The sequence below is a fragment of the Aricia agestis genome, chromosome 4, assembly GCF_905147365.1.
Source record: "Aricia agestis chromosome 4, ilAriAges1.1, whole genome shotgun sequence".
In the NCBI taxonomy this organism is placed as follows: domain Eukaryota; kingdom Metazoa; phylum Arthropoda; class Insecta; order Lepidoptera; family Lycaenidae; genus Aricia; species Aricia agestis.
The window spans coordinates 481,296-615,363 of NC_056409.1; the positions used below are offsets into that span (position 1 = coordinate 481,296).

The 134,068-nt window shown below is 38.5% G+C and overlaps 2 protein-coding genes across 3 annotated transcripts; one reads left to right on the forward strand and one right to left on the reverse strand.

Annotated features, from left to right (window-relative positions):
* Positions 1 to 24,270: 24,270 nt before the first annotated feature.
* On the forward strand, positions 24,271 to 113,949 carry LOC121726038 (neuropeptides capa receptor-like). The gene is made up of 7 exons (XM_042113253.1): positions 24,271 to 24,571; positions 77,765 to 77,855; positions 90,268 to 90,467; positions 102,451 to 102,598; positions 106,638 to 106,765; positions 110,796 to 110,979; positions 113,640 to 113,949. The coding sequence occupies exons 1-7, from the start codon at positions 24,271 to 24,273 to the stop codon at positions 113,947 to 113,949; spliced, it is 1,362 nt and encodes a 453-aa protein (XP_041969187.1).
* LOC121725873 (GATA zinc finger domain-containing protein 24-like) lies at positions 41,551 to 46,408 on the reverse strand. Of its 2 annotated transcripts, XM_042113021.1 has the most exons (3): positions 45,496 to 46,408; positions 42,416 to 42,576; positions 41,551 to 42,001 (listed from the first exon to the last, which is right to left on the reverse strand). In XM_042113021.1, the coding sequence occupies exons 1-3, from the start codon at positions 46,295 to 46,297 to the stop codon at positions 41,786 to 41,788; spliced, it is 1,179 nt and encodes a 392-aa protein (XP_041968955.1). In that variant the 5' UTR covers positions 46,298 to 46,408; the 3' UTR covers positions 41,551 to 41,785. The 2 variants fall into 2 exon arrangements, with proteins under 2 accessions (XP_041968955.1, XP_041968952.1); XM_042113018.1 differs by having other exon boundaries at positions 41,551 to 42,576.
* Positions 113,950 to 134,068: the final 20,119 nt, after the last annotated feature.

Genomic DNA, 134,068 nt, shown 5'->3' on the forward strand with positions numbered 1-134,068 from the left:
AATGTGCAACAATTTGTAGCACACAGAAATACTTTCCTCTTCGCAATGGCGTTGTAAATCAAAGTAATCACCGGAACTCTATATCGCATCGTTTATTTTAACATTTTAAATATTATTTAACTAGTAATAATTATTATATAATACCAGATTTTTATCACTTTGTGGAGATCTCGGATCTCACTCGTCAGTGTCCGCGTCATTTTGATATTAGACTTTTATCAGATATACTAGATGCCTCGTGAATTTGTACTGTCTCTTAACTCCTTAATGTACTCTCCCTAATATAATATGTAAGTACAATTCCTTAATTGTTCACGAATATTTCAAGACTAAAATTTGGCAAATCTGTTCAGCCGTTTTCGAGATTTAGCAAGACTTACAAAATTGTCATTCCTGCGACCTCTGTGGCTCAACCACTGAACCACACTCAAGTGTGTGGAAGCTCAAGCCGGGAGTCGCGAGTTCGAATCCCGCCGACGAAACAAAAAGTTTTCATTGTTCCCGGGTTTCGATGTGTATTAAATAATATTATGTGTATGATAAATTATAATAAAAAAAATCTTAGATATATGTATAGTATAAAAGTATAAAATATAATATTTCAGTTGTCTGCTACCTGTAACACAAGTCCTTCAGGTACTTAGCACGGGGCCAGACTGACGTGGTGTGAGGCGTCCATATAGATATTATTATTATTTCTATTTATTTATACAGAAAATACAACACATAATATTATAGATAGGAGATGTGTGTTAGTAGATAACACATCATGTTGAAGTTATAGAGGATGTTGAGCTAAATAATAATCGTCAATGGCATCAGTAGAGTTGTGTATTATGCATGGAGCTATTATAATTAGCTCCATTATGTGTTCAATGAGGCGCGTTCGGGTTTCTCGAGTGCCGCTAACACTACCGCAAGCCTATCTATGGCGGTAACTCGCTGAGAAGATAGAGGGATACAAGTTGAGAGTACGTTGAGTAACTAGAAGTAGCTTATGAGTAAATTATGCTTATATTATGTGTTAATATTAGTCTGTATAGATTTGTGTTCCGTAAAGCCCGGCAATGCACTTGTAACTCTTCTGATGTTTCGAGTGCCATGAGCGACGGTAGTTGTTTCTCATCTGATCTGCAGGTGACCCGTATAATATGTAGCCTAAAGGCTTTCGGCTGAGCGTGTCGGAACAATTAGAGATCATAAAAGAAAAGAAAAGACTTGCATTGTTGAATGACCAAACTTGCTTGATTACGTCCGCTTATTAAAATGTTCGGGGACGGTACTGGTGAGGGTAGTGCGGGTAGTGGGGGTAGTGTGGACAGTAGTAGTAGTGGGGATCGATGGGGTATAAGGCGGTGATTTGGCCGGTGGCGGCACTCGATGGACGTTGTTCAACATCCTGAGGATGCTCCGGTGTTGGGGCGAAACGCGCGTCGAGGTTCTCAACTTGCATGGTGGTGAGGGGCCTTGCACGGATTTGCTAACATTATTGCTTGTGTGGTGGTGGTGTTTGCAGGTTCTTGCATGCGAGTGTACGTGCATAGGCAGTGTGGGAGAGGAGGGAGGTGCTGTACGCAATACGCATGCCTATACGTACACTCACTCATATACTTACAGGTTGAGGTTTATTTCGCGGAATATTGCTAAAAATAATAACGTAAGTACAACATTTTTTTGATTGAAAGTTTTACATTTTCAATATTAAAGCAGTTGAAAACAAAGAGTTAATCTGAAATAAAATGATCTCGGGGTTTTTAATTAAATATTATTTAATAATATAACAATATCTTTCAAGAAAGCTCTTGCTAATGTTTGCATTATACCCTTTTACTTACCGACTGCATTACACTAAAACTTTGAGTGCAACCAAGTTCGACTCTTATGTCTGTGTCTATTGTTAGGTACCAGCCTTCTATGTTATATACCTATGACGTCACAGAATCACAGGATAATCGGTTAAATAAGTATAAATACGGGACTTGAAAGAAAATTTATTTCGGTGAAAACAAGTGCTTGACTTTAAAAAATATAGACAACGAACTCCGAGCAGAAACAGCCTAGTCGAAACAAAACCATTATTCAATTTATATGTAAATTTGACCGAAAGAAGACGTGTAAAGTTGCGAAGATTTTGAATGTTAATTAAGTCGTTAACTCGTGTGGCGGGGCGAGTTCGGCACGGGAGCGGGGCGCGGGGAGCGGGGAGCGGGGAGCGGCTACGTTATAGTCGACTGCCTAAGTATACTGAGTCAACTAACACATTGAAAACTATACAGGAGAGCGTCAGAAAGAACAAATCGTTATATTTTTGGTTAGGTCATCAAAATTAAGAAAAAACAATTGATCACAGATAATTACCTATAAAAAGGTACTTACCTACTTTAGTATAGCAAATTAAAAATAGATTATAATTTATTTGTGAAATGCAGGTATACATACATGTAACAAGTGTTAAACTTAATAATGGTTTCACTACATTTCCACCTTCGTCAAGGTATACAAATATAAAAAATACATTTGACGACCTCTGTGGCTCAGTGGTGAACAAAAAGTTTTTCAAAGTTCCTGGGTCATGGATGTGTATTGAATATGTGTATCATATTATAATAAAAATCTTAAATATATGTATAGTATAAAAAGTATTAAATATATATCCGTTGTCTGGTACCTGTAACACAAGTCCTTCAGGTACTTAGCACGGGGCCAGACTGACGTGGTGTGAAGCGTCCATAGATATTAAAGATATTATATTAACATTATTTTATTATTTACTGAGATAATGTTGATATAATACTATACGTCGATTATCAGCTGTAAGTTGAAATTGGATCAACTACCACTTATATTTTTATACGTCGTATAATAATTTAATCTACGTTTTTTTGGCAGTTACAAATTTAAAATGTGGTAAAACTAATTATCATTTAGAGTTTTCTTACCCCAGGTATCATCATTTTGCTCTCATAATTCGTTTTTCTATAAATCTTAAGAGTTGACTCACTATACATGGATATAAAATAAAAAACGTGCCCTTTTTCTTGGCGAGTGAAGTGTGACGATATGCAATGGGGAGCGAACACCAGCTCCCCCGTACAGAGACCCCTTGGACCACGGTGGGTCCGAAGGGTAAGAAGAAGAAGGTGGCAGCTACACCATCTACAGCCGCCCCGAAGAATAAGAAGAAGAAGAGAAAGCTGCGTCTGCTCAAGTCAGCCGCCATCACTCTCACGCTGGAGAAGGGGGTGGACCAGAGCGTGACGTACGCTTCCATACTTACGGAGGCGACGAGCCAGATCGACCTTGAAGAGGAATCTATCAGAAAAACAAGGTCCGTTACCGGCTAGCGAGGCCCGGATACTGGAGGTGACCGGAGAGGACGCCCAGCAGAAGGCGGACGCCCTCACTAATAGAATGAGGGAGGTCCTCGACAGGGACGCAGTGAGAATCACTCGCCCTGTCCAAAGAGTGGAACTGCTCGTCTCCGGTTTGGACGATGCAGCGACCGCTGCTGATGTCACCAAGGCGGCGGCAAAAGAAGGTGGCTGCCCGGGCACCGACATCCGGTCAGGCAGAATTACGGTGGGCCCCAGGGGCGCGCGAAATTGGTGGCTCCACGTCCCCACGGCTGCCGCCAAGAAGTTAGTTGCTTCTAGGCGGCTGCAGGTGGGATGGGCCCTGACAAAGGTAGTGCTGCTGGCTGCGAGGCAAAAGCGGTGCTACCGATGTTTGGACACCGGCCACCTGGCATCGAGTTGCCAGTCCCCGGTAGACCGTAGCAGGAATTGCTTCCGTTGCGGGAAACCGGGGCACAAGGCCGCCGAATGCGCGAAAGAGCCTAACTGCTTTATCTGCGCCGAGCTCGGCAAAGAGAGCAACCACGTGCTGGGGACTAACGGTTGCATCACAGCAGCCAGCAAGTCGCCCGGTACGAGGAAGAAGCGCAAGGCTCCCTCCAAGGCTCGGCCGCGTAAGCGGTCTGGAGCCGATAAGGCCGGGGCGAGTGAAACCGCCCCCGCCATGGAGGTAGAAGCCTAGGCCTGACGTGGGCGGTTAATCGGGGGATCACCGCCCACAATATAGGCCTCGAGGAGAAAGGCTCCCCCTCGATGCCCGGGGAGTCGCTCGGTGCAGACAGGCGGCGGCAAAGGCTGCTGCAGCCGTGGAGATGCCGAAAGCGGCAAGCGCTGCGGAGGATGCGGTAGAATGCTTCGCGATCCCGCTCCTTCGCGTGTAGCGTTGACGAGGGCATGAGGGGGGCTTAGTCGGTAAACCCATACGTCCCGATTTTTAAATCAAAATTAAATGTCCCGCGCGGGACAGGCTCATTCTCGCTTTTCAGAGATAACTCGTACACGTACGTGCAGTGTACAGAGAAAGAAAGGTGCGTAATGAAGATGGGAGTGTGGGATAGAAGGGTAGATTTTCTATGGCTACTTTTGTTGTCTATTGTCACGTAACTAAACGTAATTTCAGTCAAATAAAAAGATAAAAATTCGAAAACGTTTGATTTTATACGTTTTTTTTACTACATAATATGTCCCGCAATTTTTATATTTCTGATATCCAATACATCAAAACTTTTTAGCTTTCGATTCCGGGAAAAACCATTCCATTAAAATGAGTACCCGAAACTTTTCACTTCGAAAATTGAGGATATCAAAGAGAATAGGGTCCTCATTATTTGCGTTATCACATCAATCTAAACCATAAAGTTAAATTTAATTAAAATTTTTAATATTATTTCAATTATCCTTGGTGCGAAAAATCTAAATAATAAAATAACAAAAAAAAGGATATGGACGAACAGTCCATAGTCGGCCCCACTTTTATAATAAAAAAAAAAAACATAAAGTTAGTATACCTATCGGAATTATTTAGAGCAACAATCTCGAGCTGTCAAACGAAACCGAAATTGGTTTCATCTCTGTGTAAATATATGTGTACGTATACACTTACACAAGCATGATTGAACATGATTTCTATGAGATTAAATTGTCAACGTGCGGCACGTGCTGACTGGACGTCAAAAAAAGAGTGCTGCTGTCATGTATCACACGTCTCTTTTTACCACGCAGTGTTACTGATAGTGACATCTCTCTTGCTCAGGCCTTTGTTTCTCTATTCCGCTAGGTATATTAACTTTATGATCTAAACAATCTGTATCGTAATGTATCCTACAGTAGCTATTGACTTATTTCCGTGCAGTGTTAGCAGTCGCCGTGCGCCGTGCGCCGTGCGCCGTGCGCGTGGTCGAAATCGGCTTGGGGAGACAAACGACCATCACAGCGAGAACAAAATACAAAATTAATAAAAAGTAATAATTATGGTGAGTAGGTATGATATTTGGGTTGCAATATTATCTAACCAAATATCAAATTATAGGCGTTTTGAATAAATTAAATATCCGTAATTAATTTAATACAGCGAAATATAATATGCCATCAATTATTTCCATTTAATATAGTTAGTTCATTTACGACTGGGGAATAAATTTTATATACTTACTATTGAGTACTGGGACCGTACGCTAGTCTACCCTTAACAAATATTTGACTCGAGTTTCGGGAAGAGGTAATTGAAAGATGCTCACCCCTGAAAATATGATGAATTACAACTTTTTTATACAACACAGGGGACGGCAGGGCTAGAGAATAGTCTAAGTTTCAAAGCACAACTTTTCGTATATTTATTTCTATTTATTGTAGAACAAAAACATCTAAGGATTAGAATTTTAAGGACTTTTAATTTCACATTCATCATTAAGAGTATGATTAGTTCTCTCCATTAGATGGTGTGGGAATTTCAGTAATTAACTCATGGCAGGAAGTCGTGTTCCGAACTCCGAAGTACCAGCGGGTCACAAACCGCTCATACCGGCCGCTCCTGCAACTAATTATTTTACTTTTACCTTTGTGAAACAATCATTGAAAGTTGAAACATCACATTACGTATTGTGCTCGCAACACGTCGTTCTAGTGCGCGCGAACTTTGAGTGTAGTTTACAATTTTAATTAAAAGTTTTTAATAAATTTCCGTTACGCTGCAGTGGGCTCGGGGAAATTACAAAAATATGCGAGGTCGAATATTTCCAAAGTTCGCGATTGTACATTCCGAAACTCCGTGTTTTGTTACCCTTCTCGATTGAAACTATTAAACGAATTAGGCCGACCTCGGTTAGAGGTGTACACTGTACGAGGACCGACAGAGGAGCGAAAAAACGGGCGGAAAGTTTGACAGTCAAGGGCAAACACGCGGGCGGCGCGGCGGGCGCTAATCACGTTCGCCGCAACACAAACACGCGGGCGGCGCGGCGGGCGCTAATCACGTTCGGCGCAACACAAACACGCGGGCGGCGCGGCGGGCGCTAATCATGTTCGCCGCAACACAAACACGCGGGCGGCGCGGCGGGCGCTAATCACGTTCGCCGCAACACAAACACGCGGGCGGCGCGGCGGGCGCTAATCATGTTCGCCGCAACACAAACACGCGGGCGGCGCGGCGGGCGCTAATCACGTTCGCCGCAACACAAACACGCGGGCGGCGCGGCGGGCGCTAATCACGTTCGCCGCAACACAAACACGCGGGCGGCGCGGCGGGCGCTAATCACGTTCGCCGCAACACAAACACGCGGGCGGCGCGGCGGGCGCTAATCATGTTCGCCGCAACACAAACACGCGGGCGGCGCGGCGGGCGCTAATCATGTTCGCCGCAACACAAACACGCGGGCGGCGCGGCGGGCGCTAATCACGTTCGCCGCAACACAAACACGCGGGCGGCGCGGCGGGCGCTAATCACGTTCGCCGCAACACAAACACGCGGGCGGCGCGGCGGGCGCTAATCACGTTCGCCGCAACACAAACACGCGGGCGGCGCGGCGGGCGCTAATCATGTTCGCCGCAACACAAACACGCGGGCGGCGCGGCGGGCGCTAATCATGTTCGCCGCAACACAAACACGCGGGCGGCGCGGCGGGCGCTAATCACGTTCGCCGCAACACAAACACGCGGGCGGCGCGGCGGGCGCTAATCATGTTCGCCGCAACACAAACACGCGGGCGGCGCGGCGGGCGCTAATCACGTTCGCCGCAACACAAACACGCGGGCGGCGCGGCGGGCGCTAATCATGTTCGCCGCAACACAAACACGCGGGCGGCGCGGCGGGCGCTAATCATGTTCGCCGCAACACAAACACGCGGGCACCAAACCTCCGGCTCTCTGCCGCGTTTGTTACCAACTGTCGGTCAACAGACACTACAATTAATTATGAAGAAGGACCATCGTCAAAGGGAAAAAATTAGTAAAAAAGACACTAAATTCACGTAACATTGTGATTATTAGTTGTCTTTACATCAGTAAATATGTAAATTAATGGTACCGGTGATAAACATTTCATATTATATAATAATTCCCACACCCGTTTCGGTGACGGTGGCCGGTTTCATTGAAACCATGCCAGTTATGCAGGAGTAATTTTATAGTGGCCAAGTTTGTGCGCAGTACACAAGAGTACACTCTATTCCTTTTTCTCTCATAACCCAATGGGCGGAAGACCGACACGACTGGCGAGAGATCAGGCGCAGGACCGACTTTTTACATGCCCATCCGACGCATGGTTCATCTATTAGGCAGTCATATGTCCTAACCAAACATGGAAATAACATTTTTCCAATGCGGGAATCGAACCCACGACCTCCGAGTCAAGAGCCACGTTCTAAACCACTGGACCACGGAGGCGTTAGGATTTAATATTAATAGGGGTTTAAGTAACACGAGTACCTTATCTTTGTCGAACTAGCTGCGAAACCAAAATTTCCAGAACTATCGATGGAGATTGTTTAGCTAAATTTAGCCACAGCTATGAGCTAGTATTAACTCGGTTGGGAGTAATTAGTTAACTGAGATAATTACGTCGTCTATATTTAGGCGGAATAATAGCAATAGGATCTTTTATCGTATTATAAATAGTGGTGTATACTTTTGAACTTGACGGTGTTTCCACTTTATAGTATGACGAGCTTTTGCCCGCGGCTTCGTTCGCGTTAAGAAGTATTATTATATACAAACTTTCATCCCCTATTTTAACCCCTTGTGGTTGGAATTTATCAAAATCCTTTCTTAGCGGATGCCTACGTCATAACATCTACCTGCGTGCAAAATTTCAGCCCGATCCGTCCAGTGGTTTGGGCTGTGCGTTGATAGATCACCATGTCAGTCAGTCACCTTTGAGTTTTATATATACAGATATAAATTAGGACGACTCTTTATTATAAAAATCCTGTGTTAGAAGTAGGAAACCTATTCACTATTCAGTGAATAGTACATGGTACTTACGAATATTCCTTAAAAGTTCATAATTATAAATCCTATTATGTTACATTTAGTTTACCTCAATATTAACATGAAATATAATATAGGCACATTCTAATGACTATGCAAATAGTGGAGTCCAGCTTAGACGTACTTAGACCTGAGATTATTTACTGAGCTGTTCCAGACGAGACTCAGCGTGATCATTTGCGTGTATCTGCTGTGGACATCACGAAAACATTCAATTTTATGTCTGAAAAGACAATAGATATTGAAACGATTTCGTGTCGTATCTGCGCTGCGGAGGACAGCGAAACAAATGGATATTTTGTCGCTGATTAAAACAACACGGGGCGAACACTAGTTAGCGATTTAGTTGGAGTTAATTAAAAGTTAAGAGCGACTCAACTGCAGGCGGAGCGGCGGCGCGTGGCGGTCGGAGGCGGGCGGTGGCGAACAGCGGTCGGCGGCGGCGAGCGGAGGCGGGCGGAGCCGGGCGGTGGCGAACAGCGGGCGGAGGCGGGCGCGGGCGGCGGGCGGTGGCGAACAGCGGTCGGCTGCGTGGGCACACTCACATGCCCGGTGCCGCGGATTGCGCTCTTGTTTGTGAACTTTCTTAAATTAAAAACTTCTCTCGCTTCATTGTATTAGGAAGTTAATGCTTTAATTGTTATAACTAACTTTTAAAGGATTAAACGTATGACGTTTCAAAAAGTTGTGTTATGTTCATAATAATTTTATTATATTTTGAATTCATCAAAAATATGTATATGTATTATATTATAACAACGATATCAACAGTTCAACCTAACCTTATTGAGAACATTATAATTGATACAACATAATTATATCCACATTCCCATTACTGGGCGGTGAGTGGATATCAGCAGATGTGACTGTGATCTCTAATAATAGTGATATGTGACGTACATGATACATAGTAGTTTATTTGCTTACACGACTTAGTTATTATACAATATATTACGTGTTTAGTTGTGTAGTTATAGTACTACCAATGCTCAATATAATACACAAATTACGTATACAAGACATACAACATATTTTTTAAATAAAAATGTTAAAAAATATATATAAAAGTGTTAAGAGGGCGACTAACCCCAAAAATCAAACATCGTCCTTCTCTCTTCACACTCACGCCCGTCTTTCATATGCCAGGTGAAAAAGAACGACGCGGATTCATCGCCAAATTAGTTTTTTCTCAATAACTCGATAAATATACAACAGTTTTAAAATCCGCTAGGTCGATCTCTCAATGATAGAATTTTATACAATGTGTTTAAATATTAACTTAGTTCAATGCACGGTTATGGCAATAAATGAAAAATTCGTGAAAATTAGATGTATCTTTGTGATCTTATTCTATCGAGAAAATTATAAGATATCGTGTTTTTGCTCAGATCGAATTCTCGGAAAAACAATTCGGGGCCTATTTTCAAGTATAAAAATGAATTATAAAATCGACACTTTAGGGTTAGTCGCCACCTTAAGTTAACCGCGCCCCCACGTTGTTACAACTAATTTTGAGGCCTCATTTATGTAACTCGTAAATCGAATCGGATGTTACGAGGGAATAAACTAACATACGTATTTTGTTCATTAAAATTGCAAAACACAATACAAACATATTGTATTTTAGGTACATTGCTGATATTTGTGTCTTTACTCTTTTCAACTTAAAAATATACTTCTGTGAGTTGCTGTTTTCTATATTGTTGCGTCATAACTCATAAGTTATATAAACTTGTATCTGTGAACACGGATTGATGTCCGTGACGTCACCTGTTGGCCCAGCGGAAGATCAGCGCTGATTGCTTGCAGTCAGCGTACGCTGAGCTGCGTCGGCTTGTGCTCGAAAACATTTTATGCTGTATTATTTATTGTAACAAAGCTATGTATGTTTTAAACAAATAAAGGTTTTCTTTCTTTCTTTCAAAAAATATAACTCTTCCTTTGGACTTTGCTGTATTCATAAAGTCGGCTGTAAAGTTCAAGTGCGACCCCATTAAGCTACCATCGAGAGTTACATCTTATTTTATTGCATGAATATGACTACTACTGAGAAGTGTACTTGTGATCCAAGTAAAGGTCCACTGTGTGTGCCATACTTACTAATAATATTATAAATCTGTCTGTTACATCTTTACGCCCAAACCGCTGAACCAATTTTGCTGAGATTTGGTTAGGAGATATTTTTAATCCCGGTAAAGGACATAGGATACTTTTTATCTCAGAAAACATATACTGTTCTTGCTTGATAAACGAATTTTATCATTTAGTTACTAGTGAAATAATAAGTGTAAACCATAGTCTGTAAAAACGTCTCGAAGCAGACAAGTGTTACCAGCGAAGTGGGGACCGTTCATCAATCACACTACACCTCAGTGTGTCTGGTTTTTTGACGAAGGTCTGAGTTTGCGAACGCCATATTGGTTTGACAAATTCGTCCTAAAAGCTGCTAGTGATTTAACCCATCAATCCCCAAGCGGCACCCAGCTGCCACATAACAGTAATTGAAAATCTATTGTGTCTGCGATACCCACGATGGAGGTGCTGCGACAGCTAGGCTTGAACATTTTTAGGGTGCCATACCCAAAGGCTAAAAACGGGACCCTATTACTGAGACTTCGTTGTCTGTCCGTCTGTCTGTACTGTCTGTCGCCAGGCTGTATCTCGAGAACCGCACTATAGCTAGACTTCTGAAATTTTCACAGATTGTGTTTATCTGTTGCCGCTATAACAACAAATACTAAAAACAAAATAAAAAAATTTAAGGAGGGGCTCCCATACAACAAACGTGATTTTTTGCCCTATTTTGCTCAATATCGATAATGGCAACAGATAGGCACTTCAAAATTTCACAAAGTCCTTAATTATATGTGCTATTTAATAATTAATAATAAAATAAAATGAAAATACAAAAAACAAAAAAAATTGCCTAAATTGGACTCGCACTTGGCCGATTTTTTAACTTACTTGCTTGGATACAGACAATGAATAATTATTAGTATACCGACATAAATTAAAACTAATATGCAATCTTCCACCGGAGTTCCAAGACAAGACATAATCTGGATGTCTCTTGTGGTCATTGTTTGATCGGTACCTACTCGGAAATCCAAGTATGTTAGTAGTACCACAAATCAAATCAAAATATCAATCAATATAATTAGTTACTTCGTGAGTAAAATAGGAGTTATTTGCCGCTTCTTGCTAGCTTAGTGCTTACCATAAAAATAATAGCGTTGTTTGCGAACTGAACTTAAATATATTCAGTACTTTATATGAGCGTTAACAGTTTAGCTGTTGAAGTGCGTGTACGATAGACTCGTCGTGTCATAAATATGTAGATTGCATAATATTGAGTTTATGCTGAGTGGAGTTACTTGAGTACTCCTGTAATACGATTGGTTTGTTCGCGAAGTATAAGACGGGGGAAAATCGCGTTTTATCGTGAAAAACACTTCAAAATATACGACTGCATCTACATAATGAGATATTCCGTACTCCGTTAATGAAGTATTAAATGTATCACAATGTTTTTGAAAGTCAAAAAGGTATGAATTACGTGTTATAAATATTTCGCGACCCTTTGCTGTATACATATAATAATAATTATATCCTGTTGCTAAAATTCTCCCCCTTAAAATATTATTATTAATCTTTTTAATTTCTATTTTTTTCACTGAAATAATCCTTTCGACCTCTAGCGACCAGATGCTTTGCGACCTCCCGCGGGATGATCACAGTTTGAAAAACTCTGATGGGTAATATTTTTCCTGGAGCGCATACTGACTACCGACACCGTGCGATTGCCGACGGTATGTACTGTTTTTCGACCTATCACCTAGGTCAGTACTCAGTTCACGTAGCAACGAGACGAGTAGTCAAATGGGCCCTTCAAAACTTAACTTTATATTTTTTCGTAAAAGGAATATCTTCTTCTATTTCTATTATTGAACTGACAGATTTGCCGCCCGCGTTTTTGGGCTGCCTATTCCAAAGAATGGCTTATAACACGCATCACGCCTCGTCATGTTGCAATATGAGCTGATCCTCAGTCGGCGTACAGGTTCAAACGGCAACAGTGTCTTCAGTCGTACACATGAGAGCCTCTGCCACGTGATCAGCTTGCTCCGTCAGTGGTTAAATTAATAGCTGTAAAACTTTACTTTTACAAAGTCGTGTCTCCCACCATAATGCAATCTATTTGTATTTGGAATTATTTATCAGGGCGAGCGAAGCGAGCCCTAGTATATCCCACAACAGCGTATTGATTTGTGCTTTTTTTTTTTTTGGTGCGCAGGGGAAACCCATCATGGGTGCCCCGGGTTGGGGATGTGCCTCAGTAAGCTGAAGCACCCCGGGGTATGTGGGACTCTTACCCACTAAAACCACCTGCGGTTTGCCTTCAGCCATATACGGAGGGATATGCTGGATCTGTCTAACACAGGACTCCCTCCATGACCGGCCGGTCTACCTCAAAAGGGACCGGACTTCCACCAAAGTAAGGGAACACTCCGGCAAACTGAAGCGTTCCCCTCGAAGCCCCAACCGCTCTATGCGGCTGACAACGAGGGATGCTCCCACCTCCGCCAGCCGCGCAGCCTCCTGAAAGGTCCGTCCCCGAAATAGTGCATAAGTGTCGTCGCAATAGCAGACTAGCACCATTCCGGGGAGGAGACCGCTCCGCAGGACCCAGTCGTAGCCTTTAGCATAGTAATTGTTATCATCGGTCAGTCAAGGCTTGGTTACTATTAAAATAAAAATAAACAGCCTTAAATATTATAACTACGCAGAAAATCGGCGCGAGCTATTACAAAGCTCCTCTTTTACCTAGTATAATAATGTTTTCAAATTACAAATCTTAGTACCTACTTGGTCTAAATTTGCTCGTATAAAATTTCTGAAAGTATAACAAAATCATCTGTGCGAATTCGAGTTCAATTAATTATTTTAAAATTGTATATTCCAGACTGGTAACTCAAAACGAATGAGAACAATGTACGATACTCGTAGTTAAATTTCGCCACTTCTGTAAGAAGTTTCTTGCGCCTTTGAGCTGCATGTTGTTATTACTTATTACCACAGACCTATTTTCTCTTATGTTATTATGTAGAATATTATTATTATGTAGAATAAATTAAAAATTTATTCTTTAAAAGCGAAAACTTGTTATGGGCATGTCGTTATTTAATATTATGTATTATCACTGTTATAGTTAAATGCTGTAAGTTTTCTTAATAAAATAAAATAAATCAATAAAATATCATAGACAGTCAAGTTATTTTGTCCACGAAGCACGTAATTTTATTGTACCTGGAAAAAGAAATTGTATATTGCTAGTCATACTTGATACTACCCTATTTCTGTGAACGTATACAGGGTGAAACAAAACTAAGTGATAATACTGTGGAGTGTGGGGGCCCTCGTATCGAATACGCTGTAAAAGTAGTATATCTAGCGCTGAAAGAGTAACTTTTTTACTTTTAAAATTAATAACGCTCGATCACTTGCCCGTACAAGTCACAAAAATTGCTCTTTCAGCGCTGCTACTTTCACAGTGAACTTTTACATAAAGGACAAAATATACACACCCTAGAGAATAATCTGTTTTGTCACACCTTGTATATAATAATCATTATACGTGCCGGTGCCGAGTGAAAATTGATTCGGTAGTTTAGGAGCACGGTAAAAACAGAGAGAAAATTATGATAAACTAGAGATCGCCCAATGGTCGAAATTCGACCTTACTTGCGACATTAGGACTACTACCTATATTTTGTAAAAAATATTGACTTCATCATAGGTTTTTTTCAATTCTTATCTCTGGGACTCAACTGATCTCAGACTAGCTGTTTAAGCATTGTCTAATTAGTATCTAAAATTAAATTAAAAAAAAACAGTAATCCATTTTCAATTTGTCAACTTGTTGTCAACAGACTTCAACCATAAATAAAAGAGTACAATTCGTATGTATAGGCTTGTCACTCAAAATTCTGTCATTTTCCCAAGTAGTAGTATCGTAGTGTGTGTGTAACGTTTTATTTGTTTAAAAATATACATGATAAAAGCATAATTTTAAAATAATATTGTCTCGATGCACTCCTTCACCATATAAACTATAACTGTGCGAAATTTCATGCACCTACGTTTCCCCATTTTTCGTAAAAAGGGTTACAAAGTTTTTTTCTCACGTATTAATATATAGATAGATATTTTTTTTCTTTTTACGATACATGAAAGTTTAGTTCTAGGTTATTATTACGTCAGTCCCTCGTGGAACTATTCGTGATAGTAATGTAATTACAACTAATAAACCTATTTTCTTCCGAGGCCGGAGCAGAAGACTCCGAGCCCGAGACACAAGGAAAATTATGGGAAACAATAACTCAAGTAAACTGTGCTGTTGTAATTATAGTTACAACATTGTTGCTTAATGTACAGTGAAATAGTGTAATAAATTCCATGTAATCTGATATATTTTATGGACAAAGTGCAAACGTGCATCTAATATCTGCATTTTTCGCATTGAATAGAAAAGAATTCGTCCAACGACCCTATGTAGATGGAGGAGGCTGGAGGAGGGACAGGGGGGCTTACAGTAGTGCGACGCCGGACGGACAATAGTCGCCGTTGCCTGGCTTCATCACAACCGTGAGATTTGATGCCTTTGTGTAACGCCGAGCTCACCCTTGACAAAGTAATGCCAACGAAGTTTGCACATAAGCAACGCTAGCTTTTGATATACATTTCGGAATGCTTAATTATTATTTTTTTCCCTCGTTACGTCGTAAACCAGATCGAGGACCAGATGGGATTTTAAAGGCGCTAGGCGTATACACTATTTTATTCCCTGTGTATTGGGGATCGGCTCGAAAAATGTGTTTGTAACGTTTATGCGCCAATACATCGCACATCGGCCGGCAAAACCCGAGCCTTCATAATCAATAACGAGTTTGATCTGTCGAAGACAGCCACAATATCGAGCTCAATTCGAATCACAGACATAGATCAAGATCTCTCAATTTGTATGAAAACGAGCGTGCCACTTTTTTCCTACCTACTGTGACGTACCGATGATAAGAAACGTGTCCATTATCTAGGCCAACGTTTCATTCGAATTTCTATAGCTCAATACGGCACAATTAGGCATTTAGGCATTTTTAAAATTCCGATTGACGTCCGATTCCGATAGCAAACTAAAGAACAGACTTTCGGAAGACGAGCATTGCTCGTCGTTTGGGAACGCGATATGGTACGTGAAGTAGGTACTATCAGAGAAGTTGATTCGTAGGCAGATGGGGGACCTACGTAGTTTGGTCGCGTTAAGATACACTTATACGGACAACTAAAATTGTTGATGGTGCATACTCCATAATTCCAGTCAATTCTCGTCAACTATGACGTCACGACAAGCAGCAATATTGCGCAATACAATTGCCTGGAATTGCCAAGCCCATCGGATATACGTCAATTCATATCTGCGACATTGAGCGATATGAAATATCTGGAGCAATTAGAAGCAATATCGCCGAAATGATTGCCGCAATTTATTGAAATTGCTCCATATTGCTCCTCTAATTGCTCCAGATCGGTCCATTCTTGTCGCCGAGCAATTACTGCCGCAATTATTGCTCGTGTAAGCGCATCTTTACGTCAAACCTAGCTGAAAGATCACAATTAACATTAAATTGACATGATCCGACCAAATGACGTTTGTCTGTCAACCTTCCTAGGAATCAATTTCCTTGATGGTACATACACATGCGGTATCTATCTTGATCTATGTCTGTGATTCGAATCAAATATCGTGAGTATTATATATTTCTCGTATGACGTGTGTGTGTGTGTGTTTGGCTTCTCACAGACGTACAGCATTTGTGAACGTTCGTCTGTAAGCGCTCTTACTTTACCGAAATAAATAAAGAGTATTCAACCCGTCCAGGGGAGACGCCGCGAGGGTGACTGTAATACGAAGCCGACCAAACATTGACTTAACCCGTGGGCGATGACTACGCAAATTAACCTTAAACTAAAGCGCGAAGAGAGGTCGAGTAATAACTTTTTGACCTTTACTTCTATATAGCTACAGATATGTTGCTAAGTTGTACCAGCGTTTTGGCCTGGGTTTCGTTAATATTATTATCAGGTCAACCGTTTCTACCTCTAACATTTTGTTTGGAGTTATGTGGAGTTATATCACACAAAATTATTCCCAACTACTACTCATGAGTCTTGCCTAGCAGGAGAGGAGGTGTCCGTCTGTTATCTCTTTAGGTCCAAACTGCTGAATATAACATAATATGGAGTTATTATACTTTTTTGTTAATATGCTTACATTTTTTGTCAATCGTAGTGATTTATTTGGACAGAAATATGACCATAGCCATGAGTCATGACTGCTAAGAAGCTATATTGTTGCAATTTGCAGTTCATTAAGATCTTAAACCACCTGAATTTTTATGATATAACAATTAACCTGCATTTCCAACTAATTCTTACCGGACTCCGGAGTAGATCTAATGTACAAAAATAAGTCGGGTTTTCTTTCCTGACGGTATAACTCTAGAACGCACGAACCGATTTCCACTGTTTAGCATTCGTTGGAAAGGTCTATAGAAAAAAAATTTAGAAAAAACTTCAATAGAAAAGCAGGAAAACAGGGAAAATCATTTTATGGCAAAATTATCTTACTTGACTTTTTCCATTATTGTCTTATCCTATGTTATTTTTATGGCTGCCATACACGCTACGGTCTATCGGACAGGTCCACCTGTGCAGGTATGGCTGCGCAGGTAGACCGGTGTAATAATTGTTACCCAACGTTTAAATGTGACAATAGTCAATATTCAAAGTATGTGGTTTTGTTATTAAAATATGATTCAATGTGAAAACTAAAATAAAAATATAAAAGTTTAACTATAATATTAAGATAACATTAAAATATGATTACTTTACTAAAAAAAATGTAATACTTACTAAAAACGAAACAAATATTATATTATGTATTTTATTTGTAAAATATTCTAATGTAACTGAGTATAAACAATTACTTTTATTTACGACTTGAAGAAAAGGATCGTAATAATATCCAAGTTCTGTTCAATGTAAGTACTTATATATAAAAAAATATAGTTCTTTTTTTAAACTTTTCTCAAAACGCTCAAAACGATCCATAATCCGTTCCACTTGGGTTTGTATCACTGACGCTCGCATGCTAGTGGAACGGGAAAGACCGTAGGTCTTGAGCGTTAGCGTTTTTAACATCATCTGGAACGCGGGGACAGGTGACCTAGTCTCCGGTAAACCGTAGCGTGTGGCTTACACTATACATAGACTATTTTTAACATAAATTATTATTGTTACATTTTCCTTCACTTTTAGCTTTGTATATTATATCCTATAATAAAGACACTAGATGTATTTTTATTTGCATAATAACAATTTAATAAATTGAAATGAGACAGCGAATAATTATTAGCATATTTTTTTTTCTAAAAAATACTTTAATTAATGTACTTAATACTTTACAATATTATTACAGAGCTGAGTTCATCGGAGTTTTCTCAGAGCGGGGATACAACATATGAGTATTAGTTTTGTGAGTTGTTACTAATAGTTGGTGAGGCGAAGACGGGATTTCGGGCTTGTATAGGCTTCCGACATGTGTCTAGTTATCATGGTATAGAAATCAGATTTCCCACGTCGTGGGTTAAAAAAACTTTTTTTTAATATGGAAATGTCATCGGATCTGTCAGATTAAGATAGGGGATGTTTAGTATACCCCAAAGAAGCTTCCATATAAAGCACTGACGAGTCAAAGGTTAGGCAAGCCTGTAGGGACATTTTAAAATATAAAAAAATAAAGCTTCATATTTTCCTAACTAAGCTTTGCAGATAATATTTTATTTTGCACTTAACTAAATGAGTTAGTCCTTGTTGTCTAAAATATATTTATAATTAAGCTAAATAAGCAATTTTCAGAATATATTTTCTTTTTCAAAACTTTAAAATGGCTGCAGTTTCTGAACCCAACGCTCATAATAAAAACCCCTCTTATTATTATTTTTTTATCAGTTTTACTTAATGTAAAAAACCTACTAGGTCTCCATGACGCTCGAGTGACTCTAACACAATTACCACCTTCCCCTCCCCTACCATAATGAGCACATACTTTTTGCTGGTTTCAGCTTTGAAGGAGCTACGGCCTTGTGGGGAGTGCGGAGCCTGCGGGGGGCGCGGGGGCTATGAGGCGATGACGGGATTAGTTCGGTATAACTCGGTAGTCGGTGGAGCACATCCATTAGTAGTCCCATAAGGTGGCCATACACGGGACAATTATCGTAACGATTTATCTCCTCGTGTTAAAATCGAACGACAAATTGTTCGTATGTAGCAATATCGCAAACGATTTTACGTTCAAAAGATCGATTGGACGATTTTCTTGACGATCGATCGAAACGACAAATTGTTAATGACTTAATGATTCGAGGAATAGGGATGATGACAAGGTCAAAGATTAGCGAATTTTGTTAATAAAATAAAGAAATCACGATAAAAAATAAGCATTCCCAAAATTTCAACTTGATAGCATTTGTATTTTTTTTTATATATGCACCTTCAAAGTTGGATATTCGAGTCGATTTTTTTTTCAATTAAATTTCATAATATTTGTATACCATTCGATAACTTATGCAATTAAAAGCAACTTTCGTTATAAAACAACTTTCACAAACGCAATATTTAATATACCTATCGAACAAAGTTCTCTCCCGATGCGTACAAAGTACAAACTACGAAAATCGAGTGGCGTCATATTACGTTCGTAGCACTTTGTATGGAGCGCGGCGTTTCGCGCAGGTCTATTTTATGAGAATAATTGAATTGTCATATCTTGGTGAATTTTTAAGCTATCAGAGTCATTCTTTCAGCAATGTTTTTATTTTTTAAGGGTTTTTCATTTACCAATAAGAAAAAAAAATAGTCATCATGCCTATCTAATTTTAGCACAATTTGTTAGCCGATTAATTTATATTAAGTAGAATGTATTTGTAAAAAAATCCTGGCGTAAGCACGAGCCCAGCACAGTGATTAGTGTAAGCATCAAAGGAATTCGAATCTGGAGGCACGGTAGTGCCCCCGCCGAGACGAGCCAAGCGAAGCGCAAGGGCCTCGTAGATTCAGAAGTTTAGCTCTACATGAGATCTGATATCTTTTTCACAGGGTAGTAAGTAAACCTTATGTGGTCGTCTCGGCAACATTTTACATGAAATGTTTTTGGTGGGATGAGTCTATTCAGAACTTAAAGGTCCCGCACATTAACAGTCCGCCTGCAGGCTCTGGTCGGCAGGCAGTCATTGACCGTCGATACAAAATCTACAAAATCGTCAGGGGAACTGCAGTGGGTCTGTGGTCTTTTCCCATGTCAGGCAACGGCCTGTCGGCGACCTGTTATTGTGTGGAGCCCTTTATATAACGGTGAATGAATTAACCTTAATATTGTAAGCTTACAGATGTGTTTATTATTCGTTTATTTTATGGCGGACCTGTGGTGTGGGTGTTATATAAAGCCCAGCCGAAAGATCACAGCTAATATTGTGTTATCATAACGCAACCAAATTACCTGGGCCCGCTATCTGCCTGTGTATCCATTTCTCTATTAGTACACATAAATTAAAACTTTTTAATCGGGACTTAACGCGATATTCAAGTAGTAATGCTACTACGAGTACATACTTTTTTCTCGACGGTTAAAAAGTTTTAATTATAATGCAACGCGAAAGTTTAAAATGTTATCTTAGTGCACGTAAACACAAACTTTTTAAAGAATTTCAACCTCTTACTATAGTGATAAGATCTAATGTCTGTGCTAATGCTGCACTCTGGCTTTTCCGCCAGAGTGCAGCATTAGCACAGACAAACAGAGAGTAAATAAATAAAAGCATGGTTCGAGGTTTGACAACGTTTCTGTCAAAATTCTGATATGACGTGTGAAACACGTCGGATTTTGGTCGGATTATTTGCTGTGTGTGCTAGTAGCGCCCCCTGCTTCGACTTTTACGTAATATTTTCTATTGTTGTACATGATTGATGCTTATCGGCGCTAAAATATGAGCCGTTTAGCTCCGGGAGAGAGCCGGGCTCCTTGCCAGACCCATTGTGTCTCGAGAGCTAGAGGTGTATTAGCCGGAGATATCGTAGCATGTGTACTCTAGCCGGCAGCCGCTAGTCCGCTAGCGGACTATTTCTAACAACATTTCAGAAGGTAAATAACTTTGAAATTTTTCATCCAATATTGTTTCCTAACGAAACCATACTATTTCGTATTCCGTTGTATGTGATTAGTGAATTAGGTATTGGTTTAAAACGTAAAGTAAAGTGATATATTACAGAGCAACTTCTCTAGTGATAAATGTGTATATTTTGTTTGTGCGCTTCGGTATAAAAATCTCTCCCGCGTAGACAGATTTCGCCAGCGGGAGGCACGAGGGCTTTCGGTAAACACACAAATTCAGATTTCCGCAGAGAGCATATTTAGATTTTGTATATAATACACATAAGATCATAAAGAACTATCAAAGCCAGTACGTTAACCCTTTATTATTGTTTTCTGAAACAGAAATGTTTTGAATATTTCCCCTGAGACCGAATTCACGGGACGTCATTGCCAACCTATAAAAATATACTTCTTTTATAATATTTGGTTCGATTCGGCTTTGGTCCGTGATCACACTCGAGTGTGTTCACACTAAGGGTCCTTCCACACGACATTTTTTTTGCGCACTGACAACGCGCGTTTCTGATGCGCTCGTCATCTTCGCATTTTCATCATGTTTTAGCATATATTACACGTTTTTTTACGCAAACGGAACGCGCGTTTGTATCGATACAAACGCAAGTTAAACGCTAATGAAGCGCGCTTGTAGAACGCGTTTGTATCGATACATATGCAAGTTGAACGCTATTGAAACGTGCTTTACTGTGGTCACGCGGAACGGAACGCGATATAAACGCGATACAGACACGATACAAGCGCACGCTTACAGCACGTCTTAGTTGCGTTCGAAAAACGTGGCGTTTGTATCGATACAAAAATAGGTCTATATATTATGTAATATAATATTATAAATTATGAAATAAAGTCAGGTCATTAGCTTTGAAGCTATTGCATAGCTTTTATCGCGAGCTTTGACCGCGGCGACCCAATCAAGCAATTCCTAAACCTAACACACCCTACTATGTCGGTGCGAAGTTGCCAGACTTCGGCGCGGTGTTTGTGTGCATGCGACTAGACGTATGGGAATTATAATTGCATAATCCATACTAATATTATAATTGCGAAAGTGTGTCTGTCCGTCTGTCCGTCTGTCTGTCTGTCTGTTACCTCTTCACGCCCAAACCACTGAACCGATTTTGCTGAAATTTGGTATGGAGATACCTTGAGTCCCTTGAAAGGACATAGGATACTTTTTATGCCGGAAAATGTACGGTTCTTGCGTGATAAAGGAGTTTTGGCGCAACGGAGTTGCGGGCGTCATCTAGTTTATTATAATTTCTATGAAAAAGCTTTACCGCGGCATTTTGTATTCTTTTAATTTATCATACAGTACTGAAATAAAATTAAATATAATTAAGAGGTTATTATCACAGGTCACTTAGCCCAATCTTACAAAATATCCAGTACAGTAAATCACTCTAAAAATCTTTTGGGGACTATTCTATTATCTATTGTTTTCATAAGAGATAGTCTGCATCGTATCCCCTATTTTATGCATTTTACACGATATCATTCCACAAGTCATAGATTTTGCGTTAAGGCTTTACTGCGCCTTATATGAGGAACGTAAATCAAAAACGTAAAGAAAAAGGATTCGTAGTACAGAGAGCTCCCCAGTGTTATGTATTGCGGCGTGGACGAGCCACAATCCGCCTTCACAACCACCAGTCGCAATGACATACAATAAAGTATATAAACACTCGCTAACGTGAGCAGAGCCACGAATACGGAAACGTTCTTTAATACGAATAGTAACCCGGCTTGGAATAATCTTGTGTTGAGCTTCCCTGTCTGTGACACGTGCGCACCCAAAACCTAGGCCGGTATAAATAGTTAGTACTCAAGATGCATCTCGGTCTCAAGACACGGTTCAGGCTCTGTGATTGGTTGGCTGTCAAAATTTGGACCAATTACAGAGCCGAACTGCGTCTTGAGACCGGGAGACGAGAGACTGCCGCTCGTGACCCGTTTGCGTCGGCCCGGGCAACCCATTGCTCGTGCGAACATTACTCCGCCGTAGTGTGGCCCCCGGGGGGATATTTACATCCATCACCTTGATTCACGGCAAGGTCAGATACAGGCCCTGTTGCTGTGTAGTAATGTGATCAGCCTCATTTTAATGTTATGAATTTGTGTTTTGCGTAAAAAGGTTTGGACCGTGGCTGGGGGCTAATGCGATTATATGTACCTTACGTACGGATAATGGCAAACATAAAAGGCCATGGCTGACTAAGCACGGTTCTACATCTTCTTAATATTGAGTTTTTATTTACGAATTGTTACATTTTGCATGTTTAAATAAAACTAGCTAAAACTGAGCTTTGTGAGGGTTCGCGACGTCACACCTTGACTGACTGATGATAACACATCTACTTATAAATAAAAATTACTATGCTAAAGCGCAAATCAATAGGCGTGATAGTTTTCCCATAAAGTGTACCACAAAATGTAAAGGTAGTGGGATACACTAGGCAGATACCGTTGCAACTTGCACCGTAAGTATAAGTGGAGAGCAGCTGCTACGAGCTATTTAAAATTACTAAACAAAAACAACAGCTTTACTTGAGTGACAATTTACAAAATAAGCTATTAGCACGCTATTAGTTTATACCTGCAGTCAGTAAGTACCGACACTGGGTATGGAATGGAGCACTATATTGAAGTAAGCGTATCCATTATCCAGATTCCAGTAGGGGGCACTTGTTGTATCAATGTAAATATCACATTTACACGTTGTCACAATGTCTCCCCCGGGGAATACCCGTCGTACAGGATACATCAATGTCACGACACAGCTGCGCGATTACTGCTTATGTCGACACACACATTGATTTAACTTGACAAAATATTATGGTCGTGGTTCATATTTCTTGTACTTTGACAATACCCTGTATAAAATAATATCATCTATTTATCAAATAAATCAAAATTATTTAAAAAAATGTTTGTCTCCCTGAAACACTGAATGACTTAGTCTTGAAATATTCGAGAAAGTCTAGGGAAGGTCTATATTTAATTATTATGAGAAAAGTGATACGAATTTCATCGGGGCATCTAATAGATTAATATAAACGGAAAATTCGATTTTAATAAAGGTGACTTACCACTGTAAAACGCACAGTGTAGATACCCTGCGTTATCACAGCTACACATGCGACGAGGCTGTGTCTCCGCCGCGCCGGTGTTTGTTTACATCGCGCGGTCGCCGGTCGCCGGTCGTCGCTCCGCCAGTCTCGTAGCGGACACCTCGCGGCGCGGTCGGAACCGTAGACGCTCTACGCCGCCACTACATCGCGACTACATACCATAAACTTTCACAAAGTTTCATGAAACGATTGCGCATGTAATTAAATTCTTACTTATAATTATAAAGTTAAAATAGTCCTAGATTTATTTTTCTATAAACGATTACGGTTACAAAATATATAATTATTATCTCTACATGTTACTAGATACTCGCGTATTTAAACTTTAAATGACTTGGAGAACAGGTTGCAATTAGTGCTTAAGTTCGTTATAAACTCGGTTCGAACAGTTTTGTTCTGGTAAAGTATTAGTGACAACCGGTATTGGACTCTGCGTCGACTATAATTCGGCGCAAGCGGCACCAGCTAGATATCGTAGGAGCGGATGTGCTGAAGTGTAGTGTGTGAGAAGGAGCGCACGATGGAGGAATTCCTGCGCGGGAACGAGACGGTGTGGGAGCTATGCGGGCGCTGCAGCAACTGGACGGGTGGCAAGTACGAGTGCTCGGAGGGCGCGATGCTGGCGTGCGCGCTGGGCCCGCGGCGGCTACCCATGTCGCGCGTGCTGCCCGTCACGGCGGTATTCGTGGCGATCTTCGTGACGGGCGTGGTGGGCAACGCCGCCGTGTGCGCCGTCATCGTGCGCCACCCCGCGCTGCACACCGACACCAACTACTACCTGTTCTCGCTCGCCGTCAGTGACCTGCTGCTGCTCGTCTTCGGTATGTGCTCAATGTTCCGCCTCCTTGAAGCTTTATAGTATATTATTCGCTCGAAATGTATCAATATGACAAACACGATGTCTGCCTCTAGCACTTACGAGTACCAGCAGCCCTGCGGTTTCCGTTGTCTTCACTTGAGGGTTGAGGTACTTCCACAGGCTTCCTGTGGAAGTACCAGCGGGACTACAGGGTAGTCGGGGGATACGAGCTACATATACATACACACACATACATTTAAGGTAGTCATGATTCAAAATCAAATACGTGTTGACCAATTTTTTTGGCATGCAAAGGACATCAGGCAATTTCCATACAATGTTGGTCTGAAAAAAAAGCTGCGCGGCCAGACCTCAGATTGTTTGAAATAGCTAGGCCATATTAAGAACTTAAAAAATATATGAACTTAATCCTGTAACTGCATTTTCTGAGTAATTATTTAATTAGGAAAAAATATTAAAAGCATTACAATTAAAGGGGTTTTGCTGAAAAAGGGATCGTACTGGATATAGCATCAGTAGTGTGTTTTCACAGGTTCTGGATCACTATTCTGGGTCCACCCCTCCCCCCACTCGCGCCTCGCAAACTTTCACGATCAGTTTTTGTCGGTTCAAGTGATGACATCGCCTAAAAAAAGAAGAGTTTGGTATCAAAATGGGGGTTTTCAACCATGCCCGATCGATATATGCGATCTGTTTTTGCATATTTGCACTAGTTCCAAAGTTAGCTTTTGTGTTTTAACCCTCATTATCTACTATCACCACGCTCCATTGTTCCTTAACAATCGCTACTTATTGCATTGTTATGCTCGCCTCGATGTCCTATTGTTCTTAATGACTATCGGTTTATCGCTTACGTCACCTTGCTTTCTTACAAGATTTTAAATAAATATGAATGATAATTATCTATTATCGAACTAACTAATGAATTATTACAAATTAAAAGTAATAATTCATTATGTAGGTCACCCGATCATTCGATGGACTTCGTAAACACACGACGACGCGGCGTGCAAACTGACACGTTTTGCTCGTCAGCAAAATTCGACGAGTCAGCGACCGCCACCGCCGCCCACTCGCCGCCTGCGGCTGAGTCGAAGCCGTGTCCAACTCAGCAGAAAAGCTTCGCAAATGTTGCTGCTCGCCCCCGTTCCACCCCCGCGGGCGAAAACAAGGAGCCGCAAGGCAGAACCTCCTCGACTCAACAAGGAAGAGAGCAGGAGGTGCGATGAGGAGGGCTTCACACTAGTGCAGAGAAGAAAGAAGAGGAAGCCGCAACCACTGCGACACCGCATCTTACGTACCCGAGCTGCGTCTGTGCAGGGAGGAGCCCACGACGCCGCTCTACGTAAAGCGCCTGCACTTATCCATGGAAGTCGAGGACGTCATAAACTACATCCGCGAGAAGACTACCTTACTACCAAAACCTCATATAATTTTTAAATTAAAAAAGTAAACTACACCGGCCGGCCATAACTCCTTCACTCGAGAGTGGACAGAAGTTTTGTCGGTGCTCTCATCACAAAGGAACTGAAGTTAACTTTCTGCCGGGAGTAAAGACGCTCTATCCTCAAGGTGAAGGTAGTCTTCTCGCGGATGTAGTTTATGACGTCCTCGACTTCCATGGACAAGTGCAGGCGCTTTACGTAGAGCGCATTTGCGAAGCTTTTCTGCTGAGTTGGACTCGGCTTCGACTCAGCCGCAGGCGGCGAGTTGGTGGCGGTGGCGGTCGTTGACTCGTCGAATTTTGCTGACGAGCAAAACGTGTCAGTTTGCGCGCCGCGTCGTGTGTTTACGAAGTCCATCGAATGATCGGGTGACCTACATAATGAATTATTACTTTTAATTTGTAATAATTCATTAGTTAGTTAGATAATAGATAATTATCATTCGATAAACCGATAGTCATTAAGAACAATAGGACACCGAGGCGAGTATAACAATGCAATAAGTAGCGATTGTTAAGGAACAATGGAGCGTGGTGATAGTAGATAATGAGGGTTAAAACACAAAAGCTAACTTTGGAACTAGTGCAAATACGCAAAAACGGATCGCATATATCGATCGGGCATGGTTGAAAACCCCCATTTTGATACCAAACTCTTTTTTTTTTTAGGCGATGTCATCACTCGAACCGACAAAAACTGATCGTGAAAGTTTGCGAGGCGCGAGCGGGGGGAGGGGTGTACCCAAAATAGTGATCCAGAACCTGTGAAAACATACTACTAGCATCGTACTAGGAAAGGGGTAATATGGGGTAAGGGGTAATTTCCCAGTAAGACCCCTTTTAATATATTTTCCTACCTAAATAATTGCTTAGAAAATGCAGTTACAGGGTTAAGTCCATAATATATTTTTTTAATTCTTAATATTATGGCCTAGCTATTGGAAATATTCTTGGTTTTGGCCGCGCATTTTTTTAGACCAAAATGCCTGATGTCCTTTATGCATTATTTAAACTTCCTTGAAGTATAAAGATTGCTCACGAATCAGCATGCAAAACAATAATATCAATTTATTGGTAAATTTCTTTCTATGACATACTAATGTCAGTCTCGTTTAAAAAGAACCAAATTTTATCAGAACGATTAAATGATATAAAAAAGATAATAAAGATTGTAAAGTCTTTTACAATCTTTATTAACTTTTGACGCCACAGCGAGGTGGTGGACACACGGCCATAGTTAATGTATGTATCGCTAAATCGTTGCCGTCATCAGCTCGTTCTCGGTGACGTGCCGGTGACGGCGACAAACGGCCGCACGGCACGGCGCGGGACATCAGGCTGAGCCGGGAGCAGTGAAGGTCGTAAAGGACTTTAGATTTATTTCATGGTTTTCCGATTTCGTTTCGTTCGGATAACAGCGGGTTTCGCAAATCTCAATCTAATGCAAATACAAACTCCAATTTATTTATACGATGACACTTTTGTATTTTTCCAAACATAACGTCATCTCGATAAAATATATTTGTATTTTGTATGTACGAGTATATAGATGTCAGTGATCCAGTATTTAGCTAGTCATTAAATGGAACCGGAGTAGGATTGTAGTTTACCGGAGGCCCAATCCCCTACCCTATCCCCTTCCCTACCCTCCCCTATTACCCTATTCCCTCTTAAAAGGCCGGCAACGCACCTGCAGCTCCTCTGATGCTGCGAGTGTCCATGGGCGACGGAAGTTGCTTTCGATAAGGTGACTCGTTTGCTCGTTTGCCTTATTTCATAAAAAAAACCAAATGTTATTTTAGTCTACTAATTGATTAAACACAATATATATTATTGTGTTTAATCAATTATTTAGTCGCTGTAAAGCATTTGTGTAGTACCTAACCCACATTTTTTTTGTTGACTTATGATTTCAGTCATGTTCTAAATGATCTAAAGAACATGACTGCATTCAAAACTCAATCCATACTATTATAAATGCGAAAGTGTATTTTTGTAGGATAATACACAAATGCTTAACAGCGTCCATTCCCAAGCAGCAAATGGACGTGCTATAATGGTCGAGAGCACGTTCTTGTTTTCGCTTTAAGTTCTATAAAAGTTCTTAAAACAGTCGAGTAAAAGTGCTGTAAACGTTTACTCGACGCGAAAAAGGCGCAAATTATTCAGACTAAAGTCCTATTAAAGTGGAATAAGCGCTGAGTAAGCAACAAAAAGATGCTGTAAGATTTGAGTAAAAGTGGTAGAAAACACTAAAAGAGTTTTAAGAGTAACCAAAATGCGTATATAGGATATTTAGTTCAATAAACGCAATTAATTTGCTATTATACAGATAAAGTGTGCTATAATAGCAGACGAATTGCTTTTATTCTCCTTTTTAGTTCTATAACAGCGAATAGAATGCTTTTACTCGACAAATTAGTGCTGTAAAGAGTGCGAGCTTGTGTGCTACATAAATTTAATGTAAAAAAATTATAGTTATTAAACTACATCTCAATCCTTATTTATATTATCAAGTTTTTGAGAAATCAATATGTGATTATTTTTACTGTTCGTGTAGCTACTCCAAAACATCATGCGCAACAAGCTTTATTGATAAACCCAAAGGCATTTTTACATAAACATTCATGCGCTGCCTATTTTCTTAAATTTGAAGACTAATTAATATAATTAAATTTACTTAAAATATATTTTTTTACTGCCATTGTCCACATTGATAATCTAGTTGCAGTTACAGCTAACTTATTCCATTAAAAGTCGAGTAAGAGTGCTGGTCACCACATTTATAGCACAAGGTGTCGCCATGATAACAGGATTTAGGGTTCGCTTCGTAAATATCGTATAACAGCTCTTAATTACACTACAGCTCCTATACGAACGTTTTTAATTCTACTATAAGAGTTAGTCTGTAAGCGTGCAGTAACAGCAGCAATGTTGCCATAAGCAATTCGATTGCGTTTATAGAGCTTTTATAGAAACATAAAAGATAGCTGAGTAACGGCTGTATAAAAGCACCCAATTCAGCGAATCATCTATTCTACAGCTATTATACGACTGTTAGAGATCAAACGATCGAATAATGAGTATTTTAGCCATATTAATTCAGCATCTGCTAAAAGGTGGAGTAAAAGGGCTAAAACATAGTGCTGTAAACGTTTATTCGACGTCCTTAAAGCACACATTAGCAAATATTGCCAAATAGTCGAGATAACCGCTATTATACGATAAATAGGTGTTTTATGAACGGTTACCCGGCTCTTATACGATTAAAGGCTGAGTAAAAAAATCCTTATTCGACTGTTTTGCTGCTTGGGTTATAAATAACGGAGTAACGCTGAAGAACGCGACCCGGTGATAAGCTGTCGATAAGCTGTCGATACTATTAATGGATCAGGATCCCTACTACCTCGCTACTATAATGTATAAACCTATTTCAGTACATTTATTTCCAAATATCTCAACCCACGCCCGCAGTACTTGAGACAAATATAACTTATTGCGGATTGAGGAACGGATTTCAAGTGTGTAGTAAACGTTATAGCTGTGAACAGTATTATGGTGACAGAGTCGATTTGATTGTGTTCGGTAAATAATGTTCAAAGTTAATCGGCTAAAATCTTTAGGCCTACGAGTTCGTTTAAATTATAGCACTATATAACTTTATATAGTTCTTTATTTTTTTTAATTTATTCCTTGGAAAACTTATAGCCACATACTTATAACTAAAAAATGATTGCGCATTTTTTCCTACAGCCCCTGCCCATGCATGAAAAGGGACTTATTCAAATTTAAAAAATTAAAGGATCGGTACATTGGTGTCGGGACACGTAGCGTTGTATATTTTCATAAGCCGGAGGTGGTGAAATAAATAGACGTAATTTATTTGTATTATTTTTTTAATTAAACTAAATGTTGCTCATTTTATCTGTCAAGCTATAAAGTGGGCAAACGAATTTTATCTCATAAGAGTTATGTGTTTCTATTAAATGTTAAGGTACACGCACACTACATCCCCACGACTTGACACACAGCATGACATAGAGATCCAAGCTTGAAGCTCTACGTAGTAATAAATACTATTGAGATCGTAATATTGTCAATCTATGAACAACTGGTACTAACAACTGCATAATATAGTTCAGAGTTATTTCGCCTCTGATACGACTTAGGGTCAATTCAGATCGCACCGCGACGCGCAGATGCATTTCTAAATTTGCACTGAATTGACAGATTTCAATGGCGTGAGACGTCTTGCAAATCTGTCAAATCCATACAAAAGAAGTGCATCTACGCGTTGCATTGCGGTCTGATTGACCCTAAATACGGAAAATATCACCCATAGAAAAGCATTGACAGAGTTTTGAACACAACATTCGGTTGAATTGACTATTGCACTTGAGGGTTGAATTGACATTGAATTGTGGAATTACGCTTACCGAGTAGAGTGTCGACTGTCGAGTCAGTGACGAGACAGTGCTCTCGACCAATTATTTTCCGAGAGCACTGTCTCGCCACTGACTCGCCACTCTACTCAGTAGACCGGCGTAACAAGGCCCTAAGGCTTGGTTCACACGGCACAATCTATGCCGTGTGAACCTGGCCTAACTCTGGGTGATCGACGATCGTGTCGGGCGCCTCGCCGCCTCCGCTGTCGGTTCCGAGGCTTCGCCCATCACTTTCATTTCCCAACTTTTAAATCATAAGTAGATTAAAACTGTCTCGTTTGATCTATAACTATGCAGTTTTAACCATGATTTTACTCATGGCAATATCGGAGGAGATAATATAATAATAATAATAATAAGACGCGACCAGTGGATTTAGAATTTGGTTAATTAAAATAAATTAAACACTAAATATATAGGTTTGATTAATGAAAGGTCGGAGTTCCGGATTCCGAAGTAATAGTTTTTTTTTGCTTTAAATATAATTTAATTTTTTTAGCCGCACTCAACTTGCAATGAAATTATTAATCATCATTATGAAACTGATACTATTCGACGTCGCTAATCGATGGTGGATTACAAAGATATTACAATCGTAGTATTATGTGCCTGTGACGGCAACAGTATAAATTATAATAATATTAGTATCATTAGGTAAGGTCGCGGCGTGGGTGTGCTAGCACTGTCAGCTTACACAGTCTTACACTAGCTAAAAGCCGAGCTTTGTGAGGGCTCGCGTCGTCACACCTTGACTGACTAATGATAACACATCTACATAATATAATTAAAAATTACTGTGTTAAAGCACAAATCAATAGGCGTGATAGTTTTTCCGTAAAGTTGTACCACAAAATGTACAGCTTGTGGAATATACTATATATATGTCGTAGGATGATTTGATAAATCCGTGTTTTCGCGAAATCCCTAGAATTTACGCGAAAATTCTAGGGATTTCGCGAAAACACGGATTTATCAAATCATCCTACGACATATATATACCTAGTCATTATTCAACACTTACATTCCGTTTGATTGGTATTATGCCGCTAGCTTGCTTCGTATATTTCGGGTTTATATGGGACCCTCTTCCTTTTCACCGTGTTAAGTATTATATTATGTGGGCTATATTCTATCACATCTTATTTCGTATTCGTACAAAATAATTTTATATTTGCGTTTTAAACATTTGATTCTATATTTATTGGTTTTTCAATGTAAAATCTGTTTCTACGTGAAAATATGTCCACATAGTATTTAAACTATAAGTACTTCAATTTACTTTTACTAAAAATCACAGTGATGAATAAAGAAACTACGGTCCGTATTTTATTAATTTTAAAATAACGTTATAATATCAAATAATTACGTTTTTATACAAAAGCATTTTTATTTAAGTAACTGGAGATCGAACGGATCGGGTGCTTTTAATGAATAATAATAAAAATTATTATAATATTTTATAATCCAGAATTAATTACTAGTAATTATCACAAATTCATTGTTAATTGTAATAGATAACATTGGATAATAATTTGTGATAATACGAATAAGACTTTAATGTCCGGGCTTGCTGTACTTGTCATGAAACTACCCTTCATTCCTAATCCGCTATATTTTGATGAAATAATATTTCAAACATGCTTATTACATAATATTATTTCATTTCTCATTAGAGAACAAACAATAATATGTACTCATACTAACTGAGCATTAGGTATATATTTCGAATCACGAGACGAACCAAAGTTCGTGTTAATCGTTTGGCATAGACACATAGATATAATAATATCTATCACAGACCATTTCATTTCCTTCTGTCTACTGTCTAGTACCTATATCTCTGTGTTTGGGTTGATCGGGTCCCATCCGCCGTCCGTACCGCTTTAACAACGTAATATCCACGTAACATATGTAACTATTTGTTTTTTCAAGTAAAAAGAAATATAATAATATACAATGCCAGTACCTACGGTATATATATTATGTTAGCAGCGATTTATATGCATCCGCCCGAACGAGCAGTTTGACCGCTACATCCCAAAATCACAATCATTTGAATGTAACGACTTTTTGAAATCGCGCCGCTAATTGCAAACAAATGCTTTTGATTTCGCTGTGTACCGACCGAAACGTTTTGTCACGCGGACGCATATAATTCGAGTCTTGCAGGTATGCCGTCTTCTCACAATGACCATTAAGAAAATTTTCGTTTACTTCAGACAGGGACGAAATATTATAACAATTCGACCAAGGAATATTAAGAGGAAGGCGGCGGCCATTTCCGCCGACGCTAGAAACAAATTCCTAATAAATCCAGCTTTTATAACGTAACATAAACTGGCATTGTTTCGCGAACTTGCTCCCCGGGAGTCCCCCCGGGCTCACGGTGTCCCCCGCTATTGTTTCGTTAAGCCTGAGTGTTATAGACGCCCAACAAAGCTTTCAATTTCTTTTTGGGAATCAATCACACTTTTATTGGGATACTTTTAACCTCCCGACCTGAAACAGGATAAAAATTATAGCTTCTTAGTTTCATTTATAAGTTTAATATAAGTAATTAAACTTGTCACTGCCCGCAATTTTTCTGGGATAAACAGTATTCTATTTCTTTTCTCGGAACTAAAAGTATGTATAATACATACCGTAATATTTCATAAACCTATCATCGGTTTAGGAGTATAGAGGTAATTGAAAGACCGACAAACAAACAGGTAGACAGCTGATGCGGCGGAAGTCGTTACTTTTGTCTGTCTGTCAATTACGTCTCCACGCTGATTCAAATGTCTGTATTCATTTATAATCAGGGACGTAGCTACCGCCGTATCTGCCGTATCAATTATATTATAACGGAGCCCCCGAGTCACAGGGCTCTCAATGTCTATGTCAATAAAAATTATTCATTTTTTTTCTTTTATTGGGAAATTTTTAACTTCCTTTAAGGACCTTCAAACAATTTTTATATTGGCCCCAACAAGGCACGCTACGCTTCTTTATTTAATAGTACGAGTTGCAAGGAAGTAGGGAGGATACCTGCTAGTGGACGCCAACCACTCCACTTCATTATTCAAATATATAAACTTATTAGAATAATACGTTGAATTTATCGCAGACAAGTAAATTGTGTGACAAACTTTGTATCAGCCTCAAAAAATAATTCATCTTGTAAGGCGATTTTATTATAGTGTATATAACGAAATGTAGAGACCTATCAGACAGAGAGCGGTCACGCGTTCGAGCGGTCAGTTTTGCGTTCTTTGTAATATATCACGTTACATAGATAAGATAATATACTCACACAGGGGGCGTTTTGACCGCGTCAGAATTGCTCCTATGTGACTAACCGCTCGAACGTAGAATTCCAATGCTTGAACGCGTGACCGCTCTCTGTATGGCATAATAATAATTCTGCAATCATAGAGTCTAAAAAAACTACAGTACAAATGAATATGTAAGTTAGTAATAAGTAACAGACTAGTTTATTTATACTCGATGATTTCATAAAGATGTGAATGGAAGAACCAGATAGCTAACATGATATTATTATAACATGAGGACAGTTACTCATTTTTTTCTTATAATTTAAACAAACCTTGTAACTTACCTACTTCATAAAAACCTACCTTAAAAGTTCAAAATAAAAATCCGCGACAGTATAATATGTCTGTCTTTTATGCTTCGCTGACTATAACCTTTTTTATGCTAATCAAATAACAAAGTTGATGACAACATTAAACCGTATTCAAATAATGAATACATCACAATTACTTAATTTAAAACAAAATTGCCCTTTAGATAATTCGATTAAATTAATATCGTAGGATTAAAATAACACCACAGAAAAATCGAGTAGTGAGTACTGCGCGTACAATGTGCGAAGCCGGCGTGACGGTCATGGGGGTAGGGCGGTGGCCAGAGTTAGTGTTAACCCAAAGTAACTATCTCACGCGGACAAAGTTGTGGGCGGAAGCTAATATAAACTACAATTTCATTAAAGTAAGTTTTACTCGTAACATTCCAAAACATCGAAACATATACCTTCAGCGCGCGACGCAGTGTAGGAGTTATATTAATAAAAAGCAAAGGAGGTGGAGCCTCATTTTCGACATGAAAGCTTTTTGTGGTAATATAATTAAATTCCTTTTTTCGCCATTCAATAAGAGCGGGGAAAACAATCTAGAAATAAGTTACGATATTACGAGAAGATAAAACAAATACTTATTATAATATGACATACCCGAATCCTGCATGGCTTTCCGGGCGAGTGAGTGTGGTGTTCAGGCATACTTAGGTATTTATTATTACTCAATGCTAATAGTATTATGATAAATGCTGAATACACGAAACACTTTGTGAATAATATTATGTTGAGTTTTTATTTATAACCCTTTCCGTAACAATGATTCTGTACGTCTGCGTCGCCTATATGCGGAATGATATTGAATGCGGGCACAGCTGCCGTGCCGCCGCCCGGTCGCCGGGTCACCATTAAAATCGTCACGACAAGATCACATTTTAAAGTGTAAGGGCTGTTCCCACCACAACCACACCACGTGGTCGGGACTCGGGTGTATACTTTGTATTGAAATCGAATAGGAGCATTCACAAGTACCACATCTTGCAGTCGTTATCAACCGCGTGTGTGATACAGATGACCCCTTTTTGTCGCGACGGTGTGGTGTACCATACCACACCACCACCATACCATAATGTGTGGGTCAAGCCGTCCTTACGAATAACATTTTGAAAAATATGATAAAATGAATGTCGAAAAGTCGACACGCATATCCAACAACATATTATATTTCTATATCCATTAGACATTAATTTTGTAGATTTTTTCTAGTGTTGGTGGTGACGGGCGCGGCGAAACCCTCCACAGCGCCACCTCAGCCGCTCCTGGGTCGTCGCCGTTGTAAACGACGCTAATTAATTACGATCCAACATTAATGCGATGAGATAAGACGGTTCCCGATTCCTACATACTCATTACTCTGTTAACTTAAGTACGAAAAAACGGCAAAGTATACAAGTAATTTAGGATCCTCATCTGAGTGGGGACTAAATGAACTCGGCCGGTGCGGGAGTGCGGGAGTGCGGGAGTGCGGGAGATAAGTACCGTAATACTCGTAACGACGTGCTGCGCGCTCTCTACAACCGCGTCTAGTGACCGACCGAACTTTCGGTTTCGGTTTCGGCCAGTTTCGGACAAAAAATCTAGTTTCGGCCTTAGTTTCGGTTACGGCCAAAATATAGCCGAAACCGAAACCGAAACTCATGCATCGTTCGGTAAACTTCCCAGTTAACTCGAGCTTGCTTGCCAGCGAGGCCCTGGCTCAGTTCGCCACCATCTATTTAATCATGTTTTAAGATTATGTATTCCAGATTAGTCCCATATCAAAAATTAGCACTTCGTTTTATTTTCATTAAATTGTCTTAACTTATTTTTATCGAAATTATATTATTGAATTTTATTTCTACGATAAAAGCAGGCTTATTCAATATATATAACTGTTGGCAAATTACGTGCTATTTTAACAATGTTTTCCAAACAAACGATTTAGTAAATGCTATGATAAATTGATTATATTGTGTGTGAACTTTATTTACTTAAGAATTTTGTTTGACTGTGAGATTATAAGATATCTTAGGATTAGGGAATGCAACCTTGATCTTGCAAGATCAAGATTCCACCAAGATCTTGAGTGATTTTCCAAGATTCAATCTTGAAAGCCATCAATCCTGAATTTCGAAATCCTGTTCGCGATCTTGACAAAATAGTCCAAGATTAGAGCTAAGTGCGGGGCAATAATTGACATCATTGCCACGCACTTAGCTGTAGTTTTTAATAATTGTATTAAAAATGGTGTGTTCCCTGACCTAATGAAGCATAGCAAGGTGATGCCTCTCTTCAAAGCTGGGACTAAGTCTGACCCAGCCAACTACAGACCAATATCTATTTTGCCAGCTTTTAGTAAAATATTTGAAAAATAATTCTAAATCAATTACTAGTTCACTTTAACTGTAATAATTTGTTAAAGTTACTAAAGGTAGGTCCACTACAGATGCAGGCATCAGTCTTCTATGTAGTATATTTGAAGCTTGGGAGGGGTCGCAGGATGCACTTGGTATCTTCTGCGACCTATCCAAAGCATTTGATTGTGTCGAAAATGCTACATTAATCAGAAAATTGTATCATTATGGTATAAGGGACACGGCCCTAAAACTGTTAAGTTCTTACCTTGCAAATAGAACGCAAAGAGTAGAAGTTAATTCTAAAAGGTCTAATGGTAGTAAAATAAAGCTAGGTGTTCCACAAGGATCTATATTAGGTCCCTTTCTATTTCTCATTTACATAAATGACCTACCTTATCTAGTTAACGAAAGCATCAGATAGTACTTTTTGCTGATGACACTTCACTAATTTTTAATGTGAAGCGACAACAATACAATTACGACGATGCAGTAACGCACACGTCTGCGCTGCGCGTCATGTGCATTACTGCATATAATTGCATAGGTTCTATTTCAACGGACTAAAAAGTGCGTCACAGTCTCACAGATAGTCTATCGTCTGCGCTGCGCCTTAACTTGTCAGATTTTTATGTTTCAAAAACTTGAATTTGTAAAAACTGAGTTTGTTATGTTTAGTTTATACAGGGTGCAACAAAAATTTGGTCTTTCAGCGCTGCTACTTTCACAGTGAACTCTCTATAAGGAACACATACTCACCCTAAAGTATTATCACTTATTTTTGTAACACCTTGTATAACAATACCCAATTTTCACAAAAACAAATTCTTTGAAACATTACATAATATTAAAATATTATGTAATGTTTCAAAGTACTGGTTACTATCAATTTGCAGCAAAAATACGCATTTTTTTCAATTATTCTGATCAATCTCGAAAATCCCGAAAATCTTGGTTCGTGACCAAGATCTCGACCCGAATCTCAACAAGATCTCGAACTGACCAATCTTGATTCATAAAAAAGACGCCAAGATCTTGAATAGTCAATCTTGGTCCAAGATTGCATTCCCTACTTAGGATGTATCTTGTGAGATTTATCTAGTAAATCATCTCGCTCTCACTTTTTTTTGGACACGCAATCTTTTAGGACTTAGACCGTTCCTACCCTGCTAGAATCTTATCTAGCCTACTTCCCCGTAAGCTTCACTCTTGCGGCCCTCAGTAAATTTTTCAGGTTTAGTGGCAAAACGCCTTTTGGAGAAAAAAAATGTGACGTCAACTGCAAGTTTGCTTAGTCAATTCATTTTGTACTTCGACCGCGGTCGTGTCCATGTCTCCCATAAAAATAATATACTGCAATTATTGATTTTGTTTTCAGTAGTAGTAGTACGTCGTTCAGTAGTATGTCTAAGGGAGGATTCCACCAATTGCACAACTTCGTTTTATAAAACTTAGTTCTCATTAAACGCGTTCCGTTAGCTAACCAAACGTATATCTGTGAAAACTGTCAACTTAACAATTTTTCGACTATGTTTTTCGATCTGTCATACATTACACCGACAGGAAAAGTGTTTTATGAAGTTAAAACTCGAATATTGGGCGTTCAGAAGATAAAAATCGGATTTGCTGTGAATAAGACGAAACGCATCTACTTGGAATCGTATAAAACGAATATAGCACAAAAAGTTATTTGAGTCTAAGAATAATAATATTTATGGTAAGAAATGTCGCAAAAAGTAAAAAATTCAATGTGGTACTTTTTCTTTAGTTTAAAAAATATTTTACCAAGTTTTTTGAATGTTTTACCAAGTTTCGGTTTCGGTTTCGGTTTCGGCCGAAACTGAGAGTAAGGCCGAAAGTTCGGTTTCGGTTTCGGCTGAAAAATCAGTTTCGGTCGGACACTAACCGCGTCATTTCCAGTGTTCTTCATAAAGTTAATAATACCTAGCAGAATAAGGTATATTAACTTTATGGTGTTCTTGCAAAATGTTTCGATGAAATGTAATTTTTCAAATAATTTTATGTTGAGTTTGTTGTCATTCAGATATACGATTGTAGCAAACAAAATGTTCTAAAACATTTTGTAACTGGTTACATCATTATGTAATAGTAAGCGAGCTTTTAACTGTATACTTTTTAGACTATGATCTTTTAAATATTTCTTAGGTAGGTGCTACATACCATTTAATAAATTATGATTATTTTGAGAGCATGACATTTATAATTATTTATTAAGTATACTTACCTATACTGTACTCGGCTAAATGAGGCGGTAGGGGTCATTGACCTTTTTAGTCTCGACGCTAAATAAAAAATGCTCGCACTGTACTTAGAATATTTAAGAATAAAATTGACCTCTTATAAAGACACAGATTATTACAGATTCATCGGAAAACCTCTTCGTAACTCCTAGAATGATAATCTCCAACTTTTTAGTAGTTCGAAGTGATATGCTTCATATTCAGTTCACATCGAGTATACAAAATACGATATCGCCCGACTAGAAACATCTGACAGTTCATTGTCAATCGCGGTTTATATAGAAAATGACAAGTTTTTGACAGGGAGTCAATGACCGCTACCACAATAGACATAACTACCAGTAGTTCGACTGCAAAGAAACGGACAGGTCACAGGTTTCAATATCTATCAAATTCGTCGGGTTTCACTAGAATTATGAATGGAATGTGCCTCGCGCTGGCTGATATAATTTATTTTTAAATATTTAAAATAAAGATTTCAAAATTGGATTCTGACAATTTTAATCGCATGTGTCAAAACACAAACAACAATACGACCAAAGAGGAACACATCCAGCGAATATGTCATAGTTTTAAATTCGTAGGTAACAAGTTATTAACCCTAGCGACGATTTTCGTCATAATACGTCTTTAAAAATTTCAACATCAGTTCTAAGTCCGCATACTCTATAATTCTGTCTACTCTGCCGCTACTGTCTCGATTCTCCGAGTACACCGTAGGCGTTATAATATCTGTTATCGGCCCACATTTCACTTCACTCGGCTTTATTTGTTCTGAATTTGTGGTGCTCCAAAATTAAAAAAAACTAAAATCAAAATATTATTTCTCAAGTGTAATTATAGAGAGAAATTGTAATAACTTAAATATTAATTTCATGTTAGTTTATGTGGGCTTTTCTTTGAAACTGATTTTCGTAGTGAATGCGAAATATAATATTATATAACCTAGTATTCTTCTTTATATTTGGTAGCGCAGATGGCACCTAATTTATAGGGCAGCGCTCGGTGCAGCTTCGCAGGTCCTTTGACGAAACACGGGAGACAGAAAAGCCATTTGCTCTAATTACGTTTTAAAATTACATAATATTTTGAAATTTCTCACCGCCGCTTTCAGTATTTTGTAACGAAATAGCACAAGTACTTTCGAGGAGTAGCTCCTGACAGCAGACATATTCAATTTTGTCGTATTGTTCTAATTATCCCCCTCCTCCCCCGTCACCTTCCCTCCCCCCCTCTAATTATACAGCATAGCGGCGCACCTGTAGCACCCTGTAGGCTGTAGCGGACTTATTATTATAAGACTCGGGCTTAAATATTCGAAGCGTCGACCTTTTGTCGCAGATACTTAATTTGCGCGTCAGAGGAACCGATATTAAAATAATGACGGCCCTTTGAGGTTATTAAGGTAACACCGGGAAAGGTAAATTAAAAGGAATTTAAATTCTTTTGAAAAAGAAAAGAATAAACCTAAGTTCATGAATAAATGTTTTATTATTATTATTAAATTAAAAAAAAACACTTTAAAAAATTCTACGATCAAATTATCTGGTTAATAATTCTCTGTCCCAGATACTATACGACAGTATATTATAAGTTTATGCTAGATAGTGTTTGTGTTAATTACTTGTGGACTGTATTAGACGTTAAGATGTAAAAATATAAGATATATAAAAAGGTTTATTACGTTGAATAAAATAAACTGTTGCACCCCGGCGGGGTGGTTTCATTGAAGGAAGTGTCAACTTGAAGCACAGATTACTAAGTTGAAGGAAGTCCGGTGTTGCCAGCCTTTCTGTCTTGACAGATGCTGGATTGCTTGTGTGTTTTGCCCGTTAAAAAAGGGAATAACCGTGTATGGTTATTCTAATAGCGGAATCGCGTACAATAGGGTATAGTATAATTATGTTAATATAAATTTTTAACTATTTTTTTAGCAACTTCATTGCACTGTTATTCGTTTATCACGTGAAAACCGTGAATTTCCCGAAATAAAAAGTATCCATTGCACCTTGCGCGATAGCTTCAATTTCAATTTCAATTCAATATTTAAAAGAATTTTCATCTACACAATAAACGTAAAAGAGCTATCTCGAGTTTAGCGCACAAAGAAAAATGAGTCTTCTTTGTCTGGCTTCAGGAACCCATCCGTCTCCGAACCGGACTTGTGACAGTATAAGGGATCGTCGTTTGGGTTCAATGACTTAGCATTTATCTTACAGTATGTCTGTTAATGTCTTGATGCCATCTTACGGTGTGTAGATTGGAAGTACTATCAGAGAAGTTGATTCTTATGCGAATCGGGGACCTAAGTAGTTTGGTCGCGTTACGTCAAACCCAGCTGACAGATCACAATTAACATTGAATTGACATATTCGACCAAATAACGTTGGTCTGTCAATTGCATAGGAATCAACTTCCTCGATGGTGCTATCAGAGAAGTTGATCCATAGGCAGATTGCAGACCAACATAATTTGGTCGTGTTATGTCAAACCCAGCAGACAGATCACGACTTTAATTGAATTGACATAACTCTACCAAATGACGTAGGTCCGTCAACTGCCTATGAACCAATTTCTTCGGTGGTACATACTGCATGATCGTTAAACGATTAATATATTTTCATTTGAAATTTTAATTTAATTTCAATATTAATATTAGTGCATTTTAATAGTAAAAACATTATTTGTATTAACAAAATCAATGTGATATTATATTCCGGTTGTCGTCCCACTGGGTTATGAGCGTGAAAGGAATAGAGAGTGCTCTTGTGTACTGCGCACACACTTGGACACTATAAAACTGTTGGGGGCGAAGCTCCAGGGGTGATGCTGGTGGTCTCCGCCAGAAATAAAAGACCTCTTCGATGAGAATGAACTGTATTCGAGGTATAGCCGCGGTGCGTGCGTCGCGTAGGCCGGTGGTCCGGTGAAGTGAGAGGGACTCGCGGCCGCGACGCGCTCCTCGCTGGCCGCGGATGTCGCAGGGAGGTGCGCGGGGAGGTGCACGCTGAAGGCCGGCGCGCGGGGGCTACCGGTTTGCCCGCCAGCGCCGCGCGGCCCGATGAGACGTAGGAACATATTCCCCCGGGAACATGTCATTGAAGAGGAAGCGGCACGATGTTGTTGTAGGCACGAGTTATGGTGCCCTTCTTCGTCCGTATGTCGGCGACTCGACTGCGCCCGTCTGTCCCAGGTTTGACAGCGACTACTCTTCCAAGTAGCCACAGAAGAGGCGGAAGATTGACGTCTCGTACAAGGACCATTGCTCCAACCTTGAGGTCTTGACCGCCGGTCTGCCACTTGGTGCGTTGCTGCAGAAGAGATACGTATTCATTAGAGTAGCGCTGCCAAAAGTGCTGACGCAGCTTTTCGATGCGGTCGAAGCGCTGCAGGCGATGTATGTTGTGTTCGGTGAGTCTAGGTCGGATTATCGAACTCTGAGCTCGCCCGAGGAGGAAATGGGAAGGAGTAAGAAAAGAAAGATCAGAAGGATCCGATGATAAAGGCGTTAGAGGTCTGGAATTTAAAATAGCCTCTATCTGAATCAGGCATGTCGACAACTCCTCATATGTTAAGTGAGTAAGACTTAAGACTCTACGTAGTAGATGTTTTGTTGATTTTACTGCCGCTTCCCATATCCCACCAAAATGTGGGGAATAGGCAGGAATGAATTTAAACTGTATGTCCTGATTTGCAAGATCAGACTCTATTTGCTTAGAAGAAACCTGTATGAAGCGTGAAAGCTCATTAAAAGCTCCCACAAATGTTGAGCCGTTGTCGGAGTACACGCGCTGAGGTTTGCCCCTTCTGCTAATGAACCGGCTGAAGGCCGCAAGAAAGGCCTCCTTAGTTAAATCGGACACTAGCTCCAGGTGCACGGCTCTGACTGCAAAGCACACAAAAACACAAATATAAGATTTAGTTAACCTGCAACCTCTACCTTTACGGTCGGCTATAAGCACTGGCCCGGCGAAATCCATTCCTGATCTCAAAAAAGGAAACTCTAAATGCGTCCTATCAGTAGGTAAATTACCCATAGGAATATGTATAGGCTGCGCTTTAAAGCGAGTGCAACGTACACAGGAACGTACTACATGCTTCGCAAGATTTTTACCTGCAAGAGGCCAGTAATTAAGACGTACTTGTGCCAACAATAGTTGAGGCCCTCCGTGAAAAAGTGCTTTATGCTCTTTTTCAAATATACTTTTAGTTAAGTGATGTTTACTGCATAATAAAATAGGGTGTTTGATATTGTAGTCATAATTAGAATTTTCTAAACGACCGCCTACGCGAATTAAATTCTGTGAATCTATAAAGGGTGAAAGACTTATTAAACGATTCTTTTTATGTAAAGTTTGTTTTGCTTTAAGAGTAATGTACTCTTCAGGAAACATTTCCTGTTGAGCAATGTTTAGTATTACATTTTGCGATGATTGTAGTTCTTTATAGGTTAAATATGATGATTTTCTCAATTTATTTTTGCAATTAAAAATAAATCTTTGTATATAAGCAACTATTCTGATTAATTTAGTATAAGATGATGTTTTATGAATTAGGTTAGAAATTAGATTAGGTTGTGTAATATTATTATTTGTGTTAGTATTATTTTCGACGTGTTCGTCTGTATATATAGCTGTTTCTGAAAATAAATTATTTTGTGAGTTGGGAAAACTGGGAAATTGTATTTTAGTCTGATTGATGAAATCAGGGCCGAGCCACCACAGAACAGATGAGCTGATGGAATCAGCCTTGGCCCCGCGGGAAGCCAAATCCGACGGATTAGACTTGGAAGGTACATAGCTCCACGTCTGGCCAGCCGTAATTTCTTGAATCTCGTTAACTCTGTTGCGTACGAATTGGTCGAGTCTACCTGGTGGGGCAGAGAGCCAGCCAAGAACGATGGTAGAGTCGCACCAAAAATAGCAATGATGAAAATTTAGAGTAAGAGATTTGCGTACCTTCTGAAAGAGTCGCGTCCCTAATAATGCACCACACAACTCCAAACGTGGTATAGTTGTGGGTTTAAGTGGAGCAACCCTGTTTTTGGAGGCTAAAAGGCGAACACAAACTGTGTCATCAATCGCTACAGTCCTTACATAAGCACACGCGCCATAAGCACGTTCTGATACGTCTGTAAAAATATGCAGCTCTATTAGAAAAGGATTATTACAAGACACCCACCGTGGAATTCTAATAGAGTTCAGAGCCTGAAGTGACTCTAAAAATTCTAAAAATTGTAATTTTAAATCTGTCGGAACTTCTTCATCCCAGCTACACTTAAGTACCCATAACTGCTGAAGAATAAATTTGCCCTGAACGATACATGGACCAACCAGACCAAGGGGATCAAAAACCTGGCTAATTAAAGATAAAATATTACGTTTAGTAACCTTAAGGTTTGAAAAATTTAAATCCACTGTAAAAAATAAATTATCTGAATTACAATCCCAGTATAAACCAAGTGTTTTGCTAGGAGATGCGTCACTTAAATTTAATTTTTTGTCAGCATCTAATGAAAGAAAATTAGTGACGGAGTCCAATATTTCTGGACTGTTTGACTGCCACTTACGTAAGTGAAATTTTGCAGATGATAGCGTTTTAATGACGCCTCTACATAGCTCTATGACGCTATCGATAGAGTCACCGCCACTCAAATAATCATCAACATAAAAGTCGTTTTTGATAGAGTCACTAACCTTAGGATCTGAAGATTGTTCTGCTAAGGAAACTAAACATTTAGTTGCAAGATACGGTGCCGAAGCAGTGCCGTATGTAACTGAATTAAGAAAATATGATTTTAAAGGTTCAGAGGGATCAAACCTAAAAAGAATTTGCTGTAGAGAACGCTGAGATGGCTCTACCAACACAGCTCTATACATTTTCTCTACATCAGATGTAACAACATATTTATGTTGCCTGTATCGTAAGAGAATAGATAGTAAATCCTGCTGCACTGTAGGACCTATCATTTGTATGTCATTAAAGGACTTGCCTGAGGTGCTAGTGGCTGATGCGTCAAAGACAACGCGCAGCTTGGTGGTAGTACTAGACTCCCGCTCTACACCATGATGAGGTAAATAATATTGAGCATTAAATTTTTCTGATGTAGATTTTCCTGTCATATGATTCAATTGTGAATATTCATGCATAAAATTTAAATATCTATTTTTAAATATAGGGTTACGCTCAAATTTACGCTCTAAAGAGAGAAATCGAGATTTTGCCATCGCGTAAGAGTCACCTAAGCACTCTGGAGAGTCCTTTAATGGTATAGTGACGACGAATTGGCCACTGTCGTTACGACGTGTTGTTGTGTAAAAAAGTTTTTCGCAAGTCTTTTCTTCTAACGAAAAAGAGCTACTAGACTGTACTGAATCAAGCTCCCAGAAACGAGATAGCTGTTCAGTTACCTCATGGGAAAAATGACACGAATTATTTGAAGCTTTAGTTGAAGAATTTTTACGTCCATGAGGCAAAGATACGCAGCCCGATATGAGCCAACCAAATTTAGAAGATTGTAATCTAGGTTGATTTTTACCTAAATTAATTGTGTGGGAACATAAGACGTCCCAAAATATTTCAGCGCCTACAAGAATGTCGACTGCTGATGGTACATAAAATTTAGGGTCTGCTAATTTAAGACCTGGCGGGATATTAATTAAGTTTTTATCCACGTAAGACCCAGGCAAAGAGTGTGTTATGTATGGTAAAATAAAACAAGTTAAGTTCACCTTATAACCACCAAAACAAGATTGCACAGTAAGAGTACAACTTTCTGAAGTTTTAGAAATCTGACCATTGATACCTGAGACTGTGGAGGTAGTACCTTCCTTTGACAGGCCAAGCTTCTCACAAAAATCTCGGGTGATAAAGTTGGACGTGCTGCCGTTATCTAACAAGAGTCTGACAGGATGTAGCTTCCCGTTGACGTCCGCCGCATTCGCCAGAGCTGTGGATAGCAGTACGATTTTCTGATTAGACATGTCAGATGTGTCTGTATTAGTTGATAAAACAATATTGTTTGAAGACTGATTTTCAGGATCCCTATGTAAGAGGGTATTATGTTTAAGTGTGCAATATTTGCAATGTGAAAGCTTACATCGCTTATCAGTATGACCTGGTCGTAGGCAGTTCATACACACATTGCTTTCTGATGCCTTTTTAATACGTGAATCAACATCTAAATTTCTGAAGGATTGACATGAAAATAAGTAATGATTCTGTGAACACATGACACAAGAAATTTTGTTATTAGAAGAGTAAGAATTATTATTAGTATTATTAGAATTAGTTTTAAATGATGTATTAGTAGTAAGATAATTTTTATTTTTAGTCTCCTGTAAATATTTATTTGTATTATGTGTAAGTTTTGTGTTTGAATTACAATTATTTATTGATTCGATTAAATCTGCTCGATTAGACAAAAATTTTACAAAATCTTTTAGATTTGGATATTTGTCTAAGTTATTTTTAAATTCCTCCCACTCGCGATGGGTGACTACATCCAATTTTTTGGACATAATAAAAATGATCAGTATATCCCACTGTGAGGTAGGCTGTCCTAAGGTTTCGAGCGCCTTTAAATTTTTATTAGTTACATCAATCATGTTACGTAATGATGCACTAGATTCCTTGGGTATTAATTCAAAATTGAATAAGGCTTGAACATGATTGTTTATAAGTAGCCTTTCATTATTATACCTATCTGTTAATAATTGCCAAGCCATAGCGTAATTATCTGCTTTGAAATCAATACCTTTAATGACTAATGCTGCACTGCCTTTAAGAGTAGCACGCAAATAATGAAATTTATTGATGTCCTGTATACTACTATTATTATGTATAAGGGAAATATACGTATCTCGGAACTCGAGCCAGTGCTGATAGTCGCCGTTGAAGTGAGGCAAGTCGATCTTGGGTAAGCGCACAAAATCGTGCTTGCAACCAGAGCCGTGAAGATTGTCGCTAGTGGAGGCTGCAGAGACGAGCGGCGGCGAGGATGGACGTGGAGGCTCGAGCAGTGATCGCGCGAGGCCCATCTGCGCGTAATACAACAACTCGAACTGTTCTCGCTCAGCATATGCCTCGCTCGTGTTCTCCGACAACAACTCCAACTCCGTCTGTAACGTATCGAAATCATTATATAGCGTTTCCATAGCACTAACTCGGTACTGTAGCTCAGATAGTTGAAAGGGGGTAAGATCAGAAGTAGGTAATAATTTTACAAAGTTGGCAAAATAAGTTAGCTTAGCTTTATAGCCACCACGCCTCTTAACGAGTTCCTTTAATTTAGCTTCAGACATAATGAAAGCTTAACGCAAAAAAAGGGACTGAAGCGCAAGAAAAGACAAGGAAAAGAAAATGAAAATTGAAAAAGGGAAAAAAAAGTAACGTCCAAAGGCGTGACGATAAATGCAAAATATTATTTGCAAGATATAGGTATTATGCAATAAGTAGGTCAATAACCTTTTCAGATAAGATAAGGGAAAAAATATTGCATTTAATAAATATAAATGGAGAACAATAGAACAATAGGCGAGCACGTGCTCGATGAATGGGAAGTGAATGTAGTTAAGAATAGTATTTTTATTAAGATTCTTTCTGAAAATATTATTTATGATGTTGATCATGCATGCCTGATTCCGATTAGATTTTATTTTAATTCCTGGAAATGGCAAGAAATAAGAAAGAAAAAAAGTAAAAGAGGAACGGGCTCACTCAGAACGACTCCTTTCTCCTCAGCCACGTGGAATGATCCATGCGGCGCGATCGGCGCATGCGCATGAATCCCGTTGAGGCGCGTCGGTCCAAAGTCCGGTCCAAATGCGAAGAAATACTGGATGGTCACGACTCCTTTGTCCTCAGCCACGTGGAATGCTCCATGCGGCGCGATCAGCGCATGCGCATGAGTCCCGTTGAGGCGCGTCGGTCCAAAGTCCGGTCCAAATTCTTGCGCTTCGCAGCAAATAAGACGGCGTATTCCTCTTCTTGCGAAGGCCCACTGGTTCGGGCGCGACTTCTTTGTCCTCAGCCACGTGGAATGCTTCATGCGGCGCGATCGGCGCATGCGCATGAATCCCGTTGAGGCGCGTCGGTCCAAAGTCCGGTCCAAATTCTTGCGCTTCGCAGCAAATAAGACGGCGTATTCCTCTTCTTGCGAAGGCCCACTGGTTCGGGCGCGACTTCTTTGTCCTCAGCCACGTGGAATGCTTCATGCGGCGCGATCGGCGCATGCGCATGAATCCCGTCGAGGCGTGTCCGTCCAAAATCCAGTCCAAATCTTGCGCTTCGCAGCAAAATAGACGGCGTACGAAGGACCACTGTTGGGGGCGAAGCTCCAGGGGTGATGCTGGTGGTCTCCGCCAGAAATAAAAGACCTCTTCGATGAGAATGAACTGTATTCGAGGTATAGCCGCGGTGCGTGCGTCGCGTAGGCCGGTGGTCCGGTGAAGTGAGAGGGACTCGCGGCCGCGACGCGCTCCTCGCTGGCCGCGGATGTCGCAGGGAGGTGCGCGGGGAGGTGCACGCTGAAGGCCGGCGCGCGGGGGCTACCGGTTTGCCCGCCAGCGCCGCGCGGCCCGATGAGACGTAGGAACAAAACTACTCCTGCGTAACAGGTCTGGTTTCAATGTAAGTGGCCACCGTCACCGAAACCGGTGTGGGGAGTATTATAATTTATTATTATTATTACTGGAACTAAAAGCAGAATCCACACTACAGACCACTATACTGAACAACACAAACACCCTATATTCCATTTACAGGTTGTAACAAAAGAAAGTGATAATAATACTTTATGGTTTGTATGAGTTCCCTGTGTGGAGTTTACTGTGAAAGTAGCAGCTGAAAGAGCAACTTTTTTTAACTATTTTTTTATGAGCCTATGCTATCCCACTGCTGGGTAAAGGCCTCCCACAAGGACTTCCATCTGTCTCGCTCCAACGCCACCGCAGGCCAGCCTGGCTTGTAGGCATCCAGTTCATCTCGCCAACATTTTGGAGGCCGTCCACGGCGGCGTCGTCCGTCCACTGGTGACCTTTGCCCAACGGTCAGGATGCATGCGGCTGGTATGACCCGCCCAGTCAGACTTTAATGTTGCAGCTTTCATGCCGACGCGACGTCTTTTGGAGCGCAGCGTGCTATTTTTTATTCGGTCAGCTAGTCTTACACCTAACATGCTGCGCTCCATTGCTCTTTGACAAACCCCGAGCTAAACTATTACCTAAACATATTATAAATATTCATTTGCCCTATCTATACTAATATTATAATTGGGAAGAGTTTGTTTGTTTGTTTGTTTGAACACGCTAATCTCAAGAACTACTGGTCCGATTTGAAAAATTCTTTCAGTGTTAGATAGCCCATTTATCGAGGAAGGTTATAGGCTTTATTTTATCACGCTAAAATTAATGAGAGCGAAAAAACACGAACTCGGAAATATAATACGAACAACTATAAACTAAAGTCCACGCGGACGAAGTCGCGGGCAACAGCTAGTAAATATTAATATGTACCTCGATGTAATTGTATTAAAATTAGAAATTCCTATATATTTTTCAATTTTACGAGTGGTTGATTACGGGGTTCTCGTCGATTTACACCGCGGTAGCAGTCGTAAACTCCATGCGTACCCCTCGGCCGATACACAATAAAACTAATGACATATCAAACCGTTTCGTAATCGTCTCGATTTAGTGTTCATGTATGTTTTATTCTTCACACAACAGGAACTTACAAGATAATTAGGTACATGAAATATTATACTCAATAGCTAAATCTTTGTGTGAACTGGAGCCTAAACTAGGTGACCCTGTATTTCAGGACTCCAGGTTCCACCCGCAGATACAGTAAAAGGTGTTCGCGCGAGTGTGTGTTCGTGTGTGTGTGTGTGTGTGTTTGTGTGTGTGTGTGTGTGTGTGTGTGTGTGTTTGTGAGTGTGTGTGTGTGTGTGTGTGTGGGTGGGTGTGTGTGTGATGTTTGTATATTATGTGTATTAATATTTTTATGTAAGTAAGTAATATATTTTGTTATAGTTTTATATTTTTATAAGAATAATATTATATTATTAACAATATACATACATATACTTAAGTCTTAATACATGATTTTATGATAAATACACATATACACATATTATATGGAATATTATACTAATTTATAATTTTTATTAGGTCTTCTGATTCATTGTAATTTAATGTAAGGAGCCATTTTTTAACGAGAGTTTTACATTTGTTGCGTGTTTTGTCGTAGATATTTATTAATTTATTTATTCTATTGTAGATATATGATGCAAGGAAGGATATATGACGCGTATAAAACACAGTTTTGTGTTCAGGTATACTGCATACCTTATCTGATCTTCGTTTGGTATGTATATCAGGATCATATGTGAGCTCAGAGTGTTTGTATAATGTGACATTTAGAATATACAAACGTCTGATCGATAAAACTTGTGAGCATTCGTAAAGTTTGCTGGTGGGATATCTATACGGTTTTTTAAAAATAACTTTGAGTAGAGACCGTTGTGCGCGTTCAACTTTTATCATTTTAGTTTTACATGCACCTCCCCAAGCAGTAATACAATAGCCCAATATAGATTGAGCTAGTGCGAGATATATAGTTTTGAGTAGTTGAGGTTTGGCGATGTCACGTAAGTTTTTAAATACCCAAATTAATTTTCGTGTTCGTGCTGAAAGCAGATTGATGTGAGCATTCCAGGACAGAGCGTCATCAAGCTGGACACCTAGATATTTAATCTCACGGACTTTTGCCAGCGTTAGGCAACTACATGAGGATAAACCGGATTCGATTCCACAGGTATGTGCTTTTAAGTTGAAGGTGGGCGCAGGTTTAGTCTTTTTTGTTATGCTAAATGTTAAATATTTTGTTTTTTTAATATTCAAAGTAAGAAAGTTTTTATGTAGCCAAGCTATAACATTCCTGAGTCCTTTCTCAGCATTTCTGCGTGTTTCTGCCCAGGTCTCTCCTGTAAAAGTTAGAGCAGTATCATCTGCATATGAGTAAATGTTTCCATGATGGGGCTTGTAATTGCAGAGGTCATTTATATATACTAAGAAGAGACTTGGGCCTAGAACACTGCCCTGCGGAACTCCAAATGTCATTGATTGGTAGGAACTAAGGTTATCACCAATTTTTACTTGTTGGACTCTGTCAGTAAGAAAACTACGAAACATCTTAAGTGGAATTCCTCGAATGCCCAAGGACTCCAATTTACTTAATAAGGTGGGTATATGAACGGTGTCAAACGCCTTGGCTAGATCTAGGAATATCCCAACACATTTTTTGCCTTTATCCATGTTTGAGGCCAGGTTATCAACAAGGCGTGTAACAGCATCAGTGGTAGACTTTTTAGATTGGAATCCAAATTGAGACTGTGAAATCAGATGTTCCTGCTTTAAATAGCTCATCAATCGTGTGTTCAAGAGCTTTTCCATAATTTTGGATAAGGTCGTTAGAACCGAAATAGGCCGATAGTTGTCAACACAATCTCTGGTCCCGTTTTTGTGAATCGGGTGAACAATAGCTCGTTTAAAGGAGTCTGGGAACACGCCATTATTAAAACAGAGATTTGCGACATATGTAAGTATGGGGGCTATTTTATTAGCAATAGATTTGAGGAATAGAGCAGAGATACCATCCCATCCTGTAGCAGATTCATTTTTTAAGGAATTTATTAGATTCATTATCTCAACATTGTCAGTGGGGTATAGTGCAAAAGAACTAGTACTAGAAGAGTTTTTAATTTCGCTACGTTCAGATGTCAGTGTATCATTAGATTCTGTTAGGTTCTTAGCATATTTTTTACCTATACCAGCAAAAAAACAGTTTACTTTGTCAATGGACGCTTGTGGGCCATTAGGGTCTAGATTTAGTAATTCCTTAGCCGGGTTTTTGATGTTTGTCGTGTTGGTTATTTTTCTAATTATTTTCCATGTTTGTTTCGGGTTCTTACAATTATCAATTTCGGATTTATGGTGTTCGGATTTAAGTCGATGCAGTAAATCATTACAGAAATTCCTGTATCGACGGTAAGTTATTTTAATAATTTCATTATTCGGTGCGGAATTAGCTTTTTTATGGAGTGCATCTCGATGGGCAATGCATCGCAAAATGCCCGTAGTGATCCACGGCTTAATGATTTTTTTCCTGTTAGGGATTTTTTTTATTGTGGTATTACGGTTCAATGTTTCTCTGAGATGAGAAATTAAACATTCGGCTGCAATGTTTGGGTCATTAATTTTCAAAATATACGAAAGGTCACCATTATTTATATCTCTTGTGGCGTTATCATAATTAGTTACGCTGATAGTTTTTGATGGGTTGTTACGGGGGAGTGTCTTATTTATATTTAGTAATACTGGTAGATGGTCAGTTATATGGGTATTTATTACAAATGTTTGGGTCTCTAATTTACTTTTTATAAAAACGTGATCAAGACAGTTTGACTCTCTAGTGGGAAACAGGTGCGCTGGTAATAGACCGTTCTCCGCCATTAAATTAAGATATTCGTCACAGCGTCTGTCAGAAGTATTGTGCTTAATGTCGATATTGAGATCGCCCATTAATATTAATGTTTTGTAATTATTATTGTTATCCAGTCTTTTTAAGTAAGTATCCAGTTGGGTTAAAAATGAATCAATGTTATATTGAGACGGGGATCTATATAAGCAAATAATACCTAGATTGTTGTCCAAGGTTATCAGGAGACCGCTAGCGTTATCGAACGGTAGTTGGTCTATGTTATAAATTAGGTGAGCTGCGATGTAGACGACTACTCCATCGTTTTGATTGTGTGTTACGGTTGTGTAGTGCAGCTTATAATTATCTAATTGAGGTGGTAGTTTGGACTCAGTCAGTGTTCATTACCGCACACTAGGTAATTGAGCTAGGCTCGGCAATAAAACTAAAATAATCCCGAAAAAACAAATTATGCCCTAAGAATAAAAGTTAATTACCTTGCACACGTAAAATAACTCTGAAGACACTAAAGTCTTACTTGTCAATAAAACGTTTATACGGTCGTTCGTATCAAAACGAAAGAGTTTTTTATTTCCTTTTTATAATTAAATTGTATATATAAAATTTTAAAAGCTAAAGCAATAAAAGAAGTGCTTACAACGTGATCGTCGAGTGCAATACTGTGCCAAATAATTTAGTCAAAACGTATTTAGCAATTTTATAATCAAAGACTTCTATTTAAAGTGTTTATAATAAGTTTATTTTGAGTGATAATATTTTTAATTTGTATTGCAAGAGCGTAAAAATAAACAAACAAAAATTGACTTATAACAATAAAAATTATTAAAAACTATTATTTAGTTATCTAAATAATCGTTTTTAATCCAGAGTTAATGCCTAACTACAACATAATATTATATTTTTAATCCAATATTTTGCTTATTCATCTTCCGAGGTTAAACAAAATTTTCCAGTACAATACATCATGTAAGATTTATTTTTACTCAAAAAATTTCTACCTTTTATTCCAGAACTAAGCGAATAATGGCCGTTCAAATATAATTGGAACTCCTACAGTAAATTGAATAAGACGACAGGCGACTAACTTTATGAGGTAATCGAAGTTGCATTGCTAAAGTTTCTTTATTTTTCATCGGGTACGAGAAATAGCGATGGATATTGTTGTCATAACTTCGAGAGGAATGAAACATAAAAAATAAAACTCGAGAAGGACACAGGGCGGTCGAGGAGGGTATTTGCAATATTTCTAGAACTACTGCGAAGGTCCGCGGGGTTGGAATCTAATCCGAGTATTTCGTTTCTGGGATAGACATATTTTGGGAATGATCGCTACGATCCGTTTTATCTGATCGACCTTACTCATATACCGTGTAACGGATAAAGGTTCGTGTAATTTTTTATTTTATTTTATTTTATTTTTATTTTACTTTATTTAGGAAACAAACAGTAATTGATCCTATTTGTTATATCGAATCTGATTTGTTATTATTAATTACTGGATTAGTTATATTATATTACTAATATTACTTATATTTTGTATTTGTCTGCGGCAGCGAAGCGGCGGGCTCCAGTGACTTCAAAGTATCACAGTTTTGAAGATATTGTGCTCATTGTGCTCCCGCTGTTGTGTTGTAAAAGTGCTACGACATCGTAGATGTGCTACGACAGCGCAGATGTGCTACGACAGCGCAGATGTGAAACGACAGCGCAGATGTGCTACGACAGCGCAGATGTGAAACGACAGCGCAGATGTGCTACGACAGCGCAGATGTGAAACGACAGCGCAGATGTGCTACGACAGCGCAGATGTGAAACGACAGCGCAGATGTGCTACGACAGCGCAGATGTGCTACGACAGCGCAGATGTGAAACGACAGCGCAGATGTGCTACGACAGCGCAGTTGTGCTACGACAGCGCAGTTGTGCTACGACATCGTAGATGTGCTACGACAGCGCAGATGTGCTACGACAGCGTAGATGTGCTACGACATTGTAGATGTGCTACGACAGCGCAGATGTGCTACGACAGCGTAGATGTGCTACGACAGCGCAGATGTGCTACGACAGCGCAGATGTGAAACGACAGCGCAGATGTGCTACGACAGCGCAGTTGTGCTATGACATCGTAGATGTGCTACGACAGCGTAGATGTGCTACGACAGCGTAGATGTGCTACGACAGCGCAGATGTGAAACGACAGCGCAGATGTGCTACGACAGTGCATTTGTGCTACGACATCGTAGATGTGCTACGACAGCGTAGATGTGCTACGACAGCGCAGATGTGAAACGACAGCGCAGATGTGCTACGACAGCGCAGTTGTGCTACGACATCGTAGATGTGCTACGACAGCGTAGATGTGCTACGACATCGTAGATGTGCTACGACATCGTAGATGTGCTACGACATCGTAGATGTGCTACGACATCGTAGATGTGCTACGACAGCGCAGATGTGCTACGACAGCGTAGATGTGCTACGACAGCGCAGATGTGCTACGACAGCGCAGATGTGAAACGACAGCGCAGATGTGAAACGACAGCGCAGATGTGCTACGACATCGTAGATGTGCTACGACATCGTAGATGTGCTACGACAGCGCAGATGTGCTACGACAGCGTAGATGTGCTACGACAGCGCAGATGTGCTACGACAGCGCAGATGTGAAACGACAGCGCAGATGTGCTACGACAGCGCAGTTGTGCTACGACAGCGTAGATGTGCTACGACATCGTAGATGTGCTACGACATCGTAGATGTGCTACGACAGCGCAGATGTGCTACGACAGCGTAGATGTGCTACGACAGCGCAGATGAGCTAGGGCTACCGAGCCCTAGCCAAGACGTTTTCTTTATCGCTTTTTTATAGAGCTGCCGATCAAAAATGTATGAAATTGTCATAAACGCTTGATTATAATATTATGAAGTCGACATTCGACTCATGTAATGTCCATTCCAAACGAATTGACATGACATGAGAAGCGGCGGAGAAAACGTGTCGGGATGGTATGATAGCATTAAAATTAATTTTATGATTATTATTACTATAATTATGTGCAATGACTTGTGTTCTCAATTATATAAAAAATTTTATGGCTCCTCTTCAAGATGGGCTATCGTAGTTGGCCATCGCGATGGCCCAGCGTGGGGAGGACGTAGTGGCGCAGGATGGCTTATGGCGCCAGCGATGGTTGTGGGGTGGCTGCAGTGTATCGCCTCTACAAGATGGACCAGCGTAGTTGGCCATCACGATGGCCCAGTGTGGGGAGGACGTAGTGGCGTAGGATAGCTTATGGCGCCAGTGATGGTTGTGGGATGGCGGCGGTGTCGGTTTTTCGGCCGCACATCAAAGGGACCCAGCGACATTGATATACAAAAAACCCAAGATACACATTACACAGTCAACGTCTCAAAACCGTCCGCATAAAAATATAAGCGCACAATCTAAAATTGTGCGCTTATTTCAAACTAGATGTCCCGCGCGGCTTCGCCCGCGTAAATTAGGAATTTTATAAAAACCGTACATTTTTCCATAAAAAATAGCTTATGCTATAATAGCTAAATACCTACTCCCTTCACTTGGTCTACTCTATATCTGTGCTTAATATTGCCATAAAAATTGTTCCAGTAGTTCGTAATTTCTAAAACTTCCCCCGTTTTTCCCACATTTTCCTGAGTTTCTTCGGTCGTATTAGCCTTAACGTGATAATATATAGCCTATAGTATTACTCGATAAATATGAGCTATCTAACACTGAAATAAGTTTTTAAATCGGACCTGTAGTTCCTGAGATTAACGCGTTCAAGCAAACATACTCTTCAGGTTTATAATATTAGTTAGGTATAGATTTTTTTATTATCGCTTGACAAACTCTCGTCTCGATCTAAAAGACTATGAAAAGTACCAATAACAGGGTCATTACAGGCTTATAAGTCATAACCATGGGGCGATGCATGGTATAATATGGTAGTGATGATGATGATGATGATGAATGTAATTTGTATTGTAGCATATGCTTTCCGTTTTTAAAATAACGCCGAAACTCCCAAACTTGTATCTATAAAGAATCAGGAGTTCTCTCAGCACCTTCCGAATCACGGTATACCAGGTATACCTCGATGCAAAATCTTACTTGTTGGTAGCATATGCTTAGAATACTTCTCACGAATCCGAAGTCACCACATGTTTCCCTATAAATTTTGAGGAGTTCCCTCGATTACTTATGGATCCTTCATCAAATCACCACTTTTGAGAATATAATACCAAATTGGGATGATACCCTATATACCAAAAGAAAAATTTTGAAAATCGGTTAACAAACGGTGGAGTAATTTTTTTTTTTTTTTTATGATATAAGGGGGCAAACGAGCAAAGGGGTCACCTGATGGAAAGCAACTTCCGTCGCCCAAGGACACTCGCAGCATCAGAGAGCTGCAGGTGCGTTGCCGGCCTTTTAATAGGGAATAGGGTAATAGGGGAAGGTAGGGAAGGGAAGGGAATAGGGGAGGGTAGGGAAGGGAAGGGAATAGGGGAGGGTATGGAAGGGAATAGGGTAGGGGATTGGGCCTCCGGTAAACTCACTCACTCGGCGAAACACAGCGCAAGCGCTGTTTCACGCCGGTTTTCTGTGAGGACGTGGTATTTCTCCGGTCGAGCCGGCCCATTCGTGCCGAAGCATGGCTCTCCCACGTACCAAATCGTTGAACACAAGAAAACGAACATAACACCTCCCCCATTTTGAAAATCGGTTAACACTAGAAAGACCAAGGCAGTCAATTTGATCGCAAGGCAATTTCATTTCTAAATATTTCACAAACTATGTTTTTGTTTCTTTTCGTATTTTATGACTTTTCCTAATTTGCTATTGTTAGGCTAGATCTATATTTAAAAAAAATTAACTATATGTTGTTTAAGAGATGCGATTACAAACACGTACTAAGACAGCGCACCGTCAATGTGACGGCATACATATATGTATAGAGACAGCGAGAATTGTGATCAACGATCTCTTCAAACTAAAGTGGGTATATTTGTTTTTGTTTATGTTGAATTTAATTCTGAGTTTAAGTTGTTACTGCCTAGCTTGTTTATATTTTATAGTAAATATTATACAGTAAATATTCGAGCAGTCATAAAAAATGCGTCGCCGCCTCAGAATTTCTCAAATAGAACAAGAACTGTTGCGATTTATGGATATACAAGAATATGTGTCGGATGATGAAAGTAGTGATGATATAACAGGCAGTGCTAGTAAAAACTGTTATGCAGAATTTCAGCCATAGTGACCAGCACTTCTTCATCAGAAGACTTCGAAGTAGATTTATCTGCTACAAATGAAGATATTATTGTAAATTCGTGCAAAGGCGTGTCCTTTGCGCAAATGGTATCTGTATACTGATAGATCCATTAGCGGCTTGTGAACAGCATGCGGTGGACGATCAGCTAGGACATCTTCAGTACCGGAGGTCAGTATGTTACTAGTAGCAAGTGATGGCACAGAATGGACTTGTATTTCTCCAGACGCTAGTGGAAGAGGACGTCGTTGCCAGAAAAATATACTTTCTGGCCTGGCTTGTCCATGTTTTTTTGCAAAATACTTGATTTATCAGCTATAAACCCGTGAATTCTATATCAAAAAGTCATAGAAATAAAACAGCTCTATTTGTAAAAAAGCTCTGTGTGAAAAATGTACAAAAGAGTTACAAAAACCTATTACTTGCTAGAAATGTTATTCAGTTTAGCGCTGAAATTGTTTACTGTTACTAAAAAAATAAATTTATATTATTTTTAAGCAAAATATGCAATAATTTCATAAGAATTCTGACTTAATCTCTAGTACCGTCAAATTGACCGCTGCGGTCTTTGAAGGTATAGCATGAAGCCCGGCCCTTCTAGTGTTAAAATTGTAGCCTATGTGTTATTCTGATGTATAAGCTATATTATTGTAAAGTTTCATTAGAATCCGTTCAGTAGTTTTTGCGAGAAACAAACATCCATACATCCACACATCCATACATCCAAACAAACTTTCGCCTTTATAATATTAGTAGGATCCGTACATCTATACATCCAAACGAACTTTCGCCTTTATAATATTAGTAGAAAGTAGGATAGTCTCGCGTCGCCCGCGTCATTGCAACGTCGTCAAAAATGCCGAAGTGTTCTATGCGAAACTGTAAAATATTAATTCAAGAACGTTAAAAAAATCCTTTTTTATATAGGGATATCGTATTTTCGGTATCTTAAAGTATTTTTTATTTATTTTTGTGGTTTTTATAACTTAAAACACGTCGTAATAAGTGATTTTGATTTAATTTGTTTCAAAACTTCACTCTCCGGTGAGTGAAGTTTTGAAACAAATTAAATCAAAATGTCATGTCAGTCATGATACGGCAAATTTCAATCACCGCATTGTCATTGTAAGAACGATGCTTATCGGTCTCCCTATAATTTAGTCGTGTTATGCAAACGACTTTGTTCTTACTTGATGGAGTCGATTTTTTTTTCATTATGATTTTTTTTATTAATATGATTGAACTTTTTTCTATTACAGTTTTTATAAGTTAAACGACAACTTTATAATTAACTATTCCAAGGAAATGGATGTGTTTCCTAGTGTTACATATAATTATGACCATGACTGTTAAAAAATAATTATAGATTTAAGCTTTAAGTTTAATTGTAATATTTGAAAAAAAATAACAGTTTATCTAATAAATATTTGTTTCGTTCATTTATACATATTTATATCATACGCAAAACATATACAATATATTTATTTATTTAACACTAGCTGTTGCCCGCGACTTCGTCCGCGTGGACTTTAGTTTATAGTTGTCTCGTACATCGATTGAGTCGTTTACGTGCAAATCAGAAAAATATATTGTGTGGGAACCGCACATTTTTCTGGAACAAAAAACATTCCTTGTCCCAGATTCAAATTAAGTAGTATCTCCAATCTCCATGCCCAATTTCATCAAAATAGATTGAATAGTTTAGGCGATAATCATAAAAGTTTATTGTGCGGGAACCGTACATTTTCCGGGACAAAATTAGTATTCTATGTCCTTTCCCGAGACTCAAAGAATCTCCATACCAAATTGCATCAAATTAGATTGAATAGTAAAGTATATTGTGCAGTAACCGTACATTTTTCCGGGACAAAATGTATCCTATGTTCTTTTTCGGGATTCGAAAGTATCTTTACTTATACCAAATTTCAGCAAAATGGGTCCAGCCGTTTACGCGTGATGTCGTGACCACGCGAAATATAACGTTCCGCGTAAATTAGATATTTCACAGACAAATTAGTCCACAAAAATAGCCTATGATCCTTCACGTGGTCTACTTCTTATCTGTGCCAAATAACAGAAAAATTGCTCCAGTAGTTCGTGAGATAAGCCCTTTCAAATAATTTCCCCCGTTTTTGCCACATTTTCCTCTATTTCTTCGCTCTTAATTATTTTAGCGTAATAAAATATATCTTATAGCCTTCCTTAATAAATGGGCTATCTAACACTGAAAGAATTTTTCAAATCGGACCAGTAGTTCCTGAGATTAGCGCGTTCAAATAAGCCCTTTCAAATAATTTCTCCCATTTTTCCACATTTTCCTCTATTTCTTCGCTCTCATTAGTCTTAGCGTGATAAAATATAGCTGTTAGCCTTTCTCGATAAATGTGCTTTCTAACATTGAAATAATTTTTCAAATTAGACCAGTAGTTCCTGAGATTATCGCGTTCAAATAAGCCATTTCAAATAATTTCTCCCGTTTTTTTTACACTTTCCTCTATTTATTCGCTCCTATTAGTCTTAGCGCGATAAAATATAGCCTATAGCCTTTCTCAATAATTGGGCTATCTAACACTGAAAGAATTTTTCAAATCGGACCAGTAGTTCCTGAGATTAGCGCGTTCAAACAAACAAACAAACTCTTCCCAATTATAATATTAGTATTATTTAACATAAACTCTTAGATGAAAGTTGTGAAATCTAATTATCTTTGTATTGTGAATTGTGATTTGTGTTTAGAACACAATTTAATTAACTCTTACAACCTGAGGTAAGAGCACTAATGGTAGACTCGGAACTAATAGATGACACTTACGACAAAAATACCATAAAAATAAGAATAAGTCTAATTTTTTCTCAACACTATAAATTTTATAAGCTTCTCAAGCTATCTGTTGACGTGAAAAAATATATTAGGGGCGCCTTCGGGAACAAAATTTACAATGGGATCATTTTTCGTAAAAAATGTGACCGCGTCAACACGCGCTCGGCAGTTTCTTAGCAAATAGTTAAGGAAGGCGAAATTTTGCACGTAAGTTTTGAATACATTTATTAGATTTTTGTAATTTCTATTGATTTCATTGGATTAATGGTCATGTTGTTTACACTAATTAATGTTTATTTATGTTTTTTATCCATTTTCCCTAACAATATAAAGGGTGTCTACTATTAGTTCTTGAAAATGTTAAAAACCTAATAGATGACATGGAACTCATATCATCATTTTGCAATACATACTAAAGTTATTTTGTAGTTTATTCTACTGAAAATATCATCAACTAGCTGTTGCCCGCGACTTCCCAAGTATTCACGACACATCCCAAGTATTATTTATTGTACAAAAATATTCAATGTACAGAATTGACTTTCCTACGATTTTATTATATAAGTATAGATGTTCCACGCGGCTTCGCTTGCGTAATTTAGGAATTTCACACCGTACATTTTTCCGCAAAAAATAGCCCATGTCCCTTCATGTGGTCTATTCTTCATGTTTGCCAAATAACATAAAAATTGCTCCAGTAGTTCTTAAGATTATAAGCAAGTTCATATTAAAATTTCCCCCATTTTTTCCACATTGTCCTCTATTTCTTCACTCTTATTAGTTTTAGCGTAATAAAATATAGCATATAGCCTTCCTCGATAAATAGGCTATCTAACATTGAAAGAATTTTTCAAATCGGATCAGTAGTTCCTGAGATTAGCGCGTTCAAATAAGTCCTTTCAAATAATTTCCCCTCGTTTCTTCCACATTTTCATCTATTTCTTCGCCCTTATTAGTCATAGCGTGGTAAAATATAGCCTATATAGCCTATTTTTAAAATCGGACCAGTAGTTCCTGAGATTAGCGCGTTCAAATAAGCCCTTTCATATAATTTCCCAAGATTTTTCCACATTTTCGTCTATTTCTTAGTTCTTAATAGTCTAATCGTGATAAAATATAACCTTTACACTAATTAATATAACCTTTAGCCTTCCTCAATAAATAAACTATCTAACATTGAAAGAATTTTTCAAATCGGACCAGTAGTTCCTAAGATAAGCGCGTTCAAATAAGCCCTTTCATATAATTTCCCAATTTTTTCCACATTTTCCTCTATTTCTTAGCTTCTATTAGTTTTAGCGTGATAAAATATAGCTTATAGCACTCCTCGATCCATAGGATATCTAACACTGAAAGAATTTTTCAAATCGGACCAGTAGTTCCTGAGATTAGCGCGTTCAAATAAGCCCTTTCAAATAATTTCCCCCCATTTTTTCCACACTTTCCTCTATTTCTTCGCTCCTATTAGTATCAGCGTGATAAAATATAGCCTATAGCCTTCCTCGATAAATGGGCTATCAAACACTGAAAGAAGTTTTCAAATCGAACCAGTAGTTCCTGAGATTAGCGCGTTCAAACAAACAAACTAACAAACTCTTCCGCTTTATAATATTAAGTATAGATATTCTCTGAAAATATAATTCTATTAACAAGCTAACAAATTAGAACTACTGTACCTGAAAATTGACATATTAGACCTTGTCTGATCTAAAAATCGATTGCTTTCGTTTTTTAGCAGTAAAAAGAAGAAAAAGGAGAGCTGAGAAAATAAAGAAGAAAAAAGAAGAGGCAAGAGAAGCATGGAGACTAAAGACTGAAAATAAATATGCTAGGAAAAAATATATGAAAAATAAAAATATAAAAGGAAAGATAGTTTCAGCATGGAAGAAGAATAGAATCTGGAGACAACGTGGATAATATTTCATATACATGTAGTTACTATGATGAAGTAAATGAAATCTTTTGAAAAACGGCAAATAAAGACCTAATAGTAGTGAAAAATGTTAAATGTAATGTAATGTTCTATGTCAAATATTAGTTCATATTGGTGTCTACTATTAGTGATGTTCGTTTTCTGTGATGTCATCTATTAGTTGTTATGACTAAGTTTACAAAAAGACCAATAATTTATTTTTTAATTGATTTGTATGATATATATATATATATATATATATATATATATATATATATATATATATATATATATATATATATATATATATATATATATATATATATATATATATATATATATATATATATATATATATATATATATATATATATATATATATATATATATATATATATATATATATAATGTTCCATGTTTTTTTTTTTGTGGACTCCTTTGTAAAAAAACTGTTTATAGTTTGATTACAAGTACCTATTATAGAAAAGACGAGTATTTGGCGACAGTTTTGAGTCCTACTTTTGTTCGCAACTGTGTATCTTGGGTTTGTATATCAATGCCCAGCGAGCGGTCGAGGGAGGTGAGTGAGGACAGAGTAGACAGAATGATAGAGTACCTATGCCGACTTAGAACTGATGTTGAAATTTTTAAATTTGACGTATTATGACGAAAATCGTCGCTAGGGTTGTTAACTTGTTACCTACGAATTTAAAACTATGACATATTCGATTTCTTCAGGAATCAGGTTCTTTGGTCGTATTGTTGTTTGTGTTTTGGCACATGCGATTAAAATTGTCAGAATCCAATTTTGAAATCTTTATTTTAAATATTTAAAAATAAATTATATCAGCCAGCGCGAGGCACAATCCGTTCATAATCCTAGTGAAACCCGACGAATTTGACAGATATTGAAACCTGTCCGTTTCTTTGCAGTCGAACTACTGGTAGTTATGTCTATTGTGGTGAGGACGTCGTATGTCAATTTACGAATTTCATTAAAAATGACGAGTACCTCGTCTCATAATAATCTTATAAATAAAATTCTCGTGTCACAGTATTTGTGCACAAACTCCTCCAAAACGGCTAAACGAAATTTTGTATGTACATTCGTTAGAATCCTGAGAATGGGTTTCTATATCATTTTTATATTATTTCTATTGCCTATTAGAAATAATTTATGTGGTAAACCAACGTTTGCCGGGTCAGCTAGTGAAGTTACAAAATTGAAAATTGTACGTGCTGTATAAATATATTGACCATAGATTGTCCATGGATATTATTAAACTAGCTGTTGCCCGCGACTCTGTCTGCGACTGTATAGTATGTATAATAACAAACATAGATACACACACACATTGTGCAGTGTGCACATTAATGAAATGATGGTATGTGCTGTACAGATATTGCCGCAGCGGCTAATGCTTCCACGTCCATCTTGAACGACGTTTAGATCACAAGTCACAACTGAACACGGCCATCATGTAGAGACGTTGCGACCATTGTATAGCTATAGCTAGGGAATGCAATACCGGGATACAGGGATTCCGACATACCGGGATCCCGCATGTATTTCGCGGGACTAATCCCGGTCGAAAATTTAGCGGGATCCCGCGGGACTGGCGGGATTACAAAGAAGCGTGATTCATACGTGCTCTGCGCGCGGGGGTGCGTGAACTGGCTACAGGCAGCCCGCTAAACAATTTACATTCAGTTCACCTATAATAATTCACTTTAAATGACAATGATTGTATCAACCAGCGTGGAGGCTGAGCCAACTTTTTCAGCTGCTGGCTAGTGGCTACCTTGTGTCGAATGTCGTCTTGTGTCGTTGTGCTGTTTGGCAGACACAACTAATACCTTAACTTTTTTAACATAATTTTATCGCTTGGGCTGTACCTATAAATGTAACGTAATCTTTTAGCACAACTTTCTCTATATTTCGAAAAAATAAATAATTTTAATAATAGATGAAAATAAATAGGCGTGTTTTTTAGTTTTTTAACTATTATTATAACTTAAAATGTTTAGTTTTTTTTTTATATCTAAGGTATGAATATAAGTATAATAAGTAGGTATTAATAAGCCCTTGTAAAAAAAAGTGACCGAGTTTATTTGAGTTTCTAAGAATAAAACGGTTTCTATCAATTAGTATCAGCGTTGCCAGATTTTTTTTGTGCCAAGTCGGGACTTGAAACTTTTTGAGAAAAAAAGCGGGATTCTTCAGTCTAAAGCGGGACAATGTAAGAAAAAGTATAAAATCAAAAGTTTTTTTTATTTTTATCTTTTTATTTGCGTTAGAATAACGTTTACGTGACAAAAGATAGCTAAAGTAGCCAAAGAAAATCCACAACTCTACCTCCCGTACTTTTATCTTCATTACGCACCTTTCTTTCTCAGCACGCTGCACGTTCGGGCTTTTCCCGAAAAGCGGGACTGTGCCTGTCCCGCACGGGACATTTAATTTTGATGAAAAAATCTGGACGTCCCGCCAAAATCGGGACGTCTGGCAACGCTGATTAGTATAGTCTTTATAACGATTTATTTTTTAAAAGTTTAAGTCCACCCTGCGGGATCCCGCAAATACCGGGATCCAGGGGAATTTTTTAATTTATTTATTTATTAAACATTCTTACAACTATCATTACAGACTAATATCCAATTGTTGATTGATTGTGATGGTTCAATCCCACAAAAACCGGGATTGAAATTATCTTGCAGGATTGCATTCCCTAGCTATAGCCACTGCATGCGCCATTTGATGGGCCAGCGCTGGGCCATCTTATAGAGGATCCACACCGCCATTTGATGAGCCAGCGCTGGGCCATCTTGTAGAGGCGCCATTACATAATATGTTGTAAGTACATTTCATTTCTACTATATAACTTTTTGCTATAACTTTGTCCACAAATCCCAAGAACTTACATAAAATAATTTTAGGATATGTTGTGGTACGAGGCGCGACAGATAATATAATTTGACCATCGGAAAGGTTTTTAATTAATAAGTTAACTAAATATTATATGACACATTTAAGATTATCACCGTGGTCCGTGGCCAAATCGTGTTTCTTTGTTGAATTTGTTTATGGGCATTGATATTTGGCAAAGGCTAATAATTTTCATTACACAAAAATGTATGGTACCTAAGATTTGTACATACGATTTCGGAGGCAGCGTCTAGTCGACTATAATTTCGTGAAAAATAAAAAACAATCTTGCGCTACAAAAGCATGTGTTCGGTCAGCGTCCGGAAAGGACAAAGCGTCTGATGTCCGGCCCCGTGACTTGCCGGAACGGACGGGTTGTGTCACGTCTGACACGGGATTCCCGGGAAACGCACGGCTTTCGTCCATATATAACACGACAGCACCGGCCAAAGTTCGCTAGACCAAAATATGGAAATATTTCATTTCGAACCTTCGTCCACTTTTGAATGGTTTACTTATCTGTCGGCTAGGTATGACATAACTCAAGCGAATAACGTAAGTAGACCTTATGAGAAAATTTCTCTGATAGTTCATACATCTACGGTATTTAGGTTAGGTCCGCCCTGGTTTTGATTGGTGAATCAATTTAATTACGCCGCTTAGGTTCAGCGGACGTAACTTCGCAAACAGGAAGCCTTGCCGTCACTATACAAGTGACTAAATAACAATAGGTCGAGGTCGATGACGTCAGGCGAAGCCTCCATACGACAATGGAGGCGGTAATTAATTCTTAAAAAGACCACATGATGGCTGATAGGGCTCGCGTCTGACGTCGTCCAGAAGCAACTGATTGTACCAGTTTAAAAACCTATTCCTAAATATATTTTTTCTTCTAATTATTTAGTTAAAACTTTGTAGTACTTAGAACTTGTACATCTTTACACCGCAAACTTTTACTGAGTGCCTACTCATAATTTTAAAAAAAAGTATGTCATACATTCTTACGTGTATAACTGGCTCCACAGTTGTTAACATAAACTATTTCTCTTTATATGTATATTGAGTACTTTCAGGTATCGTGACGAGCCCGAAGTTTTTTTTTTTTTGGAACAAAAACTACTTTTATTTAATCGTGCATTTTTTCGCAACAAAATAGCTTATGTCTCTTTACGTAGTCTACTCTATATCTGTGCCAAATAACATACAAAATTGCTTTAGTAGTTCGTGAGATAAACCGTTTCTAATAATTTTCCGTTTTAACCACATTTCCTCTGTTTCTTCGGTCCTATTAGTTTTAGCATGATAAAAGCCTAGCCTATAGCCTTCTTTGATAAATGAACTATCTAACACTAAAATATTTTTTATCGGACCAGTAGTTCCTGAGATTAGCGTGTTCAATCAAACAAACAAATATTTTTTAAATCGCTTGACAAAATCGAATCTTGATCTAAATGACTATGAAAAGTACTATAACTATAACTAAATAATAGGGTCACAGTGATGATGATGATTAATGTTATTTGCATAGTAGCATATGCTTTCAGTTCTTAAAACAATGCCGAAACTCCCAAACTTGTATGTATAAGGAATCCGGAGTTCTCTCAGCACCTTCCCAACCCAATCATGGTATACCTTGGTGCAAAATCTTACTTGTTGGTAGCATATGAAAAGAAACATTTCGAAACTCGGTTAACAAACGGCGGAGTAATCGTTATATTCAACGATTACTCGAAATTTTATTACAACGAAAAACGAACATAACACCTCCCTCATTTTGAAAGTCGGTTAAAATTGTAGCCTATGTGTTATTCTGAGGTATAAGCTATATTATTGTAAAATTTAATTAGGATACATTTAGTAGTTTTTGCGTGAAAGAGTAACAAACATCCATACATCCATACATCCACACATCCACACATGCAAACAAACTTTCGTCTTTATAATATTAGTAGGATAGGATAGGATATTTAATATTAATTAATTAGACTATCGCGCTTCGTATTTCTTAGAACATAGTGAAATTAAATATCGAGAACTATTTATTTAATAAGCTTGTATGTTTGTCAGCATCCGGCGTCAGCGAGATGCTTTCGTAAAAGTCCACTTATTACAAAGGTGCGGCGTCGTTACACGAGCGATAACACGCCTATTCACTGTTCAATGAGACATCCACTTGTTCTCGGTCGGGGTCGCAGTGAAAAATAATAGATGAATGAAATGTATCATAATTCAAATATGAGTACAATATTGCAGTACCTTCAGTTTCGTACAGCTTTACAACAGACGTTTTACACAGTAAATGTGCTAAAAAGTATCTACACCCGACTTCTTGGTAACAAAAGAGAACCTTGTGGGAATTTTAGTGAGTTTCGTTCCTCGTAGTCAGTTTAATGTTGTTCCAAATATCTTTGAGTCTATTTTAAGCAACAAAAACATAAAATAAAACACAAACTCTCCGTGTGTGAACCATAGCGGCAGTTGGTTGTGTAACTTTGAAATTTCTTATAACCACCGATTGTAATAGACGGCATAAATTTGTTCATTAGCAGCTCGACTCGGAGTTACAACTGTTATTACTCACCGAGTATGAGCCGTCGCACGCAATTCAATAGCGTTTAAGTTCATTATAAAACTTTAAAGTCTCGTCAAACTAAAACAAGTTGCCGCCTATGAATTAGTTATTCTGTAAATGATTATGTTCCACAATCAATACAATAATCTTTGGGAAAGGAAAATAATTATTTTGTTTCGTGGAAAGGAACAGATATAGAGCGGACCACGGGAAAGGTTATTGCCTACTTTATATTATGTTATTTTTACGTGGCGACACGTACGGTTGTTGTAGGATGTCTAGAAGTTTACATAAAACAAGCTATTTTGAAAACTATACGAGTATAATATTTTTTTTCGTATAGGAACAGCCGGTAGTTATTTTTTTACTTTTACGTCCACTTAAAATCATCATTAATTATAATACAGAATTTAAAATATGACATCAGGACGTCTAAACCAGACATAAATTACGGCCTTAAACAAAATATATCCGTATCGTATTGTCCCACCCAGGTTTTATCCGGCACGTGAATCCGCAACCCGGGTAAAGTTCGATTATAAAATTTGAAACGAGGGATCACTCAATTTACTACTCGAAGGCTTCGGGATCGACGAATTAAACGGAGATTTTAAATAAGTCCTACATATTTAATAGTTGACCCGCCGGGGACGCCCGGCCGTAAGTGAGGTGCAGCTGACGTGGAGGGCCGCGGACGAGCGTCCCGGATGCGGCCCTCGGCAACCGCGCGCACTTCACGCCAGATTAAAGGTCCAATATGGAGAGATCCATAAATAAATAAAATAAAAAAGGCCTTTATTCCTTACGAAGTTTACAATTACCTCCTCCAAAGAATGTCACTTTTCTCTTCCTTTAGCTATTTCCATCCAGTTTGGACCAGCCGCTTTTGCCAACTCGTCCGCCAATCTTCTTAGAAAGATCCATAACAGTCCATAGTGCAAAGAAGTGTCTATGTGCTCCGACATAGATAAAAGATGAGATATTTTGTATCCATTGCATATGTTATTCGTCCGATAAAAGATTTTTTATTCGAGCAAAGTTGCTGGAAACATCTCGTTTTTCATGAAACATAACATTAATATCTGTACAAATAAAGTTCTGTTTACAGAGAGAGCAACATAGTGCCGGTGTTATCCGGAAGTTAAAAAATATATATTAATATTCATGTTAAAATAAACATTTCAATTTTTTTAATATTGCACATGTTGGCTAACTAAATTTACCGGGAATTCACAACCAATTCAGGAAAACACAAGTCGTACAATTTAATTTTTATGCCATTTTTATTTTTATTAAAAATAGGTTTTCAAGTGTAACAACACATGAACATTTAGGTATATCTGTTCGATTACGTATTTACGGTGTAATATTCTATTTGGAAATAAAATATGTTTTATTTCTTAATAAAATTCAAACAAATGTTTTCTAACTTGTTCTATTTGTTGACCTACCACCGGTTCGAGAATTAGCCGGCGTAAGGGACACGGAGAGGAATCTCGCTAAAACAGTAACGAATTTTGGTCAAAAATAAACTCCTTCACATCCTAAGTAAACCTGGTGCGGTCTAATTTCCATGTCGGGGCAGGAGATTGAGGTGTCGGACAAACTCCGCCACCGAGCAATAACATGCAGCTCCGGCGGCGGTCGCGGCTGGCTCGAACAGAGAACTTTCCTATTTACTTGTGAATCTCACTTCCTTTGTCACATATTTACATTCACTTACAATAATTACGTCACATGCCGTAACCTGGCTGTAGCGGTTATTGACCCCCTCTTAATATACTTTCCAAAATATATCAACCTACTCTATAAAAATTAAAAACCGTGATTGTCAATGAAGTGATAGATGTTTCTAGTCTCAGAGCGATATCGTTTTTGTATACTTAATTAATAATGTATTGTCAACAAAAGTAGATACAATTTTCAGTCATAATAAGGTTATATGGGGGGAGCGCACACAAAAACAAATTTCTTCCTACCAAAACGAATGTCATAGTAGGCTAAGAAATATTGATTTTCCTTCTGAACTTCAAAACTGTAGTGACAAAATGTGTTGTGACAAAAGTCATAGAAGTATAATAGATAACTTGTATAAACAGATTGTCGATGCCCTTAGGGAAGCGTCTATAATAAGTAGTAAGAATGTGAGACCTAAGAGGAGAATTGTCGCGGGGTGGAATAGACATGTGGTGCAGGCGCACCGTGAGGCTAAGGAGAAGTTTAATATATGGGTTGCATCTGGTAAACCTATTTGTGGCAAAACCTATGACGAAATGTGTTTAACTAGAAAAATATTTAAGTCTAGACTGAAGTGGTGTCAAAACCATGAGACGCAAATAAAAATGAACATCCTGGCCTCGCACCACTCTAAACATGATTTCCGTTCTTTTTGGAAACATACAAATAGGCACCAAGCTCGGCCAGGCCTACCGATTTCTATTAACGGGGTAAATGAGTCTAATAAGATTGCAAATTTATTCGCGAATCACTTTGTAATAAAGTCTCCTCTTGGGCCCTCACTCTCAATGGTGAGTGCTGGTCCCGTCGTGGACAGGAATATATTTTTTAATACTAAGTCAGTAATTAATGTTATTAAATCCATGTCAAAAGGAAAATCGCCTGGCCACGACGGGCTCAGTATTGAGCATCTAAAGTTTGCTGGCCCACATCTTCCTAGATTGCTTTTTATGCTGTTTAATTTTTGTATTGGACATAGTTACATGCCAAATGATATGATGCGCACAGTGGTAGTACCTATTGTAAAAAATAAAACGGGTGACCTAGCCGACATTAGTAATTATAGGCCTATATCACTGGCTACCATCTTGTCAAAAGTGTTTGACAGCTTGCTTAATACACAGTTAAATAAGCATGTTCAGTTACATGACAATCAGTTTGGTTTTAGACCTAAATTGTCCACAGAAAGTGCAATACTGTGTCTTAAGCATGCTGTCAGATACTACAATAAACGTAAAACACCAGTTTTTGCTTGCTTCCTCGACCTGTCTAGGGCATTTGACTTGGTTTCCTACGACATACTATGGAAGAAGCTGGAACATCGGAATTTACCACCAGATCTAATTAAAGTCTTCAAGTACTGGTATGGGAACCAAGTCAATTGCGTTAGATGGGATGGTGCGCTGTCTGCGCCATATGTGTTGGAGTGTGGAATGAGACAGGGGGGGTTATGCTCGCCAACCCTGTTTAATATTTATATAGATGGCCTTATTGGTGAGCTCAGCAGCACCAGAGTCGGCTGCTATATAGATGGAGTAGGTATTAATAATATAAGTTACGCGGATGACATGGTGCTGCTGAGTGCATCAGTGTGTGGGCTGAGGAGACTGGTAGCCATGTGTGCAGCGTATGCCGCCTCGCATGGACTAGTCTACAATGTCAAAAAAAGTGTGGTCATGGTCTTTGAGGACGGAAGTAGACGCTGGTCGAGTGTGCCCTCTGTATCTATTAATAACTGCGTGTTACAGAGGGTACACAAGTTTAAATATCTAGGACATATGCTGACTTCCGACCTCAAGGACGATGACGACATAGAAAGAGAACGAAGGGCGTTGTCGGTTCGTGCTAATATGTTGGTCCGTAGGTTTGCGCGCTGTACGAGGTCGGTCAAGATTACTCTTTTCAGAGCATTTTGCACGACCTTCTACACGTGCAGCCTGTGGAACACATACACGCTTAGGGCCTACAACGCTCTTCGTGTCCAGTTTAACAACGCATTCAGAATGCTGTTGGGGCTTCCCCGCTACTGCAGCGCTTCGGGCATGTTTGCTGAGGCACGCGTGGATTGCTTCTACGCCACTATGTGCAAACGATGCGCGTCTTTAGTGCGAAGAGTGAGGGGGAGTACCAACAGCATTCTTGCTATGATAGCTAGTCGACTCGATTGTCCATATGTGCGTCACTGCTGTGCCATATCTAACGGTATGGAGCAGAGGTGATGCACAATGTACTCAAAATAGGTATTATTATTTATTTAAACTTATAAAGATAATTTTACTAACATAATTTATAAGCCTTTACTAACAAATGAGTCTATGTAACTTGATTTAATAAACTATTTCATTTCATTTCATTAAGTATAAAGTATATCACTTCGAACTCATAAAAACTTGGATATTATTATTCTTTCTCTTTATAAGAGTTCAATTTGTTTTCATATACCTCCTAGACTAGGAAAGTCAATGACAGCTGGTGCCACCTTAATTCATTTTGACATTGGATATATACAGTTTCCCACGAACCCTTTGTAAGCAGCTTGTCAGTGAAACTTGATTCTCGTTTCGGGTTGCCATCAAGGATTACCCTTATTTTTTGTACAGAAAATTAGCAGTAGGAACTGTCTAAATAAAATATTCCGGAAAATAAAAAGAGTAATTCCTGTGAAATTGTGACGACTTAAGACGGGGAGTAAAGTGGAACCGAATTATTCGTGCTTAACTGGGCTTTAGGTCGATCTAAAACGTCTTATGCCAATTTTAAGTCCATTATCAGTTCATCGTGGTTAAATTTCACACGAATTTTATTCCAACACAAAATTCCTGGCTTAAACAAAAAAAAATCAGCTACGTGCGAGACGGACTCGCGCACTAAGGGTTACGTACCATAATAGAGCAAAAATAGGCAAGAATTGTGTTTTTTGTAAGGGGTTCTCCCTTACAAAAAAAGTAACTCCTTAAAGTTTTATGTTATTTAAATATTATAATTAATTATTAAAGTATACATTATAATATTTAAGGCCTTTGTGAAAATTTGAAGTGCCTACCTGTTGCCATTATTGATATCGAACAAAAAAAATCACATTTGTTGTATGAGAGACCCGCTTAAATATTAATTTTATTTTGTCTTTAGTATTTGTTGTAATAGCGGCAACAGATATACACAATCTGTGAACATTTCAGAAGTCTAGCTATAACGGTTCTTGAGATACAGCTTGGCGACAGACAGAGAAAACAGACAGACAGACAGACGGACAGACGGTCCAGTGTGGTTTATGGGAAAAATATAATAAAAAATAACCACCCTACATAATACTAATAAAAGTATGAACAATAAAATTATGACGTGTATACCGACAGGCGAACAATTAGTGTATACATAGATATGTATAGAAATATACATATACACACATATCTAATATATAAAATTCTCGTGTCACAGTTTTCGTTGCCATACTCCTCCGAAACGGCTTGACCGATTATCATGAAATTTTGTGAGCATGTTGAGTAGGTCTGAGAATCAGCCAACATCTATTTTTGATACAAAAAAAATATATATGGCAAAACAACGTTTGCCGGGACAGCTAGTGTGTGTATATATGTATATTTCCACGACGTTCAAAAAGGGTATTTATGATACCTATTTTGAATAAAAAGATATTTTATTTTATTTATTTTATACGTTGCACTGAGCGTATCATACGATAATTGTATAGACGTTGCGGCGGCGGTGGCGGCGCGCGGGGCCGTCTCGTTGCCGCTAACTGTATTATATCACTCACGACTCTACAGACTAGACTTAATTTTTTCATATTTACTCACAAATTGGCACGTGTAAGGCCGTAAATCAGCGTTTACTGCACTTTATATCGATAAAATGCGTAACGTAATAAGCGTTTGAAAAGAGCCATATTATGTTATCGGCCTTATATCCAGACAGGTTTGATAACACATGATAATATTATGAAGACGCTGTTGAGCTCGCTGAGTGCTGCTGTATGTTTGTACGTAATTAAGTATTCACTTTGTTTGATAAGTTATCGAAAGAAATATCTCGACATCTGCCTATAAATACATTTCCCTGGTGATGTATTAAAAATATTATGTTTGCGAATAATAAATAGAATTCGTTCCATGCCAACGTCTATAAAGTTTAAAAATATTTTATAACTAAATTAAATTATACCCTTAACAACAAATCATGTAGCAATGCTCAGGTTGAGGATGTTATCTGAAATAGCATTTTTATCAATGAGGACAGGAGGAATATATTTGTACTGTATACGGACTACGGAGGTACGCTTCGAAAGTTTGATAAGGCACTCAAAGCAGATTAAGTTCTTTCAGCAGTACGGAGAGTAATATTCCGTTGTGACGTCGTCGGAAACCTCATACTGACCATCACATGCAGGGCATGCGACATGTTCATGAATATTTCATTTTGTTAAAATTATCCTACTTAATAAATCTAAATTTTTAATGATTTTTTATTGAAATAATTCTCTTGACTTCTGGGAACCCCCTACTGAAGCTACGCGACCTTCAGGTTGATCAACACTGACTTAATATATTATAGTATATTGGGAAATAAAACCACTCTTGTTATAATATAAATTTAGAATAAAATAAAACTAACAAGAGCTCGCGTCGGTGGAGGTTGGCGTCGAAAATGATGGCTTAAGAAATAAACATTTATCATAAATAAATAGATGTAGCCTAGTTCCCAACTGACTATACCACTGATAATAAATAATATGCTTATCCTAACTTCTAGTTGACTCATGATAACAACTGCAGCATGCTGTATGGCGGAAACGTGACGGATAACAAATTGACAATAAGTCCGTGCCCGTAACGAGAGTCTGTATAACTCTCGTTACGGGCACGGACTACAGCGCAAACTTTTCAAAGAGGAATTTTCCGGGACATGTTACAAAGGACAATTATTATGCAACATAATGGTACAACTGTAGAGGTACGTCAGTTTTTGTCATAAGGGTGAAGACAAACGAGCGTAATATGTGACTTGTGAGTCGCAGAATTCCGGCTGGTAGAAATTCTGCTGCATTCAGTTTCATACAAAAGTCCTGTTTGATTCACACGAGCGTAATTTTGTGAGTCATGATTTGTATGAAAATATATTTACGCGGCAGGAATTTTGCGACTCACGACTCACAAAATTACGCTCGTTTGGCTTCACCCAGCCATAAAATTAAATTAAGAAATTTAAAAAAACCCCCGCCAAAACAACTTTAAAAAGTAATGAAATAATATTTACTACCTTTAAGTTCAAATAATTCCTAACTTGTGTAAAGTAATATTTTACCTAGTCCATAATTGTTGTCACGGTGTGTCGGGGGACCGCCAAGTAAACTACAACCTACAACCGCCAAGTCGCTGGTTACCTATCTCGATTCAGAATGAATGATCGCGATGACGCTGTGAATTGATCCTTAAACTTGTTATGTGAAATCAAACATCTACATTAGCGGTCCCCCGACACACCTTAACAACAATTATGGACTAAAATATTAATTTACACAAGTAAGGAATTATTTGAATTTAAAGGCAGTAAATATTATTTCATTACTTTTTAAAATTGTTTGGCGGGGGTTTTTTTAAATTTCTAATTTTTTTTTTATTTTATACTTTTTAAACTTGTGTTGGTTATAGTGCAGAATATTTCCTATCAACAGAATCATATTCTCATGATTACCATCTATCAATGTCCTTTTCGATGAGGCCGTTATTATGAGCCCAAACATCCAACAAACATCCCAAACAGCCACAAACCCAAAGTGGAGGTTTTACCTCCACTTTGGGTTCATACAAAGCTCGGTTCCTATAGAATCCAGGTGATGCTGCAGCAGCAGCATGTAAATATTTACTGTTTATACTTTATCTACTTCTTACTGGTTGTCGCAATTAAAATGAGCCCAAATACGAAACCTCTGCTCTAAGTTGGCAAGGAATTGGATATCCTATTGATTACCAGGTGATGCTGCAGCACCAGGTCAAATTTCCATTATTATGTGTATACTTATATTGTATATTCACAAATGTCACGAACTAGAATGAAATATAAAACCCATCACACGACTACAAGTTGCTAACGGCCTTTCATGAACCAGATAAACCCTGATTGTCCAGCACTGAGGAGGCTGATGATGATGAATTATAGCTAAGAACACTCTCGATAGTGTCAGCTTTCAAACAAAACAAAAACTAGATCAAAATCGGTCCACCCGTTTGGATGCTACGATGCCACGGACAGATACACACACAGACAAACAGACAGACAGACAGACAGGCAGACAGACAGACACGTCAAACTTATAACACCCCTCTTTTTTGTCGGGGGTTAAAAAAGAAATCAATCGTCCCACGTATGGTTTCCCTGGTTTTTCAGCGAATGTTCTATAGGAGAAATGGATTCATAGGCAGATGGCAGACTAACGTAATTTAGTCGCTTTATTTCAAAACCCAACCGAGAGATCGCGATTCCCGGCTAACATTGAAATGACATAATCCGACCAAACGACGTAGGTCCGCCATCTGCCTATAATTCAATTTCTTCGGTGGTATCAATCTACTCGTCATTGAAGTGTATTTGAACTGGTTATAAAAACTAGCTGGTTGAATATTCTGCAAATGATTTTTTGTCCGCCAGGCGCCAGCAGCCGCGAGCACGTCACGGGCGTGACCCGCTACATCGGAAATATCCTAAAATTCTAAACTAATATTTACTCAACTCATCACACGTGTAACACGAGAATAAAACCGACACAGTCCAGGAAATCTAGAGCTTGAAATTCGAATAACACATAACATTCTTGTAAGGTTTACGATTGGAATAGACGACCAATTGACCACCACACATTCCCACAACCACCCTTTGATTTGATCTCAGGGAGCCCGAGGGACATGCTTATTGCTTAATCTGTCTTTTGGACAACGCAACGAAATTAATCAGAAGATAATAAGGAGGAATAGGAAGTTTTCAATTTCCTTTCCTATACAAAGCGGGAGACAGCACAAAGTGACCGAAAGTCAGAGAACTTAAACAGAGAACTACGGGAATGAAAGTTAATAATAATAATTGTGACTACCGAGCTAGAGCTTAGTTTATATTAAATAAAAACGCTTCTAGGCACGAAAGTTCCTAACGCTACCCGAGATGTTTAGCCCCGATTTCACCAACACCTGTTAGTCTTAACAGCTTGTTAAAATGTCAAACCTTCTCTTTCATTCATAAGAAAAACAAAAGAGGAAACGTAATACTAATTCGAGCGTTAATTTTAACAGTCGTTGATGAAATCGGGCTTAGCATTGTGGTTCTTTCGTCTTACCAGAGACTACACTCCCAGGGGACACGATGAGCGGTTTTTTCAATCAGCCTTCGGTCGAGCACGCGCACATAGGTCGCAAATTTCAATCCGTAAAGTTTGACTTTTTCATGACCGGTCAGGAATGGAGATACACAGTACCCCAGCTATGCAAGTACGCAGTATACACCCATGACGTTTATACAGGGTGTAATGAAACAAAGAGAAAGTAAAGTACATCATACTTTAGGGTATTTTTGAGTCCCTGTATAGTTTGAGTTCGCTGTGAAACTATTAAGCGCTGAAATACTTTTTTTCACTTTTGTATAGGAAAATTCAAAACTCTGAGGCGCTTGCCCATATAAACCACAAATATATAGATTTAAGCAAAACCACATAGATTGTCTTATTAAAAAATGACGCGTTAATATTGAGAAGAAAAAGAAACAGTGTAAATCAATATCATCTCAATCCTTTAGGTGTGATTAATGTAGAATGTTAATTGAAGATGATGGTACTCAGACAAACTAGTTAATCACACAAGCGGCTCGATAGTCGATAGCTCCAAGTACTGTTATTAACGTTTCATTCCCGCCTGTTCCCGGAATGTCATTAATCAATCGTGTTAATTTCACTGTATTAGTAACCAATTAGTACAAATGGTAAAATCTGTATAAATAAATAAATTTCGTCTCGCTTAAACTCGACAACGGTTAAAACGACATTATGGTTATTTAATTTTGAAATGTTCGTGAAAGACTAGGAAACGTTTGTAGCAACTATAACTTAACGGTGGAAGTGATATCGAGTATTCGGCGTTGATGAATTGCCGCTTTGAAGTTTTGTTTAGTGATAATTCATTTTCAGGCCCTCCATATATCTTTCCTTTCTTGTCAGTTAATAGAATCGAAAAAATTAATTTTCCTGTTTGAGATTAAAATCGGAGTGCCAGATACAAGGGCGTCGATTTTGAGAATGATGTTTGTTGCAGGTCTGCCCAACGATCTGTCGGTGTACTGGCACCAGTACCCCTACAGCTTCGGCCTGGTGTTCTGCAAGCTGCGCGCCCTCATCTCCGAGGCGTGAGTATATCTCATAGCACTACAACTCTGGCCGCGCCGTACTCAGAGACAAATAGTTATTACTTAACTGTAACAAAATGGAAATTTTGACGTAAGCCCCATACATTTTCTTTCAAACTTTTCATTTAATTACAGTTAAGTTATTAATTTTTGTCCGTGAGTGCGGCGGTTAGGCTAGTTTGTCTGTGCTAAGTGCTAATAATGATGAGAAAGTACCACAATAATGGCATTTCAAATTCATTTATAACTTTAATCTTTTTTAGTGTTTGTACTTCACTTAAGAGGGCGACTAACCTCAAAAATCAAACATCGTCCTTCTCTCTTTACACTCACGCCCGTCTTTCATATGCCAGGTGAAAAAGAACGACGCGGATTTATCGCTAAATTAGTTTTTTCTCAATAACTCGATAAATATGCAACATTTAAAAAATCAAAATGCAACATTGTATAAAATGATAGAATTTTATACAATGTGTTAAAATATTAACTTGGTTCAATGCACAGTTAAGGCAAAAAATGAAAAAAAAATTAGATACATCTTTGTGATTTTTTTCTATCGAGAAAATTTTTAGATACCGTGTTTTTGATAATGTAGTATCTAATTTTAGAAAATGAAACAATTCGGGACTTATTTTCAAGTATAAAAATGAATTATAAAATCGACACTTTAGGGTTAGTCGCCGCCTAAATAGGAGAAAACATTAATTTTTGTCACGTTAAGAACTCGGTGTAAATATTTGTCAAGTGTAAATTTCCCCCGGGTGTAAAAAATACGTTAATGTTTGGAGCGTCGTCGTAATGAACTCGGCCGCACTCACGCCGCCTAATTGCCGTAACTGTCGCGCCAATCAGCAGCTGGAGCAGCTCGGTGTCTGTCATTATGGAGCCCAATCCTGTGATAATTATTCACACGAAGTCGTTTCGAGTATTGCTAGCTTATTGACCCGTCGAACCGTATGCGCGAGAGCGGGACGAGGGTGATTCGGGCCGAAATTTTACCGATAACAAGAGAATTTCCGCCTGATAAATTGCATGATAAATCTGCCACCCTCCAACGTTACTCGGAACACGATTCAATTTGAGTGGCTACATGGAGCTTTCGAAGTTACTACGTAGTACGTATTTAAACAGCCGCAGGTTCCTGTAAAGTTCGCCGTAACTTTGATAATTTCCTATTGGTGAATTCGGAATGCGAAGGCAAAACTCAGTTTATAGTCGTGCAGTTTGTCTTAGACTTTCTCTACCAAAGTTTGTCATAATTATACAGACTGGCGAATGATATGTAAGGCGATGACTTGTATTAAATTCGTGATGTACAATTTCGATGGTGAAATTACAGCATTTTGGCTCAGGGCCCTGAATATAAAGGAATATATTTGAGGCTATTCAGGCTTCGTAGAGGTGCAATGTTGACGATACATAAATATATTTTCCCTATAATTAACCGTGTTTCACAAAATCATGCTATATGTTCTAAGAGATGCTTTAAGGTCTATATCTCAGTATATTTTTCTGTCTTTTTGATACTCATAGAACCGGTCGTTGGTATGTTCGGAACCTAGTTTGACTCCTGGCGCGTGACAATACGCCGGGCATTCCGAGCCGCACCGGCCGGGGTGACGGAGGGGCGGGAGGAGCAGGGGAACACGATTCAGCTTACATGACAGCTGTGCGCAAATCCATATGCGGATTTGATCATATTGTTACACGTGAATACCTCAGCCGAGAGGTCTTTCTGGTAGCCTGTCGGATAACAATGAAATATAACAATTTATAATACGGTTCAGTTATAGTTATCATTCAATTACTAATCCTTTTAATACAAAACGTATATAATGTCATTTGATGTTCGGTATTCAAAATTATTAGGAAAAGTTAAATATCATTAATATTATGTTTCCGTTCATATTTCCGTCGAATATTAAATGTAAATCATATTTACTTTGTTTCTTTGAGCTTCATTATACACACCGGATATTTTATTCACTAAAAACGATGTTTGAGGAAGCACGAACCCTCAATCTAATATATAAAATTCTCGTGTCCCAGTGTTTGTGCGCGAAATCCTCCAAAACGGCTCAACCGATTTTAATTTGTATTTACATTCGTTAGGCCTGAGAATAAGTTTTTATCTACTTTTTATATTGATACTGGTAAATATAATTTATTGACAAAACAACATTCGCCGGGTCAGCTAGTAGTCTATAAATCTGGAGTGTTGAAGGGATCACAGAACAATGGGCAAGTCGGGAACTTCGGACTCGCGCCTCAAACAACTCACTAGATAAGATAAGCCACACTCCTTCCCCAAGTTCATATTTCATTATATTACTAAATTAATTTTGATGTTATCCATCATCCATACCTAATATTATAAATGCAAAAGTATCTGTCTATATGTTACTCTTCACGCCCAAACCACTGAATTAATTTTGTTGAATGGAAAAGGACAAAGGACTTTTTATCCCGGAAAATATTCCCGCGCGGTAAACGATTTTAGACGCAACGCAGTCACGGGCTTTATCTGGTTTTATAATATTTTTAATAGGAATTAAAAAATAAAGTGTAAATTATTGTTATTTTATCAACTAGAAAAGTAATACCGTCGTTTTTGACAATAGGACTAAAAATTCCTAGCGAGAGCTTCACTTGAGGCGAGTTGCTGATTCGAGCTGTTCCACAGCTAGGACGCTGCGCCAGCGTAATGTAAGGGCGAGCTTCACTTGAGTCGCGACAGTCGTAGTATAGACTTGTATTAAAAAATTAACTGCATTAAATATAGATTTCACCCGTGTAAAATAAAAGTCCTATAAGTATGTTGATAATAGTACGAAATTAAAACTGATAGCAAGTAGCATTAAATTAAGCTACAGCTCGCAGCACGTAGCTACAGCTCGCAGCACGTAGCTACAGCTCGCAGCACGTAGCTACAGCTCGCAGCAACTCGCTACAGCTCGCAGCACGTAGCTGCAGCTCGCAGCACGTAGCTACAGCTCGCAGCACGTAGCTACAGCTCGCAGCACGTAGCTGCAGCTCGCAGCACGTAGCTACAGCTCGCAGCACGTAGCTACAGCTCGCAGCACGTAGCTACAGCTCGCAGCACGTAGCTACAGCTCGCAGCACGTAGCTACAGCTCGCAGCACCTAGCTACAGCTCGCAGCACGTAGCTGCAGCTCGCAGCACGTAGCTACAGCTCGCAGCACGTAGCTACAGCTTGAGGGGCGTAGCTCTAAACTCGTAACTTTATAGAGTGTAAAAGCCTAGTGTAGTTGTAGCCTTTAGCTTACATGTTGGTTTGGGAACTAAAGGATATAACCTAATTTAGTACATTCGGATGCAAGCAATTACAGCCTCTTGCTAAGCTACAGCACGTCGCGCCGCAAACACATCTACGAGTAATAATACCTATTACATTTTTCTGCCCTACAATGACCGTTTAGTTCTGCTCAGCGCCGCTTCGCCGCGGGATGTAAGTGGCCATTTACACCCACGCGGATATTGTCTGATGTCGTTAGCGCGCCGTCCCCGGGCGAATTACGTCGTCGGGCCGTCGGCGGCACGTCGCCGTATCGCTCAATGTCCCACTTCATCGCCGACTATTTGTAAACGAAACTCATTTTGCCACTTAAGAGGATACACCAGGGGCGAGAGAAATTGAAAATAGGTATTTGAAAATGTATTGCTGTCTTACCAAACTCAAGTCTCCCACCGCAGAGCGCGATAGAGACAACACGACAAAAGTTCTAATAAAAGAACAGAAAATCATCGATTCGATTCCTTCTCCAAAACTTAACCGATTTAAGTAATTTTTTCATTAAGAATTAAAGCAAGGCTTGAGCTGTGTTCCTATGTTTTATTTTTTTTGTATATTCTAGCCACCTTTGTTTTCTGAGTGTTTGAACACAGAGGAAAATCTGGCATTTTTTTGGGTTTTTGGACGTTCTTATCTTTTTGCATAATAAATTATGAAAAAAAAGAAAACATAGGGACATGCTAATAGTGGCCATAGATATTCAGGAAAAAAATCATAACTCTACCGGCATTATCCAGGGAGGAAACAGGGGACAGCGTTTGTATGGAAAAACGGCGGTGTGTGTAGAATCCTCTTAATATTCTCTTAAGGGAGTTGGAAAGGCAGGTGACCTAGCCTGAGACGGGTCATTATAATTTGACGAACGCGTTGAGCAGATAGTTAATTCTTAAAATGTAATTTTACTCGACTCGCACTACGCCTTCGATCGTTACTAGCGAATGTACTTCGTTTGAGACTGAATAAATACAGCAAATTAAACTGAAAATTATTTATTTGTTACGAGAATCGGCCGCAAAACCTTAACGAGATTACTCGACCTTTGTTAACATTTCACAAGTCAAACACGACGTATTAGGCATGTCAACATTATCGGCTACTCGCACAATAGCGCTGACCTTTGAGTCAGTTGCGGGGCGGCAAGTTGACCTACGTGCTCTTGGTCTCAAAGAGAATCACTTAGGGATTCATACAGAAACCGCCGTGACAACTTATAAACTAACTGCGAAGCCCCGGGAATTCGGGACGGCGGCGTTCCGGAATTCCGACCTCGCCGAGTCCCCAAACTGGTACACGTAAGTAAACAGATAAGGAGCCGAACAAAAACAAGGTAATTAAAACGAGGACCCTCGTCATCCGGACGGGCGGACGGATGGACAAATGGCCGTGTTCGTGCTCACTTTGAGGAACATCGGTCTCATAACATTTTAAACTTTCGCGTTGCATTATAATTAAACTTTTTAATCGGGACTTAACGCGACTTATTTAAGTAGTAATGCTACTTAAATACTTGGACAACTCGAGGGTAGTCGTAGAACCGACCGCCCGGTGCAAACGAAGAGACGTCGCGCTCCTGCAGTCCCCTCGTGACCACGGCCGTTGCAACACGGCCGAAACGTCGAGAAAAAGTATGTACTCTTAGTAGCATTACTACTTAAATAAGTCGCGTTAAGTCCCGATTAAAAAGTTTAATTATCGGTCTCATAGTTCCGGCGTAACTATTCAATGAACCGGACAGAGCAGGATATTGGACGCCCTGGGCAGGTTTAGGTGACACCCCGCCCGATAACTTTAAACACGCTGCTTTAAATACAATATACCTAATGTTATTAAGGTATTCACAACATACGCGAGGGATTGATAAACCGGCCACGTCGACGGTACAATTAACATATTATAATATTACCTGATATTCAATCGGTGACGAATTTTACAGTAATATTTCGACTGAGGTTACCACTAACATTTCGCTGCGATATTCGCCAGTGAATACTCGTAAGCCCGGCATTATATTGACATTTGCGTACAAATGTAATTAAAACGCTCGGTTCGGTCACAACTCATAAGCTTAAGTTAAATTGGAGTGGAACTCTGTGGAATTAATTCCCGCGATTATTGGCTCGTGCTCACTAATTCAATATCATGCGTCGCGCTCTGTGGCGCCTTCTTCTTATTTTTTGTATTGTGGAAATGAAAATAATAAATGAAAGCCGATGATATCATTATACACTAGGTAAATAAGTAACCATTTATTTGACCTAATTACACTACAATGTTTAATTAGGTACACAAATACATCACCAGTAGCCTTAGCACGGCCACCAGTAGAAATGCGAAAGTATGGACATACTGTGGACATAAACTAAAGGTGCCGTTCCGATCTTTACCGCGGCCAATCGCGATCGACAAAAATTCAATTAAAATGCCACTTTATGACAGACTATAGTATATGTCATAGACTAGGATATTATTTTAATTTCTAGGACTATAGTCTGTTATAATGTGGCATTTTAATTGAATTTTTGGGAACGAAAAAGATCGGAACGCTACCTTAAGTTTATCTCCACAGTTTGTCCATACTTTCGCATTTCTACTTGTGGCCGTGCTAAGGCTACTGGTACACGAATACAAAAGAAATACAATAATGATGACATCTGCAACTTTGTTGCGCAACAATTCATTTATCGCGTGGGTCCTGTGTGTCCTGACCTTTCGCGGGACTCAAAGTATCTCCACACCAAAATTATAATAGTAAGGATTTAATTAAATGATGTTTGGTTATAGGCACCATTTAAAAGTTTGGTACATAGTATTCGTAGTCCCCATTTTGGGCGCCCGTTACTTCGGTAAAGCTGAGATTATATTTTATTCGTAAATATATTTTACTGTATTTGCCGTATAAACCATTCGACCTGAACCATTAATTCACAAAAATGTTTTATTTATTATCAGAAAAGCGATTCATACCAGCGATTAATTATATTATGAATCGGCGATTGCACGGAAAACTTTTTCAAAATATATATTTCCAGTTTAACAGGGTCACATCGCAATACAGGGTTCCGTAGTAATGCTAGTTTTTCATAATTTTTGTACGGTCAATGAATGTAATAGTCTCTGAGCAAAATCGCAGACAGACAGACGGACAGACAGACAGACAGACAGACGGACAGACGGACGGACAGACTGAAACTAGAGGGGTTCCTTTTTGACTACGGAATCCTAAAAAGGTCGGGAGAGAAGGGGGTTTTTTACCGGTACTTAGTTACTTGGCTACGCGCACGATGTATGTAATATCATGTAAATATCACACCCTCGTACCGCGCGTCCGTGACCTCATTAATAATATATTATATAAAAGCGGCATAACTGACAGTGCACTTCTTTAACAATAAAATGCGCGGTGTTGTAATATGCCAAAGAGTGGTGAAATGTTGCCCCATGCTGGGAACGATTCGAAACATTACAGACATACCCAGCAACGAGGGAGAAATTACGCTGGAATTCTTTCTGTTGATTTGCGCTCATTTTACCGGCCGCAGAGCTTAATGATCGAGCGAATAAACCCCCAGCGAAACATAAATAATTTGCCGCGCAAAATACACTTTTCTTCAAATAGAATCGAGATCGATGAAATATTGTGAAATTAAATGATTTGAGCTCGTACATTCATGACGTACGTTATTCGATTGTGCGGCGGGGGGCGGGGCAGGGGGAGGGAGGAAAGGCATGAGGCCGCAATAACTCATTACACCTCAATCGGCTTTGAGGTGTAAATATAATCGGTGACGAATTGCCACCAGCCCAGCCCAGCCCCGCCCCGCCCCACCCCGCCCCGCTGCAGCCGTAGGTAACACAATGTATATGTCGCAGCCGACTGGTTTAAATAGCCGTTCAATCAAACAGCTAGCCCTTTGACTGCACAACGCCATTAAACCACACGTCTAGCTTTTATATTGAATATTTTAGTCGCTCAAAACGTTCAACACTACAGCTGATTCAAAAGCTGCCGTCTAATTGAAGTAGTTCAGCGCGCACCGCTGCGCCGCTAGGTGCGTTTTATTTACAATATGGCGTCAACTAGCAGGTGTTTGTTGGTGTTTGTGGTTGTTTTTCGGAAAGAAAGTAGTTAATAGAAGTTACAAGTGTTATTAAAGAGACAAACATTGTGGAGGCACACACGAGTGAATTAAAATTTCAACAAATATTCGAGGAGAAATTACGGGATTATGAAATGGATGGACGCAGCGGCCCTCGAAAGGGGGGTTCGGGGGGCACAGTCCCCCGCCAACACAAACACAATACACATAGTCCAAAGTAGGTTAGGTTAGAACCGTGACTGTGCTACGGCAGCAGCCGGCGACCGTCACAAAACACGCCTCAGAATTTTTTATTTTTACTTATTGCATTAAAACTTTGGGTCACCCCTTAAACTTAATCCGAGAATAATCTTTCAATAAAATACAAAAAGTTTTCCTATTCTCCCAAATTACATATTAAGCTAATGGTTGCCCTAGTTAATTTGCCATTAAACCAGTTGGCTAAGCGTCGTCTAGCTGTAGTGTAGAACTTTGTAGTCAACAAGTCGGCTAAGCGACGTATAGCCGTGTGATTGAATGGCGTTGTTCAGTCAAAGGGCTAGCTGTTTGATTGAACGGCTATTTAAACCAGTCGGCTGCAACATATACATACAGTCACTGTGCTGAGCACACCATGGTACATTAAGATGTGGCCGTCAAGTCGAGGGAATTCACTATTTAAATGCCCTCGCTATTCGCATGTATGTATTTAAAATGTTTGTTAAACATATGCAATGTTTGGAAAATTTTGTCGTTTTGCATACGAATGAAATAAAAAATTCTTGCTATTTAACGAATAGACTGTAGCTCACCTATCTGGCATCAGAAAAGTTGTGTAAGTGATATAGGTAAGCACTGACGGGAGAGTGTAGTCTGTTATCGGTGAAATGCCCCGCAGCTGAGCTGCCCGGAGACGTCCTTTTGTCCCTTACACTGTACGGCCGTCAGGGCCAGCCCTGCGCTGTGCATTAAGACGCTAAGTGACCTGTCAGCTCAGAACATTCGCAATTCAATTTAATATAATAATATCTATAGACGCCTCACACCATGTCAGTCTGGCGCCGGGATAAGTTACCTGAAGGACTTGTGTTATGGGTACTTATAGTGTTTTTATTGTATCATACCGTACGCATATTTATTATTTAATACACATCCATGACCCAGGAATATTGAAAACCTTTTCCTGTTCCGTTGGTGGGATTCGAACCCGCGACCCCTGGTTTGAGTCGCCACACGCTCAACCATTGAGCCACAGAGGTCGTCGAATTGCCTTTCAAAAGTAACAGGATTAATAGTTATTTAAAGCACTTATAAATTTATCAAATTGAGCAACAGAATTTTAAGTTAAATTTGCAAAAAGGTTCTATTAGTCGTGTAGTTATCAAACTAAAGGCTCAATAAGTAGGACGAATCTGAGAATATTTCTTTATAATTTACAACTAATTAAAAGGTTTTGTGTGCTTGTCTTATATGATTGTATAATAATTGCACGGCAATTCAAACCAATAAATAAAAACACATCAAATAGTTTCATTACAGCGAGCGCTGTTGTTTCCTATCAAACTTATGTTTGTTTTTATGTATTGAGAATCGAACCGCAGACGAGAGTCTACGATAAATTGCAACGACACAGAAATATCACACAGATGGTGTTATATACGCGGAAATATTACGTTTGTAGATTACTCCAGTCAATATATACATTTGGAAATGCAAATGAACCGAGAAAGCCAAATTTTGGATATTACTTGGGGGATGGCTACAAAAGCTTAAATTCAAATTGTCGACCAAAATAACCTTGTGGGTTTTCCGCCATCATGAAAAAAGTGTTAAATTCAGTTTTTTCATCATAACTCGGTTCCCCGTCGAGATAAAAAAAAAGGATTTCGTATTTCGACGGGGACCCGAGTTATGCATGAGAATTTCTAACCCGATTTTTCCAACGTAATGACTGGAGTAGATAGAAGATTATTTTTTAAAGGATCCAAACAACGAGATTAACATTCAAAAAGTTTTTTGTCCGCTGGAAAGTATCTGCGGGAGAGGATGATGCAAAAGACAATCCGAATTGACGTCGCTCGGGAACACTCTGCCAAACTCGTGACACCCGACCTGCCTGTAAATTATAAACTGCGAATGTTCCAACACGAAATGAAAAGTTGCGATGGATTACGGAGTGTCAGAAAATGTACAGTACTTAGTAGTACTTACTCCAAAATTAATAAAGCGCATGAATGGCCGTGAATAATGACCGTGTTACAAAAGCTACAGGAATATCACGACGAACTGTGTCCTTTTTTTTCCTGTTTTTTCAACAAATTACAAAAGTAATTTTTTCTTAACTAAACACTCTCAGCAAAATATTAGATATTGACCTATTCAGTGACAAACCAAAATAACCATATGCATAAATATATTTAATATACTATATATATATATATATATATATATATATATATATATATATATATATATATATATATATATATATATATAGACTTTGTGATTATTTTTTTTCGGTTCATTAATTGTTTTAAATGTTAACGTTATCTTGTGTCATTTGTCAAAAGTTGTTTTTCTTAGAATCTTATAAGTGATAACATGTAAATGGTCTATTGTTATATTCCTACAAGTTTTTTTTAAGTAATTATTGTACTGTTTGTTTTCCTAAATAAATAATATACAAAAGAAATAAAAAACTTTGACTAATACATGTATCTTAAACGCAATGCAATTAGAAAATGCAATATCGTCTATCGTCGCTCTGGAAATACGACCGTTGCGGAAAAATTTCGAAAGCTTCTATGCGCATTATCACTTTGGTAGCACTGTACGAGTATTCCTGTCCAAACTCACGGGCGGGTAGCGAAGACTGACGCAAACCAAGTTTTGTATTCACCTGAAATACGAGTTGTTGCAGAGAAAAAGTTGTACGTGGCTCAGAAATTATACTGCAAAAGTTGTACGTGGCTCAGAAATTATACTGCAAAAGTTGGACGTGGCTCAGAAATTATACTGCAAAAGTTGTACGTGGCTCAGAAATTATACTGCAAAAGTTGTACGTGGCTCAGAAATTATACTGCAAAAGTTGTACGTGGCTCAGAAATTATACTGCAAAAGTTGTACGTGGCTCAGAAATTATACTGCAAAAGTTGTACGTGGCTCAGAAATTATACTGCAAAAGTTGTACGTGGCTCAGAAATTATACTGCAAAAGTTGTACGTGGCTCAGAAATTATACTGCAAAAGTTGTACGTGGCTCAGAAATTATACTGCAAAAGTTGTACGTGGCTCAGAAATTATACTGCAAAAGTTGTACGTGGCTCAGAAATTATACTGCAAAAGTTGTACGTGGCTCAGAAGTTATACTGTAAAAGTTGTACGTGGCTCAGAAATTATACTGCAAAAGTTGTACGTGGCTCAGAAATTATACTGCAAAAGTTGTACGTGGCTCAGAAATTATACTGCAAAAGTTGTACGTGGCTCAGAAATTATACTGCAAAAGTTGTACGTGGCTCAGAAATTATACTGCAAAAGTTGTACGTGGCTCAGAAATTATACTGCAAAAGTTGTACGTGGCTCAGAAATTATACTGCAAAAGTTGTACGTGGCTCAGAAATTATACTGCAAAAGTTGTACGTGGCTCAGAAATTATACTGCAAAAGTTGTACGTGGCTCAGAAATTATACTGCAAAAGTTGTACGTGGCTCAGAAGTTATACTGTAAAAGTTGTACGTGGCTCAGAAATTATACTGCAAAAGTTGTACGTGGCTCAGAAATTATACTGCAAAAGTTGTACGTGGCTCAGAAATTATACTGCAAAAGTTATATTCAACAAAGTTTTATTATTTAAATATTCTGAGATTAGGCAAAAAGAATTTTATTTTAGTTTCACAAAAATTGCCTCTTTCATTAATTATTAGCCATATATTATATTTAAAACATAATATTTGGCTAATAAATGCCGAACATTTTTCACGAAAAGAAAAATAGTTTTCATACGGGCAAAATTTAAGAAAATGTGGAAACAGAAGCCTTTCCTTCTTCCCAAGTTGATAATTTAATATAATATCTTATTAATTACTGCCTATTTTGTAATGAAAATAATATGACTGTCACATTATGTAATAAACAACATATTAAGTATTTTCGTTTACTTCACAGCTTCAAATCATAAATGTTTAATTAATTAATAGTATTATAAGCAAAGGATAAAGTTTCTTACGAAAAGTTTCTAGGAGAACGTCGTCGTTAAATCTAATTTTAATTTTACATCAAACGTTAAGCTCATAATTAGAGGAGTCCGGGCTGGCTTCGGGCTGGCTGGTGTATCATTAAAATATTGAAAAACTTCTCAAGTTTCATTTCGACATCAAACTTCTTTCACTCTTTCGTTTTTTATTAAACTCCGATGTTGTGAAATCGGCGTTGCTCCATAATAATAAAAACATAATTATACAGGGTGTAACAAAAATAAGTGATAATACTTTAGGGTGTGTACGTGTTCCTTGTAGAGACTTCACTGTGAAAGTAGCAGCGCCGAAAGACCAAATTTTTTTTTCACTTTTGTATGGGTAAACTCGTGACGCTCGGGCCCTTGCCCATACAAAAGTGAAAAAAAAATTTCGTTTTTTAGAGCTGCTACTTTCAAAGTGAAGTCTCTACAAGGAACACGTACACACCCTAAAGTATTATCACTTATTTTTGTTACACACTGTATAAATAAGATTAAAATATTCTACTGTAAGCAGTGTGTCATAATGATGGAGTGGTCACAATATTATTTTTACTAGATGATGCCCACAACTCTGTTGCACAAAAATTAGTTTATCGCGCGGGACATTTTAATTTAAATTGAATCCTTATTTTAATTTTATCAAAATCGGTTCAGCGGTTTGGGCGTGAAGAGGTAACAGACAGACAGACGTATTTTTGCATTTATAATATTAGTATCCAGGATTTGTCGGAGCATCAAATTTTCTTGTTTTTTTATTGTTCGAATGTGTGGGTGTGCGTGTGTGCAGGGCGTCATACGTGTCGGTGCTGACGATCGTGGCGTTCACGCTGGAGCGGTACCTGGCGATCTGCCACCCGCTGCACATCTACGCCATGGCGGGGTTCCGCCGCGCCTCGCGCATCCTGCTGGCGCTGTGGGCCGTCGCGCTGCTCGCCGCCTCGCCCTTCGCCCACTACACCACCATCAACTACCACGACTACCCCCCAGGTGAGAGACCCTAGTTTACCCGCCTGCCAGTTAAAGGGGCGACTAACCCTAAAGTGTCGATTTTATAGTTCATTTTTATACTTGAAAATAAGCCCCGAATTGTTTCATTTTCTAAAATTAGATACTACATTATATTTCCGAGAATTCGATCTGAGCAAAAACACGATATCTTAAAATTTTCTCGATAGAAAAAAATCACAAAGATGCATCTAATTTTTACGAATTTTTCATTTATTGCCATAACCGTCCATTGAACTAAGTTAATATTTTAACACATTGTATAATATTCTATCATTGAGAGATCGACCTAGCGGATTTTTAAAATGTTGTATATTAATCGAGTCATTGAGAAAAAACTAATTTGGCGATGAATCCGCGTCGTCCTTTTTCACCTGGCATATGAAAGACGAGCGTGAGTGTGAAGAGAGAAGTACGATGTTTGATTTTTTGGGTTAGTCGCCCTCTTAAGGGTCAATTCAGACCACAACGCGAAGCGTAGACGCATTTCTAAATTTGTATGGATTCAGTTGTGCGAGGCGTCATGCCAGTCTGTAAAGTCAAGAGTACCTAGAGTGTTGCTGTGCCCAGCCGTTGCTTGAATATTGCTACTCCCTAAAATATTATTATATATAACATGCACTTCTACGTAAGTACTTTCACTTTCAAGACCTCAATATTAACTATAACGACAACACGCTAGACCGCCGTTTTATTTTAATATCACACCTGTCGAGGCACGACTATCTATCTAAACAGCTACATTCTATAACTAAGCAACTCGTGTACTCACAGAATTGATATTAATTGTTCCCTTGGCTATATTTAGATCGAGTTTTTATTTTGCGGCACATAATTTGTTGTTAGACTCTTGAGTGATGCCATTTTTTAGAATTTTATTACATCATAATTAGCTGTCGTGATTAATATCTTCAAAGTTAGCCGTCTCCTTGATTAGAAATTTTACTACCCATAATAAAACTTTTTGTCTCGGCCGATGCGAAAGTTTTTAGTGCTCAGACCACGCAATCTCCATAATGTTTTTTGCTGGCTGTAAAAACATGTACTTACTACGACGTGCGAGTTGCGACCCGCCGACAATGTACTCGTATCGGAGTATCCAATAACGGATTACGTATTCATGGAAATGCGCCAATATAACCACGCGCGCCGGCCGCCGCCCCAACCACGAGGCCTTTGCAATGCAACGGTGCTAGAAACTTTAGTTACAACATCCACAACATTCCCGTTCGACGAGTTTAAACTGCCTCTAAGATAGGACGCTTCAAAATACAGTGAAATATTGTTTGCGTAAACCTATAAATATATTATTCGTTAGCTACCTATAACGACATTAAGCCCGACTGGACGATATTAGCCAAACCGCAAGTGAGTCCATGGAAATAGAAATAGAATATAAGGGGTCTTCACTTGCATCAAATGGGGTAGTTCTGATTTATGAAGTGAAAACTTCTTTAGCGGCGTTGAGCACTTTTGTGGGATGGGTAAAAACTGTGAAACACGCGTCAGATTCTCGTGCTGGGCCTCTATCATGAGCTCTTAAATCCATTCACTTTACGTCCTTATACAGTAAGTATAAGGACGTAAAGTGAATGGATTTAAGAGCTCATGATAGAGGTCCTGATCGAAAAACCGTAAGTCGGTTGGAGAGAAGTGTTGTAACATCGAAATCGGTTAATCGAACAATCGATTGTTTTTTTTTTTATTGTCGATATTTTTAATCGATTGTAAGGGTTTCGATTAATAAAAAAAACGATTTTTAGAAAATCGTTTTTCATAAAAAATGGGTTAAAAAAAATATGCCCAACGTTAATAATCAAGTTTTCACTTCTGCCGGCACTCCGGGAGTGCAACCCGTCTTTTTTTTTGTATTGCAACATACGTGGTACATGGTATGAGATGATAATGCCAAATATAATTTTTCCACCTCGAAATGCTCTGAATCATTGTAAAATTTATGAGAAACCATTAAATTTTGGATCAGTTTTCAGTTTTGCCATTTTCTTACCACCTGACCTGGACCTGTTTAATGGTAGAAGTCACCAGAAATTATTTTAAAGTAGACTAAGTTTGCAACAAAATGACAATAGTTGAGTCTCGATGAACTGAATAGTTTCAAAGATACAGCTGTTCAAATATTTGCAAAGGAGACTGGTCACGCCCATACAAAATTTACCCATGCCCGATACGAATCAAACGTATCCCATTGTTTTCGTTATATTATGGGTATCCAAGATATGTAATTTTTATATTCAATATCAGTGGCTAGCATGTTATTTTATTGCTTTCTTTTTTCTTCAGGCGCAGTATGCAAAGTGCAATTTTTATTCAATTTCATAGGCTTACATGTAAATGCACTTATTGGATGTAGAACGCAATCACGATATTATGTTTCTCCAAAAACGTACTATTATGCGGGCTCCACACTCGCGGCGTGAAAGCCCGCGAAGGCCGTGAGTCGCGAGAGAGAGGGTTTCGCGGCTTCGCGTTCCCGCTTCGCGGCTTTCCCCATCCGGTGTCGGTTTTTGGCCCGCGACATTTTGATAAGCACACTATGTCAGAGCAGCAATAGCAATGACTTCAGCGTCCATTTTAATCTAATGCGCGAACGTAAATGCGAAGATTGCGAGTGTAGAGGACCGTATTTACCCGCGGGCCGCGTCGTGTTCATGGCGCGTAGCGCCCGTGAATCGCGGCCGCAATTCGCGCCGCGAGAGTGGAGAGGGCTTTACTGCACTTATATACTTAATGTACAATCCCACTATTGATGGAAAATATACTATTAATGAATATCACTATACATGTTATCATGGAAAGCGAGCATTATTAAGTTGTGCACACGTGATAAGTGTCATTGCTTATTATTATAGCCTAGGATGGGCTAGAAATTTAAGAGCGTATTCCCTCTTAAAAGGCCGGCAACGCACCTGCAGCTCTTCTGGTATTGCAAGTGTCCATGGGCGACGGTAGTTGCTTACCATCAGGTGACCCGTTTGCTCGTTTGCCCCCTTATTTAATCTATCTTATCTTATTTAATTTAAAAAAAATCTCGTTTTCATGTTCATTAGCTAAAGAAAAACTTATGTAGGTATCTATAGGTTTATCTCGCCCTCAGTGTTATAATTATCGCGCGTGATAAAATATAACATGCTGCCGAGACAGGACGTTTCTAATTGTTTGAAACTCGATGGGCCTAGGTAAACAAAATAATTTTTATTATGGTTTTGTGTTTTTCTTTAGGCATGGTATAAAAATAATATATTTCTAAGTGTTCGCCGATGATATTAAATATAATTAGATGCAAATAAAGATTCATAATCTTCGTATTAGCACTTTTCTTACTGCGCCTGAAGAAAAAAAGAAAGCAATAAAATAACATATTAGCCACTGATTTTTAATATAAAAATTACATATCTTGGATACCCATAATATAACGAAAAAAAGGGATATGTCTCTTTTGAGTCGGGCCTGGGTCACAAATGACCCGCGCGTCGCCTTTCCAAAAAATTTTTTTTTTTGAGTTTTTACAAGTCCTCGTCAATGTGGTCAATAATTGATCTGTTTGACGGCATAAGTTCATATACGTTATTAAAGAAGATAATTTTTTCAACAAAATGAGACCAATTTGGTATATTAAAATCTGATAGTTCTGAGGTGAGAAAATAAAATGAAATACGACTTATGAAATAAGTACATAAGCATTATAATATTTTATAAAATTAAATAAATAATAATCTTTACTAATCTATACTAATTATATTATAAAGCTGAAGAGTTTGTTTGTTTGATTGATTGTTTGTTTGTTGGAACGCGCATTAGCTTAGATTTTTCAAATTCGCCCAGTAGTTCGCAGAGATTACTCAGGAACTACTGGTCCGATTGGAAAAATTCTTTCAGTGTTAGATAGCCCATTTATCGAGGAAGGCTGCAAGCTATAATAATATCACGCTGTGACTTTTAAGAGCGAAGGAACAGAGGAAGATGTGGAAAAAAAGCGGGGAAAATTATTCATCTTTGAGAGCTTCCGTTGCGTGCGCTGCAAAAACGGTCCAAGATACCCAAAAATATATATACTCGTATAAAAGAATTATGCCTCTTTAATGATCTAAAAAATGTCCGTGATAATACGTGTCAATCTTTTAAAATTAACTCACAATAATCCTTTTTATATGGTCCAAGAATCTTTTGTCGAAATGAATTTTTATTTTTGTATTTTATTAAATAAGGGGGCAAACGAGCAAACGGGTCACCTGATGGTAAGCAACTACCATCGCCCATGGACACTCGCAACATCAGAAGAGCTGCAGGTGCGTTGCCGGCCTTTTAAGAGGGAATACGCTCTTTTCTTGAAGGTTTCAGGTCGTATCGGTCTGGAAATACTGCTGGTGACAGTTTATTCCAGAGTCTTACAGTGCGCGGCAGAAAGATACGCAAAAAACGCACTGTGGAAGACTGCCACTCATCAAGGTGATGAGGATGGTATGTTTTTCGCGTGGGACGATAGCGAAAAGTTGCAGGTGGTATGATCCCGAACAATTCCTCAGAGCACTCCCCGTGATACAACCGATGGAGGATGCAGAGTGAAGCTACATCTCGGCGTAATTTCAGGGGGTCCAAGCTGCTTGAAACACTATGGCAGTCAACAATTGCAACAAATGACGACCTCTGTGGCTCAGTGGAGAGCGCGTTGGTAGCTTAAGCCGGGGGTCGCGGGTTCGAATCCCGCCGACGGAACAAAAAAAGTTTTCAATGTTCCCGGGTCTGGATGTGTATTAAATATGTGTATGATATAATAAAAATCTTAAATATATGTATAGTATAAAAGTATTAAATATATTTCCGTTGTCTGGTACCTGTAACACAAGTCCTTTAGGTACTTAGCACGGGGCCAGACTGACGTGGTGTGAAGCGTCCATAGATATTATTATTATTATTATTATTATAAATGCATTAATGAAATAGTCCAGACGAAGCCGTGGATAACAGCTATAATTTATAAATTATAATAGCTCCCACACCGGGTTCGTTGACGGTGGCCGGTTTCATTGAAACCAGGCCAACTACGCAGGAGTAATTTTATAGTGCCTAAGTGTGTGCGCAGTACACAAGAGCACTCTCTATTCCTTTACTCTCATAACCCAGTGAGACGGACGATCGACACGACTGCGAGAGATCAGGCGCAGGACCGACTTTTTACATGCCCATCCGACGCCTGGATCATATTTTGTCTGACGATCAAGTGATCAGCCTGCATTGTCCTAACCAAACTTGGAAATAACATGTTTCCAACGCGGGAATCGAGCCCATGACCTCCGAGTCAAGAGCCGTGCTCTATAATTTATAAAGCTGAGGAAGTTGTTCGCCAAAATAAATGTGATGTCCATAATAACTATTCCAAGCGAACGAAGTCGCGGGAACAGCTAGTTAGAGTATTAAAATTTAAAGACTATGTTATATATATTAACTTTGCATGTGGCGGTTGAAGCTGAGGTTGTCACTGGAGTTTTATTATAGTGGACATCTACTCCACAAAGTTGTGTGGCCTCGGAATGTGTCTTTTGGAGAAATTGGTGCCAGGTATATCCAATACTTAGAAAGTCACTACGGCTCCAATATAATCGTGGTTTTCGGCGGGTATCCATATGACGCATCAGAAAACACCAAAAGCTCTAAACGTCTCTGCAGAGTTGGAGCAAAGTCCTCATCTGATGTTATCTTTGACGAGACAACCACTGCTCCAGTTGCTCAGGATAAGTTCCTATTGAATGACAAGAACAAGGTTAGATTCATTAGCCTGCTGAAGGTGCAACTGGAGAGGAACAATATTCTTGCACTACAAGCAGAGGAGAATGCTGACCGGCTAGTAGTGACCACAGCCACTTCCATGTCTTCTACATACGACGTAGTGAATTTTGATTTCTTTTTTTGTAAAATTTGCAAACATTTGAACAATTGTATCTTTGAAACTATTCAGTTTATCGAGACCTAACTATACTCATTTTGTTGCAAATTTAGTATACTTTAAAATAATTCTCAGTGACTTCTACCATTAAACAAGTTCTTGGTGGTAAAAAATGACAAAAACTGAAAACTGATCAAAAACTGAATGGTTTCTCATGAATTTTTCAATGTTCCGGGAGGATTTCGAGGTGGAAAATTTATATTTGTCATTACCACCTCATTACACACAACATATAAAATACTTATGTTGACAACCTCTGTGGCTCAGTGGTGAGCGCGTTTGTAGCTCAAGCCGGGGTCGCAGGTTCGAATCCCGCCGACGGAACAAAAAGTTTTCAATGTTCCCGGGTCTGGATGTGTATTAAATATGTGTATGATATAATAAAAATCTTAAATATATGTAGGTATAGTATAAAAGTATTAAATATATTTCCGTTGTCTGGTACCTGTAACACAAGTCCTTTAGGTACTTAGCACGGGGCCAGACTGACGTGGTGTGAAGCGTCCATAGATATTATTATTATTATATTATTATAGCACAGGTTTATCCTATTTTAAGTATCAGCAGAACATTAAATGTGAACAAGGTACATACAGCCTGAACTTTCTGTATTATGTAAAAATTATAAGGGAACATATGTAATCTGAGCAAATAAATAACTTTTAACTCAAACTCAAACTCAAAAATTTTTATTCAGAATAAATTTTTTCAAATATTCTCTGAACGTCGGGGCTACACAGATGCCTACCACCGGTTCGGGAACTAGCCCGGCGAGAAGAACCGGCGTAAGAAACTCGCACGGGGCCATCTTTTTCTAAAAAGATGGAAAATTACAAAAAATATATTATAAAATAACTGTGTCATTATGACTAAATAAAATACAACGAATGTACAATTATTATACATATTATAATGAAACAGCTCTGCAGGGGGCGACCTTATTCCCATGGTGTACAATCATTCATGAAATCAGTAACTTTATAGTACGCTTTGGTACACAAACGTTCTTTAACAACTTTTTGAAATCTATTAATTGAGAGATTTTGAACGCTTTCTGGGATCTTATTATATATTAAAGGCGTATACATTGACCTTTAAAAGAATTTTTGACTTTAGTAAGTCTAGTCACTGGAATTTCAAGCTTATGTTTATTACGAGTATTTCTCCCATGGGTATCACATTTTTTCGTGAATTGATATATATTCTTTTTAACATATAATACATTTGATAGGACATATTGAGAAGCAACAGTTAAGATTCCAGTTTCCTTAAATTTTTCTCTAAGTGAAGTATTACGGGCCAACTTGTAGATTGCCCGCACAGCTCGCTTCTGCAGCACAAAAATTGTATTTATATCTGCAGCATTGCCCCACAGCAAAATGCCGTAGGACATAATACTATGAAAGTAACTAAAATACACTAGACGTGCTGTTGTTTCATCTGAAAATTGTCTAATCTTACTTACTGCATATGCTGCTGAACTGAGTTTGTCGGCCAACCCAGCAATATGAGGGCCCCACTGAAGCTTGGAGTCTAGTGTAATACCTAAAAACCTAACCTGTAATACCTAAATACCTAACATCACTTTACTTTATAAAAAAATCAGAACTACCCCATTTGATGCAAACCAAAATGTACCAATTCCATGAACTAAAAACCCCGCCGCGGCAATCGGAGCTAAAGTATAAATAACATCCGTATAACTTCGTTTGGGGAGTAATCGAATCAACCTTTCGAAATGATCGCACGTGGACATTTTATTGCCGAACAATTTCCCCCCGAGCCTCGCGAGGCTCGAGCGGATAAATCGATGATTGCCTTTTGAGTTACATTTACAAATCATTTATCACTTCCCAAAAATTTGACAGACCTTAATTGCGTGAGTCAAATCCAAATTTCAGAAATGCATCTACGCGTCGCGCTGCGGTCTGACTCAACCCTAACGCCGAGCGCGGAGCGAACCACACAATACCAAATTAATATACGTCAGCCATTGTAACAAATTGAAAAAATAAGAAAACCCTCGCTCCGCCGGCGCGAAAATAATATTTTTTTATACGAAATGTTATATTTTTGTAATTTTAAGCGGATTTATTATGTTTGAAAACGTTGTTATGAGTCGTCACTCGTAGTAGCGCTATTAACGTCGACGCCGATCATATTTCAATAGGAAAACATTCCATTCAATTTATACAAACTTCGATCGGTATCGAAATTCGGATTAGTGTTGTTTGCGAGTTCCCGCCACTCCGAACGAATCACTCTGACTTTAATTAATGGTAATGAAGTACAAAACAAATGAATACTCGGGGTAGTTCAACTTTCGACTTTACCCCGGGGGCCCCGGGGCAGGAGAGCTCAAGGGGCAGGCTTCAAGTTGACAATCTAATCTAATCTGTCGACACTGGCCGACACCTACAGGGCTGCGAGAGCTGACCGGACGATGCCTACCTATAACTCCTGTATCCTGAATAAAATATACTGATTTGAGTGCAATTGAGTGCCTTTATTTATCTACGACGGGATCCGGTCTGGTTGGCTGTATAAATAGAAAGGCTAAGTGATTAACGTCACCGTGACGGTCAATGTCACGGGTGATAAGAAACTACTTTACACGTAAATGACAAAGATACATATTTCAACCTCAGCTTCGAATCGGGCCAGTCATAAAGGTGCTCCCTCACCGGGAGCATTCGCGTGTAATGTATCGGTCTATGGTCTACCAGAATCTGATGGCAAAAAATGAGAAAAGAAATTGACTCTAGCAATACCGGGGTAGTTGGAAATTGGAATAAAACATTTTGATCCTTTTTTTTTCCTTATAACGGCTGATTCTGTGTGTGAAACATGCAAATATAAAAATTTATCCAATGATCAAAATAATTTTTTGAAAATCTGTCATCAAAATTTGCCATCAGATCCTGGTAGACCTCAGGGTTGTTGCGAATATCCGCATCCGCATCCGCAAATTACTACGACGTACTGTTATTATATTTGGTGGTTTTATACGAGTGCACATTTTAAAAACAATGCCACGTCCTAAAAGATCTAATCTTTCCCAGCGAAGCCGTAATGCAATTAGGCAACGGAATATCGCGAGTCAATTATCTGATGGAGAACGAGAAATTGCACGAGAACAGCGCCGCGTTAGTATGTAGCAAAGAAGGGCCTTAATTCGTGCTTCTTAAACACAAGAGCAAAGAGAGGCAGCCCGTGAAACGGCTAGGTTAGAAACGAGAAATCGTCAAGCTTATCGTACAGATGAACACAGGAATAATCTTCAAAGTGCAAGAAGAAATGGTTAAAGTATTGATTTGAATCGAGCAGCGTTTCTGTATGATTGCACCATCGACTACAGCTTGTATCGTTTAGTTTGCATTGGTCCAATGGACGTTGTTTGCCAGCATTGTGGAGCATTGAAGTTTGCTGGTGAAACGCCTGGTTTGTGCTGCCTTAGTGATAAAGTGAAATTGCCATTATTGGTCCCGCCACCAGAGCCATTGTGCTCCCTGCTTTATGGCGAAACACTAGAATCACGACATTTTCCTTCGGTTTTCCTTCCTGGCGCTATAACTCCAGAACGCACGAACTGAGTTGGAAAGGTCTCGGGCTCCGTGAGGTCTATAAAAAAAAATCTGAAAAACCCTCAAGAGAAAGGAGGAAAATAGGGAAAATAATTTTATGGCAAAACAACGTTTGCCGGGACAGCTAGTATTGATATATAAAAAAACGAACAACAATTTCCTCTGTGAAAGTGGTAGCTAACAGAGATAAATATGATTTAACATTTCGATTTGGTGGTCCTAAAATATGGATTTTTCTATTCAAAATGCGTATCAAAATGAACCTACTCACGAAAAATTAGCTTGATATTAATCAAAAAATTTGTTCTTGGGAACCTGTATTATTATTTTGTAATACATTAATAAAAATGAAAATAAAACTTTTTCATTTTATAAACTATATTTATGCAGGATCCGCAATATCCGCATCCGCATCCGCGGATGTGAACCTCTAAAAATCCGCATCCGCATTCGAATCCGCGGATGTGAAAAAATCGGGATCTGCATCATCCCTGGTAGACCTATAATATTTATTATAGATTCGACTTTGAGCATTCTTTGGAGCAAGATGACTTCGCTGTCACGTAGCATTTATGTTAAAAGTTGTATCAAGATATTATTACACATTGTATCATTATAGGTGCGCATTGTAATACTCGGTTCTCCTCCTTCACTGATGTAATGCTCGACTCTGTAACGTTACATTATAAGCGAATGCTCCCGGTGAGGAAGCACCTTTATACAAATAAAATTATATTAAAACATAATATTAAGATGGCGACTAATCCAAAATTGTCGATTTTATAAATCATTTTTGTACTTGATAATAAGCCCCGAATTGTTTAATTTTCTAAACATAGATACTACATTATATTTCCGAGAATTCGATCTGAGCGAAAACACGATATCGTAAAATTTTCTCGATAGAAAAAAATCACAAAAATGCATCTAACCACACACATAAACAAAAAATACTAAAAACAAAATAAAATAAATATTTAACGTACAAAAAATCTGATTTTTTGCTTGATATCAATAATTGCTATAGCTATAGGCACTTGAAATTTTTACAAAATCCTTGATTTTATTTGTACTTTAATAATGGATAGTAAAATTAATATTTAGGGGGGCTCCCATACAAAAATTACAATTTTTGGGCTATTTTTATCTCTATAACGGTACGGAACCCTTCGTACGCGAGTCTGACTCACACTTAGCTGATTATTTCGAACTTACTTGTTTCTGTTATTCAAAGTAATCACTCGTGCAATCAATGCACCTTTGCCAACGCAGTGGCAGTGTATGGATTTCTTGAAAATATCAGCTGGACGGCAGACTACACAAAATCTTTAACATTCCCGAACACGTGATTTTACTAGTATATCGAGATGACATTTTAGCTGGGTTTTTTATCAGCACCAGCATCAGAGACGATTTTAGTGATACCATGGCGGGTAACTCCGCTGTTAGTTGACGGATTTGCAAAATTCTTTTGTTATTGTATAAGATGTAGTCCGAATTTCGTAACATGTTAACAAAAGTGGTGATCTGATGGTGCAATTCATGAGAAATCGAGGGGAGCTAAAAAGAGGAAACTAGCTGACCCGGAAAACATTGTTTTGCCAATTATTATTTTTTATAGTATCAATATAAAAAGTAAATAAAAACCTATTGTCAGGCCTAACGAATGTACATAGCATTATAATCGGTTGAACCGTTTTTCTATACATATTTGACTAGATGATCCGGCAAACGTCAGTTTGCCACATAAATTATTTCTAGTATCAATAATATATATTTCACAAAAAGCAGATAAAAAATGTTCCTCAAGCCTAACGAATGTATGTATGTAAAATTTCATTGAATTGGTTGAGCAGTTCGCTTACAAACATTGTGGCAGAGAATTTTGTATATTTTAATCTGACAAATGTTAATATATTTTACGCAAAACTAACCAAATTCGGACGTGGACGAGGACGTGGCTAGTAGATTATATTAAATAAAGTTATAATATTTTTGTAACAACTACAGCAGAATCGATCTAGTAGTGTCAGAGCCTCTTCGATTTCGATAAATAAACATATTTATCATAAAGTATTACTAGTGTTTATGGCAAAAAGTATTAATTTGATTCTCAAAGTACAGATAGAAAATGTGACTCGAACTTCTCAAAATTTTATCTGATATATTGAGTTATACTACGTTCGTACAAAAAGTGATTACGAGAATAATTACACAAAATAGCCGCGGTGACATTTTGAATACGTTGGGCGAGTGCGGGGGGTATGAAGTGCGCGGGTGAAAACCGATTTTTTTCTGTCATAGCTCGCCCCCTTAACTGTCAAAGTAATGCGGCGAATTCGTTGTCATTGCGACATTATGTTTTGCGTGACGTCAGGTCACTACAACAGAGTATATACAGACCAATCCTTCCCGGCAGGATCGGGCAACATCTCGCTGGAGTCAGCGTTCTGCGCCATGCTGGAACTGCCGTCGTGGCACATCTGCGAGCTGAGCAGTTTCTTCTTCTTCCTGCTGCCCGGCGTCGTCATCCTCTGCCTGTACGTGCAGATGGGCTTGCGCATCAGGTATGTCATGGGGTACGTATCGACCGGTATTTAAAGCTTGTGCCTCATGTGTGCTATCGATTACCGTGGGTTCTAATTAATACTGAAGCTTGACTTTTGGGCCCCATCAACAATGCCCGGACGCAAATATCTATACTGGATATTGATTGGCACGTTCGCTGAAAATAACCTGGTATTCGAAACAAAGGGATCCGCCGCCGCCACCCGCGCCGGCCAGTAATACCATTGTAGGGCCGCGCCACCGCAAACACGGCGACGACTATGGACCGAAATTCCGTTACAATAATATCTATTACCTGTACTCGTTTCGGATCCCAGTTAAAATAAAACTGAAACAAAGAAAAACACGATACACATTTTTATTTAAATCAAATAGGTATTTAATAAAAATACAAGTTAAATATACTAAGTAAATGAGATAAATATACTCTTTATTAAACTCTCAATACACAATCTAAATAATTTTCATTGCGTATTATATTTATTTTGTCTCGTTTCCACAGAATTACGTTGAAATAATAATCTTCGATCAGCATATTGCACGGCGTAGATACCGAGTAGCTTCAATAGAACAAAGATTTATTAGCGCCTAGAGGTTAGAAAATTCGATGACCTCGGGTCAATGCACGAGCCTGCCGCTAGTTAAACTTAACCTTTTAAATATAAAATTGAGTCAATACCGGCGTTTTATTGGACACTTAATAAAACATTACAGAACGGCCGCAAGTTAATTACGTTTGTTTAGAAATTCATAATGACAGAGGATTCCTCTGTTATTATGAACTTCGGTGAAATGCTCGTTCTTACATACTTAATTGTTTAATATAGCTTGTGTTTTTATAAGTCTTCTGTATTTACTATGTATAGAAGAAAATGTTTCTCGTTAAGGAAAAATCAAGTCGCATTGGGATGTTCGGTGTCGGGAGAACCTCTTAACGTGTGACCGTGTTGGCATACTTGTACTATTATCTATTCTGTGGTGTTGGGTTGATTAAGCCGCAACGCGACGCGTAGATGCATATTTTCTAAATTTGTATGGATTTGACAGATTTCAATTGCGTCAGACGTCTTGCGAATCTGTCAAATCCATACTAATTTAGAAATGCATCTACGCGTCGCGTTGCGGTTTGAATTGAAATGTCTTGCGAATCTGTCAAATCCATACAAATTTACGCCACGCCGCGCCTCATCTCGCCTCGTCGCGTTGCGGTCTGAATTGCCCCTACATGGGGTTGCCCCTACGTGCATATAAAGGGGTTTATTTTAATCCTAAAGAATTATTATTACATCTACTTAGTTCTCCTGCTATTTATTTCAATGAGCATTGTTTTAACACTGTTTTTCCTGTAATCCAGGATCGACAGCGGTTGCCACCCACGCAAAACTTATTGATATGATCTCGGTGGTACTCCCGAGATATGTTCTAATTACTAATTAAGGAAGAGTACTAAAGGGAATGCACCATGAAAATAAATATAATATAATTACTAAGCTAATGATTTTAAATAATTTATAATATAAAACTTCTTTGGATGGCAATGATGGCATCCGATAGTATTTGTGGAAAAATGTTCATCCAACTGCAGCTATTAGATATTCAATAATTCTTTTATCGGATGATTACGGAATCAACTAACAAATCACGTACAAAATATATAATATATCTATACTGATATTATAAATGAGTTTGTTTGTTTGAACGTGATAATCTCAGGAACTAAGCTAACACGGGTCCGATTAAGAAAATTATTTCCGATTAGATATCTCATTTATCGAGGAAGGCTATAAGCTATATTTTATCACGCTAATACTAATAGGAGCGAGGAAATAGAGGAAAGTGTGGATCAAACGGGGGAAATTATTTGAAAGGGCATATTTGAACAAGCTATTCTCAGGAACTACTGGTTTGATTTGAAAAATTATATCAGTGTTAGATAGCCCACTTATCGAGGAATGCTATAAGCTATATTTTATTACGATAAAACTAATAGGAGCGAAGAAATAGGGGAAAGTGTGAAAAAAACGGGGGAAATTATTTGAAACGGCTTATTTGAACGCGCTAATCTCAGGAACTACTTGTCCGATTTGAAAAACTCTTTTAGTTTTAGATATCTCGTTTATGGAGGAAGGTTATAAGCTATATTTTATTACGCTAAGACTAATAGAAGTGAAAAATCAGAGAAAAGTGTGGAAAAAACGGGGGAAATTATTTGAAAGGGCTTATTTGAACGCGCTAATCTCAGGAACTACTAATCCAATTTGAAAAATTCTTTCAGTGTTAGGTAGCCTACTTATCGAGGAAGGCTGTTAGTTATATTTTATTACGCTAAGACCAATAGGAGCGAAGAAATAAGGAAAATGTTAAAATACGGAGGAAATTATTTAAAATTGCTTATTATCTTAAGAAACTACTGGAGCAATTTTTATGTTATTTGGCACACATGAAGAATAGACCATGTGAAAGGAAAATATGTTTCTTTTTTTGCGAAAAAATGTACGGTTTCCGTGACATTCCTAAATAAGGCGGGCGAAGCCGCGCGGAACATCTTGTCTCTGGGACTCAGATCTCAGACTGGCCGTGTAAGCATTGTCTAATAGTATCTAAGATTAAAAAAACTATAATCCATTTTCAATTTGTCAACTTGTTGTCAACAGACTTCAACCATAAATAAAAGAGTATAATTCGTATGTCAAAAATCTGTTACTTTTCCTAGTGTATATGTTGTTTTATTTGTTAAAAAAATGTATGATAAAAGCATAATTTCAAAATAATATTAGCTCGATGCACTCCTTCATCGTATAAACTATAACTGTGCAAAATTTCATTCACCTACGTTTCCCCACTTTTCGTCAAAAGGGATACAAAGTTTTTGGCTCACGTATTAATATTATATAGATATATAACACCTCGCTCTTCGAGACTCCGTTAAAATGCTAATGACATATAAAATGATTGGGTTCAGCAAATACGTACACTCAGCAGTTGTGCGGCCGCGGTATAACGCAACATCTTTTGATCCCCATATTCGCAATTACTCGGACATACATACTTTTATAGCTTACATAATAATATTATAGAGGTACAATAAAAGTTTTTAAGTCATTGCATTGCCAACTTATATTGTTACTCTACAATTTGCATGTTACTGTAGTGTTTATAACTTTGAGCTAAAGCTTCTGAAAGCGAAAGGAATCTGAAAGATTTTAGGAAAAGTAATTGAGGCATGGACAATGTACGTTTTGAGACAGCCTAAACGAAAAAAACTAATTTATTTGTGTTACCCAATTTTGTAGTGTTTATTTCCAATCCAAAAATAGTTAATATTAACCACTATAATTTAAATTAAAAAGTAACAGAAAACCGCCGGTAAGTTTGTCCCAATTAAATCAAGTGACCACCACGCATCAGCCACTATTTACCAATAATTAAAATATTTGTTCATTTATTTTCATGTAATTGGTTCAAAGAAAACAAACAGGTATCCCTGTTAATAAATAATAATTAGCATTCTGATAGCATTGTGATGACTATTATTGACTGAACATCATGCAAAATTGAGTTTATTTTTCTACAAAACATGACCGTTCGGGGAACGATCCCTAGCCTTAAATTTGATAATTGGAATACAAATAATGGACGTCAACAAACGCTCGTTTATTAAACAAATTTGGTTTTTTTTTTATGAAATAAGGGCGAAAACGAGCAAACGGGTCACCTGATGGAAAGCAACTTCCGTCGCCCATGGACACTCGCAGTATCAGAAGAGCTGCTGGTGCGTTGCCGGACTTTTAAGAGGGAATAGGGCAATAGGGGAGGGTAGGGAAGGGAATAGGGTAGGGGATTGGGCCTCCGGTAAGCTCACTCACTCGGTGAAACACAGCGCAAGCGCTGTTTCACGCCGGTTTTCTGTAAGAATGTGGTATTTCTCCGGTCGAGCCGGCCATTCGTGCCGAAACATGGCTCTTGCACGTCTAAACGTTTTTAGGAGTTAATAAGTATAAATCCATGTTTGAAGTTTATATTTTGTTTGTTGTGCAGGGCGTCGCAGGCGTCGGTGGTGGGAGGCGGGGGCGGGTACGGGGCGGGGGCGCTGTACGGCGTCAACGGCAGCGTGCACGGCGAGGCGCGCCAGGCGCACTCCCGCAAGAACATCGTCCGCATGCTCGGTGAGATATAGACTCGTCGCTCCCTTAAGATGCGTCGGCGCTTCGGACTTCCGACAACTACGAGGCTTCAGTCCCGCAATGAGCGGGGCGGGAGCGGCGGCGGCGCATTCTGCGGCTGTAAAGATTTATAGTAAGTAGTAGGAGCCGTCTAGAACGCAGCGCGCATTTGAGGTCTGTTTATATAAATCTATATATTGATACGCGTCGCCGCCGCTCCCGCCCCGCTACCCGCTGATTTCGAAACTGAAGCATTAGGGTGAAGCCTAACGAGCGCAATTTTGTGAGTCATGAGTCGTAGAATTTCGGTTGGCGAAAGTTCTGATGCATTCAGTTTCATAGAAAAATTGTACTTCATTCACACGAGCGTAATTTTGCAAGTCATGATTAGTATGAAAAATAATTTACGCGAAGAAATTCTGCAACTCACTCACAAAATGACGCTTCACCTTAAATCAAGGTATTCTGAAATATTACCGCCCAAATATTGGCTAGCACCAAAACGCCAACGCAACAAGCATTGAGCAGTAAAGGAGTGAGCACACTGAGACGGGCCGTGCCGGGGCTCATCGCATAAATCCGCCTCCATACAATTTGTATGGAAGCGGAAATCCGCTGCGCCCCGACACAGTGTGCGATACGCGCATCCGCTTCCATACAAATTGTATGGATGCGGATTTTAGCGATGAGCCCCAGCACGCTGAGCCCCGGCACGGCCCGTCTCAGTGTGCTCACTCCTTAATGTAATATCGCTGGTCGCTCCTACTTCTTACTTCACACACCACCGCTCGTGAGTTTCGCCTATTTCCCCTAGAACACTACTAGGACTGGTTAAGATCATTTTGTAAAATACAATAGTCAATTTGTATATTACAATAGTAGGCAGTAGCTCCACTATCTTTGTAATTAACAAGCCTGATTTTGTAAACTGACTGTAAATAGTGTGATGTTCGTTGTAGCACAGTTGTAGCTAAAAATAATTATGACGTGAATTTGTATGTGAATTTGGTAATCCACACTGTGCTTTTTTTGTTCATCAAGGGCCTGCGTTATAGACTATAGCGCAGTCAACGTTGCACGTGAGACAGGCCCGCGACGCTATGACACTTTTCTTTCCAACGCAGGTGAATTTTGACGCATTCAATTATTGAATATGCCAAACGAAAGTTGAATAAAGAGATGATGACGAAAATTGAAGATGAAATTGCATAGTGTGGACATAGCTAATTAGTCTCCTTCATATCGGATATGTCCGCTCGAAACTCATCGCACAAGTTACACTATTATATTTGACGGCGGCGGCGGCGGCGGCGGCGGCGGCGTCTCACGACTAATTTCCTGTTTACGGAATATTAGAACGGATTTGGTATTGATTTCATTTTAATTTATGTAAGGTTTTGCAAGGTAACCTAATTATGCCTAGCTTGTCATGGAAAGTTAAATACTGCCAAGTCAAATGAAAATCAATTTGCTACCTAACTTATTGTTTAAAACTATTTGTTTAAAAATGTAATTATTTTTTTAACTTGCCCTTAAAGGTTCTATAAAATAGACGATACAAATACTGGCTAAATTTTATCGCAAAAAGTGTAATTTTATTGTAGTCACTAGGGAAAACAAAAGTTAGAATAAATACATTTAACATTCGTAATTTACCATTCAGTTGGGCGCCCGAGCCCGCATGGCCGAGCCGCCGGATATGACGCAGCTACATTAAACTAATCAGAGAAAGACCTCCCGAACTGACCGAACTCTAACAGTTTGAAACTTCCTTCCGCAGCACTTTGTGGCTTTCATGAAACCCTCATAATAAGGCCACTCGGGGCCTATAAGGTTTATTTTTTTTTATTTCTATTAAATTTTGCGTTGTTATACTAAAAACTACATAAAATATATACGTTTCCTATACTAACTATCTTATATATAAAAATGGATTTTCAAATATTCTGTTAGTCGCGCTAAAACTCGAAAACGGCTGAACGGATTGGGCTGATTTTAATCTTAAAATATTCGTAGAAGTTCAGGGAAGGTTTTCAGTGACACGAAGTTCACCGGGTCAGCTAGTAATTAATATTTTGATGATGAATATACTATGGGAAACTACATTTAATTCATTATATTCAACTAATTTAGACGCACTCCGATGATAATACAATTATTTTTGGACTACTTAAGAAAAGAGTCGAAACCAATAATATAATAATAATATCTATGGACGCGACGCGACGTCCAATGTAGATAATAATTATATATTTTTATTACGATGTTTCAAGTCATAAATCGCTTGTGATGTATAAAATACATAATATTAATATTCTCGTAGAGGTTTGCTACGCGCCGTAGAACGCTACTACGCTTCGTAGGGGGTTGCTACGCGCCATAGAGATAATATGCTACGGCTCGTAGCACGTCTATTATTAATGTCGATTAAATCGCCGAGGGGTTAACTGGGAGGTCGTTATCAGTTACAGTTACAGACCGCGACCTCGCAGTTGGATCACCTTAACTTGAGCTGCGCGTAACGAAGCCAACTTTAGATCAGAAAGTGATGTATCGGTTTAAATCACTTCATTGAATTTCAGATAAACGTTTTCACAACTTCGTTTATGCAAAATATAAATTGAAGATGTGAGTTGAAGAACACGATAACTAACATTTTGTAACATACGGACATGTACTCATTCCCTGATAATTCGAACAAACCCTGTAACTTATTTACTTCATCATCTAGCTATTAATTTATCTAGCTACACATAGAACTACAGTTTTTTTTTTAAATTACAAATCATTTATCCGGCCCTGAAGCCTGCAGCTCTTCTGATGTTGCGAGTGTCCATGGGCGACGGTAGTTGCTTTACACCAGGCGACCCGTTTGCTCGTTTGCCCCCCTATTTAATAAAAAAAAAAGAAACGGTTTTTTTACTGTTAGTTGCACTTCCACTCACATATTCAATTACGATATCGTGCATTTTACTCTATTAGTAACATTCTATGTCCTTCCCCGCGGTGGTGTACTTTATAACTGCACCAAATGTAAAGAAATTTGGCCTTATATAGTTCATAATTCATTTTATTCTTCTCTGCTTCGTTTGCGCCGTTGATGGAGTCAATTATGATATCGTTTAGTGCGCATCCATTAACCCGAAACCTTTTTAATTTAAAATGGTATTAAGTAGGCTAGGTAGAGCAATGCGCGTAAATCAGCCCGGGTGTAAACGTGATAGATGGCTGCTATCCGACAGCCTTTTAAGTGACTTGGCATTCACGTGGACTTTTAAATAATCTTATTTATATAGAACTCTCGTGTCACAATGTTAGGCCGCGTACTCCTCCGAAATGGCTTTACTGACTTTAACCAAATTTTAAATACATATTCAGTGGATCTGAGAATCGGCTACTGGGAACTTTTTATATTGATAAGTGCATTTGTTGAATAAATAATAGTAAATTATTACAACTCGAGACTGACGGCGACCATTGTTTGTGTGACGGGATAGCGATGGACTTTGCCATGGTGATATACTTATTTAGTCACTTCAATAAAATAATACGGGCGAAATACTTTATATGGCAAAGAATCGTTTGCCGGGACAGCTAGTAATATATATAAAACTCAAACTGACTAACACAGTGATCTATCAACACACCCCAAAGCCCTGGACGGTATACGGGCTGAAATTTGGCATGCAGATAGATGTTATGACGTGAACATCCGCTAAGAAAGGATTTTGACCAATTCTACTCCCAAGGGATGAATAGGGGATAAAATTTTGTATGAGACTTTGTCAATTTTAAGCCGATCGGGCTGAGACTTTGATACCTAAATAATATTAATACTTCTGAACGCGAGCGAAGCTGCGGGCAAAAGCTAGTCACGATATATTTTCTAATAAAATACATCAAATAACCTCCGATCTTCTACTATAAAAATTAATTTTCAATTTTGTTAGTCTCGCTATAACACGGAGACCGCTGCACCAATTAGACTATTTCAGATTGCTATGCCCGTTATATAATATGGCGTGTGTTCCAGTGGCGGTGGTGGTGGCGTTCTTCGTGTGCTGGGCGCCGTTCCACGTGCAGCGACTGTACTTCATCTACGGCGCGGGCAGCGCGCACTACCACGCCGTCAACGAGGCGCTTTTCCTTATCGCAGGCGCCTTCTACTACGTCTCCGCCACCGTCAACCCCATACTCTACAACATCATGAGCCACAGGTGTGTACCGATAGAGGGCGATAGAAATAATTTTTTCGGTGGTCTACCGGCCTCCGCGGCAGCAAGGCTGGTCGCCAGAGGAAACTGCTGAAGGTGAGTCTCGAACCGTCTAAATATTAACAAACAAACTAATAACAAACGTACAAACTTTCAAACTTTCGCATACCTGCGGTCGGAGCGTTGTGAAATAATTGAAATTAGTGGTAGAACTCCGTTTACACGAACGGAGTTGTAGACTTTGTTTAATGCTCGCAGCCGCCGCCGCCGCCCGCCGCCGCCCGCCGCCGCCCGCCGCCGCCCGCATGGCGATAACCTTTGAGGCTGAATAAAGTATTTTCACGGTAAAGGTACCGTTTCGATCGAAGCGGCATAGCGACTGCGACTGACAAAAATTCAAATAAAATGCCACTACAAAACAGCGGCGGCATGGGTCGCTAGTCGCTAGACCGATGACGGTAAAAAATGAAACGTAGCCTGTGTCAAAGTGTGGCAATTTATTTGAATTCTTGTCGGTCGCGGTCGCTTTTGGCAAAGATCGGAAAATTACCTTTACTGTCGGCAGTGCCCGTTACACTGAATATTACATTACCAGTCGGCTCTCCCGGTTAAAATGTTTATGCGAGCAAACATTTTAACGCACAAAAATGTTAAACATATTCGTACATCGCTCTATCTTCTACATATTACTATTTAAAAGGTTACAGTTTCTAATAAAATAAGTAACATTAAAGGTCAATTTTGTTCGTTAAATATCAATTGGACGCTGTTAAGTATATTTTAAGTGTATCATCCCACTATAAAATTACGTATTGAGTTATCAATGCAGTCATGTTAGTTAGATCATTTTGAACAAGACTGCATTCTCAACAATTTTTTTGTGGGTTAGTACACAAATGCTACAGCGACAAATTCAAAACAGATTATACAAAAGAGCTCCGGTCGTGGTGGCCAGAATTTAATTTGTTTCAAAAAAGGTAATTTTATTATAAAATATTTTCAATGCAAAAATACGAGGACGAGAGCGGGTGTCGGGTGCGATGGAGTGGAGAAGTCTTCTGGTTTTTATTATGACGACTTGAGTTCAGGCTTGGGCTGCTTGTGAGGGGGTGAATAGCGGGGAACGGGGACAGCAGATGCGGGGCGCTTGTAAGGGTTCCGCAGAATATTAGCATTAAGTCATGAATTGTACAGTCCTAGACATTAAACACTAACTAGCTGACTCGACATTTTTCTGTTGTAACTATTTGATTTTACTTTATGGGTCCGTAATGACGAACTTATAATACAGTAACCGAGACGAGTCACAAAACCGTATAATTAATATGACAATTTGTTTGTGTTACTTATGTTGTGGTTTGAACTATAGCTCCTAACATCGAAGTAGAGAAACACCAAATAAAAACGTATTCATTACACTAACCATAATAGTTTAAAGTAGGATAAAATCATAATTTTTTCATAAAGCCTTTGCAACTTTTCTTTTACAAGTGCTAAATTTGCTGTACCAGCTTTTCTTTTGATCTGCTATCGCGAGCACCCATTGTGTACTAAGCATTATTATGGCGGACCTTTGTCGAGACCTAAGACTTATAAAATCATTTTTGTACCAAAAAAATATCTAAAGTCTTATAATTTATGGAAATTTATACACGGCGAGAGGAAACGAGCGAGACTTTGTACAGCAATGTACATAATATCGAAAATTAGATATTGAAAATTGTTATTCGGCCTGGGCGGGTAGTCGCCACGGCTTCGGCCTTTGCTCACAGATCAGCTCAAGGCAATAGGTGTTTTATTTTTTTATGTAAAGGTTGGCTAATACAACCGAAACTGCCCAAATAATTTACATCATCGACTCTCCCACATAAGTTTAGTACTCTGATTCACAAGTGCCATTTTCCTCAAAGCCTGATCTTTTTTCTAAATTTTGATTAAGTATATTAAAATAGTTTTTGAAATATTTAAAAAAATCATACCCCTCTTTTTTACTTTATTGTTTATAACTTTTGCATTTTTTTCAGCCCCTCTTGGAATTTTGATAGAATGTTCTAGATGATATTCCGAATCGAATGAGCCCAAAATCATAATTTTCGGTGTAGGTTCCAACCTGATCTGGTTTTGAGGAAAATGTCACTTGTGAACAAGACTCACTGAAAATCGCGTGGCGCTTGCTAATTAGTAATTATGAACTCGTACCGACAAAATGAATATACATAAAATTCAAGTTAAGTAAACTTAAATTTTAGAACACAACGCAAAGGTACTCTTTGCGTTGGTTAAATAAGAGATTTTCAGCGGGAGAATTGTTCGAGGGAAGGAGTTTATAAAAAAATCTTTTTTATTTACTATACAATTATTTATTTTATCTAACTAGGAATGTAGGTGGAATGTCTCAAGAGTCTTATGGTTTTTTAGTGCAAAAACGAGCAATTTTATCCGCAGATGGATTAGATCGCAATTCGCAACCGCTCGTAAACTGCATTTTACAGAGCACACCCATAAGGCAAGGTTTGGCTCTTGCGGAAGACCGGCCCTGAATATGCCTCTGGGTGTACCAGCACATGCCGAGCGTGAGCCAATTTGCAGCTGCTGTTTGGAATCAGCTTACTATATCATATTATGTAAACCTGTAAAGTAAAGTTTATTATTATTATACGCAGGTACCGACTGGCGTTCAAGGAGACGCTGTGCTGCCAGCGCGCGACGCCGCGCCGGGGCAAATACAGCGAGCAGTCCAGCGTGCGCGAGACCGTCGTCAACCACACGTCGGACGGCGGCGGGCACGTGCGCGTGCGCGTGCGCTACACCCCGCCCAGCGCGCGCGCGCCCTCCCCGCAAACCCCGCACACTCCGCGCACCCCGCGCTCCCCGCACACACCGCGCCCGCCCCGCGCGCCCTACACGCCGCACGACCCCCGCCGCAACAACAACGACCTCACCGTCAACAAGTACGTGTTCGATATCAAGTAGGTGACTTAAGTCGCTCGAGTTCATTGTCAAGCGAAGATTGCCGCGCATTCTCCCCATTCTCCATATTTCTGGGAGTATTTTTGGGTCTAAAGGAGAAGTGAAGAAGACGAGGTGTGTTTTTGTAAATATTAGATGTAAGTATATAACTTAGTTATTTTAAACAAATTTTGGATGTTATCCCTGACCAAATCTGATGTTTCCCCTTGTTCTCGCGCATTGTTAGTCTATAGTAGCCTGGGCAGAATGTATCCCACAACAAATCCGATTCCTAAGTGATACGCATTAGATTTAAGTTTTAATTTTCGCACATAAATGGTGGTTTCTAGACAGAAGATCTATTCTTATTCTATCATAATTGTATGTAGATGTATAATTTGGAAACAAGTCTTATTGTATATTATATTTAATTTTCGTATCCTAATGTTATAAATATTAAATATCCTCATTCCTCGTACGGCGTACATAAATAATGACTGCCGCAAGGTATTGGTATAAGTATAATGATAGCTATGTTTGTATATCATGTGTACCGAGTACCGACAAGTTAATTATTTGCAAATATTGATTTCACTAATTTAGAAGTCGACTCGCATCGCAAAACATAGTAAGTAGGTTTAATTTTCACCGCCGCGAAATGGAACCGAGCCTCATTGGAGCCAATTGGCTCCGGAATTCCGAGCTCGAGAATTCCGCGGAAGACGCGCGTCCAATTTTTTGGCTCGTATTTAATTTGTATGTTATACTGTTGACATAAGGTTCATTGTGCTATGTACAGTTTTGTTGCAAAAAGTCTCTTCCATTCCATTCCGCGCCGGTATACATTAGTCCTAATACGTCACGGTAAAGTATTTTACGTGTAAATAATTAAATGTTATGTCCGAACTTCCGATTATAAATGTGATTTAAGGTATGAAATAACCCGAATCACTGCTTAGAGAGTTATAAATGGAGTATCGCGAGTTACTTTATTATTCATCTAATATTAGATTAAGTCGGCCCGGAGCGAATATATCATGTTAATCTTTAAAGCCGGGGTACAGCTTTTTAACATGTTATTATCGTCTCAGGAGGACCCCGATCCTGGGCAAAGAGTCGGTTCTGATACATATCATATTTACACGTGGGAGAGCAATGCTTCGGCACGAATGGGCCGACTCGACCGGAGAAATACCACGTTCTCACAGAAAACCGGCGTGAAACAGCGCTTGCACTGTGTTTCGCCGAGTGAGTGAGTTTACCGGACCCAATCCCCTACCCTATTCCCTTTCCTACCCTCCCCTATTCCCTGCCCTTCCCTACCCTCTCCTATTACCCTATTCCCTCTTAAAAGGCCGGCAACGCACCTGCAGCTCTTCTGATGCTGCGAGTGTCCATGGGCGACGGAAGTTGCTTTCCGTCAGGTGACCCTTTTGCTCGTTATGCCCCCTTATTTCATAAAAAAATCTACATGATCTTGTAGCACTTGAATCGTATCGACATAAAAGCGGGGCCGAAGTAAAATTAACTAATATAGTCAGTAAAATAACAGGAGCGTTAGTAGTGTTTCGGCTGCATGACAAACTATGCATAGATATTGACATGAGACATCAGGGGCGTAGTCGAGTGGAGCGCCGTTTGCCATGACACCATACCGTTTAGAAGTTGATTTGACCACGCGCCAAAAGTGTCATGAGGAGCAGTTATCTCAAGATAAACGACTGACTGAAACTGAGTGACTTGTGATCGTCATAAACCAGATGAGATGTGAACTTCGTATCACTTAACACCTAAATTTTCTCATCGCAGTAACCTTCCCTGGACTTTCACAAATGTTTCAAGACTATTTGGCAAGTCGGTTCAGCCCTTATCGAGTTTTAGCGAGACTAAAAAAAATGTTTTTTTTTTTTATTTATTTATATAGATAGATGAAATCTCTGCCCAATTTGCGATCCAGTCAACGTAAAAAATACCCTGTCAGTCTGTAAGTAAAGCTTCACTGAAAAACGTTAAGGAAAATCTATCGTGTTCTTTAGGGGTCTAATTAAATGCTCTTTGGGTGAGCTTAAACAAAATTCCCTCGACGCTGTTCGAGTCCCAGACATTTTGTTAACAAGCCTTACTGCTATCGTAGTAGAGTCGACAAGTCCAACACCGGCCGGCCGCCGAGCGTACTCGCCGGCGGCGAAGATGTCGAGTAAACTCGCTAAGTATACAATATACATCTCTCGCGCAAACATTATTTATTGTTTTAAAGCGTTCCACCGCTCTCATTACAAAGGAGCCCGACCTCTTTCTTTAAATATTATCTCGAAGTTAAAAGCTACACTTTTATTCTACGAAGTATTCCGACGCGATGAAAAATGCGCTCCGGAGATTAAAGAAAAATCTAAGGTTCTGTATACTGTTAAGCTAAGACTTGTGTAATATCTATTATGTAATATCTAAATATATTGTTATATCAACTGCACTGTAGCTGTGTGCTGAGTATATTGAATACGCTGTCGGCCCTGCAGGGGTATCGATGTCGGGAGTCCGGCCGCTCGAGCTTTGTAAGTTTGTACCTTATTGTTTCAGCGGCAACTTCTGTCAACTCAATCAAACCAATACGGTCTCAATGCTCGCTTGTCCCCCGATAATAATGTTTTACTGACTATACATGGATAAATTTATTTCCGAGATATTAAATAACATGAAAATTAAATGTTATTCCTAATTGTTTATTATAATATTATTGATGTGTCCCGCCGACGCGACGCCATGGTGAATCGCGTTTCTTTCGTCGATTTTTGAGTATAAAAATTATAGTTTCAAAGGAATTTACTCGAGAAATGCTGATCTTTCTTATTTGTTATCATGGAGGATGACGGTTATTTATAATTTTCATCGCCGTTGGTACTTAATACTAATTACTTCATTATGCGACATCAGGCCTCGGCAGGATGGTAAATATTAAAGACCTAGAAGTTTTTTGATACAAGATTATTCTGTCTTTATTGTACCAATTACTACTTTCTGCTTCTACTTTAAGAGAGAGGCAGAACATTAAGGGTCGGTTGCACCAGAGGCGTTGTTATAGTTAAGGTTATCGTCAAATATGGCGGCAACCCACCCTTTGAGTGGGTGGCACCAACTTACTAAACCTGTAACTTTAACTATAACAAAATGTCGAATGAACTGTTAAATCTCTGGTTAAAGTCAATAATGGAATTTGACGATAACTGCCGTTCAATTTCAGTGGTTTTGATATAAGGCCTACAATTTTGCATATCAAATTATTTTTTCCTGTCAATTTTATTGATATGCTCTCACCCATCCCCAATAATCTTTAAATTTAATAAATGTCACATTTGTCAACTTCTGTAGTTATTGATAGAGCTATTGCTAAAATTAACCTTAACCATATCTATAACAATGCCTATGGTATGGTGCAACCCACCCTCATAGAATTGAGTATTGAAATTACAAATATTTCCTAAGACAACTTGTAAATTAAATAAATAAGTAAGTAGTAATTTATTATTAGTTTGATGTACATAATATAAATAAATTAAACATCAAGGTATTTTATTATAATATTATTTTTATATTTAGTAAAGAAAATTATTTGATATTTGATATTTAGTAGAAAAAAGTCTAAAAAATATTTTTAACATAGACACTTGTAACGTTCCACTGTATTACGATTTACGAGTATCCATGAGCGGCACCTGTTGCTTGCCAACAGGTCATACCGATTGCTTTTTACCGTCATACTACTCGTATTGTCTTAAGAGGTACTTAATGTTAGTAATGTAATTAATATGGTTTGTGTATGATATGTCTAATACTATATTATTATGTTCGTGTTCATTTTTCTGTGAATTATCAAAGATATAGACACATCTCTATGTCATCTGAGTAGCCAGTGGCGAAAAAATAGGTTAACATTTACCTGCACTTTGACATCGCGTTGATGATTTACTAATCACTGCAAACTCAACGCGAATATTGTGTATATTTTATTATTTACTTCACTTGCGTCTCTGTAATAAACGTTACTCTTATTTATGTCGATTTTATTATCGCCGTAACCTACATACCCTGTAGTACCTACTCTCAGAACCGAAGAAGACAATATCCGTAGCCCACGGCTGGGCAACTAATACAAAATAAAAAATATCTTCTTAATGTTATTCTGTGTCATACTCCAAAGTGATATTTCAAGCCACACACAAGCCAGCTTTCCTGGGTTAGTAGTCAAATTACATTCACATCATCGTCAAAACCAACAAGTGGAATTCTCATCGACCACGACACGAAAACAGGGGACAATGTACAACTTATTATAATAATAATATAAAGTCTATGGACACTTCACACCACGTCGGTCTGGCCCTGTGATAGGCAGGTATCTAAAGGGCTTATGTTACGGGTAGCAGACAACGGAAGTATTATATTTAATACTTTTTGTACTATGTACGTATTTAAGATACACGTTATATGTCATCCCTGACCCAGGAACATTGAAAACTTTTTGTTCCGTCCGCGGGATTTGAACCCGCGACCCCCGGCTTGACCTACGCGCTGAACCACAGTCACAGAGGTCAACTTAAGAGGTGACCTCTCCATATTATCAAATAGTGACAGTGCTGGTGAGCGGCCGCAAGTTTAATCTGTAGGGACAAGTATTCCGGATCCAACTATTTCGTGAAAGGACCGCACTTCCAGCGACTACGGTTAGTCCTCACTCCTCACTGTAGTTTGAACTAATTTGCAACAATAACAACATCTCTGAAACTTTGTGTATTAGTTAGGTCCTGAAATATCAGTGACTAATATTGTAGCTTCAATTGAAGATGATTGAAGTAATAACATAATCGTGCCTAGTCATTCACTAAGCAAATTTTATACTCGGTGAATTTTATTACATCAATAAAATTCAAAGAAATTGTTATACTTAAGTGGAAATATAATATTTTAAAGAACAATTTTCCCTCGCGCTTCGGCGCGTCTCTTTGAAGGCTGTTGAATGTTGATAAAGGTATCATGAAAATAAACTGAGAAACCCAGTAAGTCAACCTATTTATTTTTACATTACTTATGAGAATGTTTGTTCGGGCACTGACGAGAACCACGAACGTATTTAAGGAGCCGTAATCGTAAAAATAAGACTCTTATTTTTCAGGATGTTCATAAAGCTATGGGTAGTAAATAGTAATCATAATAAAGTCAAAAACAGTATTTATTTTACCCTTAGGAATATTTTTGACAAAAAAATGGTTCTTATTACCTAAGTATTAAGTATATAATATATTTTCCCCTTAGTAATAAAAACCAACGAGGTCTTTACGAGTCTGCTTGTATATTTTGTCTGGCATAACTGTAAACGTCATTTAGCGGACAAAGATAAAGGGTCTCGAATAGTTACACGCTGCGGAAATATTTTTAAGCTATTGCCATCTATTGCATTATGCTTCTATCGCGGGCTTTGTATCGCGGTGACCGAATCAAGAAATTCTGTAGGCCTACTATGAAACCGTCACAATCGAACGAGAATACCGCGTCCTGCTCTAACAACGTCATTTCACGTTTGTTAGAGTAGAACGCGGCATTTTCGTTCGATTATTTGAGTCTCAAAACGGTTTCGTGGTATGGCCCCTGTTACGAAAAACACCTAACATTCGGATATAATATTCGGCGTGCAACGGCCGTATGCGAATTATAATTGCATAAAGTTGATAAATATACTGAAGATAAATGTCAATGATCTCAAATTAAGCATTTTACAAGTCTACGCCCCGACAGAAACAGCCAGCGAGGAAGAAGTCGAACTATTTTACGACACCATCGACAGGGCACTCAAAATGTCAGGTAAAAATGTTATAGTGATGGGAGATTTCAATGCAAAAATTGGTCAGCCTAAACCCGGAGAACATCTTATTATGAAGCAGCATGGCTATGGGACAAGAAATCACCGAGGCGATCGACTTGCTAAATTTGCCTTCGAATACAAACTCGCCATAACGAACACATTTTTTAAGAAAAATCCTAAAAAACGCTGGATCTGGAAATCACCAAACGGCATCACGAAAAACGAAATAGACTTTATTCTTACAAATTTGCAGAACAGAAATGACATACAAGTACTAAATCTAACTTATCCCACAGATCACAGAATGGTGAGGGCAAAACTACACCTGGATTCATGCAAAAGAAGTAGAGCAAAATTTTGTGCGAGTCAGAAAAATTTCCTTAAATACGAAAAACACAAAAACAATTATATCACATCGCTAGAAACCTATATGGATTACACGTTAACAGAAAAATGTAACTCAGTGCAAGAACTCTTCAATTTTATATCAAGCTCTATTAAAAACAGCCTAACAGAAGAACATTCAACGCATCAAAATGAACAAGCAGACACGATCCTATCAGATTGTACAAAAAAGCTTATACTAAGAAGACAAGAGCTACATAGAGTTAAGCCAAAAAGTAGATCGACAAAAAACGAACTGAGAGCACTATACAAACTCATCAGTAAATACATAAAACAAGATTATAAGCATCATAGAGCTGCTACACTAGAAAAATATCTCACAACTACAGGTGGAGTCAAAAAAGCTTTCAAAAAATTGAAAACTCATAAGACTTGGATAGAGAGTTTACGTGGGAGCTCAAACACTTCAAATAATAGAAAAGACATACTAGACATAGCTAAGTATTATAAAGAACTATATAGCTTGCAGTCTCGAGTAGAAAACAATCAGAGTATGAGCATAGAGCCATCAAAAGTGCCAAAAATTGAAGCAGAGGAGGTACTTAAAGAAATAAAAAGGCTTAAACTGGACAAAAGCCCAGGACCCGACCAGATACCGCGCGAGGCTATTATTATTGCAAGCGGACTCTTAACACGACACTTAACAAGGCTATTTAACATGGTACTAGGAACAGGATCTACTCCCTCTCAGTGGTCAGAATCACGTATAACTCTACTATACAAGAAAGGCGACCCAAAAAACATAAGCAACTATCGACCTATAAGCTTGTTGCCGGTGATCTACAAATTGTTTGCTTCAATTCTAGAAAAAAGATTAAGTACATGCCTAGAACTCTACCAACCAGTGGAACAAGCAGGATTCAGGAAGGGCTATTCTACCGTGGACCACATTCATACAATAGAATTGATTATCGAGAGATATCGGGAATTTCAAAAGGAACTCTACATAATATTTGTCGATTACCACAAAGCATTTGATACTATCGAGCACTTTGCAATAATTTGCAACTTTAAGAGCTCAAGGAGTAGAGTCTAGCTACATAAAAGTCCTAAAAACATCTATGACAAAGGCGTAAGCAGAATAGAACTGGACAGGATCGGCCCACCCATACCCATTAGAAGAGGAACTCGGCAAAGTGACCCTTTGTCCCCACGCATTTTTATCGCTGTCCTAGAGAAAATATTCAAAAAACTGAATTGGAGAGATATAGGTGTGAATATTTCAGGCAAATTCATCAGCCACTTAAGGTTTGCAGACGATATTGTGCTGTTTTCCGAAAAAATTGAAGAAGTAGAGTATATGTTAGAGTCATTACAAAAAGCAAGCTTAGAAGTAGGACTAGAAATAAATTTAAAAAAGACAAAAATAATGACCAACGGTAGAAAGTTGCCAGTTCAATTAAATAGTGCTCCTTTGGAATATGTAGAGTCCTATGTCTACCTAGGAAAACAGTTATCGTTTGAATTAATCAGCAATGACATTAAAGTAGACAGAAGAATAATCTCTATCTGGCAAAAATATTGGAAAATTAAAGAAATTTTCAAAAGCGACATGCCTGTAAAAATCAAAAGAAAAGCGCTGAACACCTGCCTGCTACCATCACTAACCTATGCCTCTCAGACGTGGAAATTTACTCGAAGAATATGTAATAAAATCAAACACTGTCAGAGAGCAATGGAAAGGAGTATGACAAATATTAAAAAAATCCAACGCATACCACATGCAACCATAAGAAAAATAACCGGCGCCATTGACGCCAATACCTACGCTAAACGGCTAAAATGGTGGTGGGCAGGTCACGTAGCTAGAATAGCAGGCGAACGCTGGACAAAAGAAATCACAAAATGGCCAGGACCTAAATGAAGAAGATATAGAAAAAGAGGTAGACCGGTGACACGCTGGGAAGACGAGATAAAAGATATCGCAGGAAAGCAGTGGTTAGAGAATTATGGTCTAGTCTGGAGGAGGCCTTCACCCTCAAATAAAGAGGGGTTCTTACTAATACTAATACTTATAATAATATAACCATGTAAATAAACAATTACAATTAGATATTCAAAATATTCAAAATTTTAATATTATAAGATTATGGAACTAATGATATGACAATATTGTAGTTACAAAATTAATATAATAATAGATAGTTAGTATGAAATTGTAAATTTTAATCAATCGTTAAAATATCAAATAATATAAATAACTGTCAATTATTATAACAGAAATTATAAATTATAACATGCATACAATTTTTAATAATATTATGGTTAAATGAAATGTAAAGAATTTAGAAAAAATGTTATTAAACTAGACTAATTATTAAGATATTTAATGTATTGTACAAATTAATTTTTAATTAGTAATGAAATAAAAGGCTTTTATATTTTTTATTTATTTATTATTTATAAAGTTGATAAAAATGCTATGCAATGCAAAAATACCAGCCACGGTGGTGGCAGTCCCCGAATGCCACACGTATTTTATTTTTATGAGTGAAGGGGTTTATTACAAAATGCAATTAGGATAATTAGACTCAGCTGTTGGTTTTGGTTTACGATTTACGCAGAAATTCGTAAAAGCAGTGATTCAGCATCTTTTCGCCATAACAAAATGCTACCTGTTACGACAAAACGCTGTATCCTGTAACACATCAACTTTCAAAAAATGAGTTTATTTTTTTTTAACTTAAGCTCGTTACCAAGTTTTATCCGCTGTAAGCCTTACAGTATTTTGCAGAAATATTTCATCCACATTTTGGGTTACAGCAAAATGATAATTGGAATATTTCGGTTAAAAACTTGTCCTCAATGTTTTGGGTTCAATAAATACAAAGCTTACATCAAGTAGATAAATTTAGACTATATTTTTACAAAACGATGTAACCCGGGTTGCATTGTTTTGTCGTAACAGGGTAGAGTGACGACTAGGGGGAAATGATTGTCAGTGAAGGTGACTTCTAGGTATTTTTGTATTAAACAACTGATTTTTGGTGTTGTTGTAGTGTAGACACCATATTATAATACAAAAAACTTAAATTATCATAGCCGCGGCTCGCGGTGAAATCTATCGCGATTACGAAGTTTCGAACGATGGACAGACGTGCAGACAGACAGCGATGTCTCGCAAGTCGCATTTGTGCTCGTAACTTGTTTAATAGTCTGCAGCTGATGTTGATGAGCGCCAGACGGCAACAATAACAATAACGAGATAGACACCGGCCCCCAGCCCCCGGCCCGCGGCCCGCGGCCCGCCAGTTAGGCCCGTTGTCATTTAAACTACCAATTTTAACACTCGATTTAATCAACGTTTATTATAGGCTTGTGATTTCATAAGCAAATATTCATTCAGAAAATAATCTGACTTCGTTCGGGCTAATTGATCCGACAGACTTTAGTGAAAATCTCACAAAAGGCCCCAATCAAAGTGTTATTGTGTAGTTTTACAACATTATCAAATGTGAAAATAATATTCATATTTTACTTTTGTATTTTGTAAATATTTCAAAACTTATTATTGTCTCGGGCTTTTGTAGGTACTTACGTCTTTTGTTGTAAATTTTGATCAACTAAAATTACCTACTATTTATACCTACTCTCAGGCCTCAGCACTATGGAGAATACACGCTGTCACCATTGTGACGCGGACAGGGATACGGCCTATCACACTGTGACGGCCTGTCGGCTGTCCCTCCTGGATTGGACAACGCGCGGCCCTGACGGCCGCAATCGGACCTGACATCACGCTGCCAGCATTGGTGCGAGCCTTGCTGCGCGGCGACCCGGACTGGAAAGGTGGAAGACTTCGCCGAAGAAGTTATCTCCGCCAAAGAGGAGGCCGAGCGCATAAGAGAAAGGGAGGCGCTCGAGCCAAGAAGACGGCCAAGGCGAAGACGTCGTGCCAACAATGGCGACAACAACGTCCCGCCATAGCCGGGGTGCGGGCGGCGGTATGGGGATGCCGTCGCCCATTGCACTGAGTCCCCGAGAGGGTCGCGATGTGCAGCGTGCTCCTGCGCATCGCGACAAAGCGCAGTGGAATGGCCTAGAAGCAAGCCCCCAATTGGGGCCTCTGCTCGGCCTGGGGAGTGGGGAGCGAGTAAAACGCTCCCATCGAGAAGAGTCTGCAGCCCACTAAGCAGACGTCTGCTGATGAAGTTGTGGTGTCGTACAGTTCCCGCGACTTCGTCAAGAAGCGGTGGCTAGGAGCACCGTAGAGTTTTAGTGGGTAGGGCCGCGGCACACACCATCGCCCGCGGCGAGTCCCACATATCCGCAGTGGGAGTCCCCATCCCCTGTCAGCATTGGTGGAATGTATCACAGCATTTCTCTACGTAAAAAAAAAGCCTTCAGCACTATAATAATATATTATAAGTACAGTACTTAAAGTGTACAATGCAATACATATTAAATATGTATTGCATTGTACACTTAACTACTGTATAATATATTATTATATATTATTATAGCGCTGAGAGTAGGTATAAACAGCTGCCCCTCCCTAGAGATTCTAAAAAAGTTGCCAAATATAATGCAAACAACGACCACTATAATATTAAAATCTGGTACTGAATTAAAAAAAATACGCTGTACGATGTACACTTATTCAAACTTCTTTTTATTCTATTTTTCTAATAAATGTTATTATAACTTATTTACAAGTTTTTTATTGCATAGTCAAGAGCAAGAGAGGTTAACAAAGTTAACACTTTTAGGACGTCGCGTCTACATGAGGCCTACCACCGTCCATATTCATCCATATAATATTGACAAGACAACCTAATAAAATCATAATATAAATTGGTGCAAATTAAGTTTGCCAAAAAATAAACATTTTCAAACGCAATCGATAGCACCCCTCGAGCTCACTCGGGTTAAAGAACATGGCACCACGATGAAAGCTTATTTTTAGACTGCGCATTTTAAAAGCTTGCATGAGCTTATGCTAAGTGGAAGCTTTTAAGACGTGATTCGGGATTGCTTTTTTGTCGCCCGGGGTGAGCGGGGGGGTGGGCGAACACTTACAGTTTGGCTCCCGCCGTAATTTCCGGCGGCTCGGCTTAGTAGGTATGGAACTGCTAAATTGAAACAATTAAAATCGATGGCAACATTAGGGAACTTAATTTAATTTCGCTTTTAAAGCTTTTTCGCGAGCCGACCTCGTGTCGAGCAATATGTACCTACTCTTTTTAGTGTGGCATATATTTTACGTGTTGTCTAAGTTAGTGTCGGATATACGAGCACTTTAGTGTATCATACAACTCCTAATAAAACATTTTTTTTATTATTTATTAGAATTTTTTTATTAGAATTAGAATTTTTGAATTTTTTATTAGAATTTGAAAGTAATGTATAAAATATGTCCTACTATTTTTGAGAGAGTACAATTTACCTCGTCAGATTTCGACTGTTATCGCTTCACTTTAAAATAGGTGAAAGGTCATCAGCAGAAAGTAGGCATGTACTACCTCGTAGCTTTTTCTCAACTTTTTTCTCTCTCTCTCTCTCTCAAATCTCAACAATTGTTCGCAGTGCAATTCAGAATCGATCACCAGTTATCAGCTTCATGAAAAATGGTTCGATTTTATTACGTCGCAATAAAGAATCACAAATGAGTACACGGTTCATTAGGTTTAAAGAAACCTAATGAACCGTGTATTCATATTTGATACAACAACCGTACGTGTCGATATTTGGGTGCCTCATGAGCTCTCATGCTTTCAGTGAGCTCATGAGTTTTGAGGTACCCAAATATCGAGTTTTCCAAATGCGCCAAAGCCGTTTTGTAGTCAATTTCCAGTTCTCCAGCTACATCGTAATATTAAAGTGTAGGTAATGATATTGCTCTACTTTTTGAAAAAATATGGAATCAATTTTGTCCGTCAGAGCGACGAGCATCTAAGCCGTGCTTCTCTCACAGATACTGCATTAGGTCCATAAACATCACAAATATTCGTGGTTTGTGTTGCATTTTCAACTTTTTTGTAGTAAAATATTAAAATGTATAGAATTTCTTTAGAGTCATCTAAACAAAAAGAAAAACAAATGAAAATCACACATTTTCCTAACTTGAATTTTGAATTGTCTTCTTTAAAATTCAAATATTTAAATATGATACCAAAACTAGCAGCAACAAATGGTATAGGGCTAGTACAACGTAACAAGTAGATATGTCTAAATTTAGACATATCTACTTGTTACGTGTTCCACTCAGTTTTTGTGTGTACCTACTTGTTTTGTTGGAAATAAATATTTGGTACAATTATTATTAATTTTACGTTAATTTACTTCTACAGTGTACAACTAACATTGTTTACAGTTCACTCTATCACTCACTCATTCAGAGACAGTCTGCTCGTCGCCTCTAAGTAGCGTCTCTAATTCAGCTCAAACTTTTCCCACCACGTCGTGCATCATCCCCATCGTTTGGTGTTATTTGCTCCAAACTAGCAAAGAGTAATTGCTGTAATATTTCACGTTCTGTTACAGCTCACCGCAATACCTACCCGAGTTCCAGAAATTCGTCCCTAAACGCTTAGGTATGCGATGTACGCATCGTTACTGAAGAAATTAAAGTAATATACTTACTCACATTCGACAAAATATTTTAGTAGACGTGCCTGACCGTTTAGAGCAGAGGTTTTCAAACTGTTTCGTTTTATGGATTACGAGCTTTTATTATATACAAACTTTCAAGTATTATTATATACAAACTTTCATCCCCTATTTTGACCCCTTGGGTAGAATTGATCAAAATCCTTTCTTAGCGGATGCCTACGTCATAACATCTACCTACATGCCAAATTTCACATTAAGTATTATAGCAATTATATTATCAGCATATATTATGTATACTGTATATAGCAGATAATATTATTTTCTATACATTCTCATGCACTATTTAGGATTTGGGACCCCAAGTTTTTGTCACGCACAACGTAGACTCCCGTCGAGTGGACACGGCAACTCCACCTGGACCACTTTGGGAACTACTATTTTAGAGTTTATGTAGACTTGAGTGATATATTGAGGTGTCGGCCATCACTCGGTACGTGTGGGTTATAAACAAGGCCTAGTGGACTAGCGAACTTTAACGCCGCACCTGCCAGCCACCACCTGCGAGGCGCCACCCACCCTATAAACATTTGCCATTACAGGCTAGGAGTGTGCTAACGTTAAAAAAAATTTAAAGGTACATAATAATATTATGTATTTTAACAGAAGTAATAAAAAAAGGTAAATGGAATACGAACATTCTACACGTTTGTTTTATTGCACCTGCAGAGTACGAACTAGAGACAATGTTGAATCACGTTATAAGTAATAAATAACTAATATCACAATGCTTACATTGACGTAAGTATATGAGGTATATTATACTGTACACATTATAAATATCTAATTCCTAGCGAATGTGCTTTTATCTCAGCCTAGTGAGGATCCGAAACGCCATAAATAGAGTACCTATTATGGACTAAGGTACAGATGACGAAGGTCCCTGAGTCCACAGTCCACACACGTTTCACAGCCGAACTTTCTCATTATCCCGGATCGCTCAAAGACGCCGTCTCTAATTAAGTACAATAACTTGGTGTAATTAAATTTGTATCATGAGGATAAAAGTTGCCTTACACATGCGGAGCCCCGGGGCTTAGGTACGTCTGTCGACCTCCCTAATTGCTGTACAATGTCGGTTGTTATTGTTACATCCACCGCCGACGGATCCTTCAGACTTTCGACTAAGTATTTCCTACAAACTATATTTAGCCCTCAATTCACTAGGTGAATTAATGTACTATCATAGAAGTTGATTCCTAGGCAGATGGGGGACATACTTAGTTTGGTCGCATTACGTCAAACCTAGCCGACCACTCACGGCTGATTCTTCAAACCGCAAAATTTAGTTGTCCGGACGTATAAACTACCCGCAGAGTTACATATGTAGACCTTTGTATTTTTTTTATAGTAATATAAGGTGTGATCTAACTGGGCTACTTAGGTTCTGTAGAAAAACTTAATTGTAAATTTATTTAAAGGTCGAAAAATTGATTCCCTGGACGTGACCTGTCCCCAGAATTCACTGTAAATTCCCAAAAAAATCCCACAAATACGATGAAATTCTAATTTCAAAGTAAATAAATCGTAAGCGTATAAACAAAATATTTATAAAACAATTGTATATAAACGTATATATCTTTATATAAATAGAAAAAGTCATTTTAAGATTTGTCCTGGCTCACATAGTGATTCCCTATACGCTTCACTTGGAGGCTCGTACCTCCCTAGTTATAAGAAGCACGTGATTGCGGGTGCCCAGGGCGGGAGGTGCGATAGCCCTCTAAACATCATGGAAGGAGGTCACACAATTCGTTGCTCCGTTTCCGAGTTACAAAGAAAAATATCTGATTCCCTCAACCTTGGTTCCTTACACAATTTATTCCCTATTCGCTAATTACAATGTCATTTCCAAAGTTAAATTTGCTTAGATACGATGTAAACGACGATAATGAGTATGGTTTTTAGTTAGACTATTTATTGTTTAACCTACATACACAGTTAGTTTTTCCTGAGGTGTACAAAAACTTTTGTACACCTCAGGAAAAACTAACTTTTTATTGATTCCCTCTATATACATTTTGATGATTCCCTGGGTATTTTAAGTAGGGAATCAAAATATTTTACATTTTTACATACAATAATGCCTTCCTTCGCAGCGAACGTAAATAGCTCTAAGTCATAATATTGTTACAGTTCGACAAGGCTTTAAATTAACGTGGCGAGAAAAGGAACTAACGTTGTTTTCATAAAACGTCAATTGACAGTTCTCCTTTACCAGCAGCGCCCATTGACATATTCATTTAAAGCCTTGGTGCACTATAGTATATGTTTTAAATTGTAATTTCCATCTTTTTAGTAAAAGATATTTATTTCCAAATAGGTTAACAAAGTTAACATTTTTAGAACGTCTTGTCTACATGAGGCCTACCACCGGTTTGGGAACTACCCCGCCGAGAAGAACCGGCGTAAGAAACTCGCTCGGGGCCACCTTTTACCAAAAAGTGTCTATCTGGCTGTCTGTTACCCCTTCACGCCCAAACCAATTTTGCTGAAATATTATTATGGAGATACTCTGATTCCCGGGAAAGATCAAAAAATCAAAATCAAAAATATTTATTTCCAAATAGGTTAACAAAGTTAACATTTTTAGAACGTCGTGTCTACATGAGGCCTACCACCGGTTCGGGAAACTCGCTCGGGGCCACCTTTTACCAAAAAGGTGGAAAGTAACAATGATAGTTTAAACTAATTTACGCTAAGTATGTAAGTAAAGTAAGTAAAAATATGGTACATTTATATAGAAGCGACCTATGGTCAGTCAGCTTATTTTTCCCAAGGTGTGCTATTATTGAGAAAATCAGTTACCTTATAATAAGCCTTAGCACACAAACGATCTTTAACAACATACATTTTGATTATGAATAAGCGTTCTTGAAACCTGAGCGCAGTACCTACTTATTTAAATACTTAATCTAAATACTTAGGGGAATGTGAGGTAAAACGATCCCTACGGGTCAAATGATCCCTCCCCTTAAATCAGATTAAACCAGAGGCATCTTTCCAAATGCACGTGAAACGGGTTGCCCATAACCCTGCCAGTTGCCACTTATAATATCATGGCGGTCAGAGCGCTTGGCGAAATTTTATTTAATTTTTTATAAAAAGTGTCGCTCTGATCTAAATTAAGCCTGTTTTTGGACTTTCATTACTTTTTACGAATTCGTGTTTATTTAAATGTCATTTTGTTATAGGGTATTAATAGCAGTTACCTAATATTTAAACAGTTTTAGATCACCCCACGTGGTTGTGTTTTGATCGATTTCTTGTAATTTGGTATATGGGGTGAAATGATCCCTATTTGTGTGTATAAAATGATCCCTGGGTATAAAGTAGAAATTGGTGAATATTTTGCTTTTGATGAAATTGTTATTTTATTTTAATTTTATTATTAAAGAAAAAATATATTATCAAAGATATCGATTTCAGACGTCACAACTATCGTGTTTTGCCTTGAGACGGACCGATAAACCGACAGACAGCAAGATCTTAATAAATTTGCTCCCCTTTTTATCCTATGGCTACTGAAGCCTTAAAAACTTGCTAATAAACTAAAAGATGCGTGTTTCTTACTTATATGCTTAAATTGGTTATCAATAATAAATATTATCTCTGGGATTATTTTACCCCAACTCAAGGGATCATTTTATACATAGGGGTGTATAAAATGATCCTTTAGTTAAACTTTTACAAAAACCTCTAGTACAAAAAAAGTACTTACATATGATAAAAAATAAGTATGCTATCACGAAGTTTGGTAAATTCACTACATCCAGCCATATAAATATTGCGATTTTTCCTTCAACTATAGCCATACTTAAGATTTTTCCCTTAAGGGAATCATTTTACCTCACCTTCCCCTAATACACAACGGCGTGTCTCAAGTTAACTCAAGTATCAATCTCATTGGCAGATGTAGCCTACACCAGCTGCCAATGAGATTGATATTATTGAACCGCACCTTTTAGCCGGCCGGCCGCAAGCCGGCTGGTAGGTATTTGGTTGGTGTCGTCGAGGCCTCCTAACCCACCTAATGAAATATCAAATAACAAAATATCAACCCCCCCAAGCCCCCACACAACGCCCCATTTCTTCTGGGTCTCTTACCGCCCTTTAGGCCTACGGCTGTCCGCCCACAGCGCCCACAAGGGGCCGTTTTCGCCCACTTTGGCGAAGGCTGGTCTACACCTACATAGCTATTACCACGTGTAACTAACAGCCTTGGTGATGGCTCTACCGTGCACCCAGATTTCAGTGATACATTGTTGCTAGCAGCTACAACTACTTATTATTGACTTGCTAAGAAGTCTACAAAATAAATAAATTTTAAAGTCATAGAGAAATATAATACACGGGGGTTAAAGTGTAAATAAAATATTAAATTATGACTTCACTAGTGTCTATTTGACTTTGACTGTACAATGTACATACATATTTTGTACCACGGTAATTATTATAATTTTGACGATGTACCGATGATTGTGCGACCTTAGGACGTTCGCTGGCGTGCTTGTTTCATGTCATCTCATAGAGCAGCGCTGCGTGAGGCGGTTCAGCCATCGCACGCGGAGCGTGCAGCTGCGGTGCCCGCCCCGCGGGCGACGGGTCAACAATAGACGTGACAAAATGGGCTGATTGGCTGACGGCGTTGTACACGTCTCCGTCGTCGTCTGTTGGCTAGGTTAGTTTTATCAATAAAAAATCCATAGGTATCGACCTTGTGGTATCAACTGTACACCCGCGCGATCGAAATTATACTGGACGCTGCTAGAGACGGGTGGCAGCCCATAGAAAAAAAATATTTTTTTTGCAGTGGCCTATAGGGACCGTGCAGAGCGATGACACTGCCACTAGTGACGAGTAGCCGAAACTTTTGCGAAAATTTTATTGTCAAGCTCTAGTCGAGCTACAGAAAATTTTAAGATTTCTTAAGAAATTTGAGTGTTTTCGTGCATTGTTGTATTCCCGGATGTTCTAATACATACAAGAAAAATAAAGGCAAATCGAACGATGTAAAATTTTACTATTTTTCTGCCAAAAGTATTCACATGCCTTGGCTTATTGAAAAACGAAAGAAATGGATAAAGGCCGGTAAAAACATACGTAAGCATGAATCTTATGTGTAGACTCGTAAAAACACTGAATTTTGTAGATTATAAGGTGCATTGGGGCAATCTCGTAAAGTTTTTGGAAGAGTGAGTATATTGTGTCATTGTTACAAGTTTAGAAGACGAATTTGTATATATTGTTACCTATAACTGTAACATTTTAGTTATAATAAACATATTTCCATGTGAATTGTATATTTTTTAGTTCAAAAGTATTTACGGATTCTGATATAACTACCCCTTTAAAATATAACTCTATTTCTACTTTTCATGGGTAATTTCGAATACTCAAGGGGTAATTTCGAATAACAGCCGAAACACGACCTAATGTAAAAATACATTTAAGGCACATATTTATTTTTATTCTATTTTACCCCATACAAAAACATTGTGCATACAAGCCATAGAAGACAGCAAACTAAGTTTTGTACCGAAAAATTTTCGAAATTACCCCATCGGGGATGCAGATGTCCTCAACATTTGGAGCAAAGAAATAAATAGAATAAGAATAATAAAAAAGCCAACGAAAGTGGTAGCTAACAGAGATAGAACTATTAACCTATCAATATACAGAAAATCAGCTGGTTAGGGGTGCGTTTTAGGGTTCCGTAGTCAACTAAGTTTTGTTGATTAGTGAACTAAAACGACTAAAACGGTACCCTAATAAGCTGTTTTTTTGTATAATGATAGGTTATTATAGTTATATAATTCAAGAGTAACCTTGTCCTACAAATAGAACAATCCATATTTTAGGACCATCAAATCGGAATATTATATTATGTTGCGCACCCCTGCAAAAGACTATGAAAAAATTTTTGGGGAAATTTCGTTAACAAATTTACCCCACTGGGGTTATTTCGAATGTTTATTAAAAATCATAGCTAGAGCAACATAACCTATTCTTAGGAAAGCAAAAAACGTCAAAGCTTCTGTAAAACAAACAAAATATTACGTAACTTACCTAATTTCTGTGTAAAACAATACGGGGTAATTTCGATAATTTCGATAATCCCAAAAAAATCATAAAATTACACTTGGCGCGAAAAAATGAACTTAGCGCACATACACTGCCGGTGATTAAATTGGCGTCTCGGTTAATGTAGCCAGAGCTCAAAATTACTTTCTGTTTGGTAATTATTTGCCATTTTCGGAATATCCCCATTTTTTTTTTCTTCCGAAGTTACCCCAATGCACCTTAAACGTAAATTCATTTTTGATGAACACAATATGAACCTAACCTATAACCGTTGCTTCTTTCAGTAAACATCCAAACTGGCTTCCATCTAAATTGATGTACATACATAAGCACCGCTCATTTAATTAGATTTGCATGATTAAATTAAATTTGCATGAAAAGTAAGGATAATCTTGAGAAGTCCTGCCAGGAATTCAACACTGAGGATAGTATTGAACTTGAACCATCTTGTCAAAGTGTTGGTTCTCAAAAAGATGATTCTTCAAGTAGGAAAAAGATTATAGTGCAGTCTTTGTGTGTTATTTAAACAATACTTAACTATAGGTATGGTGTTTGCACTGATGAGGTCCAGACTGAAATTAGTTAAAAATAGTGACAGAAAAAAGTTGTGAAGATGGTATCGAGCGAATCGCAGAAGGTTGATGAAATAAAAGCATTTAATTTAGTGAACTTATTTTATTTTATTAATCCACAAGCATTTTCAGTAATTATTAAATAAGTATTTTTGCATCTTCATTATTTTATTGCAATATATATCAAGTTTTTACTTTCTATACTTACTTCTTTTTAAGCTGATCTATGCTGATGCTGCTACTAATTACTGTTTTAGATATTTTCTTAGATAACTAGATAAGCTTTATACATTTTTATTCACGCTTTCGTTCTTTGTTTACGGTTAGAAACTCATCCATACTCAATATTATAAATGCGAAAGTGTGTCTGTCTGTTAGCACTTCACGCCCAAACCGATAAACCAATTTTGCTAAAATTTGGTATGGATTTACTTTGAGCCCCGGGAAAGGACATAGGATACTTTTTATCCCTGGAAGATGTACAGTTCTCGCGCTATAAATGTTTTTTGGCGCAACGGAGTTGCGGGCGTCATCTAGTATTTTACTTTAATCCTACGATCACGAATTCTTGAAAATCTGTTGTTGTTCTCGCGGCCGCATGTGGTCACTTGGGAGTGTA

Excerpts from the sequence above, each read along its gene's own strand:
- LOC121725873 (XM_042113018.1), bottom strand. The coding sequence starts at position 46,297 with ATGATTGATGTAACTAATAAAAATTTAAAGGCGCTCGAAACCTTAGGA. Across the intron at positions 42,577-45,495 it reads TACTACCTCCACAGTCTCAG|TCAGAGCCGTGCACCTGGAG; the intron begins GTATCAATGGTC and ends TGTGCTTTGCAG.
- LOC121726038 (XM_042113253.1), top strand. The coding sequence starts at position 24,271 with ATGGAGGAATTCCTGCGCGGGAACGAGACGGTGTGGGAGCTATGCGGG. Across the intron at positions 90,468-102,450 it reads CTACCACGACTACCCCCCAG|GATCGGGCAACATCTCGCTG; the intron begins GTGAGAGACCCT and ends CCTTCCCGGCAG. Across the intron at positions 110,980-113,639 it reads TACAACATCATGAGCCACAG|GTACCGACTGGCGTTCAAGG; the intron begins GTGTGTACCGAT and ends TATTATACGCAG.